This window comes from Pan paniscus, chromosome 5 (genome assembly GCF_029289425.2).
Source record: "Pan paniscus chromosome 5, NHGRI_mPanPan1-v2.0_pri, whole genome shotgun sequence".
Lineage (NCBI taxonomy): Eukaryota > Metazoa > Chordata > Mammalia > Primates > Hominidae > Pan > Pan paniscus.
This window is the reverse complement of record NC_073254.2, coordinates 14563600-14707778: the sequence shown is the minus strand read 5'-3', so window position 1 is coordinate 14707778 and position 144179 is coordinate 14563600.

The following is a 144179-nucleotide window of genomic DNA, read 5'->3' as shown; positions in this document are numbered from 1 at the left end:
AGAGTCCCCAGGGGAAGCAAGGGTATATCAGTTGCTCCTATTTCATGCCAAGGATCCTCAGTCTTTAGAGGCTCAGAGAAGGCTGAAAGGCTACTCTAGGCTATCAGGGCTACCATTCATTGTGACCCATGCTACAGAGAAGCTTTGAGCTCAGTGCAAAGGAGTGACTAGCCCTTGAGAATCAGGAAAATTTATTTATTCCTGACCTAGTCCACTGAGGACATACAAGGAATGGGGCAGGGGAGTGTCACCAGCTATGGTTACAAGCTAGTCTGATTCTCTTTCATTCAGAAAACTGGTCCCTGTGAGTTTAGATTGGGAAGCACCAGGTTAAAATATTTTTAGGCCAGGAGTGGTGGCCACTGTACTCCAGCCTGGGTGACAGAGTGAGAATCTGTCTTAAAAAAAAAAAAAAAAAGTTAAGTGATGTCTTCTGTTGAGGACCTCTCAGAACTTTTAATATGAAAGTGTGCATTGTGAAGAATGGGAGTAGAGTGTACAGGAGTTTTAAAAGCTACTTGGTCATGAAACTCTTGCTTTGTGCAGGATTCGAGGGGCACTAACATTCTGAGGAAAATATTTTGGGAAACATTGATCTAATCCAAACTTCTCATTTTACCAGCAAACAACTGTGGGGCCCTCAAAGTTTCCTTTCTCCATCATTGTGACAAACTCATTGGAATTAATTCAATTAAACCTGTGGTCAGTTTTGAAGAGATTTATTTAGCAGGTAAATCTGTTTTGTACATTTTGAGGGAGTTCTGAGTTTCCAGAGTCAAAAACCACAGATCAATTTAACCAACCTTTATGGAATATCACCTATGGCCCAAAGACCCTTTAGCTACAGTGATGGTCTACAAAAATATAAACTGTAATTCTTGCAATACAGGAGATTAGTAATAATGGTAAATATAATGATGATGACACCATGAATAGCTAACATTTATTGAATGCCTTTCTATTAGTCAGGCACTTTACTAAGTATTTTAATCCTCCCAACAATTTATGAGGTAGAGATTATAATAATTCCCATCTTATAGTCAGGACACTGAGGTTAGGAAATTATCCTAGCTTAAATGTTAAGTATAAGCATGAATAGGAAGGTGTTATCAGCCTATAAGACATTCCTTTATGAGTGATACAAAGTCCTATATAAATTCAGAGAAAAGAAAAGTGGTTTTAGAAATCCTTGATCAGTGAGTGTGAAGCATGTGGTGGCCCGGTTACTGTTTGGTTGCCCATCTGTCCTCCCTCTGGGGATCAGCACCCCCTTACTTTGGAAGAATTGTTTTCCTTTTCACTGTAAGGTTCTTTCTGGCAATGCGATGGGGCACATTGCCTCAAACTAGCCCTGTTCCAGTCTTTGAGAACCTTGAAATTGGAACCAAGGGAAGAGGATTGCCTCTTGAATGGTAATTCTCTAAAATCTAGTCTGAGGTGCTGGTGCCTAATCCCTGGGTCTGTGGAAGGAGCTGGGCTGTGAGAGGGGAGAATGATGTTGATGTCAAGAGAGGGGCAGGTGCTAGGAGCAGAGAGATGGAGGCCTGGAGGGTTTCTGGGCTTCTCTGAGGCTTAGGGTTTGGATCATTGTCTTCGTTACTGGAACAGAGGATTTACCATACCTGCTCTTCTGGGAATGAAACTGTCCTGCTTTGCAAAATAAAGTGTCATTAGAAAGAGATCTTAAAAACCCCACACCATAGACAGGTGCACAGATCCGTAGAAGTGTTAAAGTTCTGTCTGTTGGATGCTAAGCCAAGACTCTTAAGTATGTTGTAAAGAGAAACTGGTGTGTGTAGGCTGTGCACTCCCAGGGAGATAAAAAGTTAGGAACTTTATGGGTTGGGCTTGGTGGCTCCCACCTGTAATCCCAGCACTGTGGGAGGCTAAAGTGGGCAGATTGATTGAGCTGAGGAGTTCGAGACCAGCCTAGGCAACATGGTGAAACCCCATGTCTACAAAAACTACAAAAATTAGCTGGGCGTGGTGGCATGTACCTGTAGGCGGGAGGATCCTTGAGCCCAAGAGGGAGAGGGTGCAGTGAGCCATGATTGTGCCACTGCACTCCACCTGGGTGACAGGAACTTTATGGGGAATGGGATCTTGGAGACTGAGTAGAGACTAGAGGAAAAAAAAAAAAAACTACCTCCCCGACTGGCCACACTATTCTTTTAAAAAAATGTTAATTGACAAATTAAAATTGTATGTATTTACGGAGGTATAATGTGATGTTATGATATATGTATACATTGTGGAATAATTAAATCCAGAGAATTAATAGATTCATCACCTCAAAACCTATCTTTTTTGTGGTGAGAACATTTGAAATTTATTGTCTTAGCAATTTTGAAATACACAATACTTCATTGTTAACTACAGTCACCATGCTGTGCTGTAGATCTCAACAAAATGTATTCTTCCTGTCTCAACTAAAACATTGTAGTCTTTGACAACATTTCCCCATTCCTCTCACCCCCTCCAAAAACACCCATTCTTTATGTTGAAGAGAATGGCTAAAAAGTCCCAGCAGGTTTCAACAGACGGCTTCAGTGGTTGTCCCATCACACTTCAATGTTATTAATAGAAAGGGGAGGGGCAATACATAATTCGGACAGGCGGAAAGTACCATTGTAACCACTTTCCTGACTTCACAGAAAAAGTCCTCTTGTTTTCATCTGTAAAATGGGAACTGCGTGAATACCATTCTTCTTTTCTTCAGCCTCCAAAGAAAAAACAGATGCAAAGCCTTTTATCAATTGCAAAACAGTATACAATGTGTGTTATTACTCACAGTTGTCTTACTGTTGACCAAACACTTTATAAGCCTGCGGCAAGTCAGCCTTACTCTCAGGAAGTGGACAATATTTGGGGAAGGAGAAGCAGCAGGATCTTTCAGGACAGTAGCCTTGGTGGGTCCAAAAATTCCTCGAGAGAAACAGGAGACAGAACTTTCTTCCTGCTTTGGGGTTTATCCTGTTAGTCTTTTCTCTCTTCACTCCTATTTTCTATGGAGAATTTCCTGGTTTTGGAGTTTGGGTGCGTTTTATGGAGAGAAGGCAGAACATCTTTAGCTCCAGCAGAATGAAAGGATACATGCAAAGGAACCTAGCACAGTATGTGGTACCCAGTTCCCCTTTAACTTGGCTTTATTCATTCACTCCTGGTAGGGCATTAATAAGGGATTTAGCCCCCTCCTATTGAAAACGATTAATTCAGGGAAGAGTTCAGGCAGTGTGGACAGATACAGTGTAGGCCAAGCCTGTTTCTAAGGCAGGAGCTGGGTAGGGAGGGTGAGAAGGGCGAGAAGAATAGGGAAATATGTGTCGTCTGTGTTGCTGCTGTTGCACCCACCACAACAAACAAACAAGTGAAAAAAAAAAAAAAAGAATTGTCCATACCGGAAAGTGTGCTGTTTTGGAGGAGGCTGGGGAAAGTGTGGATGGCTCGAGTGGGTCCTGTTGGATTGAAGTCTGACAGTGGTGATTCCCTTCAACAAATGGTCGGGGTGGGAGGGTACACACACACATACACACACACACACACCCCACACGCAGTGCCCAGCCTCCGATTTCAGCGCTGGCAGGAGATAACCATTCTTAGCTCGCCTTTCCAGGGTTATTTTTGGCTGAGGCTGTTCGCTGATGGCAAAAGGTTTCAGCCCCCTCCCAAATCCCTCCCCGTGCTTGTTCTAAAGAGAAACTGGTGCGTGTAGGCTGCGCACTCCCAGGGAGACAGGGAGACGGGCCTGGCGCCGGAGAGGAACCCGGACTCTGCCCAAAGTCTCACCGCCCGCCGGCTGTTTTCTGGCGGAGGGTGTGCCCCGGAGGGCGGCGATCGCGCGTGAAGGCTGGGGCCAGGCGCGGGTGCAGGCGTCACCGGGGTCGGGCTAGCAGGCCCTGGAATCAGACTTTTGGGACACCCCGAAAGTGAGTCCAACTTGGGGAGAAACTGAGGGCACCTCGGGCGGTCTGGCAGCGGAGAAGGTGGGCGGGAGAAAACTTTACAGGAAGGCAGAAGCAATCTCCGCCGAGGGAGTCAGCGAGCGGCCGCGCGGAGAGGAGGGGCGGGTGGTCCCCAGGCGGGCGGGCGCAGGGCGCCGACCTGCCGGAGAGGGGGCCCGGGCGCGAGGCGGAGTCCCGGCGCGCGGCCAGGCTGGCGGAGGCCCCCGGCAGGCTGCAGATTCCCTCCGGCCCCGGGAGCCGCAGCAGGACCGGCCAGGAGGCGCCACGGAGGGGAGCCCCATCCCGGTGCTGACAGTGCCCACCGTGCCCTACGAGGACCGGCGGCCGGCCGGTGGCGGGGGTCTGCGGCGACCTACCGGCCTCTTCGAGGGCCAGCGCAACTACCTGCCCAACTTCATCCAGAGCGTGCTGTTGTCCATCGACCTGCGCGACCGTCGGGGCTGCACCACGGTGGTGGGCAGCGACGGCAGGTACTTTAGCAGGACGGCCATCGAGATCGTGGTGCAGATGGCCGCGGCCAACGGGGTGAGTGTCCGGATGCCCCTCGCTTCCCGCCGTGCCGCCGCCATGCCCTCTCCTAGCCCTTGTCCCCCTGCTGCCTCCGGGCCCAGCTGGGAGGCCCCTGCCTGGCCCCGGCTTTGCTTCCTCACTCCCGCGTCCTCACCCTCCAGCGCCCCACTCCCGCCGCGCTCGCAGCCTCCCCGGCGCACCCCGGACACTGGGTTCTATTAGTACCCACCGCCCCCAAAAGCCTTGAGGGGTGTCCGTCGTTCCTGGAGCCACTCCGGGCGCCCTGGACTCTTCTCTGACTCTGCACACATCCCGCACCTGCTCATTTTTCTTTCGGACATTCTCTTACCCGGCCCTGTAGATTCCAAGGCAGCTCCCAGTTTTCCATATTGTTCCCAATGCGTTCACTGCCCACAGTCCCCACACAAACTTCTTTCCCAGGCTCACAACATAGTCCCTCTGCCCCGTGCCCTTTTTGCAGTAATCTGCCAGTCCCCTAAGTCTTAGCTCTGCCTATTTAACAGTAGTGGTGTCTCAGAACACACACACACACACGATCCCTGACATATTTGGCAAGAGTAGGCCCTGAAGGTTTTTAATATTTTGGTTCCTTAACCCAGTGGAATTACTGAATGATTTATTTAATTAGGGTAGGGATGGAGTGGATCCATTTGTTTGATGCTAAACAGCCTGAGCTCGCAGTTCCCAGGGGGCATATCTCTAAATGGTCTGAAATGAGATTTGCAGTGGTTTTCTTAATGCAATTCCCAACTTCTCTCCAAATGCCTTTTGACATTTGACAACATTTCATGCCTCTTCCCCTTTCGCTTTTCATCCTTGTTTTCTCTCCCTTCTCCCACGACCTCGGTAGTCTTCTGCAATCCAGATTCTCAGACTTCGGGTTTTTCTCCCTCTGCCCCTTTCCTCTCTGTCCTATAACTAGAAGCACCTTTTGGCATAGACCCGTATCCCAGTTTCCTCTTTCCCAGGTCCAGCAGCATCTCAAGGACATCTACAAGAGGGATACCTAACTTCAGGGGTCTCTGAATGATATGTGGGAAACATCGTCTAAAAAAGTAATTTTATCCTTATTCATGCAACCAGACCCACACTCATAGAACTTTTCTTTAAGGGGAGTGTCTTGCAGATGTATAAATGAGTGTTAACATCTTTAAAGGCGAAACTGAACAATTCCCTGGCATTTGAATTCCCTCCTTCCTTCCCAACCCTCTCCTTTTCATTTTCTCATTTATTATTAAAAACATTTTTAAAGGATCTCCATGCTTCATATTTATCTACTATAATTCCTCCTTCTCGGTGTTGCAGGGATGGGGAAAGAGGATTTTTTAGAAAACACAATAAAAAGCAATTGGGAGAAACAGGGCCAGTGGTGTTGGGGTGGGTAGTGGAATTGTGATTTTTGACTCCAGTAGACAATGATGCTGGATATATGGGGTTTGATTTCTCTCTGGCTCCTCACTTGAGATTGATGAAGTTTGGCTAGAATCAGGGAGTTGAAGAGAGGTTGACAAATGGTCTTTCACTCTTCTCTGACAGGCTGTTCCTGTGGAGTGATGGAGAATAATGAGCCTTGGGAGAGCTATGGGAGCTCTCATACTCCTTCCCGAGCCAATTTTTTAGGGAGTGAGAGAAACATGGCCTGTCCAATACTTGTTGTGGGTCAGGATATTTTTGAAGCTACGGTTGTTGATTTGCATGGGAAAATTATTATGTCTTATTATTTCTTGTCCCACTTTACCATAAGGGCTCCTCAGCTTCTTACTTCAATGGGTCTTCCATGACAAACACACTTTATTAACTCTAAGAGTGGAATTTATTTTAACAGATAATTAGCATAGGTCAATATATGGTTAAAATAGAGTCAAATTAAGCCTACTAGCTGTTATAAAGGACAGATGACAAAATCCACATAGAAGCATCGACTCTTAAATAATCTGAAAGTACTACTTCTAAGAGGGGTGGGCATGGGTGAAGGGAATGGTGGACATGTTTCAGAATTTCAAACAGCCAACTTTAACCAATCATTTCCTCATTTTGTTCACCTTCTTGGGGGCTTATGCTAAAGTGAAGTGAATAGCCATAAGGCTGGCTTCAGGAGAAAGGTGGTCCAAAGGAACTGGATAATTATAAGCAAAATTGGTCTCGAATGATTGAAAATTGCTGAGAATGTGCTTGTCTCCTGATTTGGCAACCTGAGTTAGACTCAGGAATACTGAACATGGATCCCAAAGGCTTTGGTCTTTTTTGATATCCTATTGGATAATCATAAGCAGGCTAGAAAAATAGGAAACTAGAATTTATTCTCTTTGAACTGACAAATCTGACCAGTGGGCTGCATTCTCTATATCTGAAAAATCTTGGTTTTGATTGAAAAAGTTAATTTTACAGAGCAATTTTCTTTTTTTAAATTAAATTTCATTTTTTTTGAGACAGGGTCTCACTTTGTTGCCCAGGCTGGAGTGCAATGGTACAGTCTTGGCTCACTGTAGCCTTGACCTCCACAGATTCAGGTGATCTTCCCACCTCAGCCTCCTGAGTAGCTGGGGCTATAGGTGCACGCCACTACGCACAGCTGATTTTTGTGTTTTTACTACTCATAGGGTTTCTCTGTGTTGCCCAGTCTAGTCTCAAACTCCTGATCTCAAGAGATCTGCCTGCCTTGGCCTCCTAAAATGTAATGAACCACCATGCCCGGCCTACAAAGCAATGTTCTAGGAAAAACTACAGTTACTCTTTGATTATGTAATTGCTGGAGAAGAAAAGCATGGCATTTCTAAAATGATGAAGTATATTACTTACATTTTAATATCTCATAAAGTTTGAAATAGACATTTCAAACAGAAACATGTATAAAAATTTTTATAAATTAAAAATATAAAATCAAAAACATTTTAAAATTATTTTATTATAAAATTATTATAGAATCAAAAACATTATAAATTTAAACAACTTTTTAAAAAATTTATTTTGGGATTTCCCATGGAGTGATGGAGAATAGTGAGCCTTGGGAGAGCTATGGCAGCTCTCATACTCCTTCCTGGGCCAACTTTTTTAGGAAATGGGAGAAATATACCCTGTTCAATGTTTATTGTGGGTCAGGATATTTTTGAAGCTATAGTTGTTGATTTGCTTCAAACTTTAAAAAATTTATTATAAAATTATGGGATGTAAAAAAATTTATTATAAAACTTTGAAATTTTCAAACTTTCAGAAAAGCAGATAGATGAGATTAATGGCACTCACAGGCAAGCATAGAACATAGATTGTAAACATTTTGCTATATTTGTGTCATGATTATTTTTTGCTTGTGTTTGAAAGTATATTAAAGAAAATGATATTTTACCCCTAAATTCTTTAGTACAGATTTCTAAAAAAAAAGAACATTTTCCTGTATAGTTACAAAATCATCTTTTCAAACAAAATAAAAAATGGCTTTTTTATATCATTTATTACCCAGTCCACATTCAGATTTCCTCAATTATTATGAAATATCGTTTTATTTTTTGAGACAAAGTCTTGCTCTTTCACACAGCCTGAAGTGCAGTGAAACAATCATAGCTCATTGCAGCCTCAAACTCCTGGGCTCAAGTGATCTTCCTGCCTCAGCTTCCTGAGTAGCTAGGACTATAGGTGCACACCACCATGCCCAGCTAATTTATTGTTTTTGTAGAGATGGAGGTCTTACTACGTTGCCCAGGCTGGTCTCAAACTCCTGGCCTCAAGTGATCCTTCCAGCTTGGTCTCCCTGAAATATCTTTTGTGGCTGGTTTGTTCAAATTAGTTTCTTCTAATCAAGGGGCACACATTGCATTTGATTATTTAGCTCAAGACTTTTTTAACCTGGAAAATACCCATACTCTTTGTTTATGTATTTATTTAGTGAAATTGACTTGTTGAAAAACTAGTCAGTTGTCCTGTAGAATATTTCCCCTTCTGGAATTTTCTGGTTGCTTTTTATGTTGTCATTTAACTTTTCACTCTGTTTTTTCCTGGTTAACTGGAAGTTAGTTCTAAAGGCTTTTAGGCCTGCTATAAAAAAATACCAAAAACTGGATGACTTATAAAGAACAGAAATTTATTTCTCACAGTTCTAGAGGCTAGCAAGTTTAAGATCAAGGAGCATGTGGTTTTGATATCTGGTTAGGAACAACTTTCTGGTTGATAGATTGGCCTTCTTGCTGGGCCCTCACATAGTGGGAGAGACTAGCTAGCTCTCTGGGGCCTCTTTTATAAGGGCACTAATTCCAATCATGAAGCCTCTGTCCTTATGATCTAATGAACCCCTAAAGGCCCCACCTTTTAATACCAGCACCTTTGGGGTTAGGATGTCAACATATTAATTTTGGGAAGACATACACGTTCAGCCCATTGCAAGGTTTAGTTAGATTCAGGTTCAACTTCTTTTTTTAAAGACTATCTCATAGGCAGTAATGTGTATTCACATCCCATCATTAGTGATGGTGAGATGATCGCAAGGTTAGGGTGATCACTGCCTATCTCCTCTGCTATATTCCCCCTTGGGTCAAGCCAGTAGTCTGTGACGTGAACTTTGTACCATGTGTATATTCAGTTATATTCTGTATCAATAGTTACTTGATTGTTTTAGCATTTATTAATGATCCTTGCTTGAGATGATTATTTCATTAGGGGTTTCAAAATGGTGAATTTCTAATTCTCTAATTCTATCTACATGTTTTAGCTGGCATTTTTCTATAAGCAGACCATTTTCTTCACAACTGGGTTATTTGGCTACCCTGAAACATAGTTCCTTCTGGGAAGGCAGAACATATGTTTATTTCTGTCTTTTAAAAATTACTGGTGTTTGGAGTGAAGATTAGGTGAGTTAACTACCTCCACAGGTGACAAATGAATTTTGTTTTGTCTCACTTTTGCTTTTTTGAATATCACTGTGGCTGCTTGGATTTTTATATTTAATTTGAATGGATTAGGGAATAAATGAGAAGATAGATTTTATCTGTTTCTGTAGTTTTTATGTGGCTGTGTGAACTTACTTTTAAAAATTCCCAGAAATATTTTAATTCCCCTTTAAAGCTATAAACTATGTCATACTATAAAGCAAAAGAAAAACCAATCATGTGAAGAGTAAATAGTATCGTTTAAACGAATTGTGGTTAAGCTTAGTTTGTAACTAATTAGTTTTTTATTTTCTTTCTACTTTTATCTGCTTCAGAGCCTCTTCAGTGGTTTAGATCTTCTATGTGTCAAATTATTCTAATCTCTTAAAAAGTTTAAGAGCTAAAATACAACACAATGACTACAAGAATGCCTTTGTCCTTTTCTGGGTAGGTACACCTAAGGCAACTTCTTTTTCTCTTCTTTGTTCTCTTCTTCTTTCTTATTCTTAAATCATCTTCAATATTGGACAGATGACAGCACTATGCCTGCCTCAAGATGTTTCTGACTTTTTCTTTTTCTTTTTTTTTTTTTTTGAGATGGAGTCTTGCTCTGTCACCCAGGCTAGAGTGCAGTGGCACAATCTTGGCTCACTACAACTTCCGCCTCCTGGGTTCCAGTGATTCTCCCAACTCAGCCTCCAGAGTAGCTGGGGTTAGAGGCATGCACCACAACGCCTAGCTAATTTTTTGTATTTTTACTACAGACGGGGTTTCACCATGTCGGCCAGGCTGGTCTTGAACTCCTGACCTCAAGGGATCTGCCTGCCTTGGCCTCCCAAAGTGCTGGGATTACACGTGTGAGCCACTGCGCCCGGCCGTTTCTGACTTTTTCTAAAGTCTTCTTTCTCTGGAGATGACATTATATAATAGCACTGTTCAATAGAAGTTTCTTTGATGATGGAACTGTTCTATAATCTGCATTGTCCCAGCCACTAGCCATATGTGACTACTGTAACACTTAAAATGTGGCTAGAGCAACTGAAGAACTGAATTTTGCATTTTACTTAATTTTAATTAATTAAAATATAAAAGCAAATAACCATAAGTGGTTAGTAGCTACCATACTGGACAGCAAAGATCTATAATTCAGCATTTAAAGTCGATTTTGTTTTGTTTTCAAAAATGGAGTCAGACTGTTACAACCTAAAAGAACTGTAGGTTAAATTAAGGTAAATCACCAAATACTACATACACATTTGGGAAATCCAAACCAGATTTTTTCATGTGATAACCACACCCTCTTTTGACTTTAGCCTTGGAGGTAATGGAGTATGGCAGAAAAAACCCTGTATCAGCAGCTGGAAGACTCACCTTCTTTTCCTAGCTCTGCCATATATTGACCAAAAGAGTCAAAGTCCATTCAGATGGTTGAGGGGCCTTGGAATTTTGTTTTTGGTTTTCACATACAAGTTGGAGGGCAGATGCGTTAGCCTCTTGAAATACCCAGAAACCACTTGTTTCCTCATCTAAAAATCAGGTATGACAGGATCATTTAATTATCCTGGAAATCAGATGAAGCACTGCATATGAAAGCACTTTGTAACATCGATAGCACTGGGAAATATAAAGACCTTTTACTGAAATATAAAGGTGTATGGTCAACTGAATATATCTCAGATAGTTATGATTTGACTGTATATATTGAATATAACCTGTAGTGGGCCCCTTGGTAAACAGCTTACAGTTTTGTTGCAAGTTTTAGCCAAGAGAAAATTTATTTGTTGACTAGTCATGCCCTTTATTGGCCACATGATGAGCAGCAATGATATTAACACACAGTGCACCTTGCAGAATTCAAGAATGTCTCAGTGTCTTGTGAACTAGGAAGCTGAAATGCAGTGGTATGCAGAAGGCTGGCTCAGTAGGAGCCTTGGGAGTGTCCTCCAGATAGATGTTTGTGCAGGTTGTATTTGATTCCAGTTGGCCATGAAAAGCTGGTTGCTCTAAAGAATGAGAATATACTTGGTTTTGCATTTACTAGAACTATCTGGGGAACAAATCTTGGGGTGGAAGAAAGAAGGGAGGGAGGGAAAGCTGTGCTTCAATACCTAGGGCTTCTTTCCTGGAATGGATCTGAGAATCTGGGATTGGGTGGCTAATATCTCATCTCTAGAAGGGAGAAAGAACTGGGTGGTGATGGCTTTGTATTTTCTATTGGAGTTCACTACAGAATAGGTGAATGGAATGGGCTGCTATGATCCAGACATTAGGGAGGACAGGTTTGTGATACATTAGAAAACTTGAATGAGCCCTTCTATGATTCTCTCTTCCCTCTTTCTGCTTCCCGTTCTTAATCACCATCCGCAGGTTGTGGAATTAGCAAATCTATTATGTGAGCAATAGCAAACTTACAGGAGCCCTTGGTTCCATCTATCTCCCTGTTTGTGTCAGTTCCTTCTGGATGCTTTTAGTCTGTGGTCTTCATTCACTCTTTTTATGGGGGAAGTAAAAGGAGTGGGACAGATTATGAGAACAGCTGGGTCCTCCCAGTTGCTGGGGTGGTTATTTTAAGCTTTGTTTAATGTGTCCAGAGACCCAGATGGCATTTTTAACTAAGCTGCTTTATTAAATCTTGTGATAAAGCATAGTGATGTTTATTGAAAAGGCAGACACGCATCAGCAACATTATGCGTGAAACTTGCTCTAAGAATTTTCTATAAAACATCTGTTCTCTTTGAGCCTTTTGTGAACTCTGGAAGTTTGCTAGTTTCTATACAGACTTGAGGACAAGAAGTTGGAACCCACTTTTGGAGATGTCCAAGCATAGGTATTGGAATCATTAATCCTAACCCTCTCAGTTTTAAGGCCCCGGATACCCTTCTGTTAGACAACAGTAACATGAGCAAGCACTGTAATAACATTTAAACAAGATTATTTGGAAATAATGGACAAGAAAAATTAGTATAAATTGTTTGGGGATTTTAAAATTAAAGATAAAAAGCTAGGGCTTCAATGACCTGTGCCAGCCTATAGCCTTAAGAGTCAATTTGCAAACACTCAAGATTTGGCCAATATGCCTCTACTACTTCTACTTAACACAGTCAAAGGGAAATTTTTAGATTCTTTCATCTGATTTGACTCTCTTAGTTATGAATAAGAGGATATCTAGAATATGTATGTGACTTGTTAAAATGAAAATCCACCTTCTCTGAGTCTTCAAATATCTTTCATATCTTACATTTTTAGTAACATCAACTTTTGAAGTCATGTCCATAGTTGTATGAAAAGAAAAATTTCAGGAACATTCAACCTCAAAAGTTCTTTTTCTTAGTCTGAAGTCGTAGAAGCATTTGACTTTTACTTTCTCTTTTTAAGTTTGTACTAGTAGGTATTTTGTATAAATATATTTAATTATTACCTTTGTATTCTTTTTCTCTAGTAAACATCCTGGTTTTTAGCTATCAATATGTAGTTTTACATTTAGGGATTTCTAATGGAAAGAGAAAGGAATCTGAAATCAGAGGACGAGAGTTCATTCTACTTGACCAAACACATACAAAATACTGGAAGGAGAGTTTTACAACAAATATTTAATATCTATGACATGTAAAAAGTTTTTTGAAATCAAGAAAATTCAAACAATTCAATACAAATATCATCAATAATAACACATGAACAGGTGGCCAACCTTATTAATAACCAGAGAAATATAAATTAAAACAATCCATCAACTTGTAAAAAAGATGAAATTACCCAGAGTTGGTGTAGGTGATGGAAAATTGTCATGTTTGTATACTGTTCATAGAAGTTAAATTGACATAACTTTTTGGTCAGGCAATTTGGAAGTATATATCTAAATTAATAGAGTAGTTTTCTAATAACCTGGGAATCTCTTAATCTAAGAATCTTTACTGTAGATTTTTCTAGAACAAATGTACAAATATCTGTGTACAAGGGTACTCACTGCAGCATTTTGCTAAGGAAAAACTCAGAAAAAATCTATATGTTCAACTGAGAACAGGTACATAATTTATGACACAACTGCACAATATACACCACTAAAATAAAGGATATAAATTTATATGTAGTATGAAAAAGATGTGAATGATAGCTTGTTGGTGAAAAACAGCAATGACTGGAATATTGTGTGTAACGTAATCCTGCTTTTCTGTATATAATGTAGGCATAGAAAATAGGATTGAAAGGACATACTCTAGTCAACACTGTATATAGCTTGGGTGGAGGGGGTGTATAATGGGGAAGGAGAGTCCCTTTTCCTATCTATTCCATATACATCTCTGGATTTAAAAGATCATACATGCATATGCATTACCTTCAAAATTAAAATGATAAAGACAAAAGGAGAAGCTTTGGATTTGAATCAGGATACTACTGTTTGCAACTTCTATGACCGTGGGGAAGTCGCCTAGCCACCTGGGGTTTATTTCCTCATTTATAAAAATAGGGAAAGTAATAATACTTGTCTACATATCTTCTAGGGTTGTTGGGAGGATTGAATGTGATCATGGGTTACAGCATTATGAATTATTTATTCATATAACACAATTATTATAAAAATATTTTGCTCTGATTAAAATAAAAGAAGGACGAGATCGTGTGTGTTTTTCAGTCCCAGTAGCTTTACTAACCAGAAAGCGCCTGCTGATGTGGTGATCACAGTTGCTTTGGTGCAGCTTCCTCTTGACTTTTGGCAATTCTCCACGCTGCTAGCTAAGGCTGAGGTGGCGACTGTGGAAGGTGTGATCTCCTCCCCCTCCCAGCACACAATTGTGTGCATACTCACACTCATGCACACACAAACACACGCATGCACACTCTATCACAGTACATGAGGTGGCAGCAGCTGCTCCGGCATAGACTTTCACACAACATAAAGGGCTTTTTTGGTGTGGTCTGTGCATTATTTCCTGTTAAGCATGAGCTGAGTCAGTGCCATGCTTTTCCATCTGAAACCTTTCTGAGGCTCAGGCTGTGTTAAGAGCAAACCCTCACCCCTCCATGCCCACCCCATGGCCCTCTACTGAAGCCAGATCATAATCTGCTCATTTCATGAGGATTTTCAAACCGAATGGACTGGGCCATGTGAGAGATCACTGAAAGGAACAGATCAAGCAGAGGCTAAGAGACTCCACGCTAATCTGCTGAGTCATCTGAAAATGCACAGCTGTGGGAGCTCACGGTGCTTTAAAGTACTTTGGCAGGATGTTTGTTCAGGGGGCCTGTTTCTGCAGCCCTGCTGAATGTTTGGTTAGGAGGCATAATCATTTTTTGGACAGGATCTCCCAAATGTAAAGTGATAGATGCTAATGTGGAATATAATACAGAAGATCCAGCTTGGATGTCATAAATAACAATAAATTGTTTAATCTTGCTGAGTTGTAAATCTATGATTGCCAAAGGTCTTTAGTTCACTGGAACATAGTATGGGGGCAGGGGCACTTAGCAAATAGGCAGTTATTATTTTCCAACCAGACAGAAACTGGTCTGATGGAATTTATCTAAAAAGCCATACACATGTTTTTTAATTAATTGTGACAATTACTCAGAGAAAACACATGGCCCTAAAGAGGCTGAGGGGTTTTTTTGTTCTACCTATAAATGTATATGTATATTCACCTATATTCTACCTATGTATAAGTAAGAGAATGAGTATTTGTTTTGGGGATATATATTTATACATATCTATACAGATAGATATACACATACTTAAATTCTGTCTACCTATTAAGGTGCAGTGCCAGATAGAAAGTATTTTTAAGCATGTAGATAGCTTATTCTATAGCATATGTGTGCATATAGCCCCACCATAAAGCTTTGTCTCTTTTCTGGATATATTTAACAAGAGGCTAGAACAGAGTCCAAAATGTCAGAAATGTTTGAACATTCCATAGAAATGAAGGAGGTGTTTCCAAATGACCTATGTTTCTATGGCAATAAATAGAACTTGTGCTGCGTTGGATGGGTCAGGAGTAAGGAATATAAACAGTGTAAGTATGACTATTCCAGGCAGAAATCTACCTTGTAAGAACAGCTTTGAACAGTGAGCACAACAACATTGATCAGTTAGCAGTCCGGTTCAGTACAACATTGATCAGGTAACAAGCCGGTTCGGCAGTGCCAGTCAGAGACACAGATGGGGACAATCAAAGAAGATGCAGGTCAGGACAAGGATGCAGACATGTACCAGTCACTACCATGGACTTCAGCAGCTTCTTAGTGAGCAGGTTTACGATCAAAGAAGAAAGATATCTTGATATGGAAGTATGTTACAATTAATTTGTTGTTTAGTTATGCTAAACTAGAGCAAACTACATCCAGTTTTTAGTTTTTAGGTTTTTTTTTTTTTCTTTTTTGAAACAGTTTCTTGTTCAGTCATCCAGGCAGGAGTGCAGTCGTTATCCAAGCTCACTGCAGCCTTAAACTCCTGGGCTCAGTGGATCCTCCCACCTCAGCCTCCCAAGAAGCTGGGACTACAGGTGCACGCCACCATGGCCAGCTAATTTTTCTTATTTGTAGAGATGATGTATTGCTGTATTGCCCAGGCTGCTCCTGAGCTCCTGGCAGTGTAGATATTTCCATGTTTATACAGATGGTGGTGTAGATATTTCCATGTTTATACAGATGAGTGTATAGATATTTCCATGTTTTTAAAGATGGCGGTGTAGATATTTCCATGTTCATATAGATGGAGGTGTAGATATTTCCATGTTAATACAGATGGCGGTGTAGATATATCCATGTTTACACAGGTAGCGGTGTAGATATTTCCATCTTTACACAGATAGGGGTGTAGATATTTAAATGTTTACAAAGATAGCGGTGTAGATATTTCCATGTTTATACAGATAGCGGTGTAGATATTTCCACGTTTATACAGATAGCGGTGTAGATATTTCCATCTTTATACAGATAGTGGTGTAGATATTTCTATGTTTACACAGTGGTGTAGATATTTCCATGTTTACACAGATAGCGTTGTAGATATTTCCATGTTTATACAGATAGCGGTGTAGATATTTTCATGTTTATATGATGGTGGTGTAGATATTTCCATGTTTATACAGATGACTGTGTAGGTATTTCCAAGTTTATACAGATGGCGGTGTAGATATTTACATGTTTATAGAGATAGCGATGTAGGCATTTCCATGATTATACAGATAGCGGTGTAGATATTTCCATGTTTACACAGATGAGTGTGTAGACATTTCCATGTTTATAGAGATGGCGGTGTTGATATTTCTATGTTTATGGAGATAGCGCTGTAGATATTTCCAAGTTTATACAGATAGCGGTTTACATATTTCCATGTTTATACAGATAGTGGTGTAGATATTTCCAAGTTCATACAGATCATGGTGTAGATATTTCCATGTTTATACAGATAGCGTTGTAGATATCTCCATGCTTATATAGATCGTGGTGTAGATATTTCCATCTTTCCACAGATGGCAGTGTAGATATTTCCAAGTTTACACAGACGGCGGTGTAGATATTTCCATGTTTATACAGATAGCGGTGTAGATATTTCCACATTTATACAGAGAGGGGTGTAGATATTTCCATCTTTATACAGATAGTGGTGTAGATATTTCCATGTTTACACAGATAGCGTAGCAGATATTTCCATGTTTACACAGATAGTGAAGTAGATATTTCCATGTTTATACAGATAGCGGTGTAGATACTTCCATGTTTATACAGATGGCGGTGTAGATATTTCCATGTTAATGCATATGGTGTAGATACTTCCATGTTTATACAGACGGCGGAGTAGATATTTCCAAGTTTATAGAGATGGCAGTGTAGATATTTCCATGTTTATAGAGATAGCGGTGTAGGTATTTCCATGTTTATTGTGATAGCGGTGTAGATATTATCATGTTTATACAGATTGCGGTGTAGATATTTCCATGCTTATACTGATAGCGATGTTGATATTTCCATGCTTATAGGGATAGCGGTGTAGATATTTCCATGTTTACACAGATAGCGGTGTAGGTATTTCCATGTTTATACAGATAGCGGTGTAGATACTTCCATCTTTATACAGATAGCGGTGTAGATATTTCTATGTTTATACAGGTAGCGGTGTAGATATATCCATGTTTATATAGATGGCGGTGTAGATATTTCCATGTCTACACAGATGGCGGTGTAGATATTTCCATCTTTACACAGATGGCGGTGTAGATGTTTCCAACTTTACACAGATAGCGCTGTAGATGTTTCCAACTTTACACAGATAGTGGTGTAGATATTTCCATGTTTATACAGATGACTGTGTAGATATTTCCATGCTTATACAGATGGCGGTGTTGATATTTCCATGTTCATAGAGATAGCACTGTAGATATTTCCATATTGATACACATAGCGGTGTAGATATTTCCATGTTTATACAGATAGCGGTGTAGATATTTCCATGTTTATACAGATAGCGGTGTAGATAATTCCATGTTTATACAGATAGCGGTGTAGATATTTCCATGTTTATACAGATAGCGGTGTTGGTATTTCCATGCTTATACAGATAGCGGTGTAGATATTTCCATGTTTATACAGCTTAAGGTGTAGATATTTCCATCTTCATACAGATGGCAGTGTAGATATTTCCAAGTTTATACAGATGGCGGCTTAGAGAGTTCCATGTTTATGGAGATGGTATCGTAGATACTTTCATGTTTATAGCGATGGCGGTGTAGATATTTTCAAGTGTATACAGATAGAGGTGTTGATATTTCCATGTTTATAGGGATAGCGGTGTAGATATTTCCATGTTTATACAGATAGCGGTGTAGGTATTTCCATATTTATACAGATAGCCATGAAGATATTTCCATGTTTATGCAGATGGCGGTGTAGATATTTCCATGTTTATACAGATGGCTGTGTCGATATTTCCATGTGTACACAGATGGCTGTGTAGATATTTCCATGTTTATACAGATGGCGGTGTGGATATTTCCATGTCTATACAGATGGCCATGTAGATATTTGATGTTTATACAGATGGCGGTGTAGATATTTCCATGTTATGCAGAAGGCGGTGTAGATATTTTCATGTTTATAGAGATGGCGGTGTAGATATTTCCATGTTTATAGAGATAGCAGTGTAGATATTTCCATGTTTATACAGACGGCGGTGTAGATTTTCCATATTTACAGATATTGGTGTAGATATTTCCAAGTTTAGATGGCGGTGTAGATAATTCCATGTTTATACAGATAGCGTTGTTGATATTTCCATCTGTGTAGGGTTAGCGGTGTACATATTTCCATGTTTGTAGAGATAGCGGTGTAGGTATTTCCATGTTTATAGAGATAGTGGTGTAGATATTTGCATGTTTACACAGATAGCGATGAATTTATTTCGATGTTTATACCGATACCGGTGTTGGTATTTTCATGTTTATACAGGTAGCGGTGTTGATATATGCATGTTTATAGAGATCGCGGTGCAGATATTTCCATGTTTATACAGATGGCAGTGTAGATATTTCCATGTTTATAGAGATGGTGGTGTAGATATTTCAATGTTTATTCAGATGACTGTGTAGATATTTCCATGTTCATACAGATGGCGGTGTAGATATTTCCATGTTTACAGAGATACATGTGTAGGTATTTCCATGTTTATACACATAGCGGTGTAGACATTTAAATGTTTATAGAGATAGTGGTGTAGATATTTCCATATTTATGCAGATAGCGGTGTAGATATTTCCATGTTTAAGCAGATACCGGTGTTGGTATTTCCGTGTTTATAGAGATAGCGGTGTAGATATTTCCATGTTTATACAGCTCGCGGTGTGGATATTTCAATGTTTATAGAGATGGAAGTGTAGATAATTCCATATTTATACAGATGGCAGTGTAGATATTTCCTGAATCATACAGACAGCGGTGTAGTTATTTCTATGTTTATACAGATAGCGGTGTAGATATTTCCATGTTTATACAGATGGCGGTGTAGATATTTAAACGTTTATACAGATGGCTTTGTAGATATTTCCATCTTTATACAGATAGCAGTGTAGATATTTCCATGTCTATACAGATGGCCGTGTAGATATTTCCATGTTTATGAAGATGGCGGTGTAGGTATTTCCGTGTTTATAGAGATGGCGGTGTAGATATTTCCATGTTTATACCGATAGCTGTGTAGATATTTTCATGTTTATACAGATAGTTGTGTAGATATTTCCATGTTTATAAAGAGAATGGTGTAGATATTTCCATGTTTATACAGATATCATTGTGGATATTTCCATGTTTATACAGATAGCGGTGTAGATATTTCCATGTTCATAGAGATATCGTAGATATTTCCATGTTTATAGCTATAGCGGTGTAGATATTTCCATGTTTACACAGATAGCGGTGTAGATATTTCCATGTTTATACAGATAGCGGTGTAGGTATTTCCATATTTATAGAGATAGACGTGTAGATATTTCCATGTTGATACAGATGGCGGTGTAGATATTTCCATGTTCATACAGATAGCAATGTGGGTATTTCCATGTCTATACAGATGGTTGTGAAGATATTTCCATGTTTATACTGATGGCAGTGTAGATATTTCCACGTTTATACAGATGACTGTGTAGATATTTCCAAGTTTATATAGATGGCAGTGTAGATATTTCCATGTTTATACAGATGGCAGTGTAGTTATATCCCTGTTTATGGAGATGGCGGTGTAGATATTTCCATGTTGATACAGATGTCGGTGTAGATATTTCGATGTTTATAGAGATGGCGGTGAAGATATGTCCATCTTTATACAGAAGGTGGTGTAGATATTTCCATGTTTATACAGCTCGCGGTGTAGATATTTCCATGTTTCTGCAGATACCGGGGTTGGTATTTCCATGTTTATACCGGTAGCGGTGTAGATATTTCCATGTTTATAGAGATGGCGGTGTAGATGTTTCCATGTTTATAGAGATCGTGGTGTAGATATTTCCATGATTATAGACATAGCGGTGTTGATATTTCCATGTTTATAGGGATAGTGGTGTAGATATTCCCATGTTTATGCAGATAGCGGTGTTGGTATATCCATGTTTATACAGATGGCTATGAAGATATTTCCATGTTTATACTGACGGCAGTGTAGGAATTTCCACGTTTATACAGATGTCTGTGTAGATATTTCCATGTTTGTATAGATGGCAGTGAAGATATTTCCATGTTTATACAGATTGCGGTGAAGGTATTTTCATGTTTATAGAGATGGCGGTGTATATATTTCCATGTTTATACAGACGAGTGTGTAGATATTTCCACGTTTATACAGATGGCGGTGTAGATATTTCCATGTTTATAGAGATAGCGGTGTAGATATTTCCATGTTTATACAGATCGTAGTTTAGATATTTCCATGTTTATAGACATAGCGGTGTTGATATTTCCATGTTTATGGGGATAGCGCTGTAGATATTCCCATGTTTATGCAGATAGCGGTGTAGGTATTTCCATGTTTATACATATAGCGCTGTAGATATTTCCATGTTTATACAGAGGGCTGTGTAGATGTTTCCTTGTTTATAGATAGCGGTGTAGTTCTTTACATATTTAAACCGACAGCTATGTAGATACTTCCATGTTTATACAGATAGCGGTGTAGATATTTCCATGTTTGTACAGATAGCGGTGAAGATATTTCCATGTTTAAAGAGATGGCGCTGTAGATATTTGCACGTTTATACAGACGGTGGTGTATATATTTCCATGTTTATACAGATAGCGGTGAAGATATTTCCACGTATACACAGATGGTGTAGATATTTCCATGTTTATACAGATAGCGGTGTAGGTATTTCCATGTTAATACATATAGCGGTGTAGATGTTTCCATGTTTATGCAGATGGCAGTGTGGATATTTCCATGTTTGTACAGATGGCAGTGTAGGTATTTCCATGTTTGAAGAGATAGCGGCTTAGATATTTCCATGTTTAAGAAGATAGCAGTGTAGATATTTCATTTTTCCAGAGATAGCGGTGTAGTTATTTCCATATTTATACTGATAGCGGTGTAGATATTTCCATGTTTATTCAGATAGCGGTGTAGATATTTACATGTTTATAAAGATAGCGCTGTTGGTATTTCCATGTTTACACAGATAGGGGTAGAGAAATGTCCATGTTTACACAGCTCACGGTGTAGATATTTCCATGTTTATACAGATGGCGGTGTAGGCATTTCCATGTTTATGCAGATGGCGGTGTAGATATTTCCATGTTTATCGAGATGGCGGTTTTGGCATTTCCAAGTTTATATTGATGGCGGTGTAGAAATTTCCATGTTTATACAGATGGCGGTGAAATTATTTCCATGTTTTTACAGATAGCGGTGTAGTTATTTCCATGTTTATAGAGATAGTGGTGTAGATATTTCCATGTTTATACAGATAGCAGTGTAGATATTTCCATGTATATACAGACGGCGGTGTAGATATTTGCATGTTTATACAGATGGCGGTGTAGATATTTCCATCTTTATACAGATGGCAGTGTAGATGTTTCCATGTTTATACAGATGGCGGGGTAGATATTTCCATCTTTATACAGATGGCAGTGTAGATATTTCCATGTTTATACAGATGGCGGGGTAGATATTTCCAAGTTTATACACATGGCTGTGTAGTTATTTCCATGTTTGCATAGATCCTGGTGTAGATATTTCCATATTTATACAGGTAGCGGTTTAGATATTTCTATGTTTATATGGATGGCGGTGTAGATATTTCCATGTTTATACAGATGGCGGTGTAGATATTTCCATGTTTTTACAGATGGCGGTGTAGGTAATTCCATGTTTATGCAGATAGCGGCGAAGATATTTCCAAGATTACACAGATCGTGGTGTAGACCTTTCCATGTTTATAGAGATGGCGTTGTAGATATTTCCATGTTCATACAGATGACTCTGTAGATATTTCCATTTTTATATGGATTGCGCTGTATATATTTCCATGTTTATACAGATGGCGGTGTAGATATTTCCATGTTTGTAGAGATACTGGTGTAGATATTTCCATGTTTATAGAGATAGCGGTGTGGATATTTCCACATTTATAGAGATGGCGGAGTAGATATTTCCATGTTTATAGAGATAACGGTGTAGGTAATTCCATGTTTATAGAGAGAGCGGTGTAGATATTTCCATGTTTACACAGAAGGCGGTGTAGGTATTTCCATGTTTATACAGATTTCATTGTAGATATTTTCATTTTTATTCAGATGCCAGTGTAGATATTTCCAGGTTTATACAGATGGCGGTGAAGATATTTCCATGTTTATACAGATGGTGTAGATATTTCCATGTTTATAGAGATAACGGTGTAGGTAGTTCGATGTTTATAGAGAGAGCGGTGTAGATATTTCCATGTTTCTAACGATGGTGGTGTAGATATTTCCATGTTTATAGAGATGGCGTTTTAGATATTTCTGTGTTTATACAGATGGTGGTGTAGATATTTCCTTGTTTATGCAGATGGCGGTGTAAATATTTCCATGTTCATGGAGATGGCGTAGATATTTCCATGTGTATACAGATGGCGGTGTAGATATTTCCACGTTCATGGAGATGGTGGTGTAGATATTTCCATGTTCACACAGATGACTGTGTAGATATTTCCGTGTTTATACAGATGGCGGTGTAGATATTTTCATGTTTCTAACGATGGTGGTGTAGATATTTCCATGTTTATACGATGACTGTGTAGATATATCCATGTTTATACAGATGGCGGTGTAAATATTTACATGTTTATACCGATAGCGGTGTAGATATTTCCATGTTTTCACAGATGGCAGTGTAGATATTTCCATGTTTATAGAGAGGGCGGTGTAGGCATTTCCATGTTTATAAATATGGCAGTGTAGATATTTCCATGTTTATAGAGATGGCGGTGTAGATATTTCCATGTTTATACAGATGGCTGTGTAGATATTTCCATGTTTATACAGATGGCGGTGAAGATATTTCCATGTTTATACAGATGTAGATATTTCCATGTTTATAGAGATAACGGTGTAGGTAGTTCCATGTTTATAGAGATAGCGGTGTAGATATTTCCATGTTTATACTGACGGCGGTGTATATATTTCCATGTGTATACAGATGGCAGGGTAGGTATTTCCATGTTTATAGAAATGGCGGTGTTGATGTTTCCAAGTTATACAGATGACTGTGTAGGTATTTCCATGTTTTTCCAGATGGCAGTGTAGATATTTCTATGTTTATAGATATAGCGGTGTAGATATTTCCATGTTTATACAGACAGCGCTGTAGATATTTCCATGTTTATAGAAATAGCGGTGTAGATATTTACACATATAGATAGTGGTGTAGATATTTCCATATTTCTACAGATAGTGGTGTAGGTATTTCCATGTTTATACAGATAGCGGGGTAGATATTTCCATGTTTATGCAGATAGCGGGGTAGATATTTCCATGTTTACAGATGGCGGTGTAGATATTTACATGTTTATACAGATGGCGGAGTAGATATTTCCATGTTTGTACAGATGGCGGTGTAGATATTTCCATGTTTATACAGATGGCGGTGTAGATATTTCCATGTTTCTAACGATGGTGGTGTAGATATTTCCATGTTTATACAGGTGAGTGTGTAGATACTTCCATGTTTATACAGATGGCGGTGTAGATATTTCCATGTTTATAGAGACAACGTTGTAGGTAGTTCCATGATTATAGAGATAGCAGTGTAGATATTTCCATGTTTATACAGATGGCTGTGTGTATATTTCCATCTGTATTCGGTAGGCTGCGTAGATATTTCCATGTTTATAGACATGGCGGTGTAGATATTTCCATGTTTATACAGATGACTGTGTAGATATTTCCATGTTTTTCAGATCGCAGTGTAGACACTTCTATGTTTATTGAGATAGCGGTGTAGATATTTCCATGCTTATAGAGATACCGGTGTAGATATTTCCATATTTATAGAGATAGCGGTGTAGATATTTCCATATTTATACAGATAGTGGTGTACATATTTCCATGTTTATAGAGATAGCAGGGAAGTTATTTTCATGTTTATAGAGATAACGGTGTAGATATTTCCATGTTTATACAGATGGCCGTGTAGATATTTCCATGTTTATACAGATGGCGGTGTAGATATTTCCATGTTTACACAGATGGCCGTGTAGATATTTCCATGTTTATAGAGACAGCGTTGTAGGCATTTCCATGTTTATAAATATGGCAGTGTAGATCTTTCCATGTTTATAGATATGGCCGTGTAGATATTTCCATTTTTATACAGATGACTGTGTAGATATTTCCATGTTTATACAGATGGCGGTGAAGGTATTTCCATGTTCATACGGATGGTGTAGATATTTCCATGTTTATAGAGATAACGGTGTAGGTAGTTCCATGTTTACAGAGATAGCGGTGTAGATATTTCCATGTTTATACAGATGGCGGTGTATATATTTCCATGTGTATACAGATGGCAGGGTAGTTATTTCCATGTTTATAGAAATGGCGGTGTAGATGTTTCCAAGTTTATACAGATGACTGTGTAGGTATTTCCATGTTTTTTCAGATGGCAGTGTAGATATTTCTATGTTTACAGATATAGCGGTGTAGATATTTCCGTGTTTATACAGACTGCGCTGTGGATATTTCCATGTTTATAGAAATAGCGGTTCAGATATTTACATATAGAGATAGCGGTGTAGATATATCCATATTTATACAGATAGTGGTCTAGATATTTCCATGTTTATACAGATAGCAGGGTAGATATTTTCATGTTTATATAGATCACGGTGTAGATATTTCCATGTTTATACAGATGGCGGTGTAGATATTTCCATGTTTATACAGATGGCGGTGTAGATATTTCCAAGTTTATGCACATGGCTGTGTAGATATTTCCATGTCTATACAGATGGCAGTGTAGACATTTCCATGTTTCTAACGATGGTGGTGTAGATATTTCCATGTTTATACAGATGAGTGTGTAGATATTTCCATTTTTATACAGATGGCGGTGGAGATATTTCCATGTTTATACAGATCGTGGTGCAGATACTTGCATGTTTATACACATGGAGGTGTTATTTCCATGTTTATACAGATGGTGGTGTAGTTATTTGCATGTTTATACAGATGGCGGTCAAGATATTTATATGTTTATACAGATAGCGGTGTAGATATTTCCATGTTTATAGTGTTAGTGGTGTAGATATATACATGTTTATACAGATAGCGGTGTAGATATTTGCATGTTTATACAGATGGCTGGGTAGATATTTCCATGTTTATACAGATGGCAGTGTAGATATTTCCATGTTTTTAACGATGGTGGTGTAGATATTTCCATGTTTATAGAGATGGCGGTGCAGATATTTCTGTGTTTATACAAATGGTGGTGTAGATATTTCCTTGTTTATGCAGATGGCGGTGTAAATATTTCCATGTTCATGGAGATGGTGGTGTAGATATTTCCATGTGTATACAGATGGCGGTGGACATATTTCCATGTGTATACAGATGGCGGTGTAGATATTTCCACGTTCATGGAGATGGTGTAGATATTTCCAAGTTCAAACAGATGACTGTGTAGATATTTCCATGTTTATACAGATGGCGGTGTAAATATTTACATGTTTATACAGATGGCGGTGTAGATATTTCCATGTTTATAGAGAGAACGGTGTAGATATTTCCATGTTTATACAGAGGGTGGTGTAGATATTTGCATGTTTACACAGATGGCAGTGTAGATAATTCCATGTTTATAAAGATGGCAGTGTAGATATTTCCATGTTTATACAGATGGCGGTGTAGATATTTCCATGTTTATGTAGATCATAGTGGAGATATTTCCATATTTATACAGGTTGTGGTGTAGATATTTCCGTGTTTATACAGATGGCGGTGTAGACCTTTCCATGGTTATAAAGATGGCGGTGTAGATATTTCCATGGTTATACAGATGGCAGAGTAGATATTTCTATGTTTATAAAGATGGCAGTGTGGATATTTCCATGTTTATACAGATGGCGGTGTATATATTTCCATGTTTATACAGATGGCGGTGTAGATATTTGCATGTTTATTCAGATGGCGGTGTAGATATTTCCATGTTTATATAGATGGCGGTGTAGATATTTCCATGTTTACACAGATGGCTCTGTACGTATTTCCACGTTTATACTGATGGCGGTGTAGATATTTCCATGTTTATACAGATGGTGGTTTTGATATTTGCTTGTTTGTACAGATAGCGGTGTTTATAATTACATCCTTACAGAGATGGCAGTGTAGATATTTCCATGTTTACACAGATGGCGGTGTAGATATTTCCGTGTTTATACAGATGGCGGTGTAGATATTTCCATGTTTCTTTAGATCGTGGTGTAGGTATTTCCATATTTATACACTAGCGGTGTAGATATTTCCATGTTTATACAGATGGCGGTGTAGATATTTCCATGTTTATACAGATAGCGGTGTAGATATTTCCATGTTTGTAATGATGGTGGTGTAGAGGTTTCCATGTTTATAAAGATGACTGTGGAGATAGTTCCATGTTTATACATACGGTGTAAATATTTACATGTTTATAGAGATGGCAGTGTAGATATTTCCATGTTTATACAGAGGGCGGTGTAGATATTTGCATGTTTATACAGATGGCAGTGTAGATAATTCCATGTTTATACAGATGGCAGTGTAGATATTTCCATGTTTATACTGATGGCAGTGTAGATATTTCCGTGTTTATACAGATGGCGGTGTAGATATTTCCATGTTTATGTAGATTGTGGTGTAGTTATTTCCATATTTATACAGGTAGCTGTGTAGATATTTCCATGTTTATAAAGATGGCGGTGCAGACATTTCTATGTTTATAAAGATAGCGGTGTAGATATTTCCATGTTTATACAGATGGCAGTGTAGATATTTCTATGTTTATGAAGGTGGCGCTGTAGATATTTCCATGTTTATACTGATAGCGGTGTAGATATTTCCATGTTTATAAAGATGGCGGTGTAGATATTTGCATGTTTATTCAGAAGGTGGTGTAGGTATTTCCATGTTTACACAGATGGCTCTGTAGATATTTCCACGTTTATAAAGATGGCGGTGTAGATATTTCCATGTTTATACAGATGGCGGTTTAGATATTTGCATGTTTATACAGATGGCAGTGTAGATAATTCCATCCTTGTACAAATGGTGGTGTAGATATTTCCATGTTTATACAGATGGCGGTGTAGATATTTCCATGTTTGTACAGATGGCCGTGTAGGTATTTCCATGTTTATACAGATGGCAGTGTAGATATTTCAATGTTTATACAGATGGCAGTGTATATATTTCCTTGTTTCTAATGATGGTGGTGTAGATAATTCCACGTTTATACAGATGACTGTGTAGATAGTTCCGTGTTAATACAGATGGAGGTGTAGATATTTCCATGTTTATACAGATGGTGGTGTAGATATTTCCATGTTTATACAGATGGCGGTGTAGAAATTTGCACGTTTATGCAGATGGCTGTGTAGATAATTCCATCTTTATACACATGGCAGTGGAGATATTTTCATGTTCATACAGATGGTAGTGTAGATATTTCCAAGTTTATACAGATGGTGGTGTAGATATATCCCTGTTTATATAGATCGTGGTGTAGATATTTCCATATTTATACAGGTAGCGGTGTAGATATTTCCATGTTTATACAGATGGCGGTGTAGATATTTCCATGTTTGTACGGATGGCGGTGTAGATATTTCCATGTTTATACCGATGACTGTGTAGATATTTCCATGTTTTTGCAGACAGTGAAGATATTTCCATGTTTATACAGATGGTGTATAGATTTCCATGTTTCTAGAGATAACGGTGTAGGAAGTTCCATGTTTATAGAGATTGTGGTGTAGATATTTCCAAATTTATACAGATGTAGGTGTAGGTATTTCCATGTTTATACAGATGGCTGTGTAGTTATTTCCGTGTTTATACAGATGACAGTGTAGATATTTTCATGTTTCTAACGATGGTGGTGTAGGTATTTCCATGTTTATACGATGACTGTGTAGATATATCCATGTTTATACAGATGGCGGTGTAAATATTTACATGTTTATACTGATAGCGGTGTAGATATTTCCATGTTTACACAGATGGCCGTGTAGATGTTTCCATGTTTATAGAGGGGGCGGTGTAGGCATTTCCATGTTTATAAATATGGCAGTGTAGATATTTCCAAGTTTATAGAGATGGCGGTGTAGATATTTCCATGTTTATACAGATGGCTGTGTACATATTTCCATGTTTATACAGATGGCGGTGAAGATATTTCCATGTTTATACAGATGGTGTAGATATTTCCATGTTTATAGAGAAAACGGGGTAGGTAGTTCCATGTTTATAGAGATAGCGGTGTAGATATTTCCATGTTTATACAGAAAGCGGTGTAGACATTTCCATGTTTATAGAGACAGCGGTGTAGATATTTCCATATGTATGCACATAGCGGTGTAGATATTTCCATATTTATACAGATAGCGGCGTAGATATTTCCATGTTTATACAGATCGTCGTGTAAATGTTTCCATATTTATACAAATAGCGGTGTAGATATTTCCATGTTTATACAGATCGCGGTGTAGATATTTCCATCTTTTTACAGATGGCAGTGTAGATATTTCTATGTTTATACCGATGGCGGCGTAGATATTTCCAAGTTTATAGAGATGGCGCTTTAGATATTTCTATGCTTATAGAGATCGTGGTGTTGATAATTCCATGTTTATAGAGATGGCGGTGTAGGTAGTTCCATGTTTATGGAGATAGAGATGTAGATATTTCCATGCTTATACAGATAGCGGTGTAGCTATTTCCATGTTTATACAGATAGCAGTGTTGGTATTTCCATGTATATACTCATATCGGTGTAGATATTTCCATGTTTATACAGCTCGCGTTGTAGATATTTCCATCTTTGTACAGATGGCAGTGTAGATAATTCCATGTTTATACAGATAGCGGTGTAGTTATTTCCAGGTTTACACAAATGGCTGTGTATACAGTTCCATGTTTATGGAGATGGCGGTGAAGGTATTTTCATGTTTATAGAGATGGCGGTGTAGATATCTCCATGTTTATAAAGATGGCGGTGTAGATATTTCCACGTTTATAGAGATAGCGGTGTAGGTATTTCCATGTTTATAGAGATAGCGGTGTAGATGTTTCCATGTTTATACTGATGGATGTGTAGATATTTCCATGTGTATACATATGGCGGTGTAGATATTTCCATGTTTATACAGTTGATGGTGTAGATATTTCCATGTTTATACAGATGGCGGTGAAGATATTTCCATGTTTTTAAAGATTGCGGTGTAGATATTTCCATGTTTACACAGATTGTGGGGTAGATATTTACATCTTTGCACAGATTGCGGTGTAGAAATTCCCATATTTACACAGATAGCGGTGTAGATATTTCTAGGTTTACACAGATAGCTGTGTAGATATTTCCATGTTTACACAGATAGCATTGTAGGTATTTCTATGTTTATAGAGATAGCGGTGTAGATATTTCCATGTTTTTAGAGATAGCAGTGTATATATTTCAATGTTTATAGAGATGGCTGTGAAGATATTTCCATGTGTATACAGATGGCAGTGTAAATATTTCCATGTTTATACAGGTGACTGTGTAGATATTTCCATGTTTTTACAGATGGCGGTGTAGATATTTCCCTGTATATAGAGATAGCGGTGTAGATATTTCCATGTTAATACAGATACCGGTGTAGATATTTCCATGTGTATAGAGATAGCGGTGTAGATATTTAAATGTTTCTACAGATGGCGGTGTAGTTATTTCCATGTGTATAGAGATAGCGGTGTAGATATTTCGATGTTTATACAGATGGCTGTGTAGATATTTCTATGTTTTTACAGATGACTGTGTAGATATTTCCATGTTTATACAGATGGCGGTGTTGATATTTACATGTTTGTACAGATAGCGGTGTAGATATTTCCATCTTTATAGAGATAGCGGTGTAGATATTTCCATCTTTATACAGATAGCGGTGTAGATATTCCCATGTTTATACAGATCATGGTGTAGATATTTCCATGTTTATACAGAGAGTGTTGTAGATATTTCCATGTTTATAAAGATCGCGGTGTAGATATTTCCATCTTTTCACATATTGCATTGTAGATATTTCCAGGCTTATACAGATGGCAGGGTAGATATTTCCATGTTTATATAGATGGCGGTGTAGATATTTCCATGTTTAAAGAGATGGTGTTGTGTGTATTTCCATGTTTGTAGAGATAGCAGTGTAGATATTTCCATGTTTATAGATATATCGGTGTAGTTATTTCCATGTTTATAGTGATAGCTTTGTAGTTATTTCCATGATTATACCGATAGGGGTGTAGATATTTCCATGTTTATACAGATGGCGGTGTAGATATTAACATGTTTATATAGATGTCGGTGTAGATATTTCCTTCTTTATGTAGATGGCGGTGTGGATATTTCCATGTTTATAGAGATGGCGGTGTACATATTTCGATGTTTATAGATAGCGGTGTAGATATTTCCATGTTTATACAGATGGCGGTGTAGATATTAATATGTTTATATAGATGTCGGTGTAGATATTTCCTTGTTTATACAGAAGGCAGTGTAGATATTTCCATGTTTATACAGATGGCGGTGTCGATATTTCCATCTTTATGCAGATGGCGTTGTAGATATTTCCATGTTTATACAGATAGCGGTGTGGGTATTTCCATGTTTATACAGATAGCAGTGTAGATATTTCCATGTTTATGGAGATGGCTGTGTAGATATTTCCATGTTATACAGATGGCAATGTAGATATTTCCATGTTTATACAGATAGTGGTGTAGATATTTCCATGTTTATAGAGATGACTGTGTAGGTATTTCCATGTTTACACAGATGATGGTATAGACATTTCCGTGTTTTCAGAGATAGCCATCTAGATATTTCCATGTTTATTCAGATAGCTTTGTAGATATTTCCATGTTTATAGAGATAGCGGTGTAGATATTTCCATATTTGCACAGATCGCGGTGTAGATATTTCCATCATTACACAGATAGTGGTGTACATATTTCCATGTTTACAAAGACAGCTGTGTAGTTATTTCCATGTTTACACAGATGGTGTTATAGATATTTCCGTGTTTATTCAGATAGCGATGCAGACATTTCCATGTTTATAGAGACATCGGTGTAGATATTTCCATGTTTATAGAGATAGCGGTGGAGATATTTCCATGTTTATACAGATAGCGATGTAGATATTTCCATGTTTATACAGACAGCAGTGTAGTTTCTTCCATGTTTATACAGATTGCGGTGTAGGTATTTCCAGGTTTATAGAGATAGCGGTGTAGATGTTTCCATGTTTATACAGATGGCTGTGTAGATATTTCCATGTGTATACAGATGGCAGTGTAGATATTTCCATGGTTATACAGATGGACGTGTAGATATTTCCATGTATATACCGATGACTGTGTAGATATTTTCTGTTTTCACAGATTGCGGTGTAGATATTTCCATGTTTATACAGATAGCGGTGTGGCTATTTCCATGTTTATACAGATAGCAGTGTAGATATTTCCATGTTTATAGAGATGGCTGTGTAGATATTTCCAGGTTTATACAGATGGCAGTGCAGATATTTCCATGTTTATACAGATAGTGGTGTAGATATTTCCATGTTTATGGAGATGGCTGTGTAGATATTTCCATGTTATACAGATGGCAGTTTAGATATTTCCATGTTTATACAAAGGGCTGTGTAGATATTTCCATGTTTATGCAGCTAGTGGTGTAGATATTTCCATGTTTATAAAGATGACTGTGTAGGTATTTCCATGTTTACACAGATGCCGGTGTAGACATTTCCATGTATATAGAGATATCCCTGTAGATATTTCAATGTTTATACAGATAGCGGTTTAGATATTTCCAGGTTTATACAGATAGCGGTGTTGATGTTTCCATGTTTATACAGATAGCGGTGGAGTTATTTCCATGTTTATACAGATAGCGGTGTAGATATTTCCATATTTATACAGATATCGGTGGAGATATTTCCAGGTTCATAGAGATAGCGGTTGAGATATTTCCATGTTTATACAGATGGCGGTGTAGATATTTCCAAGTTTATAAAGATAGCGGTGCAGATATTTCCTTGTTTATACAGATAGCGGTGTAGATATTTCCATGTTTATATAGATTGTGGTGTAGGTATTTCCATATTTATAGTGATAGCGGTGTAGATATTTACAAGTTTATACAGATGGCTGTGTAGATATTTCCATGTGTATGCAGATAGCGGTGTGGCTATTTCCATGTTTATATGGATGACTGTGAACATATTTTCATGCTTTTACAGATGGCGGTGTACATATTTCCATTTTTATACAGATAGTGGTGTCGCTATTTCCATGTTTATACAGATAGCAGTGTAGATAGTTCCATGTTGAGAGATAGCTGTGTAGACATTTCCATGTTTATACAGATAACGGTGTAGATATTTCCATTTTTAAACAGACGACAGTGTAGATATTTCCATGTTTATACAGACAGTGCTGTAGATATTTCCATGTTTATACAGATGACTGTATAGGTATTTCCATGTTTATGCAGATGGTGTTGTAGATATTTCCATGTTTATATAGATAGCCATGTAGATATTTCCATGTTTATAGAGATAGCGGTGTACGCATTTCCATGTTTATAGAGATAGCAGTGTAGATAATTCCATATTTATACAGAAAGCGGTGTAGATATTTCCATGTTTATACAGGTAGCGGTGTAGATATTTGCATGTTTATACAGATAGCCGTGTAGACATTTCCATGTTTTTACAGATAGTGGTGTAGATATTTCCATGTTTATACAGATAGCTGTGTACATATTTCCATGTTTACAGTGAGCAGTGTAGATATTTCCATGTTTACAGAGATAGCGGTGTAGATATTTCCATGTTTGCACAGATTGCGGTGTAGATATCTCCATCTTTACCCAGATAGCGGTGTACATATTTCCATGTTTACACAGATAGCTGTGTAGATATTTCCATGTTTATACAGATAGTGTTGTAGATATTTCCATGTTTATACAGATAGCGCTGTAGATATTTCTATGTTTATAAAGACAGCGGTGTAGATATTTCCATGTTTATACAGATGGCAGTGTAGATATTTCCATGTGTATACAGATGTCAGTGTAGATATTTCCATGTTTATAGAGATGGAGGTGTAGATATTTCCATGTTTATACATACGACAGTGTAGATATTTCCATTTTTTTACAGATGGCGGTGTAGATATTTCCATGTATATACAGATAGCGGTGTAGATATTTCCATGTTTGTACAGATTGCAGTGTAGGTATTTCCATGTTTATACTGATAGCGGTGCAGATATTTCCATGTTTATGCAGATGGCAATGTAGGTATTTCCATGTTTATACAGACGGCAGTGAAGATATTTCCATGTTTATACAGATAGTGGTGAAGATGTTTCGATGTTTATACAGAAGACTGTGTAGATATTTCCGTGTTTTTACAGATGGCACTGTAGGCATTTCCGTGTTTATACAGATAGCGGTATAGATTTTTACATGTTTATGCAGAAGACTGTGTAGTTATTTCCATGTTTATACAGATGGCGGTGCAGACATTTACATGTTTATAGGCATAGCCATGTGGATATTTCCATGTTTATACAGATGGCGGTGTAGACATTTCGATGTTTTTAGAGATAGCGGTGTATATATTTCCATAGTTATACAGATAGCGGTGTAGCTATTTCCATGTTTACACAGATAGCGGTGTAGACACTTCGATGTTTATACAGATAGCGGTGTAGATATTTACATGTTTTCAGAGATAGTGCTGAAGCTATTTCCATATTTGCACAGATCGCAGTGTAGATATTTCCATCTTTACAAAGATAGCGGAGTACATAAAACCATGTTTACACAGATAGCTGTGTAGATATTTCCATGTTAACACAGGTAGTGTTGTAGATATTTCCATGTTTATACAGATAGTGGTGTACATATTTCCATGTTTACACAGATAGGTGTGTAGATATTTCCATGTTTTCACAGATAGTGTTGTAGATATTTCCATGTTTATATAGATAGCGGTGGAGATATTTCCATATTTATAAAGATGGAGGTGTATATATTTCCATGTTTCTTGAGATAGCGGTGGAGATATTTACATGTTTATACAAATATTGATGTAGATATTTCCATGTTTATACAGATATCGGTGTAGGTATTTCCATGTTTATGCAGATAGCAGTGTAGATATTTCCATTTTAATACAGATAGCGGTGTAGGTATTTCCATGTTTATACAGATGGCTGCGTAGATATTTCCATGTGTATACAGATGGCAGTGTGGATATTTCCGTGTTTATATAGATGGATGTGTAGGTATATCCAAGTTTATACAGATGACTGTGTAGATATTTCCATGTTTATTCAGATGGTGGTGTATATATTTCCATGTTTATACAGATAGCCATGTAGATATTTCCATGTAGATATTTCCATGTTTATACAGATAGCGGTGTAGACAATTCCATGTTTATAGAGATAGCGGTGTAGATATTTCCAAATTTAGAGATAGCCCTGTGGATATTTCCATGTTTATTCAGATGGCGGTGTAGATATTTCCATGTTTATACAGACAGCGGTATGGCTATTTCCATGTTTATACAGAAGGCAGTGTAGATATTTCCCTGTTAATACAGATGGCGGTGTAGCTATTTCCATGTTTATACAGATAGTGGTGCAGATATTTCCATGTTTATGCAGATAGCATTGCAGATATTTCCATGTTTATACAGATAGCGGTGTAGGTATTTCCATGTTTTTACAGATAGCGGTGGAGATATTTCCATGTTTATACAGATAGCGCTGGCGATATTTCCATGTTTATTCAGATAGCGGTGGAGATATTTCGATGTTTATAGGGATGGCGGTGTAGATATTTCCAAGTTTATACACATATTGGTGGAGATATTTCAATGTTTATACAGATAGTGGTGTAGATATTTCCATGTTTATACAGATAGCGGTGAAGGTATTTCCATGTTTATACAGATGGCAGTGTAGATATTTCCATGTTTATACAGATGGAGGTGTAGATATGTCCATGTTTATACAGATGACAGTGTAGATATTTTCATGTTTTTACAGATATCGGTGTAGATATTTCCATGTTTATACAGATAGTGGTGTGGCTATTTCCATGTTTCTACAGATATCTGTGTAGATATTTCCATGTTTATAGACATGGCTGTGTAGATATTTCCATGTTTATACAGATGGCTGTGTTATTTCCATGTTAATACAGATGACAGTGTAGATATTTCCATGTTTATACAGATAGTGGTGTAGATATTTCCATGTTTAAACAGATGACAGTGTAGGTATTTCCATGTTTATACAGATGACTGTGTAGATATTTCCATGCTTATGCAGATAGCGGTGTAGACATTTCCATGTTTATAGAGATAGCAGTGTAGATATTTACATATTTTTATAGATAGTGGTGTAGATATTTCCATGATTATACAGATAGCGGTGAAGATATTTCCATGTTTATACAGATAGCTGTGTAGATATTTCCATGTTTATACAGATGGCTGTGTTGATATTTCCATGTTTATACAGATAGCTGTGTAGATATTTCCATGTGTATACAGATGGCAGTGTAGATATTTCCATGTTTATACAGATAGCGGTGTAGGTATTTCCATGTTTATAGAGATAGCCATGTGTCTACTTCCATGTTTATACAGATTGCGGTGTAGGCACTTCCATGTTTGCAGAGATAGAAGTGTAGCCATTTCCATATTTAAACAGATAGCGGTGTACATATTTCCATGTTTATAAAGATAGCGATGTAGATATTTCCATGTTTATAGAGATGGCGGTGTAGATATTTACATGTTTATACATATATTGATGCAGATATTTCCAGGTTTATACAGATAGCGGTGTAGATATTTCTTTGTTTTTACTGATGGCGGTGTAGATATTTCTACGTTTATACAGATAGCGTTGTACATATTTCCATGTTTATACACATAGCGCTGGAGAAATTTCCATGTTTCTACACATAGCAGTGGAAATATTTCCATGTTTATACAGATGGCGGTATAGATATTTCTGAGTTTATACAGATAGCGGTGTAGATATTTCCATGTTTATACAGATAGCGGTGTAGAAATTTCCATGTTTATAGACATAGTGACTCAGGTATTTCCAGGTTTATACAGATAGCGGTGTAGATATTTCCATGTTTCTATATATAGAGGTGTAGACATTTCCATGTTTATACTGATAGCGCTGGAGGTATTTCCATGTTCATACAGATAGCTGAGGAGATATTTCCATGTATATACAGATGGCGGTGTAGATATTTCCAAGTTTATAGAGATAGCAGTGTAGATATTTCCATGTTTATTCAGATAGCGGTGTAGATATTTCCATGTTTATACACATAGCGTTGTAGGTATTTCCATGTTTATACAGATGGTGGTGTAGATATTTCCGTGTGTATACAGATGGCAGTGTTGATATTTCCATGTTTATAGAGATGGAGATGTAGAAATTTCCATGTTTATACAGATGACTGTGTAGATATTTCCATGTTTTTACAGACGGCGCTGTATATTTTTCCAAGTTCATACAGATAGCGGTGTAGGCATTTCCATGTTCATACAGATAGCGGTGTAGATATTTCCATGTTTATAGAGATAGCGGGGGAGATGTTTCCATGTTCATGTAGATAGCGATGTACATATTTCCAGGTTTATACAGATAGCGATGTAGATATTTCCATGTTTAAAGAGATGGTTGTGTAGATATTTTCATGTTTATTCTGATGGCAGTGTAGATATTTCCATGATTATACAGATAGTGGTGTAGATATTTCCATGTTTATTCAGATGACTGTGTAGGTATTTCCGTGATTATGCAGATGTCAGTGTAGATATTTCCATGTTTATAGAGATAGCCATGTAGATATTTCCATGTTTATACAGATAGCGGTGTAGACATTTCCATGTTTATATTGATGGCAGTGTAGATATTTCCATATTTATACAGACAGCGGTGCAGACATTTCCATGTTTATACAGATCATAGTGCAGATATTGCCATGTTTATACAGATAGCTGTGTACATATTTCCATGTTTATACAGATAGCAGTGTAGATATTTCCATGTTTATACAGATAGCGGTGTAGGTATTTCCATCTTTACACAGTTAGCGGTATTCATATTTCCATGTTTACAGAGATAGCTGTGTAGATATTTCCATGTTTACAGAGATAGTGTTATAGATATTTCCATGTTTATACTGATAGTGGTGTAGATACTTCCATGTTTTAAAGATAGCGGTGTAGATATTTCCATGTTTATACAGATAGCGGTGGAGTTATTTCCATATTTATACAGATAGCGATGTAGATATTTCCATGTTTATACCGATAGCTGTGTATATTTTTCCATGTTTATACAGATAGCAGTGTAAATATTTCCATGTTTATGCAGATAGCGGTGTAGATGTTTCTATGTTTACAGAGATAGCGATGTAGGTATTTCCATATTTGCACAGATTTCCGTGTAGATATTTCCATGTTTATACAGATAGCAGTGTGGATATTTCCGTGTTTATAGAGATGGCTGTGTAGATATTTCCATGTTTATACAGATGGCAGTGTAGATATTTCCATGTTTATACAGATAGTGGTGTAGATATTTCCATGTTTATATAGATTACTCTGTATGTATCTCCATGTTTATACAGATGGCGGAGTAGATATTTCCATGTTTATATAGATAGCCATGTAGATATTTCCAAGTTTATACACATAGCAGTGTAGGCATTTCCATGTTTATAGAGATATCGGTGTAGATATTTCCATATTTACACAGATAGCGGTGTAGATATTCCCAGGTTTATACAGATGGCGGTGGAGATATTGCCATGTTTACACGGAGTGCCATGTAGATATTTCCATGTTTATACAGATGACTGTATAGATATTTCCATGTTTTTACAGATGGCGGTGTAGATATTTCCATGTTTATAGAGATAGCGGTGCAGATATTTCCATGTTTATAGAGATAGCGGTGGAGATACTTCCATGTTTACACAGATAGCCATGTAGATATTTCCATGTTTATACAGATGACTCTATAGATATTTCCATGTTTTTGCAGATGGCGGTGTAGATATTTCCATGTTTGTCGAGATGGCTGTGTAGATAATTCCATGTATATAGAGATAGCAGTGTGGATATTTGCATGTTTATACAGATGGAAGTGTAGATATTTCCATGTTTATACAGATGACTGTGTAGATATTTTCATGTTTTTACAGATATCTATGTAGATATTTCCATGTTTATACAGATGGCTGTGTAGATATTTCCATGTTTATACAGATTGAGGTGTAGATATTTCCATATTTATACAGATGACTGTGTAGATATTTTCATGTTTTAACAGATGGCGGTGTAGATATTTCCATGTTTATACAGATAGCGGTGTGGCTATTTCCACGTTTACACAGATAGGAGTGTAGATATTTCCATGTTTATTGAGATGACTGTGTAGATATTTCCATGTTTATACAGAAGGCAGTGTAGATATCTCCATGTTTATACAGATGGTGGTGTCGATATTTCCATTTTTATGCAGATGGCGTTGTAGATATTTTCATGTTTATACAGATAGCAGTGTGGTTATTTCCATGTTTATACAGATAGCAGTGTAGATATTTCCATGTATTTAGAGATGGATGTGTGGATATTTCCATGTTTACACAGATGGCAGTGTAGCTATTTCCATGTTTATACAGATAGTGGTGTAGATATTTCCATGTTTATAGAGATGGCATTGTAGGTACTTCCAAGTTATACAGATGGCAGTGTTGATATTTCCATGTTTATACAGATGGCAGTGTAGATATTTCCATGTTTATACAGATAATGGTGTAGATATTTCCAGGTTTATACAGATGACTGTGTAGGTATTTCCATGTTTACACAGATCCCAGTGTAGACATTTCCATGTTTATAGAGATAGCCATGTAGATATTTCAATGTTTATACAGATAGCGGTGTAGATATTCCCATGTTTACAGAGATAGCAGTATAGATATTTTCATATTTGCACAGATTGCAGTCTAGATATTTCCATCTTTATACAGATGACTGTGTAGGTATTTCCATGTTTATACAGATGACTGTGTAGGTATTTCCATGTTTATACAGATGGCTGTCCAGATATTTCCATGTGTATACAGATGGCAATGTAGGCATTTCTGTGTTTATACAGATAGTGGTGTAGATTTTTCCATGATTATACAGAAGACTGTGTAGGTATTTCCATGATTATACAGATGGCGGTGTAGACATTTCCATGTTTATAGGTATAGCCATGTGGATATTTCCATGTTTATACAGATGGCGGTGTAGACATTTTGATGTTTATAGAGATAGCGGTGCAGATATTTCCATATTTATACAGATAGCCGTGTAGATATTTCGATGTTTACATAGATAGCGGTGTATATAGTTCGATGTTTATACAGATAGCGGTGTAGATATTTCCATGTTTTGAGAGATATTGCTGTAGATATTTACATATTTGCACAGATTGCGGTGCAGATATTTCCATCTTTACAAAGGTATTTCCAGGTTCATACAGGAGAGTGTGTAGATATTTCCACGTTTTACAGATGGCAGTGTAGATATTTCCATGTTTATAGAGATAGCGTTGTAGATATTTCCGTATTTATACAGAGAGCGGTGTAGATATTTCCATGTTTATACAGATAGCGGTGTAGATATTTCCATGTTTATGCAGTTGGCACTGTAGATATTTCCATGTTCATAGAGATCGTGGTGTAGATATTTCCATGTTTATACAGATAGCAGTGTAGTTATTTGCATGTATATTGAGACAGCGGTGTAGATATTTTCATGTTTCCAGAGATAGCGGTTTAGATATTTACATATTTGCACAGATTGCGGTGTAGATATTTCCATTTTTACACACATAACGGTGTACATATTTCCATGTTTACACAGATAGCGGTGTTGATATTTCCATGTTGACACAGATAGTGTAGATATTTCCATGTTTATACAGATAGCGGTGTAGATATTTCCATGTTTATAAAGATAGCGGTGTAGATATTTCCATCTTTACACAGATAGCTATGGAAATATTTCCATGTTTATACAGATAGCGATGTAGGTGTTTCCATGATTATACAGATAGCGGTGGAGATATTTCCATGTTTATGCAGATGGCGGTGTAACTATTTCCAAGTTATACAGATAGCGGTGTAGATATTTCCTTGTTTATACAGATAGCGGTGTAGTTGTTTCCATGTTTATTCAGATAACGGTGTAGGTATTTCCATGTTTATAGAGATAGCGATGTAAATATTTCCGTGTTGATAGAGATGGCTTTGTAGTTATTTCCATGTTTATAAAGATTTCAGTGTGCATATTTCCATGTTTATACAGATGGAGGTGTAGATATTTCCGTGTTTATACAGATGACTGTGTAGATATTTCGATGTTTTTACAGATGGCGGTGTAGATATTTACATGTTTATACAGATAGCGGTGTAGATATTTCGATGTTTATAGAGATGGCTCTGTAGATTTTTTCGTGTTTATACAGATGGCTGTGTAGATATTTCCATGTTTATACAGATGGCAGTGTAGATATTTCCATGTTTATACAGATGGCGTTGTAGATATTTCCATGTTTATACAGACAGCGGTGTAGATATTTCCATGTTTATACAGATAGCGGTGTGGCTATTTCAAAGTTTATACAGATAGCGGTGTAGATATTTCCATGTTTATAGCGATGGCTCTTTAGATATTTCCATGTTATTACAGATGGCTGTGTAGATATTTCCATGTTTTTACAGATGACTGTGTAGTTATTTCCATGTTTATACAGATGGCGGTGTAGATGTTTCCATGTTTATAGAGATAGCCATGTAGATATTACCATGTTTATACAGATAGCGTTGCAAACATTTACATGTTTTCAGAGATAGCAGTGTAGATATTTCCATATTTATACAGATAGCGGTGTAGATATTTTCGCGTTTACACAGATAGCGATGTAGATATTTCCATGCTTATACAGAGAGCGGTGCAGATATTTCCATGTTTATGCAGATGGTGGTGTAGCTTTTTCCATGTTTACACAGATAGCGGTGTAGATTTTTCCATGTTTATACAGATGGCGGTGTAGATATTTCCATGTTTATACAGATAGCGGTGTAGATATTTCCATGTTTATACAGATGGCTGTGTAGATATTTCCATGTGTATACACATGGCAGTGTAGCTATTACCATGTTAATAGAGATGGAGATGTAGATATTTCCATGTTTATAGAGATGACTGTTTAGATATTTCCATGTTTTTACAGATGGCGGTGTAGATATTTCCATGTTTATACAGATAGCGGTGTAGATATTTCCATGTTTATACAGATAGGTGTGTAGATAATTCCATGTTTACAGCTATAGCGGTGTAGATATTTCCATATTTGCTCTGAATGCGTTGTAGATATTTCCATCTTTACACAGATAGCCGTGTACATATTTCCATGTTTACACAGATAGCTGTGTAGTTATTTCCATGTTTACACAGATAGTGTTATAGATATTTACATGTTTATACAGATAGCGGTGCTGATATTTCCATGTTTATAAAGATAGTGGTGTAGATATTTCCATGTTTATAGAGATGGGGGGGAGATGTTTCCATGCTTATAGAGAGCGATGTAGCTATTTCCATGTTTATACAGATAGCGGTGTAGATATTTCCATGTTTATACTTATAGCGGTGTAGATATTTCCATGTTTAAACATATAGCGGTGTAGATATTTCCATGTTTGTACAGATATCGTTGGAGATATTTCCATGTTTATACAGATAGTGGTGGAGATATTTCCATGTTTATACAGATGGCCGTGTAGATATTTCCAAGTTTATACAGATACCGGTGTAGATATTTCCATGTTTATACAGATAGCGGTGTAGATATTTCCATGTGTATACAGATAGCGGTGCAGGTATTTCCATGTTTATAGAGATAGCAGTGTAGATATTTCAAAGTTTATACAGATGGCTGTGTAGATATTTCCATGTGTATACAGATGGCAGTGAAGTTATTTCCATGTGTATACAGATGGAGGTGTAGATATTTCCATGTTTATACAGATGACTGTGTAGATATTTCCATGTTTTTAGAGATGCCGGTGTAGTTATTTCCATGTTTATACAGATAGCGGTGTGGCAATTTCCATGTTTATACAGGGAGCAGTGTAGATATTTCCATGTTTATAGAGATGGCTGTGTAGATATTTCCATGTTTATAGAGATTGAAGTGTAGATATTTCCATGTTTATACATATAGTGGTGTAGATATTTCCATGTTTATACAGATGGTGGTGTAGATATTTTCATGTTTACAAAGATAGTGTTGTAGATATTTCCATGTTTATAGAGATAGCGGTGTAGGTATTTCCATGTTTATAAAGATAGCGGTGTAAATATTTCCTTGTTTATAGAGATAGCGGTGTAGATATTTCCATGTTTATAAAGATAGCCATGTAGATATTTCCATGTTTATAGAGATATCGGTGTAGTTATTTCCATGTTTATACAGATAGCGGTGTAGATATTTCCATGTTCATACAGGTAGCGGTGTAGCTATTTCCATGTTTATGGAGATAGCGGTGTAGATATTTCCATGTTTATACAGATGGCTGTGTAGATATTTCCATGTATATAAAGATGGCAGTGTAGATATTTCCATGTGTATACACATGGATGTGTAGCTATTTCCATGTTTATACAGATGACTGTGTAGATATTTCTATGTTTATACAGATAGCGGTGTAGATATTTCCATGTTTATAGAGATGGCTGTGTAGATATTTCCATGTTTTCACAGATATTGTGGTAGATATTTCCATGTTGATACAGATGGCTCTGTAGTTATTTCCATGTTTATACAGATGGCAGAGTAGATATTTCCATGTTTATACAGATAGTGTTGTGGATATTTCCATGTATATAAAGATAGCGGTGTAGATATTTCCATGTTTATACAGATAGCGATGCAGATATTTGCAGGTTTATACAGAAAGCGGTGGAGATATTTCCATGTTTCTACAAATGGCGGTGTAGATATTTCCAAGTTTATGCAGATAGCGGTGCAGATATTTCCATGTTTATGCAGATAGCGGTGTAGGCATTTCCATGTTTATACAGATAGCGGTGTATATATTTCCATGTGTATACAGATGGCAGGGTAGGTATTTCCATGATTACAGAAATGGCGGTGTAGATGTTTCCAAGTTTATACAGATGACTGTGTAGGTATTTCCATGTTTTTTCAGATGGCAGTGTAGATATTTCTATGTTTATAGATATAGTGGTGTAGATATTTCCATGTTTATATAGACAGCGCTGTAGATATTTCCATGTTTGTGGAAATAGTGGTTCAGATATTTACATATAGAGATAGCGGTGTAGATATTTCCATATTTATACAGATAGTGGTGTAGATATTTCCATGTTTATACAGATAGCAGGGTAGATATTTTCATGTTTATATAGATCACGGTGTAAATATTTTCATGTTTATACAGATGGCGGTGTAGATATTTCCATGTTTATTGAGATGGCGGTGTAGTTATTTCCAAGTTTGTACACATGGCTGTGTAGATATTTCCATGTTTATACAGACGGCAGTGTGGACATTTCCATGTTTCTAACAATGGTGGTGTAGATATTTCCATGTTTATACAGATGAGTGTGTAGATATTTCCATTTTTATACTGATGGCGGTGGAGATATTCCCATGTTTATACAGATCGCGGTGTAGATACTTCCATGATTATACAGATGTCGGTGTTGATATTTCCATGTTTATACAAATGGTGGTGTAGATATTTCCATGTTTATACAGATGGCGGTGAAGATATTTACATGTTTATACAGATAGCGGTGTAGATATTTCCATGTTTATAGTGTTAGTGGTGTAGATATATCCATGTTTATACAGATAGCGGTGTAGGTATATACATGTTTATACAGATAGCGGTGTACATAGTCGCATGTTTATACAGATGGCTGGGTAGATATTTCCATGTTTATACAGATGGCAGTGTAGATATTTCCATGTTTCTGACGATGGTGGTGTAGATATTTCCATGTTTGTAGAGATGGCGGTGTAGATATTTCTGTGTTTATACAGATGGTGGTGTAGATATTTTCTTGTTTATGCAGATGGCGGTGGAAATATTTCCATGTTCATGGAGATGGCGGTGTAGATATTTCCTTGTGTATACAGATGGCGGTGTACATATTTCCATGTGTATACAGATGGCGGTGTAGATGTTTCCACGTCCATGGAGATGGTGTTGTATATATTTCAATGTTTATACAGATGAGTGTGTAGATATTTCCATTTTTATACAGATGGCGGTGGAGATATTCCTATGTTTATATAGATCACGGTGTAGATACTTCCATGTTTATACAGATGTCGGTGTTGATATTTCCATGTTCTTACAGATGGTTGTGTAGATATTTCCATGTTTATACAGATGGTGGTGAAGATATTTACATGTTTATACAGATAGCGGTGTAGATATTTCCATGTTTATAGTGTTAGTGGTGTAGATATATCTATGTTTATACAGATAGCGGTGTAGGTATATACATGTTTATACAGATAGCGGTGTAGATATTTGCATGTTTATACAGATGGCTGGGTAGATATTTCCATGTTTATACAGGTGGCAGTGTAGATATTTCCATGTTTCTGACGATGGTGGTGTAGATATTTCCATGTTTATAGAGATGGTGGTGTAGATATTTCTGTGTTTATACTGATGGTCGTGTAGTTATTTCCATGTTTATACAGATGACTGTGTGGATATTTCCATGTTTATACATAGGGTGGTGTAGGCATTTCCATGTTTATACAGATGGCGGTGTAGATATTTTCATGTTTATACAGAGTGCGGTGTAGATATTTCCATGTTTATACAGAGTGTGGTGTAGATATTTGCAGGTTTATACAGATGGTGATGTAGATAATTCCATCTTTATACAGATGGCAGTGAAGATATTTCCATGTTTATACAGAAGGCGGTGTAGATATTTTCATGTTTATAGGGATGGCGGTGTAGATATTTCCATGTTTATATGGATGGCGGTGTAGGTATTTCCATTTTTATACGGATGGCGGTGTAGATATTTCCATGTTTATATAGATGGCAGTGTAAATATTTCCTTGTTTATGTAGATGGCGGTTTAGTTTTTCCCATGTTTATAGAAATAGCGATGTAGATATTTCCATGTTTATTGAGATAGCGTTGTAGGTATTTCCATGTTTATAGTGATAACACTGTTGATATTTCCATGTTTATACAGATAGCGGTGTAGATATTTCCACGTTTATACAGATAGAGGTGGAGATTGCCCCATTCATATACAGATAGTGATGTAGATATTTCCATGTTTATACAGGTAGCGGTGTAGATATTTTCAAGTTTATACAGATAGAAGTGTACATATTTCTATGTTTATACAGATAGCAGTGTAGATATTTCCATGTTTATACAGATGGCGATGTAGATATTTCAATGTTTATACAGATGACTGTGTAGATATTTCCATGGTTATACAGATGGCGGTGTATGTATTTCCATGTTTATAGAGATAGCGGTGTAGATATTTTCATGTTTATAGAGATAGCGGTGTAGACATTTCCATGTTTATAGAGATAGCGGTGTAGATATTCCCATGTTTATACAGATCATTGTGTAGATATTTCCACGTTTATACAGAGAGCGATGTAGATATTTCCATGTGTATGCATATCACGGTGTTGATATTTACATCTTTCTACAGATGGCAGAGCAGATATTTCCATGTTTATACAGATGGCGGTGTAGATATTTCCATGTTTATTTAGATGGCAGTGTAAATATTTCCTTGTTTATGTAGATGGCGGTGTAGACATTGCCATGTTTATAGAGATGGCGGTGCATATATTTCCATGTTTATAGAGATAGCCATGTAGATATTTCCATGTTTATAGAGATAGCGGTGTAGGTATTCCCATGTTTACAGTGATAACGGTGTAGATATTTCCATGTTTGAATAGATAGCGGTGTAGATACTCCCATGTTTATACAGATAGCGGTGTAGATATTTCCATCTTTCTACAGATGGCAGTGTAGCTGTTTCCACGTTTATACACATGACAGTGTAGATATTTCCATGTTTATATAGATGGCGGTGTAGATACTTCCTTGTTTATGTAGATGGCGGTGTACATGTTTCCATGTTTATAGAGATAGCGGTGTAGATATTTCCATGTTTATTCAGAGAGCGGTGTAGATATTTCCTTGTTATACAGGTTGCGGATTAGATATTTCCATGTTTATACAGATAGTGGTGTAGATATTTCGATGTTTATACAGTTCACGTTGTAGATATTTACATCTTTATACAGAAGGCAGTGTAGATATTTCCATGTTTATGCAGATGGCGGTGTATATATTTCCATTTTTATACAGATGTCGGTGTAGATAGCTCGATGATTATGGAGATGGCATTGCAGATATTTCCATGTTTATAGAGATAGCGGTGTTGGCATTTCCATGTTTATAGAGATAACAGTGTAGATATTTCCAAGTTTATATAGATGGCTGTGTAGATATTTCCATGCGTATACAGATGTCAGGGTACACATTTCCATGTTTATACAGATGGTGGTGTAGATATTGCCATGTTTATACAGATGGCTGTGTAGATATTTCCATGTGAACACAGATGGCAGTGTAGAGATTTCTATGTTTTTACAGATGGCGGTGTAGATATTTCCATTTTTATAGAGATAGCGGTGTAGATATTACCATGTTTATACAGATTGCGGTGTAGAAATTGCCATGTTTACAGAGATCATGGTGTAGATAATTCCATGTTTATATAGATAGCAGTGTAGATATATCCATGTTTATACAGACAGCAGTGTAGATATTTCCATGTTTATACAGATAGCGATGTAGGTATTTCCATGATTGCAGAGATAGCGGTGTAGATATTTCCATGTTTTTACAGATGTCTGTGTAGATATTTCCATGTGTATACAGATGGCAGCGAAGATATTTCCATGTTTTTACAGATGGAAGTGTAGATATTTCCAGGTTTTTACAGATGGCAGTGTAGATATTTCCATGTTTATACTGATTGCGGTGTGGCTATTTCCACGTTTAAACAGATAGTGGTGTGGATATTTCCTTTTTTATAGAGATGGCTGTGTAGGTATTTCCATGTTTATACAAATGGCAGTGTAGATATTTCCATGTTTATACAGATGGTGGTGTAGATATTTCCATGTTTATGCAGACGGCATTTTAGATATTTCCAAGTTTATAGAGATGGCGGTGTAGATATTTGTATGTTTATAGAGATAGCAGTGTATATAATTCCAACTTTATAGAGATAGCAGTGTGGAGATTTCCATTTTTATACAGATAGCAGTGTAGATATTTACATGTTTATAAAAATAATGGTGTAGATATTTCCATGTTTATACAGATGATGTGTAGATATTTCCATGTTTATACAGATGGTGGTGTAGATATTTCCATGTTTATACAGATGGCTGTGTAGATATTTCCATGTTTATACAGATGACTGTGTATATATTTCCAATTTTATACAGTTGGCGGTGTAGGTATTTCTATGTTTATAGAGGTAGCTGTGTAGATATTTCCATGTTTATAGAGATAGCGTTGTAGATATTTCTATCTCTATACAGATAGCGTTGTAGATATTTCCATGTTTATACAGATCATGGTGTAGATATTTCCATGTTTATGCAGGCAGCCTTGTAGCTATTTCCATGTTTATACAGATAGCGGTGTAGGTATTCCCATGTTTGTAGAGATAGCAGTGTAGGTATTTCCTTGTTTCTACTGATGTCAGTGTAGATATTTCAATGTGTATACAGATGGCTGTGTAGATATTTCCATGTTTATACAGATAGGGGTGTAGACATTTTCATGTTAATACAGATGACAATGTAGATATTTTCATGTGTTTTACAGATGGCAGTGTAGATATTTCCATGTTTATACAGATCAAGGTGTGGCTATTTCCATGTTTATACAGAGAGCGGTGTAGATATTCCCATGTTTGTAGAGATGGCTGTGTAGATATTTCCATGTTTATACAGATGGCAGTGTAGATATTTCCATGTTTATACAGATGATGGTGTAGATATTTCCATGTTTATGCAGATGGCATTGTAGATATTTCCAAGTTTATAGAGATGGCAGTGTAGATATTTCTATGTTTATAGAGATAGCGGTGTCGATAATTCCATGTTTATAGAGATGGCGGTGTAGGCATTTCCATGTTTATGGACATAGTGATGTAGATATTTCCATGTTTATACAGATAGCGGTGTAGGTATTTCCAAGTTTGTACAGATAGCGGTGTTGGTATTTCCATGTTTATACAGATAGCGGTGTAGTTATTTCCATGTTTATACAGCTCGTGATGTAGATATTTCCATCTTTGTACAGATGGCAGTGTAGATATTTCCATGTATATACAGATAGCGGTGTAGATATTTCCATGTTTACAAAAATGGCGGTGTAGATAGTTCCATGTTTATGGAAATGGCGGTGTAGATATTTTCATTTTTATAGAAATTGCGGCGTAGATATGTCCACGTTTACAGACATTGCGTTGTAGGTATTTCCATGTTTATAGAGATAGCGGTGTAGGTATTTCCATGTGTATAGAGATAGCGGTGTAGATATTTCCATGTTTATACTGATGGATGTGTAGATATTTCCATGTGTATACAGATTACTGTGACGATATTTCCATGTTTATGTAGATGGTGGTGTAGATATTTCCATGTTTATAGAGATGACTGTGTAGATATTTCCATGTTTATACAGAGGGCGGTGTAGATATTTCCATGTTTATACAGTTAGCGGTGTAGATATTTCCATGTTTACATAAATAGCGGTGAGGATATTTCCATCATTGCACAGATTGCGGTGTAGAAATTTCCATCTTTACACACATAGCGGTGTACATATTTCCATGTTTACAAAGATATCTGTGTAGATATTTCCATGTTTACAGAAATAGCGTTGTAGCTATTTCCATGTTTATACAGATAGCGGTGTAGATATTTCCATGTTTATGCACATAGCGGTGTAGATATATCCATTTTTACATTGATGGCTTTGTAGATATTTCCATGTTTATACAGATGGTATTGTAGATATTTCCATGTTTATACTCATGGAGTTGTAGATATTTCCATGTTAATACAGATGACTGTGTAGATATTTCCATGTTTTTACAGATGGCTGGGTAGATATTTCCAAGTTTATACAGATGGCGGTGTGGATATTTCCATGATTATACAGATGGCAGTGTTGATATTTCCATGTTTATAGAGATGGCGGTGTAGATATTTCCATGTTCATACAGCTCGCAGTGCAGATATTTACATCTTTATCCAGATGGCTGTGTGGATATTTCCATGTTTATACAGATGGCGATGTAGATACCTCCATGTTTATGGAGATGTCAGTATAGATATTTTCATGTTTATAGAGATGGCGGTGTAGCTATTTCCATGTTTATACAGATAGCGGTGTAGATATTTCTATGTTTATACAGATAGCGGTGTTGGTATTTCCATGTTTATACAGATAGCGTTGTAGATAATTCCATGTTTATACAGCTCGAGGAGAAGATATTTCCGTGTTTATACTGATGGCTGTGTAGATGTTTCCATGTTTATATAGATGGCTGTGTAGATATTTCCATGTTTATACAGATGGCAGTGTAGATGTTTCCATGTTCATTCAGGTGAGATTGTAGATATTTCCAAGTTTATACAGATGGCGGTGTAGGTATTTCCATGTTTATAGAGATAGCGGTGTTGATATTTCCATGTTTATACAGATAGCGGTGTAGATATTTCCATGTTTATAGAGATAGCGGTGTAGATATTTCCACCTTTATACAGATAGCGGTGTAGATATTTCCTTGTTTTTGCAGATCATGGTGTAGATATTCCCATGTTTACACGGAGTGCCATGTAGATATTTCCATGTTTATACAGATGACTGTATAGATATTTCCATGTTTTTACAGATGGCGGTGTAGATATTTCCATGTTTATAGAGATAGCGGTGCAGATATTTCCATGTTTATAGAGATAGCGTTGGAGATATTTCCATGTTTACACAGATTGCCATGTAGATATTTCCATGTTTATACAGATGACTCTATAGATATTTCCATGATTTTACAGATGTCGGTGTAGATACTTCCATGTGTACACAGATAGCGGTGTGGCTATTTCCATGTTTATACAGATAGCGGTGTAGATATTTCCATGTTTGTCGAGATGGCTGTGTAGATATTTCCATGTATATAGAGATAGCAGTGTGGATATTTCCATGTTTATACAGATGGAGGTGTAGATATTTCCATGTTTATACAGATGACTGGGTAGGTATTTTCATGTTTTTACAGATAGCGATGTAGATATTTCCATGTTTATACAGATAGCTGTGTAGATATTTCCATGTTTATACAGATGGAGGTGTAGATATTTCCATATTTATACAGATGACTGTGTAGATATTTTCATGTTTTAACAGATGGCGGTGTAGATATTTCCATGTTTATACAGATAGCGTTGTGGCTATTTCCAGGTTTACAGAGATAGGAGTGTAGATATTTCCATGTTTATAGAGATGGCTGTGTAGATATTTCCATGTTTATATAGAAGGAAGTGCAGAGATTTCCATGTTTATACAGATGGTGGTGGCGATATTTCAATTTTTATGCAGATGGCGTTGTAGATATTTCCATGTTTATACAGATAGAGGTGTGGCTATTTCCATGTTTATGCAGATAGCAGTGTAGATATTTCCATGTTTATAGAGATGGCTGTGTGGATATTTCCATGTTTACACAGATGGCAGTGTAGACATTTCCATGTTTATACAGATAGTGGTGTAGATTTTTCCATGTTTATAGAGATGGCAGTGTAGGTATTTCCATGTTATACAGATGGCAGTGTAGATATTTCCATGTTTATAGAGATGGCAGTGTAGGTATTTCCATGTTATACAGATGGCAGTGTAGATATTTCCATGTTTATACAGATGGCAGTGTAGATATTTATATGTTTATACAGATAGTGGTGTAGATATTTCCATGTTTACACAGATAGTGGTGTACAGAGATAGCAGTGGTTTACAGAGATAGCAGTATAGATATTTTCATATTTGCACAGATTGCGTTCTAGATATTTCCATCTTTATACAGATGACTGTGTAGGTATTTCCATGTTTATACAGGTGACTGTGTAGATATTTCCATGTTTATACAGACGGCGCTGTAGGTATTTCCATGTTTTTACAGACGGCGCTGTAGATATTTCCATGTTTATACAGATAGCGGTGTAGGCATTTCCATGTTTATAAAGATAGCGGTGTAGATATTTCTATCTCTATACAGATAGCGTTGTAGATATTTCCATGTTTATACAGATCATGGTGTAGATATTTCCATGTTTATGCAGGTAGCCTTGTAGCTATTTCCATGTTTATACAGATAGCGGTGTAGGTATTCCCATGTTTGTAGAGATAGCAGTGTAGGTATTTCCTTGTTTCTACTGATGTCAGTGTAGATATTTCAATGTGTATACAGATGGCTGTGTAGATATTTCCATGTTTATACAGATAGGGGTGTAGACATTTTCATGTTAATACAGATGACAATGTAGATATTTTCATGTGTTTTACAGATGGCAGTGTAGATATTTCCATGTTTATACAGATCAAGGTGTGGCTATTTCCATGTTTATACAGAGAGCGGTGTAGATATTCCCATGTTTGTAGAGATGGCTGTGTAGATATTTCCATGTTTATACAGATGGCAGTGTAGATATTTCCATGTTTATACAGATGATGGTGTAGATATTTCCATGTTTATGCAGATGGCATTGTAGATATTTCCAAGTTTATAGAGATGGCAGTGTAGATATTTCTATGTTTATAGAGATAGCGGTGTCGATAATTCCATGTTTATAGAGATGGCGGTGTAGGCATTTCCATGTTTATGGACATAGTGATGTAGATATTTCCATGTTTATACAGATAGCGGTGTAGGTATTTCCAAGTTTGTACAGATAGCGGTGTTGGTATTTCCATGTTTATACAGATAGCGGTGTAGTTATTTCCATGTTTATACAGCTCGTGATGTAGATATTTCCATCTTTGTACAGATGGCAGTGTAGATATTTCCATGTATATACAGATAGCGGTGTAGATATTTCCATGTTTACAAAAATGGCGGTGTAGATAGTTCCATGTTTATGGAAATGGCGGTGTAGATATTTTCATTTTTATAGAAATTGCGGCGTAGATATGTCCACGTTTACAGACATTGCGTTGTAGGTATTTCCATGTTTATAGAGATAGCGGTGTAGGTATTTCCATGTGTATAGAGATAGCGGTGTAGATATTTCCATGTTTATACTGATGGATGTGTAGATATTTCCATGTGTATACAGATTACTGTGACGATATTTCCATGTTTATGTAGATGGTGGTGTAGATATTTCCATGTTTATAGAGATGACTGTGTAGATATTTCCATGTTTATACAGAGGGCGGTGTAGATATTTCCATGTTTATACAGTTAGCGGTGTAGATATTTCCATGTTTACATAAATAGCGGTGAGGATATTTCCATCATTGCACAGATTGCGGTGTAGAAATTTCCATCTTTACACACATAGCGGTGTACATATTTCCATGTTTACAAAGATAGCTGTGTAGATATTTCCATGTTTACAGAAATAGCGTTGTAGCTATTTCCATGTTTATACAGATAGCGGTGTAGATATTTCCATGTTTATGCACATAGCGGTGTAGATATATCCATTTTTACATTGATGGCTTTGTAGATATTTCCATGTTTATACAGATGGTATTGTAGATATTTCCATGTTTATACTCATGGAGTTGTAGATATTTCCATGTTAATACAGATGACTGTGTAGATATTTCCATGTTTTTACAGATGGCTGGGTAGATATTTCCAAGTTTATACAGATGGCGGTGTGGATATTTCCATGATTATACAGATGGCAGTGTTGATATTTCCATGTTTATAGAGATGGCGGTGTAGATATTTCCATGTTCATACAGCTCGCAGTGCAGATATTTACATCTTTATCCAGATGGCTGTGTGGATATTTCCATGTTTATACAGATGGCGATGTAGATACCTCCATGTTTATGGAGATGTCAGTATAGATATTTTCATGTTTATAGAGATGGCGGTGTAGCTATTTCCATGTTTATACAGATAGCGGTGTAGATATTTCTATGTTTATACAGATAGCGGTGTTGGTATTTCCATGTTTATACAGATAGCGTTGTAGATAATTCCATGTTTATACAGCTCGAGGAGAAGATATTTCCGTGTTTATACTGATGGCTGTGTAGATGTTTCCATGTTTATATAGATGGCTGTGTAGATATTTCCATGTTTATACAGATGGCAGTGTAGATGTTTCCATGTTCATTCAGGTGAGATTGTAGATATTTCCAAGTTTATACAGATGGCGGTGTAGGTATTTCCATGTTTATAGAGATAGCGGTGTTGATATTTCCATGTTTATACAGATAGCGGTGTAGATATTTCCATGTTTATAGAGATAGCGGTGTAGATATTTCCACCTTTATACAGATAGCGGTGTAGATATTTCCTTGTTTTTGCAGATCATGGTGTAGATATTCCCATGTTTACACGGAGTGCCATGTAGATATTTCCATGTTTATACAGATGACTGTATAGATATTTCCATGTTTTTACAGATGGCAGTGTAGATATTTCCATGTTTATAGAGATAGCGGTGCAGATATTTCCATGTTTATAGAGATAGCGTTGGAGATATTTCCATGTTTACACAGATTGCCATGTAGATATTTCCATGTTTATACAGATGACTCTATAGATATTTCCATGATTTTACAGATGTCGGTGTAGATACTTCCATGTGTACACAGATAGCGGTGTGGCTATTTCCATGTTTATACAGATAGCGGTGTAGATATTTCCATGTTTGTCGAGATGGCTGTGTAGATATTTCCATGTATATAGAGATAGCAGTGTGGATATTTCCATGTTTATACAGATGGAGGTGTAGATATTTCCATGTTTATACAGATGACTGGGTAGGTATTTTCATGTTTTTACAGATAGCGATGTAGATATTTCCATGTTTATACAGATAGCTGTGTAGATATTTCCATGTTTATACAGATGGAGGTGTAGATATTTCCATATTTATACAGATGACTGTGTAGATATTTTCATGTTTTAACAGATGGCGGTGTAGATATTTCCATGTTTATACAGATAGCGTTGTGGCTATTTCCAGGTTTACAGAGATAGGAGTGTAGATATTTCCATGTTTATAGAGATGGCTGTGTAGATATTTCCATGTTTATATAGAAGGAAGTGCAGAGATTTCCATGTTTATACAGATGGTGGTGGCGATATTTCAATTTTTATGCAGATGGCGTTGTAGATATTTCCATGTTTATACAGATAGAGGTGTGGCTATTTCCATGTTTATGCAGATAGCAGTGTAGATATTTCCATGTTTATAGAGATGGCTGTGTGGATATTTCCATGTTTACACAGATGGCAGTGTAGACATTTCCATGTTTATACAGATAGTGGTGTAGATTTTTCCATGTTTATAGAGATGGCAGTGTAGGTATTTCCATGTTATACAGATGGCAGTGTAGATATTTCCATGTTTATAGAGATGGCAGTGTAGGTATTTCCATGTTATACAGATGGCAGTGTAGATATTTCCATGTTTATACAGATGGCAGTGTAGATATTTATATGTTTATACAGATAGTGGTGTAGATATTTCCATGTTTACACAGATAGTGGTGTACAGAGATAGCAGTGGTTTACAGAGATAGCAGTATAGATATTTTCATATTTGCACAGATTGCGTTCTAGATATTTCCATCTTTATACAGATGACTGTGTAGGTATTTCCATGTTTATACAGGTGACTGTGTAGATATTTCCATGTTTATACAGACGGCGCTGTAGGTATTTCCATGTTTTTACAGACGGCGCTGTAGATATTTCCATGTTTATACAGATAGCGGTGTAGGCATTTCCATGTTTATAAAGATAGCGGTGTAGATATTTCCATGTTTATAGAGATAGCGGGGGAGATGTTTCCATGTTTATATAGATAGTGATGTACATATTTCCATGTTTATACAGATAGCGATGTAGATATTTCCATGTTTAAAGAGATGGTTGTGTAGATATTTTCATGTTTATTCAGACGGCAGTGTAGATATTTCCATGTTTATACAGATAGCGGTGTAGATATTTCCATGTTTATACAGATGACTTTGTAGGTATTTCCGTGATTATGCAGATGGCAGTGTAGATATTTCCATGTTTATAGAGATAGCCATGTACATATTTCCATGTTTATACAGATAGCGGTGTAGGCATTTCCATGTTTATAGTGATGGCAGTGTAGATATTTCCATATTTATACAGACAGCGGTACAGACATTTCCATGTTTATACAGATCATAGTGTAGATATTGCCATGTGTATACAGATAGCTGTGTACATATTTCCATGTTTATACAGATAGCAGTGTTGTTATTTCCATGTTTATAGAGATAGCGGTGTAGATATTTCCATGTTTATACAGATAGCGGTGTAGGTATTTCCATCTTTACACAGATAGCGGTATACATATTTCCATGTTTACAGAGATAGCTGTGTAGATATTTCCATGTTTATATAGATAGCCATGTAGATATTTCCATGTTTATACAGATAGCGGTGTAGTCATTTCCATGTTTATAGAGGTAGCGGTGTAGATATTTCCATATTTATAGAGATTGCGGTATAGTTATTCCCAGGTTTATACTGATGGCCGTGGAGTTATTCCCATGTTTACACGGAGTGCCATGTAGATATTTCCATGTTTATACAGATGACTGTATAGATATTTCCATGTTTTTACAGATGGCGGTGTAGATATTTCCATGTTTATAGAGATAGCGGTGCAGATATTTCCATGTTTATAGAGATAGCTGTGGAGATATTTCCATGTTTACACAGATTGCCATGTAAGTATTTCCATGTTTATACAGATGACTCTCTATGTATTTCCATGTTTTTACAGATGGCGGTGTAGATACTTCCATGTTTACACAGATAGCGGTGTGGCTATTTCCATGTTTATACAGATAGCGGTGTAGATATTTCCATGTTTGTCGAGATGGCGGTGTAGATATTTCCATGTATATAGAGATAGCAGTGTGGATATTTCCATGTTTATATAGATGGAGGTTTAGATATTTCCATGTTTATACAGATGACTGTGTAGGTATTTTCATGTTTTTAAAGATAGCGATGTAGATATTTCCATGTTTATACAGATGGCTGTGTAGATATTTCCATGTTTATACAGATGGAGGTGTAGATATTTCCATGTTTATACAGATGGCAGTGTAGGTATTTCCATGTTTACGCAGATCCCGGTGAAGACATTTCCATGTTTATAGAGATAGCCATGTAGATATTTCAATGTTTATACAGATGACTCTGTAGATATTTCCATGTTTATACAGATAGTGGTGTAGGTATTTCCCTGTTTATAGAGATAGCGGTAGAGATATTTCCATGTTTATAGAGATGGCGGTGTAGATATTTCCAAGTTTATACAGATTGCGGTGTAGATATTTCCATGTTTATACAGATAGCGGTGTAGATATTTCCAGGTTTATATAGACATCAGCGTAGATATTTCCATGTTTATAGAGATAGCGGTGTAGAGATTTCCATGTTTATACAGATTGCTGTGTAGATGTTTCCATGTGTATACAGATGGCAGTGTAGATATTTTCTTGTTTATACAGATGGAGGTGTAGATATTTCCATGTTTATACAGATCACTGTGTAGATATTTTCATGTTTTTACAGATGGCGGTGTAGATATTTCCATGTTTTAACCGATAGCAGTGTGGCTATTTCCATGTTTCTACAGATAGCGATGTAGATATTTCCCTGTTTATAGAGATGGCTGTGTAGATATTTCCATGTTTATACAGATGACTGAGAAGGTATTTCCATGTTTATTCAGATGGCGGTGTATATATTTCCATGTTTGTACAGATAGCCATGTAGATATTTCCATGTTTATACAGATAGCGGTGTAGACAATTCCATGTTTATAGAGATAGCAGTGTAGATATTTCCATATTTACAGATAGCCCTGTAGATATTTCCATGTTTATTCTGATGGCGGTGTAGATGTTTCTATGTTTATACAGACAGCGGTATGGCTACTTCCATGTTTATACAGAAGGCAGTGTAGATATTTCCCTGTTTATACAGATAGCGATGTAGCTATTTCCATGTTTATACAGATAGCGGTGCAGATATTTCCATGTTTATACAGATATCATTGTAGATATTTCCATGTTTATACAGACAGCGGTGTAGGTATTTCCATGTTTATACTGACAGCGGTGGAGGTATTTCCTTGTTTATACAGATAGCGCTGGAGATATTTCCAGGTTTATACAGATAGCGGTGGAGATATTTCCATGTTTATAGGTATGGCGGTGTAGATATTTCCAAATTTATACTGTTATCGGTGTAAATATTTCCATGTTTATACAGATAGCGGTGTAGATATTTCCATGCTTATACAGATAGCGGTGTAGGTATTTCCATGTTTATAGAGGTAGCAGTGCAGATATTTCCATGTTTATACTGATTGCTGTGTAGATATTTCCATGTGTATACAGATGGCAGTGTAGGTATTTCCATGTGTATACAGATGGAGGTGTAGATACATCCATGTTTCTACAGATGACTGTGTAGTTATTTCCACATTTTTACAGATGGCGGTGTAGATATTTCCATGTTTATACAGACATTGATGGAGATATTTCCATGTTTATACAGATATCGGTGTAGATATTTCCATGTTTATACAGATAGCGGTGTAGGTATTTCCCTCGTTATAGAAATAGCGGTAGAGATATTTCCATGTTTACACAGATGGCTGTGCAGATATTTCCATGTGTATACAGATGGCAGTGTAGATATTTCCATGTTTATAGAGATGGAGATGTAGATTTTCCATGTTTATAGAGATGAGTGTTTAGATATTTCCATGTCTTTACAGATGGCGGTGTAGATATTTCTATGTTTATACAGGTAGCGGTGTAGATATTTCCATGTTTATACAGATAGGTGTGTAGATATTTCTATGTTTACAGCGATAGCGGTGTAGATATTTCCATATTTGCTCTGACTGCGTTGTAGATATTTCCATGTTTATAAAGATAGCGGTGTAGATATTTCCATGTTTATGGAGATAGCGGTGTAGATATTTCCATGTATATAGAGATAGCGGTAGAGATATTTCCATGTTCATAGAGATGGCGGTGTAGATATTTCCAAGTTTATACAGATTGCGGTGTAGATATTTCCATGTTTATACAGATAGCGGTGTAGATATTTCCATGTTTATATAGATAGCAGTGTAGATATTTCCGTGTTTATAGAGATAGCGGTGTAGATATTTCCATGTTTATATAGATGGCTGTGTAGATATTTCCATGTGTATACAGATGGCAGTGTAGATATTTCCATGTTTTTACAGATGGCGGTGTACATATTTCCATGTTTTCACCGATAGCAGTGTGGCTATTTCCATTTTTATACACATAGCGATGTAGATATTTCCATGTTTATAGAGATGGCTCTGTAGGTATTTCCATGTTTATACAGATGACTGTGTAGGTATTTCCATGTTTATTCAGATGGCGATGTATATATTTCCATGTTTGTACAGATAGCCATGTAGATATTTCCATGTTTATACAGATAGCGGTGTAGACATTTCCATGTTTACAGTGATAGCGGTGTAGATATTTCCATATTTACAGATAGCCCTGTAGATATTTCCATGTTTATTCAGATGGCGGTGTAGATATTTCCATGTTTATACAGATAGCGTTGCAGATATTTCCATGTTTACACAGATGGCAGGGTAGACATTTCCATGTTTGTACATATAGGGGTGTATATATTTCCATGTTTATACAGATGACTGTGTAGGTATTTCCATGTTTATACAGATGGCAGTGTAGATATTTCCATGTTTATACAGATGGAGGTGTAGATATTTCCATGTTTATACAGATGACTGTGTAGATATATCCATGTTCATACAGAAAGCAGTGTAGATACTTCCATGTTTATACAGATAGCATTGTAGGTATTTCCATGGTTATAAAGATAGCGGTGGAGATATTTCCAAGTTTATACAGATGGTTGTGTAGATATTTCCATGTCTATACAGATGGCAGTGTAGATTTTTCCATGTTTATAGAGATGGAGATGTAGATATTTCCATGTTTATACAGATGACTGTGTAGATATTTCCTTGTTTTTATAGATGGTGGTGCAGATATTTCCATGTTTATACAGATAGCGGTGTAGTTATTACCAAGTTTATACAGATAGGTGTATAGATATTTCCATGTTAACAGAAATAGCGTTGTAGAAATTTCCAAATTTGCTCTGAGTGCGGTGTAGATATTTCCGTCTTTACACAGATATCTGTGTACATATTTCCATGTTTACACAGATAGCTGTGTAGATATTTCCATGTTTACACAGACAGTGTTATAGATATTTCCATGTTTATACAGATAGTAGTATAGATATTTCCATGTTTATAAAGATAGCGGTGTAGATATTTCCATGTTTATAGAGATAGCGGGGGATATGTTTCCATTTTTATACAGATAGCGATGTAGATATTTCCAAGTTTATACAGATAGCGGTGTAGATATTTCCATGTTTAAACAGATAGCGGTGAAGATATTTCCATATTTGTCCAGATATCGTTGGAGGTATTTCCATGTTTATACAGGTAGCGGTGGAGATATTTCCGTGTTTATACAGATGGCGGTGAAGATACTTCCAAGTTTATACAGATAGCGGTGTAGATATTTCCATGTTTATACAGATGGCGGTGTAGATATTGCCATGTTTATTCAGATAGCGGTGCAGGCATTTCCATGTTTATAGAGATAGCTGTGTAGATAATTCCATGTTTATACAGATGGCTGTGTAGATATTTCCATGTGTATACAGATGGCAGTGTAGATATTTCCATTTGTATACAGATGGAGGTGTAGATATTTCCATGTTTATACAGATGACTGTGTAGATATTTCCATGTTTTTACAGATGCCGGTGTAGATATTTCCATGTTTATACAGACAGCGGTGTGGCTATTTCCATGTTTATACAAATAGCGGTGTGGATATTTCCATCTTCATAAAGATGTTTGTGTAGGAGTTTCCATGTTTATACAAATAGCGGTGTGGATATTTCCATCTTCATAAAGATGTTTGTGTAGGTGTTTCCATGTTTATACAGATGACCATGTAGATATTTCCATGTTTATACCGATAGGGGTGTAGATACTTCCATGTTTATACAGATGACTGTGTAAGTATTTCCATGTTTATACAGATGGCGGTATTGATATTTCCATGTTTATAGAGATAGCCATGTAGCTATTTCCATGTTTATACAGATAACGTTGTTAGTATTTCCATGTTTATAGAGATAGCAGTGTAGATATTTCCAGATTTAAACAGATAGCGGTGTAGATATTTCCATGGATATACAGATATCGGTGTAGATATTTCCGTGTTTATAGAGATAGTGGTGTAGATATTTCCATGTTTATACAGATCGTGGTGTAGATATTTCCATGTTTATACAGATAGCGGTGTAGATATTTCCATGTTTATACAGATAGCGGTGCAGATATTTCCATGTTTATACAGACAGCGGTGTAGATATTTCCATGTTGACAGAGATAGCGTTGTAGATATTTCCATGGTTATATAGATAGCGGTGTAGATATTTTCATCTTTATGCAAATAGCGGTGAACATATTTCCATGTTTACTCAGATAGCTGTGAAGATATTTCCATGTTTACACAGATAGTGTTACAGATATTTCCATGTTTATGCAGATAGCGGTGTAGTTATTTCCATGTTTAGAAAGATAGTGTTGTAGATATTTCCATGTTTATAAAGATAGCACTGTAGACATTTCCATGTTTATACAGATAGCGGTGTAGGTATTTCCATGCTTATAGAGATAGCGGTGGAGACATTTCCATGTTTATGCAGATGGCTGTGTTGGTATTTCCATGTGTATACGGATGGCAGTGTGGATATTTCCATGTTTATAGAGATGGAGGAGTGGATATTTCCAAGTTTTTACAGATGACTCTGTAGATATTTCCATGTTTTTACAGATGGCGGTGTAGTTATTTCCATGTTTATACAGATAGTGGTGTAGATATTTCCATGTTTATAAAGATAGCAGTGTAGATATTTCCATGTTTATGCAGATAGCGGTGGAGAGATTTCCATATTTATACAGATAGCGGTGGAGATATTTCCATGTTTAAACAGATGGCGGTGTAGATATTTCCAAGTTTGTACAGAGAGCGGTGTAGATATTTCCATGTTTATACAGATAGTGATGCAAATATTTCCAGGTTTATACAGATAGCAGTGTAGATATTTCCATGTTTATGGAGATGGAGGTGTAGTTACTTCCATGTTTATACAGAGAGCGGTGTAGATATTTCCATGTTTATACAGATCGTGGTGTGGATATTTCCATGTTTATACAGATAGCGGAGTAGATATTTCCATGTTTATACAGATATCGGTGTAGGTATTTCCATGTTTACAGAGATAGCAGTGTAGATATTTCCATATTTGCACAGGTTGCGGTGTAGATATTTCCATCTTCACACAGATAGTGGTGTACATATTTCCATGTTTACACAGATAGCTGTGTAGTTATTTCCATGTTTAGACAGATAGTGTTGTAGATATTTCCATGTTTATACAGATAGCGGTGTAGACATTTCCATGTTTATACAGATAGCGGTGTAGGTATTTCCATGCTTATAGAGATAGCAGTGGAGACATTTCCATGTTTATGCAGATGGCTGTGTAGGTATTTCCATGTTTAAACAGATAGCGGTATAGATATTTTCCATGTTTATAAAGATAGCAATGTAGATATTTCCATGTTTATGCAGATAGCGGTGGAGAGATTTCCATGTGTATACAGAGTGCGGTGGAGATATTTCCATGTTTAAACAGATGGCGGTGTAGATATTTCCAAGTTTATTCAGAGAGCGGTGTAGATATTTCCATTTTTATACAGATAGCGCTTTTGATATTTCCACATTTATACAGATTGCGGTGTAGGTATTTTCAAGTTTATAGAGATAGCGGTGTAGATATTTCCATGTTTATACAGATGTCTGTGTAGATATTTCCATGTGTATACAGATGGCAGTGTAGATATTCCCATGTTTATACAGATGGAGGTGTAGATATTTCCATATTTATACAGATGACTGCGTAGATATTTCCATGTTTTTACACATGGCGCTGAAGATATTTCCGTGTTTATACAGATAGTGTTGTGGGTATTTCCATGTTTATACAGATAGCGGCATAGATATATCCATGTTTGTAGAGATGGCTGTGTAGATATTTCCATGTTTATACAGATGGAAGTGTAGATATTTCCATGTTTATTCATATAGTGATTTAGACATTTCCATGTTTATAGAGATAGCGGTGTAGATATTTCCATGTTTACAGAGACAGCGGTGTAGATACTTCCATGTTTACAGAGATAGTGGTGTAGATATTTCCATCTTTACACAGAATGCGGTGTACATATTTCCAAGTTTACACAGATAGGTGTGAAGATATTTCCATGTTTACACAGATAGTGTTATAGATATTTCCATGTTTATACAGATAGCGGTGTAGATATTTCCATGTTTATAAATATAGCGGTGTAGGTATTTCCAAGTTAATAGAGATAGCGGTGTAGATATTTCCATGTTTATACAGATAGTTGTGTAGATATTTCCATGTTTATACAGATGACTGTGTTGGTATTTCTATGTTTATATAGATGGCAGTGTAGATTTTTGAAATTTATAGAGATAGTCACGTAGATATATCCGTGTTTATACAGATAGCGGTGTAGATATTTCCATGTTTATAGAGATAGCGGTGTAGATATTTCCATGTTTCTGCTGATAGCGTTGGAGATATTTCCATGTTTATACAGATAGCTGTGGAGGTATTTCCGTGTTTCCACAGATAGTGCTGTAAATATTTCCATGTTTATACAGATAGCGGTGTAGATATTTCCATGTTTCTACAGATAGCGGTGTAGATATTTCCATGTGTATACAGATGGCATTGTAGATATTTCCATGCTTATACAGATGGCGGTGTAGATGTTTCCATGTTTATGCAGATAGTGGTGTGGCTATTTCCATGTTTATGCAGATAGCGATGTGGCTATTTCCACATTGATACAGATGGCAGTGAAGACATTTCCATGTTTATACAGATAGCGATGTAGATATTTCCATGTTTATAGAGATAACGGTGGAGGTATTTCCAAGTTTTTACAGATAGCGATGTAGATATTTCCATGTTCATACAGATAGCGGTGTAGATATTTCCATGTTTAAACAGATAGCAGTCTAGGTATTTCCATGTTTATAGAGATAGAAATGTAGGCATTTGCATGTTTATACAGACGGCTGTGTGGATATTTCCATGTGTATACAGATGGCAGTGTAGATATTTCCTTCTTTACACAGTTGGAGGTGTAGATATTTCCATGTTTATACAGATGACTGTGTAGATATTTCCATGTTTTAACAGATGGCGTTGTAGATATATCCATGTTCATACAGATAGCGTTGTGGCTATTTCCATGTTTATACATATAGCGATGTAGATATTTCCATGGTTATAGAGATGGCTCTGTAGATATTTCCATGTTTATAAAGATGGCAGTGTAGATATTTTCATGTTTATACAGATAGTGGTGTAGATATTTCCATGTTTATACAGATGACTGTGTAGGTGTTTCCATGTTTATACAGATGGCAGTGTAGATATTTCCATGATTATAGAGATAGCCATGTAGATATTTTCATGTTTGTACACATAGCGATGTAGACATTTCCATGTTTATAGAGATAGCGGTGTAGGTATTTCCATATTTATGCAGATAGCGGTGTAGATATTTCCATGTTTATACTGATAGCGGTGTAGATATTTCCATGTTTATACAGATAGCGGTGTAGTTATTTAAATGTTTATACGGATGACTGTGTACATATTTCCATGTTTATACAGATGGCAGTATAGATATTTCCATGTTTATAGAGATAGCTGTGTAGATATTTCCATATTTATGCAGATAACTTTGTTGTTATTTCCATGTTTATAGAGATAGCGGTGTAGATATTTCCATATTTACAGATAGCCGTGCAGGTATTTCCATGTTTATACAGATAGCGGTGTGACTATTTCCATGTTTATACAGATGGCAGTGTAGATATTTCCCTGTTAATACATATAGCGGTGTAGATATTTCCATGTGTATACAGATAGCGGTGTATATATTTCCATGTTTATACAGATAGCGGTGGAGAGATTTCCATGATGATACAGATAGCGGTGGAGATATTTCCATGTTAAAACAGATAGCGGTGGAGATATTTCCATGTTAATAGAGTTGGCGGTTTGGATATTTCCATATTTATGCACATAGCAGTGTAGACATTGCCATGTATATTTAGATGGTGGTGTCTATATTTCCATGTTTATACCGATAGCGGTGTGGCTACTTCCATGTTTTTACAGATGGCAGAGTAGATATTTCCATGTTTATACAGATAGGGATGTAGATATTTCCATGTTTATAGAGATAGCGGTGTAGATATTTCCATGTTTCTGCTGATAGCGTTGGAGATATTTCCATGTTTATACACATAGCTGTGGAGGTATTTCCGTGTTTCCACAGATAGTGCTGTAAATATTTCCATGTTTATACAGATAGCGGTGTAGATATTTCCATGTTTCTACAGATAGCGGTGCAGGTATTTCCATGTTTATACAGATAGCGGTGTAGATATTTCCATGTTTCTACAGATAGCGGTGTAGATATTTCCATGTGTATACAGATGGCATTGTAGATATTTCCATGCTTATACAGATGGCGGTGTAGATGTTTCCATGTTTATGCAGATAGTGGTGTGGCTATTTCCATGTTTATGCAGATAGCGATGTGGCTATTTCCACATTGATACAGATGGCAGTGAAGACATTTCCATGTTTATACAGATAGCGATGTAGATATTTCCATGTTTATAGAGATAACGGTGGAGGTATTTCCAAGTTTTTACAGATAGCGATGTAGATATTTCCATGTTCATACAGATAGCGGTGTAGATATTTCCATGTTTAAACAGATAGCAGTCTAGGTATTTCCATGTTTATAGAGATAGAAATGTAGGCATTTGCATGTTTATACAGACGGCTGTGTGGATATTTCCATGTGTATACAGATGGCAGTGTAGATATTTCCTTCTTTACACAGTTGGAGGTGTAGATATTTCCATGTTTATACAGATGACTCTGTAGATATTTCTATGTTTTAACAGATGGCGTTGTAGATATATCCATGTTCATACAGATAGCGTTGTGGCTATTTCCATGTTTATACATATAGCGATGTAGATATTTCCATGGTTATAGAGATGGCTCTGTAGATATTTCCATGTTTATAAAGATGGCAGTGTAGATATTTTCATGTTTATACAGATAGTGGTGTAGATATTTCCATGTTTATACAGATGACTGTGTAGGTGTTTCCATGTTTATACAGATGGCAGTGTAGATATTTCCATGATTATAGAGATAGCCATGTAGATATTTTCATGTTGGTACACATAGCGATGTAGACATTTCCATGATTATAGAGATAGCGGTGTAGGTATTTCCATATTTATGCAGATAGCGCTGTAGATATTTCCATGTTTATACTGATAGCGGTGTAGATATTTCCATGTTTATACAGATAGCGGTGTAGTTATTTAAATGTTTATACGGATGACTGTGTACATATTTCCATGTTTATACAGATGGCAGTATAGATATTTCCATGTTTATAGAGAGAGCTGTGTAGATATTTCCATATTTATGCAGATAACTTTGTTGTTATTTCCATGTTTATAGAGATAGCGGTGTAGATATTTCCATATTTACAGATAGCCGTGTAGGTATTTCCATGTTTATACAGATAGCGGTGTGACTATTTCCATGTTTATACAGATGGCAGTGTAGATATTTCCCTGTTAATACATATAGCGGTGTAGATATTTCCATGTGTATACAGATAGCGGTGTAGATATTTCCATGTTTATACAGATAGCTGTGTAGTTATTTCCATGTTTATACAGATGACTGAGTATATATTTCCGTGTTTATTCAGATGGGGGTGTACATATTTCCAAGTTTATAGAGATAGCGGTGTAGATATTTCCATGTTTATACATATAGCTGTGTAGATATTTCCATGTTTATTCAGATGGTGGTGTAGATATTTCCATGTTTTTACAGATAGCGGTGTAGGTATTTCAATGTTTATAGAGATAGCGGTGTAGATATTTCCAATGTTATACAGATATCGGTGTAGATATTACCAAGTTTATACAGATAGCGGTGTAGATATTTCCATGTTTATACAGATAGTGGTGTAGATATTTCCATGTTTATACAGATGGTGGTGTAGAGATTTCCACGTTTATACAGATTACTGTGTAGATATTTCCTGAATTTTACACATGGCGGTGTAGATATTTCTGTGTTTATAGAGATAGTGGTGTCGATATTTCCATGTTTACATAGATGGCGGTGTAGATATTTCCTTGTTTATGTAGATGGCGGTGTAGATATTTCCATGTTTGTAGAGATGGCCGTGTACATATTTCCATTTTTATAGAGATAGCGGTGTAGATATTTCCATGTTTATAGAGATAGCAGTATAGTTATTTCCACGTTTATAGAGATAGCGTTGTAGATTTTTCCATGTTTATACAGATAGCGGTGTAGATATTTAAATGTTTATAGAGATAGCGGTGTTGGTATTTCCATGTTTATACTGATAGCGGTGTAGATATTTCCAAGTTTATACAGCTCACGGTGTAGATATTTACATATTTGTACAAACGGCACTGTGGATATTTCCATGTTTATACAGATGGCGGTGTAGATAATTCCATGTTTATGGAGATGGCAGTGTAGGTATTTTCATGTTTATAGAAATGGCCTTGTAGATATTTCCCTGTTTACTGGGATAGTGGTGTATATATTTCCATGTTTATAGAGATAGCGGTGTAGGTATTTGCATGTTTATAGAGATAGCGGTGTAGATATTTCCGTGTTTTTACAGATGGTTGTTTACATATTTCCAAGTGTATACAGATGGCATTGTAGATATTTCCATGTTTATACAGATGGTGGTGTAGATATTTCCATGTTTATAGAGATAGAAGTGTAGATATTTAAATGGTTATGCAGATAGCCGTGTAGTTATTTACATGTTTATAGAGATAGAGGTGTAGATGTTTCCATATTTATACAGGTCACGGTGCAGATATTTCCATGTTTATACAGACGGTGGTGTAGATATTTCAATGTTTATACAGATAGCGGTGTTGGAATTTCCGTTTTTATGCAGATGGCGGTGTAGATATTTCCATGTTTATACAGATGGCGGTGTAGATATTTCCATGTTTATACAGATGGCGGTGTAGATAATTCCATGTTTATGGAGATGCCAGTGTAGATATTTTGATGTTTATAGAGATGGCAGGGTAGATATTTCCATGTTTATAGAGATAGCGGTGTAGGTATTTCCATGTTTATAGAGATAGCGGTGTTGATGTTTCCATGTTTATACAGTTGCCTGTGTAGATATTTCCGTGTGTATACAGATGGCAGTGTAGATATTTCCATATTTATACAGATGGTGGTGTAGATATTTCCATGTTTACAGATGACTGTGTAGCTATTTCCATGTTTATACGGATGGCAGTGTAGATATTTCCATGTTTATAGAGATAGCGGTGTAGATATTTCCATGTTTATACAGATAGCGGTTTTGGTATTTCTATGTTTACTCAGATCGCATTGTAGATACTTCCTTGTTTATACAGGTAGCGATGTAGATATTTCCATGTTTATACAGTTCGTTGTGTAGATATTTCCATCTTTCTACAGATGGCAGTGTAGATATTTCCATGTTTATAGAAATATCGGTTGAGATATTTCCATGTTTATACAGAAAGCGGTGTAGATATTTCCATGTTTATAGAGACGGTGGTGTAGGTATTTCTATGTTTATAGTCATAGCGCTGTAGAAATTTCCATTTTATACAGATAGCGGAGTAGATATTTCCATGTTTATAGAGACAGCAGTGTTGTTATTTCCATGTTTATAAGGATAGCGGTGTAGATATTTCCACATTTATACAGATAGCGGTGTAGTTATTTCCATGTTTATGCAGATAGCGGTGCAGATATTTCCATGTTTATACAAATGGGTGTGTAGATATTTCCATGTTTCTACAGATAGTATTGTTGGTATTTCCATGTTTATACAGATAGCGATGTAGATATTTCCATGTTCATACAGCTCGTGGTGTAGATATTTCCCTTTTTATACAGATGGCAGTGTAGATGTTTCCATGTTTATAAAGACGGCGGTGTAGATATTTCCATGTTTATTGAGATGGCAGTGTATATATTTCCATGTTTATACAGATGGAGGTGTAAATATTTCCATGTTTATACAGATGGTGGTGTAGATATTTCCATGTTTATACAGATCGTGGTGTAGATATTTCCATGTTTATACAGATAGCGGTGTAGATATTTCCATGTTTATACAGGTAGCGGTGTAGATATTTCCGTTTTTCTACAGATGGCAGTGTAGTTATTTCCAGGTTTATCTAGATTGCGGTTGAGATATTAATATGTTTATACATATAGCGGTTTAGATATTTCCATGTTTATACAGAACGCGGTGTAGATATTTCCATGTTTATACTGGTAGCGGTGTAGATATTTCCATGTTTATAGAGATGGCGGTGTAGATATTTCCATCTTTCTACAGATGGCAGTGTAGATATTTCCATATTTATAGAGATAGCGGTTGGGATATTTCCAGGTTTATACAGACAGCGGTGTAGATATTTCCTTGTTTATACAGATACCGGTGTAGTCAACTCCATGTTTATATTGTTGGCGGTGTTGATATTTCAATGTTTATACAGATGGTCATGTAGATATTTCCATGTTCATACAGATGTTGGTGTAGATATTACCATGTTTATGCAGATGGCGGAGTAGATATTTCTGTGTTTATTGAGATCGCAGTGTATATATTTCCATGTTTATACAGATCATGGTGTATATATTTCTATGTTTATACAGATAGCGTTGTAGATAACTCCATGTTTATACAGATGGCTCTGTAGATATTTCCATGGTTATACAGATGGCAGTGTAGATATTTCCATGTTTATACAGATGGTGGTGTAGATATTTCTATGTTTATACAGATGACTGTGTAGATATTTCCATGTTTTTACAGATGGCGGTGTAGGTATTTCCAGGTTTATAGAGATAGCGGTGTAGATATTTCCATGTTTATATAGATGGCGGTGAAGATATTTCCTTGTTTAGGTTGATGGCGGTGTTGATATTTCCATGTTTATAGAGATGTCGGTGTATATATTTCCATGTGTATAGAGATAGCGCTATAGATATTTCCGTGTATATAGAGATAGCGGTGTAGATATTTCCATGTTTATAGATATCACGGTGTAGATATAAACATGGTTATAGAGATAGCAGTGTAGATATTTCCATATTTATACAGGTAGTGGTGTAGATATTTCCATGTTTATACAGATAGGTGTGTAGATATTTCAATGTTTATAGAGATCGTGGTGTAGATATTTCCGTGTTTATACAGATAGCGGTGTAGATATTTCTATGTTTATACAGATAGTAGTGTTGCTATTTCCATGTCTATACAGATAGTGGTGTAGATATTTCCCTGTTTATACAGCTCGCGGTGTAGATTATTCCATGTTTATACAGATGGCAGTGTAGGTATTTCCATGTTTATACAGATGGCGGTTTAGATATTTCCATGTTTATACAGATGGTGGTGAAGGTATTTCCATGTTTATACAGATGGCGGTTTAGATATTTCCATGTTTATGCAGATGGTGGTGTAGATGTTTTCATGTTTATGCAGATGTCGGTGTAGATATTTCAAAGTTTATGCAGATGGCGGTGTAGATATATACATGTTTATAGAGATGGCGTTGTAGATATTTCCATGTTTACAGAGATAGCGGTGTAGATATTTCCATGTTTGTAGAGATAGCGGTGTATGTATCTCCATGTTTGTAGAGATATCAGTTTAGATATTTCCATGTATATGCAGATGGCTGTGAAGATGTTTCCATGTATATATAGATAGCGATGTAGATATTTCCACGTTGATACAGATAGCGGTGTTGTTATTTCCATGTTTATTCAGATTGCGGTGTAGATATTTCCATGTTTATAGAGATAGCGGTGTAGATATTTCCATGTTTATTGGGATCGTGGTGTAGATAATTCCATGTTTATACAGATAGCGGTGTAGATATTTCCATGTTTGTACAGATGGCTGGGTAGATATTTCCATCTTTCTACAGAAGACCGTGTAGATATTTCCATGTTTATAGATATAGCCGTTGAGATATTTCCATGTTTATACAGATAACGGTGTAGATATTTCCATGTTTACAAAGATCGCGTTGTTGGTATTTCAATGTTTATACAGGTAGCGTTGTAGATATGTCCATGTTTATACAGATAGCGGTATAGTTATTTCCATGTTTATACAGATCGTGGTGTAGATATTTCCATGTTTATACAGATAGCGGTGTAGACATTTCCAAGTTTATATAGATGGCGGTGTTGATTTTTCAACGTTCATACAGATGGCCATGTAGATATTTCCATGTTCATTCAGTTGGTGGTGTAGATATTTCCATGTTTATGCAGATGGCATTGTAGATATTTCCATGTTTATAGAGATCGCGGTGTAGATATTTCCATGTTTATAGAGATAGCGGTGTAGATATTTCCATGTTTATACAGATCACGGTGTAGATATTTCCATGTTTATACAGATAGCATTGTAGATAATTCCATGTTGATACAGATGGCGCTGTAGATATTTCCTTGTTTTTGTAGATGGCGTTGTAGATATTTCCATGTTTATAGAGATGGCGGTGTATATATATCCATGTTTATAGAGATAGCGGTGTAGATATTTCCATGTTTATACAGATTGCGATGTAGACATTTTCATGTGTATACAGATAGTGGTGTTGGTATTTCCAAGTTTATACAGAGAGCCGTGTAGATATTTCCAGGTTTATATAGCTCACGGTGTAGATATTTACATCTTTATACAGATGGCAGTGTAGATATTTCAATGCTTATACAGATGGCAGTGTTGATATTTCCTCGTTTATACAGATGGCGGTGTAGATAGTTTTATGTTTATGTAGATGGCAGTGTAGATATTTTCACGTTTATGGACATGGCAGTGTAGATATTTCCATGTTTATACAGATAGCGGTGTTGCTATTTCCATGTTTATACAGATAGCGGTGTAGATATTTCCTAGTTTATACAGCTCGCGGTGTAGATATATCCATCTTTTTACAGATGGCAGTGTAGATATTCCCATGTTTATACAGATGGCGGTGTAAATATTTCCATGTTTATACAGATGGCGGTGTAGATATTTCCATGTTTACACAGATGGCGGTGTAGATATTTCCATGTTTAGGCAGATGGCCGTGTAGATATTTCCATGTTTATGCAGATGGCAGTGTAGATATTTCCATGTTTATGCTTATGTCGGTGTAGATATTTCCAAGTTTATAGAGATGGCGGTGTAGATATTTCCATGTTTATGCAGATGGTGGTGTAGATATTTACATATTTATAGATATGGCGTTGTAGATATTTCCGTGTTTATAGATATAGCGGTGTAGATACTTCCATATTTGTAGAGGTATCAGTGTAGGAATCTCCAAGTTTGTAGAGATATCGATGTAGATATTTCCATGTTTCTACAGACGGCTGTGAAGATATTTCCATGTGTATAAAGATTGCGTTGTAGATATTTCCGTGTTTATACAGACAGCGGTGTTGGTATTTCCATTTTTATACAGATAACTTTGTAGATATTTCCATGTTTATAGAGATAGCGGTGTAGATATATCCATGATTATACAGATAGCGGTGTAGATATTTCCATGGTTATAGAGATAGCGGTGTAGATATTTCTAAATTTATACAGATAGCGGTGTAGTTATTTCCATATTTATACAGATAGCAGTGTAGATATTTCCATGTTTATACAGATAGCGGTGTAAATATTTCCATGTTTATAGATATGGCGGTGTATATATCCATGTTTATAGTGATAGCGGTATAGATATTTCCATGTTTATACATATTGCGATGTAGATATTTCCATGTGTATACAGATAGCGGTGCTGGTATTTCCATGTTTATACAGATAGCCGTGTAGATATTTCCATCTTTATAAAGCTCGCGGTGTAGGTATTTACATCTTTATACAGATGGCAGTGTAGATATTTCCATGTTTATACAGATGGCGCTGTAGATATTTCCACGTTTATATAGATGGCGGTGTAGATGGTTTCATGTTTATGGAGATGGCAGTGTAGATATTTTCATGTTTAGGGAGATGGCGGTGTAGATATTTCCATGTTTATAGTGATAGTGGTGTAGATATTTCCATGTTCATTGAGATTGCGGTGTAGATGTTTCCATGTATATACAGATGGCTGTGTAGATATTTCCTTGTTTATGTAGATGCCGGTGTCGATATTTCCATGTTTATAGAGATCGCGGTGTATATATTTCCATGTTTATAGGGATATCATTGTAGATATTTCCATGTATATACAGATAGCGGTGTAGGTATTTCCATGTTTATAGTGATAGCAGTGTAGATATTTGTATTTTTATACAGATAGCATTGTAGATTTTTCCATGTTTATACAGATAGCGGCGTATATATTTCCATGTTTGTACAGACGGCTGTGTAGATATTTCCAAATTTCTACAGACAGCGGTGTAGATATTTCCATGTTTGTATAGACGGCTGTGTAGATATTTTGAAGTTTTTACATATAGCGTTGTTGGTATTTCCATGTTTATACAGATAGCTGTCTTGATATTTCCATGTTAATACAGCTCGCGGTGTGTATATTTCCCTCTTCATACAGATGGCAGTGAAGATATTTCCATGTTCATACAAATTGCGGTGTAGATATTTCCATGTTTATAGAGATGGCGATGTATATATTTCCATGTTTATACCGATGTTGGTGTAGATATTTCCATGTTTATAGAGATGACGTTGTATATATTTCCATGTTTATATAGATGGCGGTGTAGATATTTCCATGTTAATACAGATTGTGTTGTAGATATTTCCTTGTTTATACAGATCGTGGTGTAGATATTTCCATGTTTATACAGATAGCGTAGATATTTCCACGTTTGTACAGATAGCGGTGTAGGTATTTCCATGTTCATAGAGATAGCGGTGTACATATTTCCATGTTTATAGAGATGGCGGTGTAAGAATTTTCATGTTTATAGAGATTGTGGTGTAGATATTTACATGTTTATACAGATAGCATACATATTTCCACGTTTGTACAGATAGCGGTGTAGGTATTTCCATGTTTATAGAGATAGCTGTGTGGACATTTCCATGTTTATAGGGATTGCGGTGTGGATCTTTCCATATTTATTCAGATAACGTTGTAGATATTTCCATGTTTATACAGATGGCAGTGTAGATATTTCCATGTTTATACAGATGGATGTGTAGTTATTTCCATCTGAATACAGATGGCAGTGTAGATATTTCCATGTTTATACTGATGGAGGTGTAGGTATTTCCATGTTTATACAGATGAGTGTGAAGATATTTCCATGTTTTTACAGATTGCGGTGTAGGTATTTAATTGTTTATACAGATCGTGTTGTAGATATTTCCATGTTTATACAGATAGCGGTGTAGATATTTCCATGTTTGTACAGTTAGCGTTGCAGATATTTCCATGTTTATAGAGATCGCGGTGTAGATATTTCCATGTTTATAGAGATGGCGGTATATGTATTTCCAAGTGTATAGAGATAGCGGTGTAGATATTTCCATGTTTATACAGACGGCTGTGTAGATATTTCCATGTTTATACAGATGGCAGTGTAGGTATTTCCATGTTTATAGAGATGGTGGTGAAAATATTTCCATGTTTATACAGATGACTGTGTAGATATTACCATGATTGTACAGATAGAGGTGTAGATATTTCCAAGTTTATAAAGACAGCGGTGTAGATATTTCCATTTTTATAGAGATAGCTGTGGAGAAATTTCCACGTTTATACAGATAGCGATGTAGATATTTCCATATTTATACAGCTCGCGGTGTAGATATTTCCATCTTTATACAGATAGCTGTGTAGACATTTCCATATTTATACAGATAGCGGTGTAGATATTTCCATTTTTACACAGATGGTGGTGTAGAGAGTTCCATGTCTATGGAGATGGCGGTGTAGATATTTTCATGCTTATAGAGATGGCGGTGTAGATATTTCCATGTTTATAGAGATGGCGGTGTAGATATTCCCATGTTTATAGATATAGCGGTGTAGGTATTTCCATGTGTATAGATATATCGGTGTAGATATTTCCATGTTTATACAGACGGCTGCGTAGATATTTCCATGTTTATACAAATGGCAGTGTAGACATTTCCATATTTTTATAGGTAGCGGTGTTGGTATTTCCATGTTTATAGCGATATTGGTGTAGATATTTCCATGTTTATACACATAGCTGTGTAGACATTTCCATGTTTTTACAGGTAGCGGTGTTGGTATTTCCATGTTTATATAGATAGCGGTGTAGATATTTCCACGTTTATACCGCTCGCGGTGTAGATATTTCCATTTTTATACAGATGGCATTGTACATATTTCCGTGTTTACATTTAGTGGTGTAGATATTTCCATGTTTATACTGATAGCGGTGGAGATATTTCCATGTTTTTACAGATTGCGATGTATATATTTCCATGTTTATAGAGATGGCTGTGTAGATATTTCCATGTTTATAGAAATTGCGGTGTAGATATTTCCATGTTTATAGAGATAGCGTTGTAGTTATTTCCATGATTATAGAGATAGCGGTGTAGATATTTGCATGTTTATACAGATAGCGGTGTTGTTATTTCCATGTTTATACACATAGAGATGAAGATATTTCCATGTTTATAGAGCTCGCGGTGTAGATATTTCCATCTTTATACAGATGGCAGTGTAGATATTTCGAAGTTTATACAGACAGTGGTGTAGGTATTTCCATGTTTATACATTTTGCTGTGTAGATAGTTCCATGTTTCTGCCGATGGCGGTGTAGGCATTTTCATGTTTATAGAGATGGCGGTGTGGATATTTCCATGATTATAGAGATTGCGGTGTAGATATTACCATGTTTATAGAGATAGCGCTGTAGATATTTCCCTGTTTATAGAGGTAGCGGTGTAGATATTTCCATGTTTATACAGATGGCTGTGTAGATATTTCCATGTGTATACAGATGGCAGTGTAGATATTTCCATGTTTATAGGGATGGTGGTGTTGATATTTCCATGTTTATACAGATGACTGTGTAGATATTTGCAAGTTTATACAGATGGCGGTGTAGATATTTCCATGTTCATAGAGCAAAGAGTGTAGGTATTTCCATGTTTATGAAGATAGCAGTGTAGATATTTCCAAGTATATAGAGATAGCGGTGTAGTTATTTCCATATTTACACAGATAGCAGTGTAGATATTTCCATGTTTATACAGATGGCGGTGTAGATATTTCCATGTTTATATAGATGGTGGTGTAGATATTTCCTTGTTTATTCAGAAAGCAGTGTAGACATTTCCATGTTTATAGAGATAGCGGTGCAGATATTTCCATGTTACAGAGATAGCGGTGTAGATATTTCCATGTTTACAGAGATAGTTGTGTAGATATTTCCATCTTTGCACAGATTGCATTGTAGATATTTCCATCCTTAAAGACATAGCTGTATAGATATTTCCAAGTTTACACAGATATCTGTGTAGATATTTCCCAGTTTACACAGATAGCTGTGTAGATATTTCCATGTTTATACAGATAGCGTTGTAGATATTACCATGTTTATACAGATAGCGCTGTAGATATTTCCATGTTTATACAGATAGCGGTGCAGATATTTCCATGTTACAGAGATAGCGGTGTAGATATTCCCATGTTTACAGAGATAGTGGTGTAGATATTTCCATCTTTGCACAGATTGCAGTGAAGATATTTCCATCTTTAAAGAGATAGCTGTATAGATATTTCCAAGTTTACACAGATAGCTTTGTAGATATTTCCATGTTTACACAGATAGCATTGTAGATATTTCCATGTTTATACAGATAGCGTTGTAGATATTTAAATGTTTATACAGATGGCGGTGTAGATATTTCCATGTTTATACAGATAGCGGTGTAGATATTTCCATGTTTATAGTGATAGCGGTGTTGATATTTCCATGTTTATATCGATTGCGGTATAGATATTTCCATGTTTATAGAGGTAGCTGTGTAGATATTTCCACGTTTATAAAGATAGCGGTGTAGATATTTCCATGTTTATACAGATAGCGGTGTTGGTATTTCCATGTTTATAGAGATAGTGGTGTAGATATTTCCATGTTTATACACATAGCTGAGTAGACATTTCCATGTTTTTACAGATAGCGGTGTTGGTATTTCCATGTTTATATACATAGCGGTGTAGATATTTCCATGTTTATACCGCTCGCGGTGTAGATATTTCCATCTTTATACAGATGGCATTGTAGATATTTCCATGTTTATAAAGATGGCTGTGTAGATAGTTCCATGTTTATGCGGATAGCGGTGTTGATATTTCCATGTTCATACAGATGGCGGTGTAGATAATTCCATGTTTATGCAGATGGCTGTTTAGATATATTCATGTTTATGGAGATGGCATTGTAGATATTTCCATTTTTATAGAGGTAGAGTTGTAGATATTTCCATATTTATAGAGATAGCGGTGTAGTTATTTCCATGTTTATAGAGATATCGGTGTAGATATTTCCATGTTTACTCAGATGGCTGTGAAGTTATTTCCATGTGTATACAGATGGCAGTGTAGATATTTCCATGTTTATAGAGATGGTGGTGTTGGTATTTCCATGTTTATGCAAATGACTGTGTAGATATTCCCATGTTTTTACAGATGGCGGAGTAATTATTTCCATGTTTATAGAGATAGCGGTGTAGATATTACCATGTTTATAGAGATAGCGGTGTAGATTCCTCCGTGTTTATAGAGATAGGTGTGTACATATTTTCATGTTTATTCAGAAGGCTGTGTAGATATTTCCATGTTTAAACAGATGACTGTGTAGATATTTCCAAGTTTATACACAGGGCAGTGTAGATATTTCCATGTTTATAGAGATGGCTATGTAGATATTTCCATGTTTATACAGATGGCGGTGTAGATATTTCCATATTTATACAGATATCGTTGAAGATATTACCATGTTTATACAGATAGCGGTGTAGGTATTTCTATGTTTATACAGATCGTGGTGTAGATATTTCCGATTTTCTACAGATTCCAGTGTAGATATTTCCATGTTTATGCAGATGGCGGTGTAGATATTTCCATGATTATATAGAAGGCGGTGTATATATTTCCGTTTTTCTACAGGTTCCAGTGTAGATATTTCCATGTTTATACAGATGGCAGTGCAGATATTTCCATGTTTATATAGAAGGCAGTGTAGATGTTTCCTTGTTTATGTAGATGGCGGTGTAGATATTTCCATGGTTATAGAGATGGCGGTGTAAATATTTCTAGGTTTATAGAGATAGCGGTGTAGATATTTCCATGTTTATACTGATAGCAGTGTAGATATTTCCATGTTTATAGGGATAGCGGTGTAGATATTTCCATGTTTATACAGATAGCGGTGTAGATATTTCCATGTTTGTACAGATGGCGGTGTTGATATTTCCATCTTTATAGAGATGGCCGTGTAGATATATCCATGTTTACCCAGTTCGCTTTGTAGATGTTTCCATCTTTCTACAGATGGCAGTTTAGATATTTCCATGTTTATACAGATGGCGGGGTAGATATTTCCATGTTTATATTGATGGCGGGGTAGATATTTCCTTGTTTATGAAGAGGGCAGTGTAGATATTTCCATGTTTATGCAGATGGCATTGTATATATTTCCATGTTTATACAGATCGCGGTGTAGTTATTTCCATGTTTATACAGAAAGCGGTGTAGGTAATTCCATGGATATGCAGATGGCGGTGTAGATATTTCCATTTTTATAGAGATGGTGGTGTAGTTATTACCATGTTTATACAGATAGCGATGTAGGTATTTCCATATTTATAGAGATGACAATGTAGATATTTCCATGTTTATACAGATAGCGGTGTAGATATTTCCATGTTTATACAGATAGCGATGTTGATATTTCCATGTTTGTAAGGACAGCGGTGTAGATATTTCCAGGTTTATACAGATAGCGGTGTAGTTATTTCCATGTTTATACAGATAGCGATGTAGATATTTCCATGTATATACAGACGGCTGTGTAGATATTTCCATGTTTTTACAGATGGCGGTGTTGATACTTCCATGTTTATACAGATGGCGGTGTAGATATTTCCATGTTTATACAGCTCGCGGTGCAAATATTTACATCTTTATACAGATGGCAGTGTAGATATTTCCATGTTTACACAGATGTTGGTTTGGATATTTCCTTGTTTACACACATGGCGGGCTAGATACTTCCATGTTTATGGAGACGGCCGTGTAGATATTTCCATGTTTATAGAGATGGCGGTGTAGATATTTCCATGTTTATACAGATGGCGGTGTAGATATTTCCATGTTTGTACAGATAGCGGTGTAGATATTTCCATGTTTACACAGGTAGCGGTGTAGATATTTCCATGTTTATGCAGTTGGCGGTGTAGATATTTCATGTTTACGCAGATGGCAGTGTGGATATTTCCATATTTATACGGATAGCGGTGTAGATATTTCCATGTTTATGCAGATGGCGGTGTAGATATTTCCATGTTTATTCAGATGGCGGTGTTGATACTTCCATGTTTATACAGATGGTGGTGATGATGTTTCCATATTTCTACATTTGGCAGTGTAGATATTTCAATGTTTATACAGATGGTGTAGTTATTTCTATGTTTATAGAGATGGCGGTGTAGATATTTCCATATTTCCATCTTTCTACAGATGGCAGGGTAGATATTTCCATGTTTATAGAGATGGTGGTGTAAGTATTTCCATGTTTATAGAGATAGCGGTGTAGATATTTCTATGTTTATACAGCTCACAATGTAGATATTACCATCTTTGTACAGAGGGCAGTGTAGATATTTCCATGTTTATACAGATAGCGGTGTGGATATTTTCATGTTTATAGAGATGACGGTTTAGATCCACGTTTATGGAGATGGCAGTGTAGATATTTTCATGTTTATAAAGATGGCTGCGTAAATATTTCCATGTTTATTGAGATAGCATTGTAGATACTTCCATGTTTATACCAATGGCTGTGTATATATTTCCATGTGTATGCAGATGACTGTGTAGATATTTCCATGTTTATACAGATGGCGGTGTAGAAATTTCCATGTTTATACAGATGGCGGTGTAGATATTTCAACATTTATACAGATCACGGTGTAGATATTTCCACGTTTATAGAGATAGCGGTTTAGATACTTCCATGTTTATACGGATAGCGGTGTCGATATTTCCAAGTTTATACTGATCGCAGGGTAGATATTTCCATCTTTCTACAGATGGCAGTGTAGATATTTCCATGTTTATACAGAAGGCGGTGTAGATATTTCCATGTTTATATAGATGGCGGTGTAGATATTTCCCTGTTTATGTAGATGTCGGTGTAGATATTTCCATGTTTATAGAGATGGCGGTGTATATATTTCCATGTTTATACAAATAACGTTGTAAATATTTCCATGTTTGAAGAGATAGCGGTGTATGTATTTCCATGTTTATACATACGGCGGTGTAGGTGTATCCATATTTATACAGATATTTGTGTAGATATTTCCATGTTTATACTGATGGCGGTGTGGATATTTCCATGTTTCTACAGGTAGCGGTGGAGATATTTCCATGTTTATACACATAGCTGTGTAGATATTTCCATGTTTGTACAGAGAGCAGTGTAGATATTTCCATGTTTATACAGGTAGCGGTGTAGATATTTCCCTGTTTATACAGATCGTGGTGTAGATAATTCCATCTTTCCACAGATGGAAGTGTAGATATTTCCATGTTTATACAGATGGTGCTGTAGATATTTCCATGTTTATACAGATAGCGGTGTAGATATTTCCAAGTTCCTGCAGATGGCGGTGAATATATTTCCATGTTTATAGAGATGGCGGTGTAGATATTTCTATGTTTATAGAGATAGCGGTGTAGATATTTCCATGTGTATAGAGATGGCGGTGTAGCTATTTCCCTGTTTATAGAGATAGCAGTGTAGATATTTCCATGTGTATAGAGATGGCGGTGTAGCTATTTCCCTGTTTATAGTGATAGTGGTGTAGATATTTCCATTTTTATACAGATGGCTGTGTAGATATTTCCATGTGTATAAAGATGGTGTAGATATTTCCATTTTTATACAGATAGCGGTGTAGACATTTCCATGTTTATACAGATAGCGGTATAGATGTTTCCATGTTTATAGAGTTAGCGGTGTATATATTTCGATATTTATGCAGATAGTGGTGTAGATATTTCCATGTTTATGCAGATCGCGGTGTAGATATTTCCGTGTTTATAGAGATGGAGGTGTAGATATTTCCATGTTTACACAGATGGCGGTGTAGATATTTCCATGTATATACAGATGGCGGTGTAGATATTTCCCTGTTTACAGATAGAGCGGTGTAGATAGTACCGTGTTTTTGGAGATGGCAGTGTAGATATTTTCATGTTTATACAGATGGAGGTGTAACTATTTCCATGTTTATAGAGATAGAGGTGTAGATATTTCCTTGTTTATAGAGGTAGCCGTGTAGATAATTCCATGTTTATACAGATAGCGGTGTAGATGTTTCCATGTTTAGACAGATAGCGGTGTTGCTTTTTCCATGTTGGTACAGATAGTGGTGTAGATATTTCCTTGTTTATAGAGATAGTGGTGTAGATATTTCCATGTTTTTAGAGATAATGGTGTAGATATTTCCATGTTTATAGAGATAGCGGTGTAGATATTTCCAATGTTATACAGATATCGGTGTAGATATTACCAAGTTTATACAGATAGCGGTGTAGATATTTCCATGTTTATACAGATAGTGGTGTAGATATTTCCATGTTTATACAGATGGTGGTGTAGAGATTTCCACGTTTATACAGATTACTGTGTAGATATTTCCTGAATTTTACACATGGCGGTGTAGATATTTCTGTGTTTATAGAGATAGCGGTGTCGATATTTCCATGTTTACATAGATGGCGGTGTAGATATTTCCTTGTTTATGTAGATGGCGGTGTAGATATTTCCATGTTTGTAGAGATGGCCGTGTACATATTTCCATTTTTATAGAGATAGCGGTGTAGATATTTCCATGTTTATAGAGATAGCAGTATAGTTATTTCCACGTTTATAGAGATAGCGTTGTAGATTTTTCCATGTTTATACAGATAGCGGTGTAGATATTTAAATGTTTATAGAGATAGCGGTGTTGGTATTTCCATGTTTATACTGATAGCGGTGTAGATATTTCCAAGTTTATACAGCTCACGGTGTAGATATTTACATATTTGTACAAACGGCACTGTGGATATTTCCATGTTTATACAGATGGCGGTGTAGATAATTCCATGTTTATGGAGATGGCAGTGTAGGTATTTTCATGTTTATAGAAATGGCCTTGTAGATATTTCCCTGTTTACTGGGATAGTGGTGTATATATTTCCATGTTTATAGAGATAGCGGTGTAGGTATTTGCATGTTTATAGAGATAGCGGTGTAGATATTTCCGTGTTTTTACAGATGGTTGTTTACATATTTCCAAGTGTATACAGATGGCATTGTAGATATTTCCATGTTTATACAGATGGTGGTGTAGATATTTCCATGTTTATAGAGATAGAAGTGTAGATATTTAAATGGTTATGCAGATAGCCGTGTAGTTATTTACATGTTTATAGAGATAGAGGTGTAGATGTTTCCATATTTATACAGGTCACGGTGCAGATATTTCCATGTTTATACAGACGGTGGTGTAGATATTTCAATGTTTATACAGATAGCGGTGTTGGAATTTCCGTTTTTATGCAGATGGCGGTGTAGATATTTCCATGTTTATACAGATGGCGGTGTAGATATTTCCATGTTTATACAGATGGCGGTGTAGATAATTCCATGTTTATGGAGATGCCAGTGTAGATATTTTGATGTTTATAGAGATGGCAGGGTAGATATTTCCATGTTTATAGAGATAGCGGTGTAGGTATTTCCATGTTTATAGAGATAGCGGTGTTGATATTTCCATGTTTATACAGTTGCCTGTGTAGATATTTCCGTGTGTATACAGATGGCAGTGTAGATATTTCCATATTTATACAGATGGTGGTGTAGATATTTCCATGTTTACAGATGACTGTGTAGCTATTTCCATGTTTATACGGATGGCAGTGTAGATATTTCCATGTTTATAGAGATAGCGGTGTAGATATTTCCATGTTTATACAGATAGCGGTTTTGGTATTTCTATGTTTACTCAGATCGCATTGTAGATACTTCCTTGTTTATACAGGTAGCGATGTAGATATTTCCATGTTTATACAGTTCGTTGTGTAGATATTTCCATCTTTCTACAGATGGCAGTGTAGATATTTCCATGTTTATAGAAATATCGGTTGAGATATTTCCATGTTTATACAGAAAGCGGTGTAGATATTTCCATGTTTATAGAGACGGTGGTGTAGGTATTTCTATGTTTATAGTCATAGCGCTGTAGAAATTTCCATTTTATACAGATAGCGGAGTAGATATTTCCATGTTTATAGAGACAGCAGTGTTGTTATTTCCATGTTTATAAGGATAGCGGTGTAGATATTTCCACATTTTTACAGATAGCGGTGTAGTTATTTCCATGTTTATACAGATAGCGGTGCAGATATTTCCATGTTTATACAAATGGGTGTGTAGATATTTCCATGTTTCTACAGATAGTATTGTTGGTATTTCCATGTTTATACAGATAGCGATGTAGATATTTCCATGTTCATACAGCTCGTGGTGTAGATATTTCCCTTTTTATACAGATGGCAGTGTAGATGTTTCCATGTTTATAAAGATGGCGGTGTAGATATTTCCATGTTTATTGAGATGGCAGTGTATATATTTCCATGTTTATACAAATGGAGGTGTAAATATTTCCATGTTTATACAGATGGTGGTGTAGATATTTCCATGTTTATACAGATCGTGGTGTAGATATTTCCATGTTTATACAGATAGCGGTGTAGATATTTCCATGTTTATACAGGTAGCGGTGTAGATATTTCCGTTTTTCTACAGATGGCAGTGTAGTTATTTCCAGGTTTATCTAGATTGCGGTTGAGATATTAATATGTTTATACATATAGCGGTTTAGATATTTCCATGTTTATACAGAACGCGGTGTAGATATTTCCATGTTTATACTGGTAGCGGTGTAGATATTTCCATGTTTATAGAGATGGCGGTGTAGATATTTCCATCTTTCTACAGATGGCAGTGTAGATATTTCCATATTTATAGAGATAGCGGTTGGGATATTTCCAGGTTTATACAGACAGCGGTGTAGATATTTCCTTGTTTATACAGATACCGGTGTAGTCAACTCCATGTTTATATTGTTGGCGGTGTTGATATTTCAATGTTTATACAGATGGTCATGTAGATATTTCCATGTTCATACAGATGTTGGTGTAGATATTACCATGTTTATGCAGATGGCGGAGTAGATATTTCTGTGTTTATTGAGATCGCAGTGTATATATTTCCATGTTTATACAGATCATGGTGTATATATTTCTATGTTTATACAGATAGCGTTGTAGATAACTCCATGTTTATACAGATGGCTCTGTAGATATTTCCATGGTTATACAGATGGCAGTGTAGATATTTCCATGTTTATACAGATGGTGGTGTAGATATTTCTATGTTTATACAGATGACTGTGTAGATATTTCCATGTTTTTACAGATGGCGGTGTAGGTATTTCCAGGTTTATAGAGATAGCGGTGTAGATATTTCCATGTTTATATAGATGGCGGTGAAGATATTTCCTTGTTTAGGTTGATGGCGGTGTTGATATTTCCATGTTTATAGAGATGTCGGTGTATATATTTCCATGTGTATAGAGATAGCGCTATAGATATTTCCGTGTATATAGAGATAGCGGTGTAGATATTTCCATGTTTATAGATATCACGGTGTAGATATAAACATGGTTATAGAGATAGCAGTGTAGATATTTCCATATTTATACAGGTAGTGGTGTAGATATTTCCATGTTTATACAGATAGGTGTGTAGATATTTCAATGTTTATAGAGATCGTGGTGTAGATATTTCCGTGTTTATACAGATAGCGGTGTAGATATTTCTATGTTTATACAGATAGTAGTGTTGCTATTTCCATGTCTATACAGATAGTGGTGTAGATATTTCCCTGTTTATACAGCTCGCGGTGTAGATTATTCCATGTTTATACAGATGGCAGTGTAGGTATTTCCATGTTTATACAGATGGCGGTTTAGATATTTCCATGTTTATACAGATGGTGGTGAAGGTATTTCCATGTTTATACAGATGGCGGTTTAGATATTTCCATGTTTATGCAGATGGTGGTGTAGATGTTTTCATGTTTATGCAGATGTCGGTGTAGATATTTCAAAGTTTATGCAGATGGCGGTGTAGATATATACATGTTTATAGAGATGGCGTTGTAGATATTTCCATGTTTACAGAGATAGCGGTGTAGATATTTCCATGTTTGTAGAGATAGCGGTGTATGTATCTCCATGTTTGTAGAGATATCAGTTTAGATATTTCCATGTATATGCAGATGGCTGTGAAGATGTTTCCATGTATATATAGATAGCGATGTAGATATTTCCACGTTGATACAGATAGCGGTGTTGTTATTTCCATGTTTATTCAGATTGCGGTGTAGATATTTCCATGTTTATAGAGATAGCGGTGTAGATATTTCCATGTTTATTGGGATCGTGGTGTAGATAATTCCATGTTTATACAGATAGCGGTGTAGATATTTCCATGTTTGTACAGATGGCTGGGTAGATATTTCCATCTTTCTACAGAAGACCGTGTAGATATTTCCATGTTTATAGATATAGCCGTTGAGATATTTCCATGTTTATACAGATAACGGTGTAGATATTTCCATGTTTACAAAGATCGCGTTGTTGGTATTTCAATGTTTATACAGGTAGCGTTGTAGATATGTCCATGTTTATACAGATAGCGGTATAGTTATTTCCATGTTTATACAGATCGTGGTGTAGATATTTCCATGTTTATACAGATAGCGGTGTAGACATTTCCAAGTTTATATAGATGGCGGTGTTGATTTTTCAACGTTCATACAGATGGCCATGTAGATATTTCCATGTTCATTCAGTTGGTGGTGTAGATATTTCCATGTTTATGCAGATGGCATTGTAGATATTTCCATGTTTATAGAGATCACGGTGTAGATATTTCCATGTTTATAGAGATAGCGGTGTAGATATTTCCATGTTTATACAGATCACGGTGTAGATATTTCCATGTTTATACAGATAGCATTGTAGATAATTCCATGTTGATACAGATGGCGCTGTAGATATTTCCTTGTTTTTGTAGATGGCGTTGTAGATATTTCCATGTTTATAGAGATGGCGGTGTATATATATCCATGTTTATAGAGATAGCGGTGTAGATATTTCCATGTTTATACAGATTGCGATGTAGACATTTTCATGTGTATACAGATAGTGGTGTTGGTATTTCCAAGTTTATACAGAGAGCCGTGTAGATATTTCCAGGTTTATATAGCTCACGGTGTAGATATTTACATCTTTATACAGATGGCAGTGTAGATATTTCAATGCTTATACAGATGGCAGTGTTGATATTTCCTCGTTTATACAGATGGCGGTGTAGATAGTTTTATGTTTATGTAGATGGCAGTGTAGATATTTTCACGTTTATGGACATGGCAGTGTAGATATTTCCATGTTTATACAGATAGCGGTGTTGCTATTTCCATGTTTATACAGATAGCGGTGTAGATATTTCCTAGTTTATACAGCTCGCGGTGTAGATATATCCATCTTTTTACAGATGGCAGTGTAGATATTCCCATGTTTATACAGATGGCGGTGTAAATATTTCCATGTTTATACAGATGGCGGTGTAGATATTTCCATGTTTACACAGATGGCGGTGTAGATATTTCCATGTTTAGGCAGATGGCCGTGTAGATATTTCCATGTTTATGCAGATGGCAGTGTAGATATTTCCATGTTTATGCTTATGTCGGTGTAGATATTTCCAAGTTTATAGAGATGGCGGTGTAGATATTTCCATGTTTATGCAGATGGTGGTGTAGATATTTACATATTTATAGATATGGCGTTGTAGATATTTCCGTGTTTATAGATATAGCGGTGTAGATACTTCCATATTTGTAGAGGTATCAGTGTAGGAATCTCCAAGTTTGTAGAGATATCGATGTAGATATTTCCATGTTTCTACAGACGGCTGTGAAGATATTTCCATGTGTATAAAGATTGCGTTGTAGATATTTCCGTGTTTATACAGACAGCGGTGTTGGTATTTCCATTTTTATACAGATAACTTTGTAGATATTTCCATGTTTATAGAGATAGCGGTGTAGATATATCCATGATTATACAGATAGCGGTGTAGATATTTCCATGGTTATAGAGATAGCGGTGTAGATATTTCTAAATTTATACAGATAGCGGTGTAGTTATTTCCATATTTATACAGATAGCAGTGTAGATATTTCCATGTTTATACAGATAGCGGTGTAAATATTTCCATGTTTATAGATATGGCGGTGTATATATCCATGTTTATAGTGATAGCGGTATAGATATTTCCATGTTTATACATATTGCGATGTAGATATTTCCATGTGTATACAGATAGCGGTGCTGGTATTTCCATGTTTATACAGATAGCCGTGTAGATATTTCCATCTTTATAAAGCTCGCGGTGTAGGTATTTACATCTTTATACAGATGGCAGTGTAGATATTTCCATGTTTATACAGATGGCGCTGTAGATATTTCCACGTTTATATAGATGGCGGTGTAGATGGTTTCATGTTTATGGAGATGGCAGTGTAGATATTTTCATGTTTAGGGAGATGGCGGTGTAGATATTTCCATGTTTATAGTGATAGTGGTGTAGATATTTCCATGTTCATTGAGATTGCGGTGTAGATGTTTCCATGTATATACAGATGGCTGTGTAGATATTTCCTTGTTTATGTAGATGCCGGTGTCGATATTTCCATGTTTATAGAGATCGCGGTGTATATATTTCCATGTTTATAGGGATATCATTGTAGATATTTCCATGTATATACAGATAGCGGTGTAGGTATTTCCATGTTTATAGTGATAGCAGTGTAGATATTTGTATTTTTATACAGATAGCGTTGTAGATTTTTCCATGTTTATACAGATAGCGGCGTATATATTTCCATGTTTGTACAGACGGCTGTGTAGATATTTCCAAATTTCTACAGACAGCGGTGTAGATATTTCCATGTTTGTATAGACGGCTGTGTAGATATTTTGAAGTTTTTACATATAGCGTTGTTGGTATTTCCATGTTTATACAGATAGCTGTCTTGATATTTCCATGTTAATACAGCTCGCGGTGTGTATATTTCCCTCTTCATACAGATGGCAGTGAAGATATTTCCATGTTTATACAAATTGCGGTGTAGATATTTCCATGTTTATAGAGATGGCGATGTATATATTTCCATGTTTATACCGATGTTGGTGTAGATATTTCCATGTTTATAGAGATGACGTTGTATATATTTCCATGTTTATATAGATGGCGGTGTAGATATTTCCATGTTAATACAGATTGCGTTGTAGATATTTCCTTGTTTATACAGATCGTGGTGTAGATATTTCCATGTTTATACAGATAGCGTAGATATTTCCACGTTTGTACAGATAGCGGTGTAGGTATTTCCATGTTCATAGAGATAGCGGTGTACATATTTCCATGTTTATAGAGATGGCGGTGTAAGAATTTTCATGTTTATAGAGATTGTGGTGTAGATATTTACATGTTTATACAGATAGCATACATATTTCCACGTTTGTACAGATAGCGGTGTAGGTATTTCCATGTTTATAGAGATAGCTGTGTGGACATTTCCATGTTTATAGGGATTGCGGTGTGGATCTTTCCATATTTATTCAGATAACGTTGTAGATATTTCCATGTTTATACAGATGTCAGTGTAGATATTTCCATGTTTATACAGATGGATGTGTAGTTATTTCCATCTGAATACAGATGGCAGTGTAGATATTTCCATGTTTATACTGATGGAGGTGTAGGTATTTCCATGTTTATACAGATGAGTGTGAAGATATTTCCATGTTTTTACAGATTGCGGTGTAGGTATTTACTTGTTTTTACAGATCGTGTTGTAGATATTTCCATGTTTATACAGATAGCGGTGTAGATATTTCCATGTTTGTACAGTTAGCGTTGCAGATATTTCCATGTTTATAGAGATCGCGGTGTAGATATTTCCATGTTTATAGAGATGGCGGTATATGTATTTCCAAGTGTATAGAGATAGCGGTGTAGATATTTCCATGTTTATACAGACGGCTGTGTAGATATTTCCATGTTTATACAGATGGCAGTGTAGGTATTTCCATGTTTATAGAGATGGTGGTGAAAATATTTCCATGTTTATACAGATGACTGTGTAGATATTACCATGTTTGTACAGAGAGAGGTGTAGATATTTCCAAGTTTATAAAGACAGCGGTGTAGATATTTCCATTTTTATAGAGATAGCTGTGGAGAAATTTCCACGTTTATACAGATAGCGATGTAGATATTTCCATATTTATACAGCTCGCGGTGTAGATATTTCCATCTTTATACAGATAGCTGTGTAGACATTTCCATATTTATACAGATAGCGGTGTAGATATTTCCATTTTTACACAGATGGTGGTGTAGAGAGTTCCATGTCTATGGAGATGGCGGTGTAGATATTTTCATGCTTATAGAGATGGCGGTGTAGATATTTCCATGTTTATAGAGATGGCGGTGTAGATATTCCCATGTTTATAGATATAGCGGTGTAGGTATTTCCATGTGTATAGATATATCGGTGTAGATATTTCCATGTTTATACAGACGGCTGCGTAGATATTTCCATGTTTACACAAATGGCAGTGTAGACATTTCCATGTTTTTATAGGTAGCGGTGTTGGTATTTCCATGTTTATAGCGATATTGGTGTAGATATTTCCATGTTTATACACATAGCTGTGTAGACATTTCCATGTTTTTACAGGTAGCGGTGTTGGTATTTCCATGTTTATATAGATAGCGGTGTAGATATTTCCACGTTTATACCGCTCGCGGTGTAGATATTTCCATTTTTATACAGATGGCATTGTACATATTTCCGTGTTTACATTTAGTGGTGTAGATATTTCCATGTTTATACTGATAGCGGTGGAGATATTTCCATGTTTTTACAGATTGCGATGTATATATTTCCATGTTTATAGAGATGGCTGTGTAGATATTTCCATGTTTATAGAAATTGCGGTGTAGATATTTCCATGTTTATAGAGATAGCGTTGTAGTTATTTCCATGATTATAGAGATAGCGGTGTAGATATTTGCATGTTTATACAGATAGCGGTGTTGTTATTTCCATGTTTATACACATAGAGATGAAGATATTTCCATGTTTATAGAGCTCACGGTGTAGATATTTCCATCTTTATACAGATGGCAGTGTAGATATTTCGAAGTTTATACAGACAGTGGTGTAGGTATTTCCATGTTTATACATTTTGCTGTGTAGATAGTTCCATGTTTCTGCCGATGGCGGTGTAGGCATTTTCATGTTTATAGAGATGGCGGTGTGGATATTTCCATGATTATAGAGATTGCGGTGTAGATATTACCATGTTTATAGAGATAGCGCTGTAGATATTTCCCTGTTTATAGATGTAGCGGTGTAGATATTTCCATGTTTATACAGATGGCTGTGTAGATATTTCCATGTGTATACAGATGGCAGTGTAGATATTTCCATGTTTATAGGGATGGTGGTGTTGATATTTCCATGTTTATACAGATGACTGTGTAGATATTTGCAAGTTTATACAGATGGCGGTGTAGATATTTCCATGTTCATAGAGCAAAGAGTGTAGGTATTTCCATGTTTATGAAGATAGCAGTGTAGATATTTCCAAGTATATAGAGATAGCGGTGTAGTTATTTCCATATTTACACAGATAGCAGTGTAGATATTTCCATGTTTATACAGATGGCGGTGTAGATATTTCCATGTTTATATAGATGGTGGTGTAGATATTTCCTTGTTTATTCAGAAAGCAGTGTAGACATTTCCATGTTTATAGAGATAGCGGTGCAGATATTTCCATGTTACAGAGATAGCGGTGTAGATATTTCCATGTTTACAGAGATAGTTGTGTAGATATTTCCATCTTTGCACAGATTGCATTGTAGATATTTCCATCCTTAAAGACATAGCTGTATAGATATTTCCAAGTTTACACAGATATCTGTGTAGATATTTCCCAGTTTACACAGATAGCTGTGTAGATATTTCCATGTTTATACAGATAGCGTTGTAGATATTACCATGTTTATACAGATAGCGCTGTAGATATTTCCATGTTTATACAGATAGCGGTGCAGATATTTCCATGTTACAGAGATAGCGGTGTAGATATTCCCATGTTTACAGAGATAGTGGTGTAGATATTTCCATCTTTGCACAGATTGCAGTGTAGATATTTCCATCTTTAAAGAGATATCTGTATAGATATTTCCAAGTTTACACAGATAGCTTTGTAGATATTTCCATGTTTACACAGATAGCATTGTAGATATTTCCATGTTTATACAGATAGCGTTGTAGATATTTAAATGTTTATACAGATGGCGGTGTAGATATTTCCATGTTTATACAGATAGCGGTGTAGATATTTCCATGTTTATAGTGATAGCGGTGTTGATATTTCCATGTTTATATCGATTGCGGTATAGATATTTCCATGTTTATAGAGGTAGCTGTGTAGATATTTCCACGTTTATAAAGATAGCGGTGTAGATATTTCCATGTTTATACAGATAGCGGTGTTGGTATTTCCATGTTTATAGAGATAGTGGTGTAGATATTTCCATGTTTATACACATAGCTGAGTAGACATTTCCATGTTTTTACAGATAGCGGTGTTGGTATTTCCATGTTTATATACATAGCGGTGTAGATATTTCCATGTTTATACCGCTCGCGGTGTAGATATTTCCATCTTTATACAGATGGCATTGTAGATATTTCCATGTTTATAAAGATGGCTGTGTAGATAGTTCCATGTTTATGCGGATAGCGGTGTTGATATTTCCATGTTCATACAGATGGCGGTGTAGATAATTCCATGTTTATGCAGATGGCTGTTTAGATATATTCATGTTTATGGAGATGGCATTGTAGATATTTCCATTTTTATAGAGGTAGAGTTGTAGATATTTCCATATTTATAGAGATAGCGGTGTAGTTATTTCCATGTTTATAGAGATATCGGTGTAGATATTTCCATGTTTACTCAGATGGCTGTGAAGTTATTTCCATGTGTATACAGATGGCAGTGTAGATATTTCCATGTTTATAGAGATGGTGGTGTTGGTATTTCTATGTTTATACAAATGACTGTGTAGATATTCCCATGTTTTTACAGATGGCGGAGTAATTATTTCCTTGTTTATAGAGATAGCGGTGTAGATATTACCATGTTTATAGAGATAGCGGTGTAGATTCCTCCGTGTTTATAGAGATAGGTGTGTACATATTTTCATGTTTATTCAGAAGGCTGTGTAGATATTTCCATGTTTAAACAGATGACTATGTAGATATTTCCAAGTTTATACACAGGGCAGTGTAGATATTTCCATGTTTATACAGATGGCTATGTAGATATTTCCATGTTTATACAGATGGCGGTGTAGATATTTCCATATTTATACAGATATCGTTGAAGATATTACCATGTTTATACAGATAGCGGTGTAGGTATTTCTATGTTTATACAGATCGTGGTGTAGATATTTCCGATTTTCTGCAGATTCCAGTGTAGATATTTCCATGTTTATGCAGATGGCGGTGTAGATATTGCCATGATTATATAGAAGGCGGTGTATATATTTCCGTTTTTCTACAGGTTCCAGTGTAGATATTTCCATGTTTATACAGATGGCAGTGCAGATATTTCCATGTTTATATAGAAGGCAGTGTAGATGTTTCCTTGTTTATGTAGATGGCGGTGTAGATATTTCCATGGTTATAGAGATGGCGGTGTAAATATTTCTAGGTTTATAGAGATAGCGGTGTAGATATTTCCATATTTATACAGATAGCGGTGTAGATATTTCCATGTTTATAGGGATAGCGGTGTAGATATTTCCGTGTTTATACAGATGGCATTGTAGATATTTCCATGTTTATACAGATAGTGGTGTAGATATTTCCATGTTTATACAGATGACTGTGTAGGTATTTCCATGTTTATACAGATGTCAGTTTAGATATTTTCAGGTTTATAGAGATAGCGGTGTAGATATTTCCATGTTTATAGTGATAGCGGTGTAGACATTGCCATGTTAACAGAGATAGCGGTGTAGATTTTTCCATATTTATACAGATATCGGTGTAGATATTTCCATGTTTATACATCTAGCGGTGTAGATATTTCCATGTTTATAGAGATGGCGGTGAAGGTATTTCCATGTTTATAGAGATAGTGGTGTAGATATTTCCATGTTTATACACATAGCTGTGAAGATATTTCCATGTTTTTACAGAGAGCGATGTTGTTATTTCCATATTTATACAGATAGCGGTGTAGATATTTCCACGTTTATACCGCTCACGGTGTAGATATTTCCATCTTTATACAGACGGCATTGTAGATATTTCCATGTTTACAGATATTGGTGTAGATATTACCATGCTTATACTGATGGCGGTGTAGATAGTTCCATGTTTCTGGAGATGGCGGTGTAGATATTTTCATGTTTATAGAGATGGCGGTGTAGATATTTCAATCTTTATAGAGATTGCATTGTACAGGTTTCCATATTTATAGAGATATCCGTGTAGGTATTTTCAGGTTTATAGAGATAGCGGTGTAGATATTTCCATGATTATACAGATGGCTGTGTAGATATTTCCATGTTTATAGAGATAGCGTTGTAGATATTTCCATCTTTCTGCAGATGGCAGTGTAGATATTTCCATCTTTATAGAGATGGCGGTGTAGATATTTCCATGTTTATATAGACGACTTTGTAGATATTTGCATGTTTATACAGATGGCGGTGTAGATATTTCCATGTTTATAGAGATAGCCGTGTAGATATTTCCATGTATATACTGGTAGGGGTGTAGATATTTCCATGTTTATCCAGATCTCGGTGTAGATATTTCCATCTTTTTGCAGATGGCAGTGTAGGTATTTCCATGTTTATCCAGATGGCGGTGTAGATATTTCCATGTTTATGTAGATGGCGTTGTGGCTATTTCCATGTTGGTACAGGTAGCGGTGTAGATATTTCCATGTCTATAGAGACGGCTTTGTAGATATTTGCATGTTTATATAGATGGCAGTGTAGATATTTCCATATTTATACAGATGTTGGTGTAGATATTTCCATGTTTATACAGATGACTGTGAAGGTATTTCCATGTTTATACAGATGGCAGCGTAGATATTTCCATGTTTATAGAGGTAGCCGTGTAGATATTTCCACGTTTATAAAGATAGCGGTGTTGATATTTCCATGTTTATACAGATAGCGGTGTAGATATTTCCAAGTTAATAGAGATAGCGGTGTAGATATTTCCATGTTTATAGAGATACCGGTGTAGATATTTCCATGTTTGTAGAGATAGCGATGTAGATATTTCCATGTTTATACGGATAGTGGTGTAGATATGTCCATTTTTATTGAGATGGCAGTGTAGATATTTCCATGTTTATACAGATGGCATTGTAGATATTTCCAGGTTTATACAGATAGTGTTGTAGATATTTCCATGTTTATACAGATGACTGTGTAGTTATTTCCATGTTTATACAGATGTCAGTTTAGATATTTTCAGGTTTATAGAGATAGCGGTGTAGACATTTCCATGTTTATAGTGATAGCGGTGTAGAGATTGCCATGTTTACAGAGATAGCGGTGTAGATTTTTCCATATTTATACAGATAGCGGTGTAGATATTTCCATGTTTATACAGATAGCGGTGTAGATATTTCCATGTTTATAGAGAAGGCGGTGAAGGTATTTCAATGTTTACAGAGATAGTGGTGTAGATATTTCCATGTTTATACACATAGATGTGTAGACATTTCCATGTTTTTACAGATAGCGGTGTTGTTATTTCCATGTTTATACAGATAGCGGTGTAGATATTTCCACGTTTATACCGCTCGCGGTGTAGTTATTTCCATCTTTATACAGATGGCATTGTAGATATTTCCATGTTAACAGATAGTGGTGTAGATATTTCCATGTTTATACAGATGGCGGTGTAGATAGTTCCATGTTTCTGGAGATGGTGGTGTAGATATTTTCATGTTTATAGAGATGGCGGTGTAGATATTTCCATCTTTACAGAGATTGCGGTGTACATGTTTCCATGTTTATAGAGATATCCGTGTAGGTATTTCCATGTTTATAGATATAGCGGTGTAGATATTTCCATGTTTATACAGATGGCTGTGTAGATATTTGCATGTTTATAGAGATAGCTGTGTAGATATTTCCATCTTTCTGCAGATGGCAGAGTTGATATTTCCATGTTTATACAGATGGCGGTGTAGATATTTCCATGTTTATATAGATGACTTTGTAGATATTTGCATGTTTATACAGATGGCGTTGTAGATATTTCCATGTTTATAGAGATAGCGGTGTAGATATTTCCATGTGTATACTGGTAGGGCTGTAGATATTTCCATGTTTATACAGATCTCGGTGTAGATATTTCCATCTTTCTGCAGATGGCAGTGTAGATATTTCCACGTTCATACAAATAGCAGTGTAGATATTTCCATGTTTATGCAGATAGCAGTGTAGATATTTCCATGTTTATACAGATCATGGTATAAGTATTTAAATGTTTATACAGATAGTGTTGTAAATATTTCCATGTTTATACAGATAGCAGTGTAGATATTTCCATGTTTATGCAGAGGGCGGTGTAGATATTTAAATGTTTGTATAGATGGTGGTGTAGATATTTCCTTGTTTATGTAGATGGCGGTGTAGATATTTCCATGTTTGTAGAGATGGCGTAGTATATATTTCCATGTTTATAGAGATAGCGGTGTAGGTATTTCCATGTTTATAGAGATAGCGGTGTAGATATTTCCATGTTTATACAGATAGCGTTGTAGATATTTCCATGTTTATACAGATAGCGATGTTGTTATTTCCATGTTTATGCAGATACCGTTGTAGATATTTCCATGTTTACTCAGCTCACGGTGTAGATATTTACATCTTTATACAAATGGCAATGTGGATATTTCTATGATTATTCAGATGGCGGTGTAGATAGTTCCATGTTTATGGAGATGGCAGTGTAGATATTTTAATGTTTATAGAAATGGCGGGTAGATATTTCCATGTTTATAGAGATAGTGGTGTAGATATTTCCATATTTATAGAGATAGTGGTGTAGGTATTTCCATGTTTGAAGAGATAGCGGTGTAGATATTTCCATGTGTATACAGATGGCTGTGTAGATATTTCCATGTTTATAGAGATATTGGTGTAGATATTTCCATGTTCATAGACATGACTGTGTAGATATTTGCATATTTATACAGATGGCGGTGTACATATTTCCATGTTTATAGAGATAACGGTGTAGATATTTCCATGTTTATAAAGATAGCGGTGTAGACATTTCCATGTTTATAGAGATAGCGGTGTAGATATTTCCATATTTATACAGATAGCGGTGTAGATATTTCCATGTTTATACAGATGGCGGTGTAGATATTTCCATGTATATACAGATAGCGCTGTAGATATTTCCATGTTTACAGAGATAGCAGTGTAGATATTTCTAGTTTTGAATAGATTGCCGTGTAGATATTTCCATCTTTACACCGATAGCTGTGTTGATATTTTCAGGTTTACACAGATAGGTGTGTAGATATTTCCATGTTTACACAGATAGCATTGTAGATATTTCCATGTTTATGCAGATAGCGGTGGAGATATTTCCACGTTTATACAGATATCGATGTAGATATTTCCACGTTTATACAGATAGCGTTGCAGATATTCCCACGTTCATACAGATATCATTGTAGATATTTGCACGTTTATACAGATAGCGGTGTAGGTATTTCCACTTTTATACAGATATCGGTGTAGATATATCCACGTTTTACAGATAGCGGGGTAGATATTTCCATGTTTATACAGATAGCGGTGTAGGTATTTCCATGTTTACAGAGACATCGGTGTAGATATTTCCATCTTTGCACTGATTGCGGTGTAGATATTTCCATCTTTACACAGATAGCTGTGTAGATATTTCCAAGTTTACACAGATAGTAGTGTAGATGTTTCTATGTTTACACAGATAGCGTTGTAGATATTTCCATGTTTATACAGATAGCAGTGTAGATATTTCCATGTTTATACAGATAGTGGTGTTGGCAATTCCATCTTTATACAGATAGCATTGTAGATATTTCCATGTTTATACAGACAGCGGTGGAGATATTTCCACGTTTATACAGATATCGATGTAGATATTTCCACGTTTATACAGACAGCATTGTAGATATTTGCACGTTTATACAGATAGCGGTGAAGTTATTTCCACGCTTATAGAGATTGCGGTCTACATATTTCCACGTTTTACAGATAGCGGTGTAGATATTTCCATGTTTATACAGATAACGGTGTAGATATTTCCATGTTTATACAGATAACGGTATAGATATTTCCATGTTTACAGAGATAGCGGTGTAGATATTTTCATCTGTATACAGATGGCTGTGTAGATATTTCCATGTTTATACAGATAGTGGTGTAGACATTTCCATGTTGATACAGATGGCGGTGTAGATAGTTCCATGTTTCTGGAGATGGCGGTGTAGTTATTTTCATGTTTATAGAGATGGCGGTGTAGATATTTCCATGTTTATAGAGATGGCGGTGTAGATATTTCCATGTTTATAGAGATAGCGGTGTAGGTATTTGTACGTTTTTAGAGATAATGATGTAGGTATTTCCATGTTTATACAGACGGCTGTGTAGATATTTCCATGTGTATACCGATGGCAATGTACATATTTCCATGTTTATACAGATGGCGGTGTAGATATTTCCATGTTTATACATAAGGTAGTGTAGATATTTCCTTGTTCACACAGATAGCGGTGTAGATATTTCCATCTTTGCACAGATTGCGGTGTAGATATTTCCATCTTTAAACAGATAGCTGTGTAGATATTTCCAAGTTTACAGAGATAGCTGTGAAGATATTTCCATGTTTACACAGATAGCATTGTAGATATTTCCATGTTTATACAGATAGCGTTGTAGATATTTCCATGTTTATACAGATAGCGGTGTACATATTTCCATGTTTATACAGATAGTGGTGTAGGAATGTCCATTTTTATAGTGATTACGGTGTAGATATTTCCATGTTTACACAGATAGTGCTGTAGATATTTCCATCTTTATGCGGATAGCGGTGTTGAGATTTCCATGTTTATTGGTATAGCGGTGTAGTTATTTCCTTGTTTATACAGATAGCGGTGTAGATATTTCCATGTTTATACAGGTAGCGGTGTAGATATTTCCAAGTTTACAGAGATAGCGGTGTAGATATTTCCATCTTTGCACAGATTGAGGTGGATATATTTCCATGTTTATAGAGACAGCGGTGCAGGTATTTCCATGTTTATAGAGATAGCGGGGTAGATATTTGAATGTTTATACAGATAGCGGTTTAGTTATTTCCATGTTTATACAGATAGCGGTGTAGATATTTCCGTGTTTATAGGGATAGCGGTGTACTTACTTCCTAGTTTATGCAGAAAACGGTGAGTATATTTCCATGTAAATAGAGATAGCGGTATAGTTATTTCCATATTTACACAGATAGTGGTGTAGATGTTTCCATGCTTATACAGATAGCGGTGTAGGTATTTCCATGTTTATACAGATAGGGTTGTAGATATTTCCATGTTTATAGAGATAACATTGTAGATATTTCCATGTTTATGCGGATAGCGGTGTTGATATTTCCGTGTTTATAGGGATTGCGGTGTAGTTATTTCCTTGTTTATACAGATAGCGGTGTAGATATTTCCATGTGTATAGAGATAGCGGTGTGGTTATTTCCATATTTACATAGATATCAGTGTAGATATTTCCATGTTTATACAGATGGCAGTGTAGATATTTCCATGTTTATACAGATGGTGGTGTAGATATTTCCTTGTTTATACAGATAGCGGTGTAGATATTTCCATGTTTATACAGATAGCGGTGTAGATGTTTCCATGTTAACAGAGATAGCAGTGTAGATTAATCCATCTTTGCACAGATTTCAGTGTAGATATTTCCATGTTTATACAGATAGCGTAGTAGATATTTCCATGTTTATACAGATAGCGGTGTAGTTATTTCCATGTTTACACAGGTAGCGGTGTAGGTATTTCCATGTTTATACAGATAGCTGTGTTGATATTTCCATGTTTATAGGGATAGCGGTGTATATATTTTCATGTTTATACAGATAGCGGTGTAGGTTTTTCCATGTTTATACAGATACCGGTGTAGATATTTCCATGTTTATAGAGATGACTCTGTAGATAGTTCCATGTTTATACAGATGGCATTGTGGATATTTCCATGTTTATATAGATAGCGGTGTAGATATTTCCACGTTTATACACATAGCGGTGTTGGTATTTCCATGTTTATATTGATAGCGGTGTTGGTATTTCTATGTTGATACATAGCGGTGTAGGTATTTCCATGTTTACAGAGTTAGCGGTTAAGATATTTCCATCTTTGCAGAGATTGCGGTGAAGATATTTCCATCTTTACCCAGATAGCAATGTGTATATTTCCAAGTTTACACAGATAGCTCTGTAGATATTTCCATGTTAACACAGATAGCGTTGTAGATATTTCCATGTTTATTCAGATAGCGGTGTAGATATTCCCATGTTTATATAGATAGCGGTGTTGGTATTTCTTTGTTTATACAGATAGCGGTGTAGATATTTCCATGTTTATACAGCTCGCGGTGTAGATATTTCCATCTTTATACAGATAGCATTGTAGATATTTGCACGTTTATACAGAGAGCGGTGTAGGTATTTCCTAGTTTATACAGATAGCGGTGTAGATATTTCCACGTTTCACAGATTGCGGTGTAGATATTTCCATGTTTTTACAGATAGCGCTCTAGATATTTCCATGTTTACACAGATAGCGTTGTAGATATTTCCATCTTTGCACAGATTGCGGTGTAGATATTTCCATCTTTACACAGATAGCTGGGTAGATATTTCCAAGTTTACACTGATAGCTGTATAGATATTTCCATGTTTGCACAGAAAGTGTTGTAGATATTTCCATGTTTACACAGATAGCGGTGTAGATATACCCATGTATATACAGATAGCGGTGTTGGTATTTCTATGTTTACAGATAGCGGTGTAGACATTTCCATGTTTATACAGCTCACGGTGTAGATATTTCCATCTTTATACAGATGACAGTGTAGATATTTCCATGTTTATACAGATAGTGGTGTAGATATTTCCATGTTTCTACAGATGGCGGAGTAGATAGTTCCATGTTTCTGGAGAAGGCAGTGTAGATATTTTCCTGTTTGTAGAGATGGCAGTGTCGATATTTCCATGTTTTTCACATAGCGGTGTTGGCATTTCCATGTTTATATAAATAGCGGTGTAGATATTTCCATGTTTACAAAGATAGCGGTGTATATATTTCCATCTTTGCACAGATTGCGGTGTAGATGTTTCCAGCATTACACAGAAGGATGTGTAGATATTTCCATGTTTACACAGATAGCTGTGTAGATATTTCCATGTTTACACAGATAGTGTGGTAGATATTTCCATGTTTATACAGATAGTGTCTTAGATATTTCAACGTTTATACAGCTCGCGGTGTAGATATTTCTATCTTTATACTGATGACAATGTAGATATTTCCATGTTTATACAGATATTGGTGTAGATATTTTCATGTTTATACAGATGGCAGTGTAGATAGTTCCCTGTCTCTGGAGATGGCGGTGTAAATATTTTCATGTTTATAGAGATGGCGGTGTAGATATTTCCATGGTTATAGAGATTGCGCTGTAGGTATTTCCATGTTTATAGACATAGCGGTGTAGGTATTTTCATGTTTGTAGAGATAGCGGTGTAGATATTTCCATGTTTATACAGATAGCTGTGTAGATATTTCCATGTTTATACAGATGGCAATGTAGATATTTCCATGTTTATAGAGATATTGGTGTAGATACTTCCATGTTCATAGACATGACTGTGTAGATATTTGCATGTTTATACAGATGTCGGTGTACATATTTCCATGTTTATAGAGATAACGGTGTAGATATTTCCATGTTTATAAAGGTAGCAGTGTAGACATTTCCATGTTTATTGAGATAGCGGTGTAGATATTTGCACTTTTATACAGATAGTGGTGTAGATATTTCCGGGTTTATACAGATATCATTGTAGATATTTGCACGTTTATACACATTGCGGTGTAGATATTTCCACGTTTATACAGATAGCGGTGTAAATATATCACGATTTACAGATAGCGGGGTAGATATTTCCATGTTTATACAGCTCGCGGTGTAGATATTTCCGTATTTATACAGATGGCAGTGTAGGTATTTCCATGTTTATATAGATAGCGTTGTGGATATTTCCATGTTTATACAGACAGCGGTGAAGGTATTTCCACGTTTATACATATATCGATATAGATATTTCCACGTTTATACAGACAGCATTGTAGATATTTGCACGTTTATACAGATAGCAGTGAAGATATTTCCACACTTATAGAGAAAGCGGTGTACATATTTCCACGTTTTACAGATAGCGGTGTAGATATTTCCATGTTTATACAGATAACGGTGTAGATATTTCCATGTTTGCAGAGATAGCGGTGTAGATATTTCCATGTATATACAGATAGCGGTGTAGATATTTCCATGTTTATAGAGATAACAGTGTAGATATTTCCATGTTTATGAAGATAGCAGTGTAGATATTTCCATGTTTATAGAGATAGCGGTGTAGATATTTCCATATTTATACAGATAGCGGTGTAGATGTTTCCATGTTTATATAGATGGCAGTGTAGATATTTCCATGTTTATACAGATGGTGGTGTAAATATTTCGTTGTTTATACAGATAGCAGTGTGAATATTTCTATGTTTATATAGATAGCGTTGTAGATATTTCCATGTTTACGGATATAGCGGTGTAGACATTTCCATTTTTGCACAGATTGCGATGTAGATATTTCCATCTTTACACAAATAGCTGTGTAGATATTTCCAAGTTTACACAGATAGGTGTGTAGATATTTACATGTTTACACAGGTAGCATTGTAGGTATTTCCATGTTGATACAGATAGCGTTGTAGATATTTCCATGTTTATAGAAATAGCGGTGTAGATATTTCCATATTTATACAGATAGCGGTGTAGATATCTCGATGTTTATACAGTTGGCGTTGTAGATATTTCCATGTTTATACAGATTGAGGTGCAGATAGTTCGTTGTTTATACAGATAGCGTTGTATATATTTCCATGTTTATACAGATAGCGGTGTAGATATTTCGAAGCTTATAGAGACAGCAGTGTAGATATTTCCATCTTTACACAGATAGCTATGTAGATATTTCCAAGTTTGCACAGATAGCTGTGTAGATATTTCCATGTTTATACAGATAGCGGTGTAGGTATTTCCAAGTTTATACTGATAGCAGTGGAGATATTTCCATGTTTACACAGATAGCGATGTAGATATTTCCATGTTTATAGAGATCCTGTTTAGATATTTCCATGTTAATAGAGATTGAGGTGTAGATATTTCCATGTTTATAGAGATAGCAGTGTAGGTATTTCCATGTTTATAGAGATAGCGGTGTAGATATTTGCATGTTTTTACACACAGCAGTGTTTTTATTTCCATGTTTGTAGAGATGGCGGTGTAGATATTTCCATGTTTATAGAGATTGCGGTGTAGATATTTCCATGTTTATAGAGATAACGGTGTAGGTATTTCCATGTTTATAGAGATAGCAGAGTAGATATTTCCATGTTTATACAGATGGCTGTGTAGGTATTTCCATGGGTATACCGATGGCAGTGTAGATACTTCCATGTTTATAGAGATTGCGGTGAAGATATTTCAATGTTTATAGAGATAGCGGTGTAGGTATTTCCATGTTTATAGAGATAGTGGTGTAGATATTTCCACGTTTATACAGATGGCTGTGTAGATATTTCCATGCGTATACAGATGGCAGTGTAGACATTTTCATTTTTATAGAGATGGTGATGAAGATATTTACTTGTTTATACAGATGACTGTGTAGATATTTGCATGTTTATACAGAAGGCGGCGTAGATATTTCCATGTTTATAGAGATAGCGGTGTAGATATTTCCATATTTAAACAGATAGCGGTGTAGATATTTCCATGTTTAAACAGATGGCGGTGTAGTTATTTCTATGTTTATACAGATGGCGGTGTAGACATTTCCTTGTTTATACAGATAGCGGTGTAGATACTTACATCTTTATACAGATAGCGGTGTAGATATTTCCCTGTTTACAGAGATAGCGGTTTAGATATTTCCATCTTTGCAGAGATTGCGTTGTAGATATTTCCATCTTTACACAGATAGCTATTTAGATATTTCCAAGTTTTCACATACAGCTGTGTAGATATCTCCATGTTTACACAGATATCATTGTAGATATTTCCAAGTGTATACATATAGCGTTGCAGGTAATTCCATGTTTACAGAGATTGCGGTGTAGATATTTCCATCTTTGCACAGATAGCGGTGTAGATATTTCCATCTTTACAGAGATAGCGGTGTAGATATTTCCAAGTTTACACAGATAGCTGTGTAGACATTTCCATGTTTACACCGATAGCGTTGTAGATATGTCCATGTTTATACAGATAGCAGAGTAGATATTTCCATGTTTATACAAATAGCGGAGTAGATATTTCCACGTTTATACAGATAGCGGTGGAGATATTTCCACGTTTATACAGATAGCGATGTAGACATTTCCACGTTTATACAGATAGTGTTTTATATATTTCCACGTTTATGAAGATAGCGGTGTAGATATTTCCATGTTTACACAGATAGCGGTGTAGATATTTCCATGTTTACACAAATAATTTTGCAGATATTTCCATGTTTATACAGATATCTGTGTAGATATTTCCATGTTTATAGAGATGGCGGTGCATATATTTCCATGTTTATGCAGATGGCGGTGTAGATATTTCCATTATGCAGATGGCAGTGTAGATATTTCCTAGTTTATAGAGGTGGCGGTGTAGATATTTCCATGTTTATAGAGATAGCTGTGTAGATATTTCCAAATTTATAGAGATAGCGGTGTAGGTATTTCCATGTTTATAGTGATAGCGGTGTAGATATTTCCATGTTTATACAGATAGCGGTGTAGATATTTCCTTGTTTATATGGATAGCGGTGTTGATATTTCCATGTTTATAGGGATAGCGGTGTAGATATTTGCATGTTTATGCAGACAGCGGTGTAGGTATTTTCATGTTTATACAGAGAGCGGCGTAGATATTTCCATGTTTATAGAGTTGGCTGCGTAGATATTTCCATGTTAATACAGACGATGGTGAAGTTATTTCCATGTTTATGCAGATGACTGTGTAGATATTTCCATTATTATACATATGTCGGTGTAGATATTTTCATGTTTATAGAGATAGCGGTGTAGATATTTACATGTTTATACTGATAGAGATGTAGACATTTCAATGTTTGCAGAGATAGCGGTGTAGATATTTCCATATTTTTACAGATAGCAGTGTAGATATTTCCATGTTTATAGAGACAGTGGTGTAGATATTTCCATGTTAATACAGACAGAGGTGTAGATATTTCCATGTTTATAGAGATGGCGGTGTAGTTATTTCCAGGTTTATAGAGATAGTAGTGTAGATATTTCCAAGTTTATACAGATATTGGTGTAGATATTTGCATGTTTATACAGATAGCGGTGTTATTTCCATGTTTATAAACATAGCGGTGTAGATATTTCCATGTTCATTCAGCTTGCTGTGTAGATATTTCCATCTTTATACAGATGGCTGTGTAGATATTTCCATGTTTATACAGATAGTTGTGTAGATATTTCCATGTTTATACAGATGGCGGTGTAGATAGTTCCATGTTTCTGGAGATGGCGGTGAAGTTATTTTCATGTTTATAGAGATGGCGGTGTAGATATTTCTATGTTTATAGAGATAGCGGTGTAGGTATTTCTACGTTTTTAGAGATAGTGGTGTAGATATTTCCATGTTTATACAGATGGCTGTGTAGATATTTCCATGTCTATAGAGATGGCAATGTAGATATTTCCATGTTTATAGAGATGGTGGGGTAGATATTTCCATATTTATACAGATGACTCTCTAGATATTTGCATGTTAATACAGATGGCGGTGTAGATATTTCCATGTTTATAAAGATAGCAGGGTATATATTTCCATGTTTTTAGAGATAGCGGTGTGAATATTTCCATATTTATACAGATAGCGGTGTAGATATTACCATGTATATACAGATGGCGGTGTAGATACTTCCATGTTTATACAGATGGTAGTGTAGATATTTCCTTGTTCACACAGATAGCGGTGTAGATATTTCCATCTTTTCACAGATTGCGGTGTAGTTATTTCCATCTTTAAACAGACAGCTATGTAGATATTTCCAAGTTTACACAGAGAGCTGTGTAGATATTTCCATGTTTACACAGATAGCGTTGTAGTTATTTCCATGTTTATACAGATATCGTTGTAGATATTTCCATGTTTATACAGATGGCGGTGTAAATATTTCCATGTTTATACAGATAGCGGTGTAGGAATGTCCATTTTTATAGTGATAGCGGTGTAGATATTTCCATGTTTACACAGATAGCAGTGTAGATATTTCCATGTATATGCGGATAGTGGTGTTGATATTTCCATGTTTATAGGTATAGTGGTGTATTTATTTCATTGTTTATACAGATATCGGTGTAGATATTTCCATGTTTATACAGATAGCGTTGTAGATATTTCCAAGTTTACAGAGATAGCGGTGTAGATATTTCCATCTTTGCACAGATTGCGTTGGATATATTTCCACGTTTATAGAGACAGCGGTGTAGGTATTTCCATGTTTATAGAGATAGCGGTTTAGATATTTGCATGTTTATACAGATAGCGGTTTAGGAATTTCCATGTTTATACAGATAGCGGTGTAGATATTTCCATGTTTATAGGGATAGCGGTGTAGACATTTCCATGTTTATACAAGTAGCGGTGTAGGTATTTCCATGTTTATAAAGATAGCGGTGTAAATAATTCCATGTTTATAGAGATAACAGTGTAGATATTTCCATGTTTATGGGGATAGCGGTGTTGATATTTCCGTGTTTATAGGGATAGCTGTGTACTTATTTCCTTGTTTATACAGATAGCAGTGAGGATATTTCCATGTAAATAGAGATAGCGGTATAGTTATTTCCATATTTACACAGTTAGCGGTGTAGATATTTCCATGTTTATACAGATAGCGGTGTAGGTATTTCCATGTTTATACAGATAGCGGTGTAGATATTTCCATGTTTATACAGATGGCTGTGTAGATATTTCGATGTTTATACAGATGGCTGTGTAGATATTTCCATGTTTACACAGATATTGTTGTATATATTTCCAAGTTTATACAGACGACTGTGTAGATATTTCCATGTTTATACAGATGTCTGTTTAGATATTTTCAGGTTTATAGAGATAGCGGTGTGTACCTTTCCAAGTTTATAGAGATAGCGGTGTAGACATTTCCATGTTTACAGAGATAGCTGTGTAGATTTTTCCATATTTATACAGATAGCTGTGTAGATATTTCCATGTTTATACAGATAGCGGAGTAGATATTTCCATGTTTATAGATACGGCGGTGAAGGTATTTCCATGTTTATAGAGATAGTGGTGTAGATGTTTCCATGTTTATACACATAGCTGTGTAGATAATTCCAAGTTTATACTGATAGCGGTGTTGGTATTTCCATGTTTATACAGATAGCGGGGAAGATATTTCCACATTTATACATTTCGCGGTGTAGATATTTCTATCTTTATACAGACGGCATTGTAGAAATTTCCATGTTTATACAGATAGCATTGTAGATATTATTATGTTTATACAGATGGCGGTGTAGATAGTTCTATGTTTCTGGAGATGGCCGTGTAGATATTTTCATGTTTATGGAGATGGCGTTGTAGATATTTTCATGTTTATAGAGATGGCGGTGTAGATATTTCTATGTTTATAGACATGGCGTTGTAGAAATTTCCATCTTTATTGAAATAACTGTGTAGGTATTTCCGTGTTTATAGAGATAGCGGTGTAGATATTTCCATGTTTATACAGATGGCTCTGTAGATATTTCCATGTGTATACAGATGGCAGTGTAGATATTTCCATGTTTATGGAGTTGTGGTGTAGATATTTCCATGCTTATTCAGCTGACTGAGTAGATATTACCATGTTTATAGACATTGCATTGTAGATATTTCCATGTTTATAGAGATAGCGGTGTAGACCTTTCCATGTTTACAGAGATAGCGGTGTGGATATTTCCATATTTATACATATAACGGTGTACATATTTCCATGTATAAACCCACGGCGGTGTAGATATTTCCATGTTTCTACAGATGGCGGTGTAGATATTTCCTTGTTTATACAGATAGCGGTGTAGATATTTCCATGTTTACAGAGATAGTGGTGTAGATATTTCCATCTTTGCACAGATTGCGGTGTAAATATATCCATCTTTACACAGATAGCTATGTAAATTTTTCCCAGTTTACACGGATAGCTGTGTAGATATTTCCATGTGTACACAGATAGTGTTGTAGATATTTCCGTGTTTATACGTATAGCGGTGTAGATATTTCCATGTTTATACAGATAGCGGTGTAGATATTTCCATGTTTATAATGATAGCGATGGAGATATTTCCATGTTTATGCAGATTGCGATGTAGATATTTCCATGTTTATAGAGATGGCGGTGTAGATATTTCCATGTTAATACAGATTGCAGTGTAGATATTTCCATGTTTATAGATATAGCGGTGTAGGTATTTCCAGGTTTATAGAGATAACGGTGTAGATATTTGCATGTTTATAGAGATAGCGGTGTTGTTATTTTCATGTTTATGCACATAGCGGTGTAGATATTTCCATCTTTATACAGATGGCAGGGTAGATATTTCCATGTTTATACCGATAGTGGTGTAGATATTTCCATGTTTATACAAATGGCGGTGTAGAGAGTTCCATGTTTCTGCAGATGGCTGTGTAGGTATATTCATGTTTATAGAAATGGCGGTGTAAATATTTCCATGATTATAGAGATTGCAGTGCAGATATTTCCATGTTTACAGAGATAGTGGTGTAGGTATTTCCATGTTTATAGAGATAGTGGTGTAGATATTTCCAGGTTTATAAAGATGGCTGTGTAGATATTTCCATGCTAATAGAAATTGCGGTGAAGATATTTCCATGTTTATAGAGATAGCGGTGTAGTTATTTCCATGTTTATAGAGATTGCGGTGTAGATATTTGCATGTGTATGCAGATAGCGGTGTTGTTATTTCTATGTTTATACACATAGCCGTGTAGATATTTCCATGTTTATAGAGATGGCGGTGTATATATTTCTATGTTTATAGAGATTGCAGTGTAGATATTTCCATGTTTATACAGATAGCGGTGTAGATATTTCCATGTTTATACAGACAGCGCTGTTGGTATTTCCATGTTTATACAGATAGTGCTGTAGATATTTCCAGGTTTATACAGTTCGCGGTGTAGATATTTCCATCTTTATAGAGATTGCAGTGGAGACATTCCCATGTTTACACAGATGGCGGTGTTGATTTTTCCATGTTTATACAGATGGCCGTGTAGATATTTCCATGTTTATACAGATGGCGGTGTAGATATTTCCATGTTTATGCAGATGGCGGTGTAGATATTTCCAAGTTTATAGAGATGGCGGTGTAGATATTACCATGTTTATTGTGATAGCTGTGTAGGTATTTCCATGTTTATAGAGATAGCAGTGAAGATATTTCCATGTTTATACAGATGGCTGTGTAGATATTTCCATGTTTATACAGATGTCAGTGTAGATATTTCCATGTTTATACAGATGTTGGTGTAGATATTTCCATGTTTAAACAGATGACTGTGTAGTTATTTCCTTAATTTTACACATGGTTGTGTAGATATTTCCATGTTTACACAGATTGTGGTGTAGACATTTCCTTGTTTATTCAGATAGCAGTGTAGATATTTCCATGTTTATACAGATAGCGGTGTAGATATTTCTATGTTTATGCAGATGGCGGTGTAGATATTTCCATGTTTAAGGAGATGGCAGTGTAGAGATTTTCATGTTTACAGAGATGGCAGTGTAGATATTTCCATGTTTATGGAGATGGCAGTGCAGATATTTTCATGTTTATGGAGATGGTAGTGTAGATATTTCCATTTTTATAGAGATAGCAGTGTAGATATTTCCTTGTTTATAGAGATGGCTGTGTAGATATTTCAATGTGTATACAGATGGCCGTGAAAATATTTTCATATTTATAGAGATGGTGGTGTAGATATTTCCATGTTTATGCAGATGACTGAGTAGATATTTCCATGTTTATACAGATGGCGGAGTAGATATTTCCATGTTTGTAGAGACAGCGGTGTTGATATTTCCAAGTTTATACAGATAGCGGTGTATATATTTCCATGTTTGTACAGATAGCGGTGTAGCTTTTTCCATGTTTATACAGATAGTGGTGAAGATGTTTCCATGTTTACAGAGATAGTGGTGTAAATATTTCCATCTTTGCACAGATTGCAGTGTAGATATTTCCATCGTTACACAGATAGCGGTGTAGTTATTTACATGTTTACACAGATAGCTGTATAGGTATTTCCGTGTTTACACAGATTGTGGTGTAGATATTTCCATGTTTATAAAGAAAGCGTTGTAGATAATTCCATGTTTCTACAGATAGCGATGGAGATATTTCCATGTTTATACACATTGCAGTGTAGATATTTCCATGTTTATACAGATAGCGGTGAAGTTATATCGATGTTTATACAGAGAGCAGCGTGGATATTTCCAAGTTTATACAGATAGCGGTGGATATATTTCCATGTTTATACACATAGCAATGTAGATATTTCCATGTTTATACAGATAGCAGTGTAGATATTTCCATGTTTACACAGATATCGTTGTGGATATTTCCATGTTTATTCAGATAGCGGTGTAGATTTTCCATGTTTATAAAAATTGCGGTGTAAATGCTTCCATGTTTTACAGATAGCGGTGGAGATATTTCCATGTTTATACAGATAGCGAGGTAAATATTTCCATGTTTATACAGATGGAAGTGTAGATATTTCCATGTTTATTCAGATAGCAGTGTAGATACTTCCAAGTTTATACAGATAGCGGTGTAGATGTTTACATGTTTATAAAGATAGCGGTGTAGATTTTTCAATGTTTATACAGGTCGTGTTGTTGGTGTTTCATGTTTATAGAGATAGCTGTTTAGATATTTCCATGTTTCTATAGATGGCTGTGTAGATATTTCCATCTGTATACAGATGGCAGTGTAGATATTTCCAAGTTTATACAGATGGAGGTGTTGATATTTCCATGTTTTTAAAGATAGCAGTGTTGATATTTCCATGTTTATAGAGATGGCTGTGTTGATATTTCCATGTTTATACAGATGGAGTTGTAGATATTTCCATGTTTATACAGATAACTGTGTAGTTATTTCCAAGTTTATACAGATTGCGGTGTAGATATTTCCATGTTTATAGAGATAGCCATGTAGATATTTCCATGTTTATGCAGATGGCGTTGTCGATATTTCCATGTTTATAGAGATGGCACTGTAGATATTTATATGTTTATATAGACAGCGGTGTAGATAATTCCATGTTTCCAGAGATGGCGGTGTAGGTATTTCCATGTTTATCGAGATAGTGGTGTAGATATTTCCATGTTTATAGAGATAGCGGTGTAAATATTTCCATGTTTATAGAGATAGCGGTGTAGTTATTTCTTTATTTATGCAGATAGCGGTGTAGATATTTCCATGATTATACAGAGAGTGGCGTAGATATTTCCACGTCTAAAGAGATGGCGTTGTAGATATTTCCATGTTTATAGAGATGGCGGTGCAGTTATTTCCATGTTTATAGAAATAGTGGTGTAGATATTTGCATGTTTATACAGATAGCTGGGTAGATATTTCCATGTTTATACAGATAGCGGTGTTGCTATTTCCATGTTTATCCAGATAGCAGTGTAGATATTTCAATGTTTATACAGCTCGTGGTGTAGATATTTCCATCTTTATACAGATGGCAGTTTAGAGATTTCCATGTTTATACAGATAGTGGTGTAGATATTTATATGTTTACACAGATGGCGGTGTAGATACTTCCATGTTTATGGAGATGGCGTTGTAGATATTTTCAGGTTCATAGAGATGGCGGTGCAGATATTTCCATGTTTATACAGATAGCAGTGTAGTTATTTCCATGTGTATACAGATGGCTGTGTAGATATTTCAATGTGTGTACGATGGCAGTGTAGATATTTCCATGTTTATAAAGATTGAGGTGTAGATATTTCCATTCTTATAGTGATGACTGTGTAGATATTTCTATGTTTATACAGATGGCGGAGTAGGTATTTCCATGTTTATAGAGATAGCTGTGTAATTATTTCCATGTTTATACAGATAGCGGTGTTGCTATTTCCATGTTTTTACAGATAGCAGTGTAGATATTTCCATGTTTATACAGCTCGCGGTGCAGATATTTCCATCTTTATACAGATGGCAGTTAGAGATTTCCATGTTTATACACCTAGCGGTCGAGATATTTTCATCTTTGCACAGATTGCGGTGTAGATATATCCATCTTTACACCAATAGCTGTGTAGATATTTCCATGTTTATACAGATAGTGGTGTAGATATTTCCATGTTTATAAAGATAGCGGTGTAGATAATTCCATGAGTATACAGATAGCGGTGGAGATATTTACATGTTTGTACAGATAGCGATGTAGATGTTTCCATGTATATACAGATAGCGGTGTAGATATTTCCATGTTTATAAAGACAGCGGTGTAGATATTTCCATGTTTATACAGATAGCGGTGAAGTTTTTTCCATGTTTATTCAGATAGTGGTGGACATATTTCCATGTTTATACTGATAGCGATGGAGATACTTCCATGTTTATACAGTTGGCGGCGTAGAGGTTTCCATGTTTATACAGATAGCTGTGTAGATATTTCTATGTTTACACAGATGACGGTGTAGATATTTCCATGTTTATAAAGATGGCGGTGTAGATATTTCCATTTTTATGCAGATAGCGGTGTAGATAATTCCATGTTGATACAGATAGCAGTGCAGTTATTTCCAATTTATACAAATAGAGGTGTAGATATTTCCATGCTTATAGACATGGCTGTGTAGGTATTTCCATGTTTATACAGTTGGCTGTGTTGATATTTCCATGTTTATACAGATAGTGGTGTAGATATTTCCAAGTTTATACAGATGACTGTGTAGGTATTTCCATGTTTATACAGATGTCGGTATGCGTATTTTCAGGTTTATAGAGATCGCGGTGTAAATATTTCCATGTTTATGTGGATAGTGGTGTTCATAATTACGTGTATATACAGATGTTGGTGTAGATATTTCCTTGTTTACACAGATAGGGGTGCAGATATTTCCTTGTTTATACAGTAAGTAGTGTAGATATTTCCATGTTTACAGAGATAGCGGTGTAGATATTTACATCTTTGCACAGACTGCGGTGTAGATATTTCCATCTTTCAGAGATAGCTGTGTAGATATCTCCAGGTTTACACACTTAGCTTTGTAGATATTTCCATGTTTACACAGATAGCGTTGTAGATATTTCCATGTTTGTACAGATAGCGGTGTAGATATTTCCAAGTTTATAGAGATAGCGGTGTTGTTATTTCCATGTTTATACAGATAGCGTTGTAGGCATTTCCATGTTTATTCAGCTCCCGTTGTAGATATTTCCATCTTTATACAGATGGCAGTGTAGGTATTTCCATGTTTATACAGATAGTGGTGTAGATATTTCCATGTTTATACAGATGGCGGTGTAGATAATTCCATCTTTCTGGAGATGGTGGTGTAGTTATTTTCATGTTTACAGAGATTTTGGTGTAGATATTTCCATATTTATACAGATAGCGGTGTAGGCATTTCCATGTTTATAGAGATAACGGTGTAGATATTTCCATATTTACACAGATAGTGGTGTAGATATTTCTATGTTTATACAGATGGCGGTGTAGATATTTCCATGTTTAGAAAGATGGCGGTGTAGATATTTCCTTGTTAATACAGACAGTGGTGCAGATATTTCCATGTTTCTACAGATAGCGTTGTAGATATTTCCATGTTTTCAGAGATAGCGGTGTAGATATTTCCATCTTTGCACAGATTGCGGTGTAGATTTTTCCATCTTTACACAGATAGCTATGTAGATATTTCCAAGTTTACAAAGATAGCTGTGTAGATATTTCCAAGTTTACACAGATAGCATTGTAGATGTTTCCATGTTTATACTGATAGCGGTGTAGATATTTCCATGTTTACACATATAGCGGTGTAGATATTTCCATGTTTATTCTTATAGCGGTGGAGATATTTCCATGTTTTTAGAGATGGCAATGTAGATATTTCCATGTTTACACAGACGGCTCTGTATGTATTTCCATGGTTATACAGATGGCAGTGTATATATTTCCATGTTTATTGAGATGGTGGTGTAGATATTTCCGTGTTTATACAGATGACTGTGTAGATATTTGCATGTTTATACATATAGCGGTGTAGATATTTCCATGTTTATAGAGATAGCGGTGTAGGTATTTCCATGTTTCATCAGATAGCGGTGTAGATATTTCCATGTTTATACAGATAGCGGTGTAGATATTTCCATTTTATATAGGTAGCATAGTAGATATTTCCATGTTTATGCAGATCGCGGTGTAGATATTTTCGTCTTTCCACAGATGGCAGTGTAGATATTTCCATGTTTATACAGATTACGGTGTAGATATTTCCATGTTTATAGAGATAGCGGTGTAGATATTTCCATGTTTATACAGATGGCTGTGCAGATATTTGCATTTTTATAGAGATGGCGGTGTAGATATTTCCATGTTTACAGAGATAGCGGTGTAGATATTTCCTTCTTTGCACAGATAGCTATGTAGATATTTCCAAGTTTACACAGATAGCTGTGTAGATATTTCCATGTTTACACAGATAGCATTGTAGATATTTCCATGTTTATAGAGAGCGCGGTGTAGATATTTCCAAGATTATACTGATAGCAGTGTGTATATTTCCATGTTTAGAGAGATACTGGTGTAGATATTTCCATCTTTGTGCAGTCTGAAGTGTAGATATTTCCATCTTTACACAGATAGCTGTGTAGATATTCCCAGGTTCACACAGATAGCTGTGTAGATATTTCCATGTTTACACAGATAGCGTTGTAGATATTTCCATGTTTACACAGATAGCGGTGTAGATATTTCCACGTTTATACAGATAGCGGTGTAGATATTTCCATGTTTATACAGATAACGTTGGAGTTATCTCCACGTTAATACAGATATCGATGTAGATATTTCCACGTTTTACAGATATTTTCATCTTTACACAGATAGCAGTGTAGATATTTCCAAGTTTACACAGATAGCTGTGTAGATATTTCCATCTTTACACATATAGCGTTGTAGATATTTCCATGTTTATGTAGATAGCGGTGTAGATGTTTCCATGTTTATACAGATAGCGGTGTTGGTATTTCCATGTTGATACAGATAGCGGTGTAGGTCTTTCCATGTTTATACAACTCGCGGTGTAGATATTTCCGTCTTTATACAGATGGCAGTGTAGATATTTCCATGTTTATACAGATAGTGGTGTAGATATTTCCATGTTTATGCAGATTGCGGTGTAGATAGTTCCATGTTTCTGGAGATGGCGGTGAAGATATTTTGATGTTTATAGAGATGGCGGTGTAGATATTTCCATGTTTATAGAGACTGCGGTGTAGATATTTCCATGTATATAGAGATCGCGATGTAGGTATTTCCATGTTTATAGAGATAGCGGAGTAGATATTTCCATGTATATACAGATGGCTGTGTAGTTATTTCCATGGGTATTCAGATGGTAGTGTAGATATTTCCATGTTTATAGAGATGGTGGTGGAGATATTTCCATGTTTATACAGAAGACTCTGTAGATATTTGCATGTTTATAGAGATGGCGGTGTAGATATTTCCATGTTTATGGAGATAGCGGTGTAGGTATTTCCAGGTTTATATAGATAGCGGAGTAGATATTTCCATGTTTATACAGATAGCAGTGTAGATATTTCCTTGTTTATACAGATAGTGGTGGAGATAATTCCTTGTTTATACAGATCGTGGTGTAGGTATTTCCATGTTTATACAGATCACGGTGTAGATATATCCATATTTATACATGTAGCCGTGTAGATATTTCCATGTTTATACAGATCACGGTGTAGATAATTCCATCTTTCCACAGATGGCAGTGTAGATATTTCCATGTTTATACACATGGCGGTGTAGATATTTCCATGATTATACAGATAGCGGTGTAGATATTTCCATGTTCATGCACATGGCGGTGTAGATATAGCCATGTTTATAGAGATGGCGGTGTGGATATTACTATGTTTATAGAGATAGCAGTGTAGATATTCCCATGTGTATAGAGATGGTGGTGAAGGTATTTCCAGGTTTTTGCAGATGATGGTGTAGATATTTCCGTGTTTATACAGATAGCGGTGTAGATATTTCCATGTTTCTACAGATAGCGGTGTACATATTCCCATGTTTACACAGATAGCGGTGTAGATATTTCAATCTTTACACAGATTGCGGTGTTGATATTTCCATCTTTACACAGATAGCTGTGTAGATATTTCCAAGTTTACACAGATAGCTGTGTAGATATTTCCATGTTTACTCAGATAGCGTTGTAGATATTTCCATGTTTATACAGATAGCGTTGTAGATATTTCCATGTTTATAGAGATAGTGGTGTAGATATTTCCACGTTTATACAGATAGCGGTGTAGATATTTCCACGTTTATACAGATAGCGGTGTAGATATTTCCACGTTTATTCATATAGGAATTTAAATATTTCCACGTTTTACAGATAGCGGTGTAGATATTTCCATGTTTATACTGATAGCGTTGTATACATTTCCATGTTTATACAGATAGCGCAGTAGATATATCCATGTTTATGCTGACAGTGGTGTTCTTATTTCCATGTTTATACAGATAGCAGTGTAGATATTTCCATGCTTACAGAGATAGCTGTGAAGATATCTCCAGGTTTACACACATAGCTTTGTAGGTATTTCCACGTTTACACAGATAGCGTTGTAGATATTTCCATGTTTGTACAGATAGCGGTGTAAATATTTCCAAGTTTATACAGATAGCGGTGTTGGTATTTCCATGTTTATACAGATAGCGGAGTAGGTATTTCCATGTTTATACAGCTCGCGGTGTAGATATTTCCATCTTTATACAGATGGCAGTGTAGGTATTTCCATGTTTATACAGATAGTGGTGTAGATATCTCCATGTTTATACAGATGGCGGTGAACATAGTTCCATCTTTCTGGAGATGGCGGTGTAGATATTTTCATGTTTATAGAGATGGCGGTGTAGATATTTCCTTGTTTATAGAGATTGTGGTGTAGGTATTTCCATGTTTATAGAGATAGCGGTGTAGGTATTTCCATGTTTATAGAGATAGCGGTGTAGATATTTCCATGTTTATACAGATGGCTGTGTAGATATTTCCATGTGTATACAGATGGCAGTGTAGGTATTTCCATGTTTATAGAGATAGCGGTGTAGATATTTCCATGTTTATACAGATGGCTGTGTAGATATTTGCATGTGTATACAGATGGCAGGGTAGGTATTTCCATGTTTATAGAGATGGTTGTGTAGATGTTTTCTTGTTTATACAGATGACTGTGTAGATATTTGCATGTTTATACTGATGACAGTGTAGATAATTCCATGTTTATAGTGTAGATAATTTCATGTTTATAGAGAGGGCGGTGTAGATATTTCCATGTTTATAGAGATAGTGGTGTAGGTATTTCCATGTTTATAGAGATAACGGTGTATATATTTCCATGTTTATACAGATGGATTTGTTGATATTTCCATGTTATTACTGATGGCATTGTTGATATCTCCATGTTTATAGAGATAGCTGTGTAGATATTTCCATGTTTATACAGATAGCGGTGTAGACATTTCCATGTGTATATAGATAGCGGTGTTGGTATTTCCATGTTTATACAGATAGCGGTGTAGATATTTCCAAGTTTATACAGCTCACAGTGTAGATATTTCCATGTTTATACAGATGGCGGTGTAGATATTTCCATGCTTATACAGATGGCGGTGTAGATATTTCCATGTTTATACAGATTGCGGTGTAGATAGTTCCAAGTTTATGGAGATGGCACTATAGATATTTTCATTTTTATACAAATGGCGGTGTAGATATTTCCATGTTTATAGAGATGGCGGTGTGGACATTTCCATGTTTATAGAGAGGGCGGTGTAGATATTTCCATGTTTATAGAGATAGCAGTGTAGGTATTTCCATGTTTATTGAGATAACTGTGAAGAAATTTCCATGTTTATTCTGATGGCTGTTTAGATATTTCCATGTTTATAAAGATGGCTGTGTAGATATTTCCATATTTATACAGACGGCAATGTAGACATTTCCAGGTTTATACAGATGACTGTGTAGATATTTCCATGTTTATGCTGATGGCGGTGTAGTTATTTCCATGTTTATACAGATGGCGGTGTAGATATTTCCATGTTTATAGAGATAGCGGTGTAGATATTTCCATGTTTATAGAGATAGCGGTATAAATATTTCCATATTTATACAGATAGCGGTGTAGATATTTCCATGTTTTTACAGATAGCGTTGTTGATATTTCCATGTTTATACTGATAGCGGTGTAGATATTTCCATATTTATACAGATATCAGTGTAGTTACTTCCATGATTATACAGGTAGTGGTGTAGGTATTTCCATGTTTATAGAGATCGCGGTGTAGATATTTCCATCTTTCTACAGATGGCAGTGTAGATATTTCCATGTTTATAGAGATAGCGTTTGAGATATTTCCATGTTTATACAGATAGCTGTGTAGATATTTCCAGGTTTATACAGATAGCGGTGTTGGTATTTCCATGTTTATACAGATAGCGGTGTAGATATTTACATCTTAATACAGATGGCACTGTATATATTTCCATGTTCATACAGATGGCGGTGTAGGTATTTACAGGTTTATATAGATGGCGGTGTAGATATTTCCATGTTTATACAGGTAGCGGTGTAGATACTTCCATGTTTATACAGATAGTGGTGAAGATACATCCATGTTTATAGGGATAGTGGTATAGATATTTCCATCTTTATACAAGTAGCGGTGTAGATATTTCCATATTTATACAGATCGCGGTGTAGATATATACGTCTTTCTACACATGGTGGTGAAATTATTTCCTTGTTTATACAGATAGCGGAGCAGATATTTCCATGTTTTTAGAGACAGCGGTGAAAATATTTCCATATTTATACTGAGAGCGGTGTAGATATTTCCATGTTTATACAGATAGCGGTGTAGATATTTCCATGTTTATACATATATCGGTGTAGATGTTTCCATGCTTATACAGATCATTGTGTAGATATTTCCACGTTAATATAGATGGCGGTGTAGATATTTCCTTGTTTATGTAGATGGCGGTGTAGTTATTTCCATGTTTATTCAGATAGCGGTGTTGGTATTTCCATGTTTATACAGATAGCGGTGTTGGTATTTCCATGTTTATACAGCTCGCGGTGTAGATATTTACATCTTTATTCACAGGTCAGTGTAGATATTTCCATGTTTATACAGATTGCGGAGTAGTTTGTTCCATGTTTATGGAGATGGCAGTGTAGATGTTTTCATTTTTATAGTGATGGCGGTGTACACATTTCCATGTTTATAGAGATAGTGTTGTAGTTATTTCCATGTTTATAGAGATAGCGGTGTAGGTATTTCCATGTTCATAGAGATAGCGGTGTAGATATTTACATGTTTAAACAGATGTCTGTTTAGATATTTCCATGAGTATTCAGATGGCAGTGTAGATATTTCCATGTGTATAGAGATGGTGGTGTAGATATTTCCATCTTTATACACATGACTGTGTAGATATATCCGTGTTTTTACAGATTGCGGTGTAATTATTTCCATGTTTACTGAGATAGCATTGCAGATATTTCCATGTTTATAGAGAAAGCGGTGTAGATATTTCCATGTTTATTCAGATGGCTGTGTAGATATTTCCATGTTTATAAAGATGGCTGTGTAGATATTTCCATGTTTATACAGATGGCTGTGTAGATATATCCATGTTTATACTGATGACTGTGGAGATATTTCCATGTTTATGCAGATGGCGGTGTAGATATTTCGATGTTTATAGAGATGGTGGTGTAGATATTTACATGTTGATACAGAAACTGGTGTAGTTATTTCCAAGTTTATAGAGATAGCAGTGTAAATATTTCCATATTTATGCATATAGCAGTGTAGATATTTCCATGTTTATACAGATAGCGTTGTTGATATTTCCATGTTTTTACAGATCGCGATGTAGATATTTCTGTGTTTAAAGAAATCATTGTGTACATAGTTCCATGTTTATGCAGATCGCGGTGTAGATATTTCCATCTTTCTACAGATGGCATTGTAGATATTTCCATGTTTATACAGATGGCGGTGTAGATATTTCCATGTTTATATAGATGACGGTGTAGATATTTCCTTGTTTATGTAGAAGTTGGTGTAGATATTTCCATGTTTATAGAGATGGCGGTTATATATTTCCATGTTTATAGAGATAGCGGTGCAGGTATTTCCATGTTTATATAGATAGCTTTGGAGATATTTCCATGTATATACAGATCATTGTGTAGATATTTCCATGTTCATACAGCTTGCGGTGTAGATATTTCCATCTTAATACAGATGGCAGTGAAGATATTTCCATATTTATACAGATGTCCGTGTAGATATTTCCAAGTTTATACAGATGGCGGTGTACACATTTCCATGTTTATACAGATGGCGTTGTAGATATTTCCATGTTTATGCAGATGGTGGTGAAGATATTTCCATGTTTATGCAGATGGTGGTGTAGATATTTCCAAGTTTCTAGAGATGACAGTGTAGACATTTTCATGTTTATAGGGATTGCGGTGTAGATATTTCCACGTTTATTAAGCCTGCGGAGTATGTATTTCCATGTTTATAGGCATAGCAGTGTAGATATTTCCATGTCTCTACAGATAGCGGTGTAGATATTTCCATGTTAACACAGATAACGGTGAAGATATTCCCCTGTTTACAGATGGCTTTGTAGATATTTCCATGTTTATACAGAGGGCGGTGTGGATATTTACAAGTTTATGCAGATTGCGCTGTAGATATTTCCAGATTTATACAGATGACTGTGTATGTATTTACATGTTTATATGGATGGCGGTGTAGATAATTCCATGTTTATAGAGATAGCGGTGTAGTTATTTCCATGTTTATACAGATAGCGGTATACTTATTTCCATGTTTACACAGATCGTGGTGTATATATTTCCATGCTTATGCAGATAATGGCGTAGATATTTCCAAGTTTATACAGGTAGCGGTGTAGATATTTCCATGTTTATACAGCTCGCGGCATAGATTTTTCCATCTTTCTACAGATGTCAGTGTAGGTATTTCCATGTTTATACAGATAGCGGTGTAGATATTTCCATGTTTATACAGATAGCGGTGTAGATACTTCCATCTTTCTAGAGATGGCAGTGTAGATATTTCCATGTTTATATAGATGGCGGTGTAGATATTTCCTTGTTTATGTAGATATCGGTGTAGATATTTCCATGTTTATAAAGATAGCGGTGTAGATATTTCCAGGTTTATAGAGATAGCGGTGTAGATATTTCCATTTTTATTCAGATGGCTCTGTGGCTATTTCCATGTTTATACAGATGGCTGTGTAGATATTTCCATGTTTATACAGATAGTGGAGTAGATATTTTCATGTTTATACAGATGATGGTGTAGATATTTCCATGTTTATACAGATAGCGCTGTAGATATTTCCATGTTTATGGAGATGGTGGTGTAGATATTTCCATGTTTATAGAGATAGCGGTGTTTGTATTTCCAAGTTTATATAGATAGTGTTGTAGATATTTCCATGTTTATACAGATGTCTGTGCAGATATTTCCATCTGTATTCAGATGACAGTGAAGATATTTCCATGTTTATTGAGATGGTGGTGTAGATATTTCCATGTTTATACAGATGAATATCTTGATATTTCCATGTTTATACAGATAGCAGTGTAGATATTTTCATGTTTATACAGATGGCTCTGTAGATATTTCCATGTTTATACAGATGGCGGTGTAGATATTTCCATGTTTATACAGATGGTGATGTAGATATTTCCATGTTTATACAGATAGCGGTGTAGATATTTCCATGTTTACTTAGACAGCGGTGCAGTTATTTCCATCGTTGCACAGGTTGGGGTGTAGACATTTCCATCTTTATACAGATGACGGTGTAGATATTTCCATTTTTATACAGATAGCGGTGTAGATATTTCCATGTTTATACAGATGGCGGTGTAGATAGTTCCATGTTTATTGAGATGTCGGTGTAGATATTTTCATGCTTATAGAGATGGCGGTGTAGATATTTCCATATTTATAGAGATAGCGGTGTAGATATTTCCATGTTTATACAGATGGCTTTGTAGATATTTCCATGTGTATACAGATGGCAGTGTAGATATTTCCATGTTTACAGAGATGGTGGTGTAGTTATTTAAATGTTTATGGAGATGACTGTGTATATACTTCCATGTTTATACAGAAGGCAGTGTAGATATTTCCATGTTTATGCAGATAGCGGTGTAGGTATTTCCATGTTTACAGAGATAGCGGTGTAGATATTTCGATATTTGCCCAGATTGCGGTGTAGTTATGTCCATCTTTACACAGATGGCGGTGTAGATATATCCAAGTTTACACAGATAGCTGTGTAGATATTCCCATTTTTGCACAGATTGTGGTGGAAATATTTCCATGTTTATACAGATAGCGGTGTAGATATTTCCATGTTTACACAGATAGCGTTGTAGATATTCCCATATTTATACAGATAGCAGTGTAGATATTTCCATGTTTAAACAGATAGCGATGTAGATATTTCCCTGTTAACCCAGAGATCTGTGTAGATATTTCCATGTTTACACAGATAGCGTTGTAGATATTACCATCTTTATACAGATAGCGGTGTAGATATTTCCAAGTTTATACAAATAGCGATGTAGATGTTTCCATGTTTATACAGATATCGGTGGAGGTATTTCCATGTTTATAGAGATAGCGGTGTAGATATTTCCATATTTATACAGATAGCGGTGTAGATATTTCCATGTTTATTGAGATGGCAGTGTAGATATTTCACTGTTTATACATATGGCGGTGTAGATATTTCCATGTTTATACAGATAGCGGTGTAGATATTTCCATGTTTATACTGATAGCGGTGTAGTTATTTCCCTGTTTATACAGATAGCGGTGTAGGTCTTTCCATGTTTATACAACTCGCGGTGTAGATATTTCCGTCTTTATACAGATGGCAGTGTAGATATTTCCATGTTTATACAGATAGTGGTGTAGATATTTCCATGTTTATGCAGATTGCGGTGTAGATAGTTCCATGTTTCTGGAGATGGCGGTGAAGATATTTTGATGTTTATAGAGATGGCGGTGTAGATATTTCCATGTTTATAGAGACTGCGGTGTAGATATTTCCATTTATATAGAGATCGCGATGTAGGTATTTCCATGTTTATAGAGATAGCGGAGTAGATATTTCCATGTATATACAGATGGCTGTGTAGTTATTTCCATGGGTATTCAGATTGTAGTGTAGATATTTCCATGTTTATAGAGATGGTGGTGGAGATATTTCCATGTTTATACAGAAGACTCTGTAGATATTTGCATGTTTATAGAGATGGCGGTGTAGATATTTCCATGTTTATGGAGATAGCGGTGTAGGTATTTCCAGGTTTATATAGATAGCGGAGTAGATATTTCCATGTTTATACAGATAGCAGTGTAGATATTTCCTTGTTTATACAGATAGTGGTGGAGATAATTCCTTGTTTATACAGATCGTGGTGTAGGTATTTCCATGTTTATACAGATCACGGTGTAGATATATCCATATTTATACATGTAGCCGTGTAGATATTTCCATGTTTATACAGATCACGGTGTAGATAATTCCATCTTTCCACAGATGGCAGTGTAGATATTTCCATGTTTATACACATGGCGGTGTAGATATTTCCATGATTATACAGATAGCGGTGTAGATATTTCCATGTTCATGCACATGGCGGTGTAGATATAGCCATGTTTATAGAGATGGCGGTGTGGATATTACTATGTTTATAGAGATAGCAGTGTAGATATTCCCATGTGTATAGAGATGGTGGTGAAGTTATTTCCAGGTTTTTGCAGATGATGGTGTAGATATTTCCGTGTTTATACAGATAGCGGTGTAGATATTTCCATGTTTCTACAGATAGCAGTGTACATATTCCCATGTTTACACAGATAGCGGTGTAGATATTTCAATCTTTACACAGATTGCGGTGTTGATATTTCCATCTTTACACAGATAGCTGTGTAGATATTTCCAAGTTTACACAGATAGCTGTGTAGATATTTCCATGTTTACTCAGATAGCGTTGTAGATATTTCCATGTTTATACAGATAGCGTTGTAGATATTTCCATGTTTATAGAGATAGTGGTGTAGATATTTCCACGTTTATACAGATAGCGGTGTAGATATTTCCACGTTTATACAGATAGCGGTGTAGATATTTCCACGTTTATTCATATAGGAATTTAAATATTTCCACGTTTTACAGATAGCGGTGTAGATATTTCCATGTTTATACTGATAGCGTTGTATACATTTCCATGTTTATACAGATAGCGCAGTAGATATATCCATGTTTATGCTGACAGTGGTGTTCTTATTTCCATGTTTATACAGATAGCAGTGTAGATATTTCCATGCTTACAGAGATAGCTGTGAAGATATCTCCAGGTTTACACACATAGCTTTGTAGGTATTTCCACGTTTACACAGATAGCGTTGTAGATATTTCCATGTTTGTACAGATAGCGGTGTAAATATTTCCAAGTTTATACAGATAGCGGTGTTGGTATTTCCATGTTTATACAGATAGCGGAGTAGGTATTTCCATGTTTATACAGCTCGCGGTGTAGATATTTCCATCTTTATACAGATGGCAGTGTAGGTATTTCCATGTTTATACAGATAGTGGTGTAGATATCTCCATGTTTATACAGATGGCGGTGAACATAGTTCCATCTTTCTGGAGATGGCGGTGTAGATATTTTCATGTTTATAGAGATGGCGGTGTAGATATTTCCTTGTTTATAGAGATTGTGGTGTAGGTATTTCCATGTTTATAGAGATAGCGGTGTAGGTATTTCCATGTTTATAGAGATAGCGGTGTAGATATTTCCATGTTTATACAGATGGCTGTGTAGATATTTCCATGTGTATACAGATGGCAGTGTAGGTATTTCCATGTTTATAGAGATAGCGGTGTAGATATTTCCATGTTTATACAGATGGCTGTGTAGATATTTGCATGTGTATACAGATGGCAGGGTAGGTATTTCCATGTTTATAGAGATGGTTGTGTAGATGTTTTCTTGTTTATACAGATGACTGTGTAGATATTTGCATGTTTATACTGATGACAGTGTAGATAATTCCATGTTTATAGTGTAGATAATTTCATGTTTATAGAGAGGGCGGTGTAGATATTTCCATGTTTATAGAGATAGTGGTGTAGGTATTTCCATGTTTATAGAGATAACGGTGTATATATTTCCATGTTTATACAGATGGATTTGTTGATATTTCCATGTTATTACTGATGGCATTGTTGATATCTCCATGTTTATAGAGATAGCTGTGTAGATATTTCCATGTTTATACAGATAGCGGTGTAGACATTTCCATGTGTATATAGATAGCGGTGTTGGTATTTCCATGTTTATACAGATAGCGGTGTAGATATTTCCAAGTTTATACAGCTCACAGTGTAGATATTTCCATGTTTATACAGATGGCGGTGTAGATATTTCCATGCTTATACAGATGGCGGTGTAGATATTTCCATGTTTATACAGATTGCGGTGTAGATAGTTCCAAGTTTATGGAGATGGCACTATAGATATTTTCATTTTTATACAAATGGCGGTGTAGATATTTCCATGTTTATAGAGATGGCGGTGTGGACATTTCCATGTTTATAGAGAGGGCGGTGTAGATATTTCCATGTTTATAGAGATAGCAGTGTAGGTATTTCCATGTTTATTGAGATAACTGTGAAGAAATTTCCATGTTTGTTCTGATGGCTGTTTAGATATTTCCATGTTTATAAAGATGGCTGTGTAGATATTTCCATATTTATACAGACGGCAATGTAGACATTTCCATGTTTATACAGATGACTGTGTAGATATTTCCATGTTTATGCTGATGGCGGTGTAGTTATTTCCATGTTTATACAGATGGCGGTGTAGATATTTCCATGTTTATAGAGATAGCGGTGTAGATATTTCCATGTTTATAGAGATAGCGGTATAAATATTTCCATATTTATACAGATAGCGGTGTAGATATTTCCATGTTTTTACAGATAGCGTTGTTGATATTTCCATGTTTATACTGATAGCGGTGTAGATATTTCCATATTTATACAGATATCAGTGTAGTTACTTCCATGATTATACAGGTAGTGGTGTAGGTATTTCCATGTTTATAGAGATCGCGGTGTAGATATTTCCATCTTTCTACAGATGGCAGTGTAGATATTTCCATGTTTATAGAGATAGCGTTTGAGATATTTCCATGTTTATACAGATAGCTGTGTAGATATTTCCAGGTTTATACAGATAGCGGTGTTGGTATTTCCATGTTTATACAGATAGCGGTGTAGATATTTACATCTTAATACAGATGGCACTGTATATATTTCCATGTTCATACAGATGGCGGTGTAGGTATTTACAGGTTTATATAGATGGCGGTGTAGATATTTCCATGTTTATACAGGTAGCGGTGTAGATACTTCCATGTTTATACAGATAGTGGTGAAGATACATCCATGTTTATAGGGATAGTGGTATAGATATTTCCATCTTTATACAAGTAGCGGTGTAGATATTTCCATATTTATACAGATCGCGGTGTAGATATATACGTCTTTCTACACATGGTGGTGAAATTATTTCCTTGTTTATACAGATAGCGGAGCAGATATTTCCATGTTTTTAGAGACAGCGGTGAAAATATTTCCATATTTATACTGAGAGCGGTGTAGATATTTCCATGTTTATACAGATAGCGGTGTAGATATTTCCATGTTTATACATATATCGGTGTAGATGTTTCCATGCTTATACAGATCATTGTGTAGATATTTCCACGTTAATATAGATGGCGGTGTAGATATTTCCTTGTTTATGTAGATGGCGGTGTAGTTATTTCCATGTTTATTCAGATAGCGGTGTTGGTATTTCCATGTTTATACAGATAGCGGTGTTGGTATTTCCATGTTTATACAGCTCGCGGTGTAGATATTTACATCTTTATTCACAGGTCAGTGTAGATATTTCCATGTTTATACAGATTGCGGAGTAGTTTGTTCCATGTTTATGGAGATGGCAGTGTAGATGTTTTCATTTTTATAGTGATGGCGGTGTACACATTTCCATGTTTATAGAGATAGTGTTGTAGTTATTTCCATGTTTATAGAGATAGCGGTGTAGGTATTTCCATGTTCATAGAGATAGCGGTGTAGATATTTACATGTTTAAACAGATGTCTGTTTAGATATTTCCATGAGTATTCAGATGGCAGTGTAGATATTTCCATGTGTATAGAGATGGTGGTGTAGATATTTCCATCTTTATACACATGACTGTGTAGATATATCCATGTTTTTACAGATTGCGGTGTAATTATTTCCATGTTTACTGAGATAGCATTGCAGATATTTCCATGTTTATAGAGAAAGCGGTGTAGATATTTCCATGTTTATTCAGATGGCTGTGTAGATATTTCCATGTTTATAAAGATGGCTGTGTAGATATTTCCATGTTTATACAGATGGCTGTGTAGATATATCCATGTTTATACTGATGACTGTGGAGATATTTCCATGTTTATGCAGATGGCGGTGTAGATATTTCGATGTTTATAGAGATGGTGGTGTAGATATTTACATGCTTATACAGAAACTGGTGTAGTTATTTCCAAGTTTATAGAGATAGCAGTGTAAATATTTCCATATTTATGCATATAGCAGTGTAGATATTTCCATGTTTATACAGATAGCGTTGTTGATATTTCCATGTTTTTACAGATCGCGATGTAGATATTTCTGTGTTTAAAGAAATCATTGTGTACATAGTTCCATGTTTATGCAGATCGCGGTGTAGATATTTCCATCTTTCTACAGATGGCATTGTAGATATTTCCATGTTTATACAGATGGCGGTGTAGATATTTCCATGTTTATATAGATGACGGTGTAGATATTTCCTTGTTTATGTAGAAGTTGGTGTAGATATTTCCATGTTTATAGAGATGGCGGTTATATATTTCCATGTTTATAGAGATAGCGGTGCAGGTATTTCCATGTTTATATAGATAGCTTTGGAGATATTTCCATGTTTATACAGATCATTGTGTAGATATTTCCATGTTCATACAGCTTGCGGTGTAGGTATTTCCATCTTAATACAGATGGCAGTGAAGATATTTCCATATTTATACAGATGTCCGTGTAGATATTTCCAAGTTTATACAGATGGCGGTGTACACATTTCCATGTTTATACAGATGGCGTTGTAGATATTTCCATGTTTATGCAGATGGTGGTGAAGATATTTCCATGTTTATGCAGATGGTGGTGTAGATATTTCCAAGTTTCTAGAGATGACAGTGTAGACATTTTCATGTTTATAGGGATTGCGGTGTAGATATTTCCACGTTTATTAAGCCTGCGGAGTATGTATTTCCATGTTTATAGGCATAGCAGTGTAGATATTTCCATGTCTCTACAGATAGCGGTGTAGATATTTCCATGTTAACACAGATAACGGTGAAGATATTCCCCTGTTTACAGATGGCTTTGTAGATATTTCCATGTTTATACAGAGGGCGGTGTGGATATTTACAAGTTTATGCAGATTGCGCTGTAGATATTTCCAGATTTATACAGATGACTGTGTATGTATTTACATGTTTATATGGATGGCGGTGTAGATAATTCCATGTTTATAGAGATAGCGGTGTAGTTATTTCCATGTTTATACAGATAGCGGTATACTTATTTCCATGTTTACACAGATCGTGGTGTATATATTTCCATGCTTATGCAGATAATGGCGTAGATATTTCCAAGTTTATACAGGTAGCGGTGTAGATATTTCCATGTTTATACAGCTCGCGGCATAGATTTTTCCATCTTTCTACAGATGTCAGTGTAGGTATTTCCATGTTTATACAGATAGCGGTGTAGATATTTCCATGTTTATACAGATAGCGGTGTAGATACTTCCATCTTTCTAGAGATGGCAGTGTAGATATTTCCATGTTTATATAGATGGCGGTGTAGATATTTCCTTGTTTATGTAGATATCGGTGTAGATATTTCCATGTTTATAAAGATAGCGGTGTAGATATTTCCAGGTTTATAGAGATAGCGGTGTAGATATTTCCATTTTTATTCAGATGGCTCTGTGGCTATTTCCATGTTTATACAGATGGCTGTGTAGATATTTCCATGTTTATACAGATAGTGGAGTAGATATTTTCATGTTTATACAGATGATGGTGTAGATATTTCCATGTTTATACAGATAGCGCTGTAGATATTTCCATGTTTATGGAGATGGTGGTGTAGATATTTCCATGTTTATAGAGATAGCGGTGTTTGTATTTCCAAGTTTATATAGATAGTGTTGTAGATATTTCCATGTTTATACAGATGTCTGTGCAGATATTTCCATCTGTATTCAGATGACAGTGAAGATATTTCCATGTTTATTGAGATGGTGGTGTAGATATTTCCATGTTTATACAGATGAATATCTTGATATTTCCATGTTTATACAGATAGCAGTGTAGATATTTTCATGTTTATACAGATGGCTCTGTAGATATTTCCATGTTTATACAGATGGCGGTGTAGATATTTCCATGTTTATACAGATGGTGATGTAGATATTTCCATATTTATACAGATAGCGGTGTAGATATTTCCATGTTTACTTAGACAGCGGTGCAGTTATTTCCATCGTTGCACAGGTTGGGGTGTAGACATTTCCATCTTTATACAGATGACGGTGTAGATATTTCCATTTTTATACAGATAGCGGTGTAGATATTTCCATGTTTATACAGATGGCGGTGTAGATAGTTCCATGTTTATTGAGATGTCGGTGTAGATATTTTCATGCTTATAGAGATGGCGGTGTAGATATTTCCATATTTATAGAGATAGCGGTGTAGATATTTCCATGTTTATACAGATGGCTTTGTAGATATTTCCATGTGTATACAGATGGCAGTGTAGATATTTCCATGTTTACAGAGATGGTGGTGTAGTTATTTAAATGTTTATGGAGATGACTGTGTATATACTTCCATGTTTATACAGAAGGCAGTGTAGATATTTCCATGTTTATGCAGATAGCGGTGTAGGTATTTCCATGTTTACAGAGATAGCGGTGTAGATATTTCGATATTTGCCCAGATTGCGGTGTAGTTATGTCCATCTTTACACAGATGGCGGTGTAGATATATCCAAGTTTACACAGATAGCTGTGTAGATATTCCCATTTTTGCACAGATTGTGGTGGAAATATTTCCATGTTTATACAGATAGCGGTGTAGATATTTCCATGTTTACACAGATAGCGTTGTAGATATTCCCATATTTATACAGATAGCAGTGTAGATATTTCCATGTTTAAACAGATAGCGATGTAGATATTTCCCTGTTAACCCAGAGATCTGTGTAGATATTTCCATGTTTACACAGATAGCGTTGTAGATATTACCATCTTTATACAGATAGCGGTGTAGATATTTCCAAGTTTATACAAATAGCGATGTAGATGTTTCCATGTTTATACAGATATCGGTGGAGGTATTTCCATGTTTATAGAGATAGCGGTGTAGATATTTCCATATTTATACAGATAGCGGTGTAGATATTTCCATGTTTATTGAGATGGCAGTGTAGATATTTCACTGTTTATACATATGGCGGTGTAGATATTTCCATGTTTATACAGATAGCGGTGTAGATATTTCCATGTTTATACTGATAGCGGTGTAGTTATTTCCCTGTTTATACAGATAGCGGTGTAGATATTTCCATGTTAATACAGATTGTACTGTAGATATTTCCATGTTTATACAAATATCGGTGTAGATATTTCCATGTTTATACAGATGACTGTGTATATATTTCCATGTTTATACAGATGGCGGTGTAGGTATTTCCATGTTTATACAGATAGCGGTGTAGTTATTTCCATGTTTATACAGATGGCGATGCAGATATTTCTATGTTTATACAGATGGCGGTGTAGATAATTATACCTTTATGTAGATGGCGGTGTAGATAGTACCATGTTAATACTGATCGTAGTGTAGATATTTCCATGTCTATACAAATAGCGGTGTAGATATTTCCATGTTTATAAAGGTAGTGGTGTAGAAATTTCCATGTTTATACCGATCGCGGTGTAGATATTTCCATCTTTCTACAGATGGTAGCGTAGTTATTTCCATGTTTATACAGATGGCGGTGTAGATATTTCCATGTTTATACAGATGGCGGTGTAGATATTTACACCTTTATGCAGATGGCGGTGTAGATATTTCCATGGTTACAGAAATGGCGTTGTAGATATTTCTATGTTTATAGAGGTAGCGGTGAAGATATTTCCATGTTTATAGAGATGGCGGTGTAAGTATTTCCATTTTTATAGAGATAGCGGTGTAGGTATTTCCATGTTTATACAGATAGCGGTGTAGATATTTCCATGTTTATTCAGATAGCAGTGTTGGTATTTCCATGTTTATAAAGAGAGAGATGTAGATATTTCCATGTTGACACAGCTCGCGGTGTAGATATTTCCATCTTTATACAAATGGCAGTGTAGATAATTCCATGTTTATACAGATAGCAGTGTAGATATTTCCATGTTTATTCAGATGGCGGTGTAGATAATTCCATGTTTATGGAGATGGCGGTGTAGATATTTCCATGTTTATAGAAATAGCGCTGTATATATTTCCATGTTTATACAGAAGGCGGTGTAGATATTTCCATGTTTATACAGATAGCGGTGTAGATATTTCCATGTTTACAGAGATAGCGTTGTAAATATTTCCAATTTTGCAGAGATTGCGGTGTGGATATTTCCATCTTTACACAGATAGCGGTGTACATATTTCCAAGTTTACACAGATAGCTGTGTAGATATTTCCATTTTTACACAGATTGCGGTAGAGATATTTCCATGTTTAAACAGATAGCGATGTAGATATTTCCATGTTTATACACATAGCGGTGTAGATATTTCCATGTTTACCGAGATAGCGTTGTAGCTATTACCATCTTTATACAGATAGCGGTGTAGATATTTCCATGTTTATACAGATAGCGGTGTAGATGTTTTCATGTTTATAGAGATAGCGGTGGAGGTATTTCCATGTTTATTCAGATAGCGATGTAGATAATTCCATGTTTATAGAGATAGCGGTGTAGATATTTCCATATTTATACAGATAGCGGTGTAGATATTTCCATGTTTTTTCAGATGGCGGTGTAGATATTTCCCTGTTTATACATATGGCAGCGTAGATACTTCCGTGTTTATAGAGATAGCGGTGTAGATATTTCCAAGTTTCTACAGATATCGGTGTAGATATTACCATGTTTACACAGATAGCCATGTTGACACTTCTATCTTTGCAGAGATTGCAGTGTAGATATTTCCATCTTTGCACAGATTTCAGCGTAGATATTTCCATCTTTACAGAGATAGCGGTGTAGATATTTCCATTTTTGCACAGATTGCGTTGTAGATATTTCCATCTTTACAGAGATAGCTGTGTAGGTGTTTTCATGTTTACACAGATAGCGGTGTAGATATTTCCATGTTTACACTGATAGCATTGTATATATTTGCATGTTTATACAGATAGCGGTGTAGATATTTCCATGTTTAAACAGAGAGCAGTGTAGATATTTCCTCGTTAATACTGATATTGGTGTAGATTTTTCCATCTTTACAGGTCGTAGTGTAGATATTTCCATGTTTATACACATAGCGGTGTAGATATTTCCATGTTTATAGAGATAGCGGTGTAGATATTTCCATCTTTACACAGACAGCGGTGTAAATATTTCCAATTTTACACAGATTGTTGTGTAGATATTTCCAAAGTTACACACATAGCGTTGGAAATATTTCCATGTTTATAAAGATAGTGGTGTAGATATTTCCGTGTTTATACAGATAGCGATGTAGATATTTCCACGTTTATACTGATAGCGGTGGAGACATTTCCTTGTTTATATAGATTGTGGTGTAAATATTTCCATGTTTTTACAGATAGCAGTGTTGATATTTCCATGTTTATACAGATAGCGGTGTAGATATTTCCATGTTTATTCAGATGGCGGTGTAGATATTTCCATCTTTATAAAGATGGCGGTGTAGATATTTCCATGTTTATACAGATGGCTGTTTAGATATTTCCACGGATATACAGATAGCGGTGTAGGTAATTCCATGTTTACAGAGATAGCTGTGTAGATATTTCCATATTTATACAGATAGCGGTGTTGGTATGTCCATGTTTATACAGATGGCGGTGTAGATATTTCCATGTTTATAGAGATGGCGGTGTAGATATTTCCATGTTTATACAGATAGCATTGTAGGTATTTCCATGAATATACTGATAGCGGTGTTGATATTTCCATGTTTATACAGATCGCGGTTTAGACATTTCCATCTTTCTACAGATGGCGGTGTAGATACTTCTATGTTTATACCGATGGCGGTGTAGATATTTCCATGTTTATACAGATGGCGTTGTAGATATTTCCATGTGTATAGAGACGGTGGTGTGGATATTTATATGTTTATAGAGATAGCGGTGTAGATAATTCCATGTTTATAGAGATGGCCGTGTCGGTATTTCCAGGTTTATAGAGATAGTGGTGCCGATATTTCCATGTTTATACAGATAGCGGTGTAGATATTTCCGTGTTTATACAGATGGCGGTGTCGATATTTCCATGTTTATACAGATAGCGGTGAAGATATTTCCATGTTTATACAGCTCACGGTGTAGATATTTCCATGTTTATACAGACGGCAGTGTAGATATTTCCATGCTTATACAGATAGCGGTGTAGATATTTCCATTTTTGCACAGATGGTGGTGTAGATAGTTCCATCTTTATGGAGACGGAGGTGTAGATATGTTCATGTTTATAGAGATGGCGGTGTAGATATTTCCATGTTTATAGAGATGGCGTTGTAGTTATTTCCAGGTTTATAGAGATAGCGGTGTAGGTATTTCCATGTGTATAGAGATGGCGGTGCAGTTATTTCCATGTTTATACAGATAGCGGTGTAGATATTTCCATGTTTATAGAGACAGCTGTGTAGATATTTCCATATTTATACAGATGGTTTTGTAGCTATTTCACTGTTTATACAGACAGCTGTGTAGATATTTCCATGTTCATGCAGATGGCCTTGTAGATATTTCCATGTTTATAGATATGGCAGTGTAGATATTTCTAAGTTTATAGAGATAGCGGTGTAGATATTTCCATGTGTATAGAGGTGGCGGTGTTGGTATTTCCACGTTTATAGAGATAGCGGTGTAGATATTTCCATGTTTGTATAGACGGAGGTGAAGATATTTCCTTGTTTATGTAGATGGCGCTGTAGATATTTCCATGTTTATAGAGATGGCGGTGTAGGTATTTCCATGTTTATAGAGATAGTGGTGTAGATATTTCCCTGTTTATACAGATAGCGGAGTAGATATTTCCATGTTTATGCAGATGGCGGTGTAGATATTGCCATGTTTATGCAGATGGTGGTGTAGATATTTCCAAGTTTATAGAGATGGCGGTGTAGATATTTCCATGTATATACAGATAGCGGTGTAGGTATCTCCATGTTTATACTGATAGTGTTGTAGATATCTCCAAGTTCACACAGATCGCGGTGTAGATATTTCCATGTTTATAAAGATAGCGGTGTAGATATTTCCATGTTTATACAGATAGCGGTGCAGATATTTCCATGTTTATACAGATCATGGTGTAGATATTTCCATGTTTATACAGATAGCGTTGTAGATATTTCCATGTTTATAGAGATAGAGGTGGGGATATTTCCAAATTTATACAGAGAGCGATGTAGATATTTCCATGTTTATACAGACAGCGCTATAGAGATTTCCATGTTTATACAGTTGGCAGTGTTGATATTTCCATGTTTATACAGATAGCGGTGTAGATATTTTCATGTTGATACAGATAGCGGTGGAGATATTGCCATGTGTATACAGATGGCGGTGTAGATAATTCCATGTTTATAAAGATAGCGGTGTCGATATTTCCAAGTTTCTGCAGATAGCGGTGTACATATTTCCATGTTTATGCAAAGAGCGGTGTAGATATTTCCATGTTTGTACAGATAGCGGTGTAGGTATTTCCGTGTTTATAGAGATAGCGTTGTAGACATTTCCATGTTTATAGAGATAGTAGTGTAGATATTTCCATATTTATACAGATAGCGGTGTAGATTATTCCATGTTTATACAGATAGCAATGGAGATATTTCCATGTTTATACAGATGGCAGTGTAAGTATTTCCATGTTTATACAGATGGTGGTGTAGCTATTTCCATGTTTATACAGATGACTGTGTAGATATTTCCATCTTTTACAGATGGCAGTGTAGATATTTCCATGTTTATAAAGATGGAGGTGTAGATAGTTCCATGTTTATATAGATGACTGTGTAGATATTTCCATGTTTTTACAGATGGCGGTGTAGATATTTCCATGTTTATGCAGATAGCGGTGTGGCTATTTCCATGTTTATACAGAGAGCGGTGTTGAAATTTCCATGTTAACACAGATGGCGGTGTAGATAATTTCATGTTTATAGAGATGGCGGTGTAGATATTTCTATGATTATAGTGATAGCGGTGTAGATAATTCCGTGTTTATAGAGATGGCAGTGTAGGTATTTCTAGGTTTATAGAGATAGTGGTGTAGATATTTCCATGTTTATACACATAGCGGTGTAGATATTTGCATGTTTAAGAGATGGCGGTGTTGGTATTTCCATGTTTATACAGATAGCGGTGTAGATATTTCCATGTTTATACAGCTCACGGTGTACATATATCCATCCTTATACAGATAGCAGTGTAGATATTTCCATGTTCATACAGATAGCGGTGTAAATATTTCCATGTTCATACAGATAGCAGTGTAGATATTTCCATGTTTAAAGAGATAGCGGTGTAGATATTTCCATATTTGCATAGATTGCGGTGTAGATATTTCCATATTTTCACATAGAGCGGTGTACATATTTCCATGTTTTCACAGTTAGCTGTGTAGATATTTCCGTGTTTACACAGATAGTGTTTTAGATATTTCCATGTTTATACATACAGCTGTGTGGATATTTCCATGTTTATGAAGATAGCGGTGTAGACATTTCCATGTTTATAGAGAAACCGGTGGAGATATTTCCATGTTTATACAGATAGCGATGTAGATATTTCCATTTTTATACAGACAGCGGTGTAGATATTTCCATGTTTATACAGACAGCGGTATAGATATCTCCACGTTTATACAGATAGCGTTAGAGATATTTCCATGTTTATATAGATAGAGGTGGAGATATTTCCAGGTTTACACAGATAGCGGTGGATATATTTCCATGTGTATGCAGATCGCGGTGTAGATATTTCCATGTTTATACAGATAGCAGTTAAGGTATATCCATGTTTATACAGACAGCGTTGGAGATATTTCCATGTTTGCACAGATAGCAGTTGAGTTATTTCAATGTGTATACAGATGGCGGTGTAGATAATTCAATGTTTATAAAGATAGCGGTTTAGATATTTCCAAGTTTATTCAGATAGCGGTGTAGAAATTTCCATGTTTACACAGATAGCGGTGTAGATCTTTCCATGTATGTACAGATAGCAGTGTAGTTATTTCCGTGATTACAGAGTTAGTGTTGTAGACATTTCCATGTTTATAGAGATAGCGGTGTAGATATTTCCATGTTTATAGAGATGGCAGTGTTTGTATTTCCATGTTTATACAGATAGCGGTGTAGATATTTCCATGTTAATACAGACGGCGGTGTTGTTATTTCCATGTTTATTCAGATTGCGGTGTAGATATTTCCATGTTTATAGAGATGGCAGTGTGGGTATTTCCAGGTTTATAGAGATAGTGGTGTAGATTTTTCCATGTTTATACAGATAGCGTTGTAGATATTTCCATGTTTATACAGATGGCGGTGTTGGTATTTTCATGTTTATACAGATAGCGGTTTAGATATTTCTATGTTTATACACTTCACGGTGCAGATATTTCCAACTTTATACAGATAGCAGTGTAGATATTTCCATGTTTATACAGATACCACTGGAGATATTTCCATGTGTATACAGATGGCTGTGTAGTTATTTCCATGTTTATACTGATGGACGTGTAGATATTTCCATGTTTAAACAGATGAGTGTGCAGGTATTTCCATGTTTTTAAAGATGGCGGTGTAGATATTTCCATGTTTATACAGATAGCGGTTTAGATATTTCCATGTTTATACAGATAGCGGTGTAGATATTTCCATGTTTATACAGATAGCGGTGTACATATTTCCATGTTTACAGAGAGAGCGGTGTAGATATTTCCATATTTGCACAGTTCGTGGTGTAGATATTTCCATCGTTTCACATAGAGCGGTGTACATATTTCCATGTTTACAGAGATAGCTGTGTAGTTATTGCCATGTTTACACATATATTGTTGTAGATATTTCCATGTTTATACGGACAGCGGTGTAGATATTTCCATGTTTATAAAGATAGCGGTGTAGATATTTCCATGTTTATAGAGATAGCGGTGGAGTTATTTCCATGTTTATGTAGATAGCGATGTAGATATTTCAATTTTTATACAGACAGTGGTGTTGATATTTCCATGTTTATACAGACAGCGGTGTAGATATTTCCATGTTTATACAGATAGCGGTGGAGACATTTCCATGTGTATACATATATCGGTGTAGATATTTCCATGTTTATACAGATAGCGGTGGAGATATTTCCATGTGTATACAGTTGGCGTTGTAGATATTTCCATGTTTATACAGATAGCGGTGTTGATATTTCCATCTTTATACAGATGGCGCTGTAGATATTTCCATGTTTATACAGATAGCGGTTTAGATACTTCCATGTTTATACAGATAGCAGTGGAGATATTTCCATGTGTATACAGATGGCGATGTAAATATTTACATCTTTATAAACATAGCGGGCTAGATATTTCCAAGTTTATACAGATAGCGGTGTAGATATTTCTATGTTTATACAGATATCGGTGTAGATATTTCCATGTTTGCACAGATAGCGGTGTAGGTATTTTCGTGTTTGTAGAGATAGCGGTGTAGACATTTCCATATTTATACAGATAGCGGTGTACATATTTCCATGTTTATACAAATAGCAGTGGAGATATTTCCATGATTATACAGATGGTGTTTTTGGTATTTCCATGTTTATACAGATAGCAGCGTAGATATTTCCATGTTTATACAGCTCACGGTGTAGTTATTTCCTTCTTTGTAGAGATAGCAGTGTAGATAATTCCATGTTTACACAGATAGCGGTGTAGATATTTCCATGTTTATACAGATAACGGTTTGCATATTTCCATGTTTATACAGATAGCGGTGGAGATATTTCCATGTTTATACAGATAGCGGTGGAGATATTTCCATGTGTATACAGATGACAGTGTAGATATTTCCATATTTGCACAGATTGTGTTGTAGATATTTTCATCTTTTCACATAGAGCGGTGTACATATATCCATGTTTACACAGATAGCTGTGTAGATATTTCCACGTTTACAAAGATAGTGTTGTAGATATTTCCATGTTTATACAGACAGCGGTGTAGATATTTCCATGTTTATAAAGATAGCAGTGTAGGTATTTCCATGTTGATAGAGATAGCGGTGGAGATATTTCCATATTTATAGAGAAAGCGCTGTAGATATTTACATGTTTATACAGACAGCGGAGTAGATATTTCCATGTTTATACAGATGGCGGTGAAGAAATTTCCATGTTTATACAGATAGCAGTGGAGATATTTCCATGTTTATACAGATAGCGGTGTAGTTATTTCCATTTTATACAGATACCGGTTTAGATATTTTCATGTTTATACAGATAGCGATGGAGATATTTCCATGTTTACACAGATAGCAGTGGAGATATTTCCATGTGTATACCTATGGCGGTGTAGATATTTCCATGTTTATAAAGATAGCGGTGTAGGTATTTACAAGTTTATACAAATAGCGGTGTAGATATTTCCATGTTTATACAGATAGCGGTGTAGATATTTCCATGTGTATACAGATGACTGTGTAGATATTTCCATGTTTGTTCAGAAGGAGGTGTAGATATTTCCATGTTTATTCTGATGACTGTGTAGATATTTCCATGTATTTACAGATGGCGGTGTAGATATTTCCATGTTTATTCACATAGCGGTCTGGCTATTTCCATGTTTATACAGATAGCGGTGTACATATTTCCATGTTTATGCAGATCGCAGTGTAGATATTTTCATCTTTATAGAGATGGCAGTGTAGATATTTCTATGGTTATAGAGATAGCGGTGTAGATAATTCCATGTTTATAGAGATGGTAGTGTAGGTATTTCCAGGTTTATAGAGACAGTGGTGTAGGTATTTCCATGTTCATACAGATAGCGGTGTAGAAATTTCCATGTTTATACCGATAGCGGTGTTGTTATTTCCATGTATATACAGATAGCGGTGTAGGTATTTCAATGTTTATACAGATGGCGGTGTAGATACTTCCATGTTTATGGAGATGGCGGTGTAGATATTTTCATGTTTATAGAGATGGTGGTTTAGATATTTACATGTTTAGAGCCATGGCCGTGTAGATATTTCCATGTTTATAGAGATAACGGTGTAGGTATTTCCATGTTTATAGAGATAGCTGTGTAGATATTTCCATGTTTATGCAGATGGCTGTGGAGTTATTTCAATGAGTATACAGAAGGCAGTGTAGATATTTCCATGTGTATACAGATGGCAGTGTAGGTATTTCCATATTTATAGAAATTGTGGTGTAGGTATGTCCATGATGATACAGGTGACTGTGTAGATATTTCCATGTTTATAGAGATGGCGGTGTAGATATTTCCATGTTTATAGAGATAGCGGTGAAGACATTTCCATGTTTATAGAGATAGCGCTGTAGTTAGTTCCATATTTATACAGATATCGGTGTAGATATTTCCATGTTTATACAGATGGCAGTGTAGATATTTCCATGTTTATATTGATGGCGGTGTAGATATTTCCTTGTTTATACAGATAGCGGTGTAGATATTTCCATGTTTATACAGACAGCGGTGTAGATATTTCCATGTTTACAGAGATAGCAGTGTAGATATTTCCATCTTTGCACAGATTGCTGTGTAGTTATTTCCATATTTACAGAGATAGCTATGTAGGTATTTCTTAGATTACACAGATAGCTGTGTAGATATTTCCATGTGTACACAGATAGCCTTGTAGAATTTTCCATGTTTATACAGATAGTGGTGTAGATATTTCCATGTTTATAATGATAGCAGTGCAGATATTTCAATGTTTATACAGATTGCGATGTAGATATTTCCATGTTTATAGAGATGGTGGTGTAGATATTTCCATGATTATAGAGATTGCCGTGTCGATATTTCCATGTTTATAGAGATATCCGTGTAGGTATTTCCATACTTATCGAGATAGCGGTGTAGATATTTGCATATTTATACACATAGCGGTGTAGATATTTCCATGTTTATACAGCTCGCGGTGTAGATATTACAGAGATTATACAGAGAGCGGTGTAGGTATTTCCATGTTTATACAGATAGAGGTGTAGATATTTCCATTTTTATACAGATGGCTGTGTAGATATTTCCATGTTTATGCAGCTGGCAGTGTAGGTATTTCCATGTTTATACACATAGTGGTGTAGATATTTCCAAATTTATGCAGATGACTGTGTAGATATTTCCATGTTTATACAGATAGCGGTGTTGTTATTTCCACGTTTATACAGCTCGCGGTGTAGATATTTCCATCTTTATACAGATGGCAGTGTAGATATTTCCATGTTTATACAGATAGCGGTGTAGATATTTCCATGCTTATACTGATGGCGGTGTAGATAGTTCCATGTCTATGGAGATGGCGGTGTAGATATTTTCAGGTTTATAGAGATGGCGGTGTAGATATTTCCATGTTTATACAGATATGGGTGTAGATATTTCCATGTTTATACAGATGGCTGTGTAGATATTTCCATGTGTATACAGATGGCAGTGAAGGTATTTCCATGTTTATAGAGATATTGGTGTAGATATTCACATGTTTATACAGAGGACTGTGTAGATATTTCTATGTTTATACACATAGCGGTGGAGATATTTCCATGTTCATACAGATAGCGGTGTAGATATTTCCATGTTTATAGAGATAGCGGTGTAGATATTTCCATGTTTATACAGACAGCGGTGTAGATATTTCCATGTTTGTAGAGATAGCGGTGTAGATATTTCCATGTTTCTACAGATGGTGATGTACATATTTCCATATTTATACAGAGAGCGGTGTAGATATTTCCATGTTTATACAGACGGCGGTGTAGATATTTCCAGGGTTATTCAGATAGCGGTGTAGGTATTTCCAAGTTTGTAGATATAGCGGTGTAGATATTCCAATGTTAATACAGATGGCTGTGTAGATATTTCCATGTGTATGCAGATTGCAGTATAGATATTTCCATGTATATAGAGATGGTGTTGTAGATATTTCCATGTTTATACAGATGACTCTGTAGATATTTCCATGTTTATACAGATGGCGGTGTAGATATTTCCATGTTTATACAGATAGCGGTGGAGACATTTCCATGTTTATACCGATATCGGTGTAGATATTTCCATCTTTATACAGATCACAGTGTAGGTATTTCCACCTTTCTGGAGATGGCAGTGTGGATATTTCCATGTTTATACAGATGGCGGTGTAGATATTTCCATGTTTATATAGATGGCGGTGTAGATATTTCCTTGTTTATATAGATGGCGGTGTAGATATTTCTATGTTTATGCAGATGGCCGTGTATATATTTCCAGGTTTATAGAGATAACAGTGTAGATATTTCCATGTTTATACATATAGCGGTGTAGATATTTCCATGTTTATACAGATCGTGGTGTAGATATTTCCATCTATCCACAGATGGCAGTGTAGATATTTCCATATTTATACAGATAGCGGTGTAGATATTTCCATGTTTATACAGATGGCGGTGTATATATTTCCATGTTTATGGAGATGGCTGTGTAGATATTTTCATGTTTATAGAGATGGCGGTGTAGGTATTTCCATGTTTATAGAGATTACGGTGTAGGAATTTCCATGTTTATAGAGATAGGGGTGTAGATATTTCCATGTTTAAACAGATGGCAGTGTAGATATTTCCATGTTTATAGAGATGGTGGTGTACATATTTCCATGTTTATACAGATGACTGTGTATATATTTCCATGTTTATGCAGATGGCGGTGAAGATATTTCCATGTTTATAAAGATAGCGGTGTAGATATTCCCAAGTTTATACAGATAGCGGTGTAGCTATTTCCATGATTATGGTGATGGCAGTGTAGTTATGTCCATGGTTATACTGATAATGGTGAAGATATTTCCATGTTTATTCAGATAGCAGTGTAGATATTTCCATGTTTACAAAGGTAGCGGTGTAGAAATTTCCATGTTTATGCAGATCGCGGTGAAGATATTTCCATCTTTCTACAAATGGCAGTGTAGATATTTCCATGCTTATACAGATGGCAGTGTAGATATTTCCATGTATATACAGATGGCGGTGTAGATATTTCCATGCTTATGCAGATGGTGGTGTAGATATTTCCATATTTATAGAGATGGCGGTGTACATATTTCTATGTTTATAGAGATAGCGGTGTAGATATTTCGATGTTTATAGAGATGGCGTAGTAAGTATTTCCAATTTTATAGAGATAGCGGTGTAGATATTTCCATGTTTATACAGATAGCGGTGTAGATATTTCCATGTTTATTCAGATTGCGGTGTTTGTATTTCCATGTTTATACTGAGAGCAGTGTAGATATTTCCATGTTTATACAGCTCACGTTGTATATATTTCCATCTTTATACAGATGGCAGTGTAGATATTTCCATGTTTATACAGATGGCAGTGTAGATATTTCCATGTTTATACAGATGGTGGTGTAGATAGTTCCATGTTTATGGAGATGTTGGTGTAGATATTTTCATGTTTATAGAGATAGCGGAGTAGATATTCCTATGTTTATACAGATAGCAGTGTAGATACTTCCACGTTTATAGACATAGCGGTGCAGATATTTCCATGTTTATACAGATTGCTGAGTAGATATTTCCATGTGTATACAGAGGGCAGTGTAGATATTTCCATGTTTATAGAGACGGTGGTGTAGATATTTCCATGTTTATTCACATGACTTTGTAGATATTTAATGTTTATACAGATGACAGTGTATATATTTCCATGTTTATAGAGATAGCAGTGTAGATAATTCCATGTTTATACAGATAGCGGTGTAGATATTTCCA